This window comes from Daucus carota, chromosome 9, assembly GCF_001625215.2.
Source record: "Daucus carota subsp. sativus chromosome 9, DH1 v3.0, whole genome shotgun sequence".
NCBI classification, from domain to species: Eukaryota; Viridiplantae; Streptophyta; class Magnoliopsida; order Apiales; family Apiaceae; genus Daucus; species Daucus carota.
Window position 1 is genome coordinate 15,685,510 of NC_030389.2, and position 144,179 is coordinate 15,829,688.

At 35.8% G+C, this 144,179-nt stretch overlaps 2 protein-coding genes and 1 long non-coding RNA gene across 13 annotated transcripts; 1 reads left to right on the plus strand and 2 right to left on the minus strand.

Moving 5' to 3' along the window:
- Positions 1-31,609: 31,609 nt before the first annotated feature.
- LOC108192710 (probable plastid-lipid-associated protein 11, chloroplastic) lies at positions 31,610-69,972 on the minus strand. Of its 11 annotated transcripts, XR_001803518.2 has the most exons (5): positions 69,396-69,967; positions 68,703-68,768; positions 68,331-68,432; positions 67,419-67,558; positions 67,221-67,318 (listed from the first exon to the last, which is right to left on the minus strand). XR_001803518.2 is itself a non-coding variant. In XM_064084426.1 (4 exons), exons 1-3 carry the CDS (start codon positions 69,863-69,865, stop codon positions 68,333-68,335), a joined length of 636 nt encoding a protein of 211 aa, XP_063940496.1. In that variant the 5' UTR covers positions 69,866-69,967; the 3' UTR covers positions 31,610-31,758; positions 68,331-68,332. The 11 variants fall into 11 exon arrangements, 10 of the variants coding, with proteins under 10 accessions (XP_063940496.1, XP_017228431.1, XP_063940495.1 ...); XM_064084426.1 differs by lacking the exons at positions 67,221-67,318; positions 67,419-67,558 and adding an exon at positions 31,610-31,758; XM_017372942.2 differs by lacking the exons at positions 67,221-67,318; positions 67,419-67,558 and adding an exon at positions 49,445-49,904.
- A 1,378-nt stretch (positions 69,973-71,350) lies between these two features.
- LOC108192581 (uncharacterized) lies at positions 71,351-80,304 on the minus strand. Its single transcript, XM_017372945.2, has 9 exons — positions 79,936-80,304; positions 78,267-78,333; positions 78,102-78,179; positions 77,405-77,457; positions 76,685-76,768; positions 73,326-73,378; positions 73,188-73,252; positions 73,013-73,071; positions 71,351-71,766 (listed from the first exon to the last, which is right to left on the minus strand). Exons 1-9 carry the CDS (start codon positions 80,143-80,145, stop codon positions 71,677-71,679), a joined length of 759 nt encoding a protein of 252 aa, XP_017228434.1. The 5' UTR covers positions 80,146-80,304; the 3' UTR covers positions 71,351-71,676.
- A 22,247-nt stretch (positions 80,305-102,551) lies between these two features.
- Positions 102,552-103,622, plus strand: LOC135149713 (uncharacterized). The gene is made up of 2 exons (XR_010287875.1): positions 102,552-102,825; positions 103,479-103,622. It is a non-coding gene; the product is annotated as an uncharacterized LOC135149713 (long non-coding RNA).
- Positions 103,623-144,179: the final 40,557 nt, after the last annotated feature.

The following is a 144,179-nucleotide window of genomic DNA, read 5'->3' on the forward strand; positions in this document are numbered from 1 at the left end:
AACATTTCCAATTTCCAAACGACCATATCCCACTGTGTAACCTTTGTTGTTGTCCCCAAAAGTTATAGTTGGGCCGGTCTTCTCCACAAACTGTGACAGCAAGGCTTTGTCACCTGTCATGTGCATGGAGCATCCACTATCGATGATCCACATGGCCTGTTTATTCTTTTTACCCTGCACATCAAATGAGATTAAGTTGCATTTGGTACCCAATGTTTGTTGGGTCCTGCAGTTACATCATTGCTAGAACTAGCTTCATCATTTGCTTCAAATTTCACAGTTTCATCCACCACATCAAGATTATGAACAACAAGATTTTTGACATCCCTTTTCACCCACTGTGACTTAGAAAATGGCACTGCCTTTTTCTTAGTAGGTTTAGCCTTAGAACTAGCATTAGTAGGCTCGGGAGTCTCAACATCACATAAGTAAGAGCATTTAGCAGTTGATAAAATAGGCAGATTAAAAAACAGTACTCATGCTAGTAATCTTACAAGGCATGCAATCAATATCACCACACACATTCATGGATCTATCCATTATAGGCGTTCTGTGTAGGTTACCATTGATCTTGACAGCATTAATAGGAGTAGCTACATCATTCTTACAGACATTAGTAAGGTGATGAGAGGAACCACAGTTATTACATAACTTCCTAGGTGCACTCTTAGCATACTCTCCATTTTTACCTCTATTCATTTTACCATTTTTGTTTCTAGACTTGGTATAATCTGTGTTGACAGCGTACTCATAAGTTGTAGTCGGGTCACTCTTGACAGCAGCATTAGCTTCTACTGTCTTGATAGCAGTTACAAAGTTACTGTCTTAGGTTTCCTCTTGATAGTACCGTTAGAAGGTTCCGTTGCAGCTTTGTTGACAGCAAGTTTTGGATGAGCTGTCTGACTATGTATAGAGTCAACTGTCACGGGTCTCTTGACAGTACATTTCTCATTGACAATCATACTGTTACTTACATTGTCCTCATCATTTAGCTCTTGCTTGATGAGTAAAGCTTCCTCATCAAACACGGATTAAACAAACTTGAATACGGGTTTCTAAACTTTTCTGAGAACCAGTGGTTTGGCAGTATCATTGTCAACATAATCAGACACAGATTCTTTACTAGGTCTTCTATCATATTCATAACCTATGCCTAACTTATTGTTCTTAGTGCCTTTCTCAGAGATGTCCTGAACAACTTGAGAAGAGTTCTTATAGGCATTAAGCTTAAATTCATTCTCTGCTAGTTTAGTCCTAAAAAATTCCGGAATCTTTTTAGCGCAAGCTAAGTCATTCTTAAGCTTATCATTATCAGATCTTAAGGAATCTAAGGAAGCAGTTTTAAGAAGTAACAAGTCATTATCAGCAGTTAAGATCTCATTCTTACTATTTACCCTGACTATTTCTTCATGAGCAGCAAAAAGACTAGTGTGCAGATTAAATATTTCAGCACTCATATCCTCAATAGTTTTCTTGCGCTCACCAATAGTCATATCAAGTAGGACAAGTGAGGGTACCTGACTTGAAGAGCTTGATGCCTCATCACCTGAGTTGGCCATCAGAGCAAGATTCACCATCTGCTCACTCTCTTCTTCATCGGTTTCTTCCCAGCACGTACCTTCAGCAACATATGCTCTTCCTTAACCTTTCTTGCCTTGACCTCAAGACTCTTTGTCTCTTATTCTAAATTGCTTTGGCCTTTTGCACTCTCCAGCAAAGTGTCCAAGCTCTCCACAGTTGAAGCACTTAAACTTTGATCCATCCACCATCCCAGATTTGTATCCACCACCAGAATTTCCACCAGTATCCTTGCTTGAACCAGTCCTATTGAACTTTGAGTACTGACCCTGAGCTCCAAATGGTTTGTTATTTTTGAACTTAAAGTTTTTGAACTTCCATGCCATAAAAGCCTTGGCAGGGTTGTCCATACTTTCTATTTCCTCGAGGGTATAGAACTCATCTTCCAGTTCCACGACAACCTTGTCATCTTCATCTTCCACCTCCTCAATTTTTAGATTGGGCAGTTGAATCTGCTGGAAGACATGATTTGGTTCGCCGTGCTGACTGATTCTATGATCATGAGCAATTATAGCATTAGACATGTTAGCCATCTTGTTTTTAATCCAGACTGGATGGCTCTCTTTTGAAAGTATTCTAATTCATAAGACTTTAGAACACCATATAATGTTTTCAGAGAAATATTGTTGAGATTCCTTCCTTCTCGGATAGCCGTCACTCTACTTTCCAAATAATTTGGCAAAGTGAGTAAGAACTTCAGATTGATTTCCTTCTTGTCATAGTGCTTTTAATGGAGTTGTAATTCACCTAACAGCTTGCTGAATCTTTCGAACATGATAGTCATCTCTTGTCCTTGATTTGCCATGAAAGCTTCATATTGAGAGACCAGGATTTGCTTTTGGTTCTCTCTGACTTCTTCGCTTCCCTCACATAGCAACTCAATCTTTTTTCACATATCATATGCCGGGATGCATGTTATGACATTGTTACCCATGACTTTGTCTTTGAAAGTGAATCCAGCAGGATTAATTATAGATGATCATCCAGGGCTACTTTCTCTTTTTCAGTATCAGTCCATTGACTAGGCTTCTTTGGTACCCAGTGAGCTGGAACGATTCTGTCATCATCAGTGTATGATGGAATTTCTTTTTGTGGGATAAATGGGCCATTCTCCAATAAACCAGGATAGAGCTGGTTTGAAGACTTGATGAATAGCATTATCTTCCTTTTCCAGATGTTGTAATTTTCTTTGTCGAACGTTGGAATCTTGATGCTTGACTTCTGCATACTTTACACGATCACAGGGTTTGTTTACAAGATTATGAAAACAACCTCACCTGCTCTGATACCATTTGTTGGTCCTCGAATGTATTGCAGAAGGGGGGGTTGAATGCAATACAGATAAATTGAAATCTTAATTCAACAACAAATCGAATATTTAATTATATCAGTAAAGTGAGATGCAAACTAAGTTATGAACACTTGTAGTTTAACTTCACAAAATAAATGGTTTATTTATTTTGCTGTTTTGCTACAACCTGGAAGAATTAATCTCGAGCTTCGTTTCTCAAGGAATACACTTGTGTTTCACTCCCTTTGTGTTCTCTCTGTTTATCTCTCTGTATTTTCACTTACTCAGCTCAAGCTCGTTTCTTATACTTATATCAATGTTTAACCTTACTTGGGCACCACGGGTTCCGTAGATCTATAAAGTAGTCTTTTGCTTTTGCGGCTACTTTAAAAAACACAGCCCATGTGACATTCCTAAAATGCATTTCTACAGTTGTTACATTGTATGAAAAGCAACCTTGGAACATTCTATTTTGAGTAACTCAGAGGTGAACGAAAGTGACTTGTCTCCATTCCAGGTAGGTATCCACAACTTTGTGTATTCTTGAGTTTCAAGCTGTAGTCTTGATAGGTGTGCTACAAAACATCTTTCTGCAGCATTCCTAGGATTGAACATCTTTATCTGCCACAGGATTTTAATTGATGTGGAATCAAATCTAATCTAAGATCTCCAGCGACAGTGTCGTAGGGACATCATAACTTGCTGTCAAAACAATGATTGAGATGACAATGGCTTCCTGAATACGCTTTAGGTAGGAACGCCACAGTTCTGCTGTCATGCGAGCGGAAACTTGCTGTCTGCGGAGCTTCAGCCAAAGTTGCTGTCAAGAACAAACTTGCTGTCGAGACTTTGCAACTGTCTGCCTTGTGTAGTACTGTTGTCAAACATCTTGACAGTAGTAGTCTTTTATTCTTGCTGTCATTTGTCTTCGCGCCGTGGGGCATGAACACTTTCGAATTATACTTCTTCCAAGTATTACCATTACAATTTGGACAGAGATAAAACTATACTACAAAGACATACTCTGGCTGTGACAGTATGTTCTACTTAGATAAATCTAAGTACATGAAAACGTTAAGTTGACTGCTGTCTATCACCCATAAATCCCAACAATATACTCTCTGGGTTTTTTTCCACACAAAATATTATAATATATTAATATTGGTATTGCATCGAGATGTTTATAATATATATTTATTTTATTCTATAAATATTAATTTTGAATCATTAATATAATTTTTTTAGGCTTTAGCAAATTTATTTTAGATTACAAATATTAATTTTAAATCAGTAATATAATTTTTATAGGCCGCCGAAACGCGGGGCTTCTCAACTAGTTCATTATATAAACACTACGACGCCGAGAGGCTTGGCTAGCCGGACTTTCTTTAAATGTTGCGGATCCAACTTGGCAACTTGTGTCATTGTAATAGTTTACAATCGTTTACAGATGTTACTCCGATGATAAATCAATTATAAGTGAAAAATAATTTTTAAAATATATATTTGAATAATTTTTTTGATGTTTATAATCCCTCAGATATATTAATTATTAATATAATAATAAATAATTATAAATTATCTATTAAAATGATCCTTTACATTTTTATAAAAGTAAATATTAAAATAAAAATAAGTCATTAGAAAATTAAAAAAAATAGAATTTTCAACTTATTAGATTGCTTATAAGTCGGAAGTCGACTAAGTCTAGAAATCGTACTTTTAAACTTAGCCAAAGCATATCAATGTTAATATTTTGAGGTCATAAAAGCATTTTATCCTTGCCGAATCCTTGAAACTAACGGGGGTGTATTCGATTGGGATTTTAATGGATTGTTTTTAGTCTATGGATTATAATGGATTGTATGTGATTTTGATCTTGTATGGATTCTTGATAAAATGTCGCAGAGTTGATAGGATTTAAGCACAATGCTTCAAAATCTAATAGATTTTGATGGGATTTCAAAAAACTTAAAATACGCTGAACAATGCCACAAAATTCATCATTTTATAAAATCCAAAAAAATCTATCAGCATTTGAATACCATCAGATTTTAAACAATCCCAATTGAATACCATTGGATTTTAAAGCATAATTTAAAATCCTAATTTAATACCACCAGATTTTGCCGCATAATTAAAATCACAATTGAATACCCCAAGATTTTAATGGATTTCAAACAATCTCAATCGAATACCCTCGGAGTTCATGAATGAAAAAAACTGTTTTAAAATTCCAATTCAATACACCCCCGAATATTGGGATTTTAAAGGATTTTTTTGCCTTCATTAAATCTGAGGGTATTCAATTGGGATTGTATGTTACAAGAATAAGAGTTATTGAATCTCATAATGTCAACATTTCTAAACTCAATAACCCTTATGACAAAAAAAAAGTCAATAACCCAAAACTATTTATCCTTTGGCACGAAAGGCTAGGTATTCTAGTATATTCTATGATGCTTCGTATTATTGAAAATTCTATAGGTCATCCTCTTAAAAATATAAAAGTAATATCTGGAGATGAACTTCCTTTTTCAGCATGTTCCTCGGGAAATTGATTGCCCGACCAACCCTAGTTAAAATTCAAACTGAATTCCCAAAATTTTGAGAAAGAATTCAAGGTGACATATTTGGTCCAATATTCATCCATCTACTGTTACATTTAGATACTTTATGGTTTTAATTGATTCGTGAACTCGATAGTCCCACGTGCATCTACTTACAACCCGAAATACAGCCTTTGCCAAATTACTTGCTGAAAGTACTAAAATGCATTCTTAATTTCCTGATCATCCCATTAAATCAATCCATCTAGATAATGCTGCAATATTTTCAATCTGTAACTTTTAATGATTATTGTATGTCCATAGGAATCTGAGTTGAACAATTGGTAGCTCATGTATTTCATACACAATATAGTTTAAAAGAATCCCTAATTAAAAGGCTTCAACTTATTGCACGTCCCTTAATCATAAAAGCAAAATACCTACATCTAATTGGGGTCATGCAATACTAGATACTGCAAATATAGTTAAGATAAGACCTTTTGCTTACCACAAACAATCCCCTCAAGAACTAGTTCTTAGTCAAGTGCCTATATCTCTCATTTTAAAGTCTTTGGTTGTGTTGTGTATGTTCCTATATCACCATCACAAAAAAACTAAAATGGGACCTCAAAAAAGAATTGGTATATATAGTTAACGGAGAAATCTAGGAGTTAACAAGATTAAGGTTGTTATCGGAATCAAGATCTGTGCAGACGTCTCCTCGTCGGATCGGATCTGGTGATGTGTATAGTGGTTGCTGAGATTACAGGCTAGGGTTCGTGATTGCAAGGAAAACTAGAATTTTCTTCACTAGTCTCTCACTCTCAAGAATTGATAATGCCTACAATGTGCCTACGTACCCCTTTTATAGGGCCTCAAACTGTATGTAGTTCTAGTCACCTAAGAAACCTATTTGAGTTGAGTTTCCCCCTTTTGTCGCCTTCTTAAAAAGGGCCCAACACGACAAGGCCTAAACATGGGCCTCGAACCTTGTTGATTGGCTCAGGGCTTTTCGAATCTCACTTGGATTCGATTTCTCCCATGCACAACACAACTGACGCTCCATGACTTACCCTAAATACAAGAGTGCATCTCTACTCCCAATGAGGACTACTCACCAGACTACAGTTGTAGAGCCTTCCAGGGTATGTCTTTGAGAAGATTTCACAAGCTCCCCAACAAGGACAACCCGCTAGAATACAGAGCAAGGCATTCTCTAGTCTTCATCCACTAATTCCCAATGAGGATGACTCATTGGGAAGTAGTGGAAGTTGACTTGCCTATAAATCTGACCTTTTATATCAGCCAAACAACCCTTATGCTAATACTTTGAGGTCATACAAGAATTTTATCCTTGCTGAATCCTTTGAAACTAAACCAGTTTAGCATTAGAACCATAAACGAGCTTGGGAGAAGGCCTACATTTATAATCTGCTATTGCACTACTCCCTACTTCAATTTTTTTTGCATCGATGTTTATAAAACCAAGCACTACTCTTTAGAGTAATGGTGTTCTAGTGATAAAAGTTGAAATGATGCTTGTGGATAAAACGATTAGCCCGAAAGAAGGCATACAGTTCTGTTAGGCCGAATTTAATCACTATATTAATTAATATAGTGAACACAATCAATAACAAAATACTCAAACAAGAGATTCAACAAAGTAAACTCTTATTCACAAAACTCAGTAGGTTACAAAAACTCTCTTAGTGATTTATTACTTATCACTAAGAGCTGCTAGGTTACAAGAATAATATTCTCGATATTCTCACTCTTATAGAGTAAACCCTAATCTGTGTTTATATACACAGTTACATGATATCTACTGATTGATTCATAATTATATGCTTCCTAAAATAATCTAATCAGTAGCTATTCTTCTGCTGTCCTGATTTGCACAATCTTCCTTGATCTTGATCTTCCTTGTTTATCCAGATCTGCTCCTGAAAATCAGCCGCCTGCAAACTCTGATCATTGATAAACTCTGATCCAGCTGGCAGTCGTTAAACTCTGATTTCCAGCTAAACTCTGATATTTGCTTCTGCACACTAAACAAGTTAGATACTTGTGACATCATCAAATATGTAACAATCTCCCCCAACTTGTACATTAGACAGAATGAACAAGTTATATATATATGTACTGATGATGTCAAAAACTATCAAGGACAAATGCATGAAATAATTAATTTACAGAACTAATTACAACTGACAGGACCAGCAGAACTATCTATCAAATCAACCTATATCCAAAACTTTCTTTGACAATCTGGTTGATCAGATTTTGTTCCTTCAGCTTTAAAATCTGTATCATCTAGGCTTTAACATTTCTGAGTTCTTCAGTTTCATCCACAGTCTGATAGATAGCTGCTCTCAAGGCATTCACCTTGCTTATTTGCATTGCATCTCCCAGCTGAATCACTCTAGGTCTGTCTGCATCATTATTATAACCCAAGATTCTGGTGTTTGCAATAGTCTCCATTACAGAGCTATTCTTCTCCATACATATTTCAGAACCATCATCTTGAGCTATTTTTGGAACATATTCTTCATCAGACTTTATACCATAGAATCTTCTTTTCTCACTAATAGTCCTCTTCATCATATCAGACCATCTCTGAGTAGCTTCATTCTTGATTTCCAGCATATAGTGAAAGTGTTCAAGCTCTCTCAGAGATTTCAGCAATAGATCAGCTTCTGAGATTCTGTAGACTCTGCCAGATTCCAGAAATATAGCAATTTTCTCTTTGTCTCCTGTGCCATCATGAGTATCCATGAGGATCTGCACTGATTCTACTTTATCTAAGTCCTTCTAAGTGACAGCCTCTCTCACTTTCTCAGTCAGAGGATAAGGATCTCTAAAGGTGGTTGCTGAACTTGTTTGAATTTTCTCCTTTCTGTGACCTAGACCACTAGTATCATAAGCTTCCTTTCCTCTGGTTCCATGAGTTCTGATTCTGGTGAGCATTGAGCTTTCCTTGTACAGACTTGTACCAAGGCTTCCAAAGAGACTCTTCTTTTTCCGATCTTGAGTTTTCTCAGATTTTATCTTCAGCCAAGAGACTGTAGCATCTTCAGTCTTAGTCTTCTCTTCTGTTACTGGAACTTTAACTTGAGCATTGTCAGAGGTTAAAGTTATATTAGAGATTGATTTGTCTTTACCCTTTCTTCTTCTGGTCAATCCAGCTTCTTCTTCTTCTGTCTGATCAGAGACATCAGTGATTATATTTGCATTCCTGCTTAGCTTTATCATCTTCTGAGAAGGATTCTCTGATGTTATCTTGACAATTGACTTCTTGATCACAGGAGGAATAGGAGGAACTCCATCAACAGTTTTCTTTCCTTTGTCTTTTGAATCAGACTCAGATTGAGTTTGAGACCTGGTTCTTGGTCTGTTGATATCAGTGTAGTTCACCTCACTAATTACTATCCCTTTTTGCTTTGGATTCTTTTGTTTCTGTGAGGGATCAGTAACTTGTTTTTGCTCATCAGACTTTGTCTTGCTGATCTTCATCTTCTCAGCAGCTAGTCTTTCTTCCTCAAGTCTGATGGCTTCTATATCCACTCCTGGATTTTCCTTTTCAAATATCTTTCTTGCTACAGCTTCATCAATAGCTTGCAAAGAAGGAGATTTGTAGAATAGGGTGGTTTCTCTGCCTCTGAACTTCAGAGTTTGGCAGAACTTCTGAGACTCAGGGTCTCCAGCTTCAATCAGCTTATCAGATCCAGGAATCAGATCTTCTTTCTTCTTTTCAACCTCAGAGTTCACAAGAGCTATTTCTTTAGATATGACATCAGAAACTCTGACTGCTTTACTTATGCTCTGAACTTGAGACATAACAGTCAGCTCCATAGACTTGTGTTTCTGTTTTTGTTGAGAATCTCTGGGTCTATCAGAGTTTGCACCCTTATCACTCCTTTCTCTATTCTTGATTTGCAGCAGCTTTAACTGCTTTTCAGCAATCTCCCTATTGCGTTCTTCATCACCATCTGGCTTTTTCTTTGTAATTTGCTGGTCAGATTTGCATTTGTCTTTAGATATTTTCTCCCCCTTTTTGACATCAGCAGAGGTGAGAACTTGAACCAACTGAGCTACAGAAGAGCTCAAATCAGCCAGAGTATGCTGCATTGATGTTTGAGTGGCCTCAATAGAGGCAAGTCTGTCTTCAACAGAAGGAGGTGTAGCTCTGCACATCCTCTGAAAGTAAGTTAAATTACAGACCCTCCTTTTTGCAGTCATAGAAGATGGAGGTGGAGAGCTTGGAACTGGAGTAGGAGCTTTAAGAGGAGAAGATTCTCTGACTGGTGACAGTGCTTTAACTGGAGAATCATCCCTGACTTGTGTAGTATCTCTGACTGGATCAGAGATAAAAATTTGAAGATCAGAAGTCTGCACAGGAATTCATGTGACCTCTGTTGCATCATCATCTTCATTATCATCAACAAAGATGCTCAGAGTGTGAGATGCCACAGCTTCAGTAGCTGCATCAGAATTTGCAGCTGTAGGAACCTCCTGAACAGGAGCTGCAACATTTGCTTCAGGTTGAATCAGAGAGTCTTGAATCATTTGCAATACAAGCTCTATTTGTGCATCTTCTGATTGACTTGGAACATCAGAATTTCTGTCTGACACATGAGTATCAGCTGCAGCAATGTCTTCATGTTGAATCAGAGATTCCTGAATCGACTTCAACCCTTCATCTGATTTAGCCACTGCTGATTGATCATTATATTCAGAGATTGATTCTGACATTTGGATGTCAGTTGCCATTGTGTCAAGTGGAACTGCAGAGATAGGTGCAATCATGATTGGCTCTGCACTGGAAGGTTGATCAGAGAATGGGATCAAGGCCTGAATGGGATCCTCTGACTGAGGTGGCTCAACAGTCAAGTCAGTTATATGAGAGGGCTTGATCTTCTTCCTCTGTTTCTTAGCTGGTGGAGGAGGTGGAGGTGCTTCATCAGAGTCAGAGTCTGATATTTTCTGTAAGAATCTTCTTTTTCTGAGAGGAGGAGATGGCTTGGTTGGGGACTTTGAAGACCTGAGAACTCTTTTAGGTGAAGATTTTTCAATTGGCCCTTTTTGGGAAAGACCAGAGGGTAAGATTGGGTCAGATTTTACAACTGGCCCTTGTTGGGAAGGACTAGAGGTTGGAACAGTATCTGTGTGAGCAGTAGAGGAGGGAGGATGTGGTACATTCTCATCAGAGAATAAGGGTCCATATTTGTCTGGCATGGCAACCCTCAATTTGTCCTGAACTGTAACAGGAATAGCAAAAACTGGAGGGTTGGGTTTCTTACTATCCTTTTTGATGAGATCAGTAAAAGCACGTTTAGTGATCTTAAATGGCAGTTCATTACCAGACTCAGGGATGGGTACATCAGGAAAGCAATAAGAGAATATAAGCTGACAGAATCTAGCATAATACACTATGTTCATATTCTCTTTTCTTCTATCTCCAATAAAGCGCAGTATAGATGTAGCAAGATCAAATTTAAGGTTATGAATTAGAGAATACCCGATTTGCTGATTGAAAAGAGGGATGGCATCAAAATTGCTACACTTGTTGCCGAAGGCCCTTGTGATACAGTCATAGAAAAAGCTCCATTCCTTGCAGAGGTTTGGACGCTTGAGCTCCCCCATCTTCTCTGTACTGGTTGTGTACCCAAGGAAGATCATCATGTCCCTCAGAGTTTGAGTAGGGACTGGAGAATCAAACTTCTTCTGTTCAGGAAGGTGAAGAGCCTTATTGATTGTTGCTGGTGAAACGACATATTCCTGACCCTCATAGGCACATGTCAGGGATGGTGAGCCTTGATCACCTCCATCATCATAATTGGCTGTTCTCCAGAAGGTGAGGACTTGCGAAGGAGAAATGGACTCCGGTTGAGTCAGAGCGTACATTAGCTCACTGTGAGCCAAAAAATCCTGAATAAGATGAAACTCCTTGGGGGCTTCATCATTGTCTAGGATGGCAGCATAGTTATTGGTCACAAACTTTGCTCCATCAATCTTAAACGCTGTTGTCGACATGATTCTGAAAGAAAAATAAGAGTTTAAAGAGTGCAGGTAAGGTGTTAGATGAAATGCGTAGTAGAAATTTAAGAGTAAAGTGTGAGAGAGAGAGACGGTAAAAAAAATCGTGAGTTAAAAAGTTAAAAAAACTTTTTTTAAAACTGATATATATATGTGTGTGCACGATTCACCGAAAGGAAGCAGTAGTGGGACACGTGTCATGTGTCTAACGGTAACAAAAAAGATAGTGGGACGGTAATTATTACTAGCGTGTATATCTGCAAGTGTGTAACAATTTCTGAGAAAACACAATCATGCACCGTGTTTTTCTCCAATCAGGAATTCAAATGGTTTTGTACCGTTTGACAAATAAATCTAATATTTACCTGACCAAAAGATCATTTAATTTTAAACTCCGACTTTGATCAGATGGTTGACCATTTGACCAGAGTTTAAATAAATGGCAGTCTATGAGACAAATCAGAGATTGTTCATAAAATTTCGTACTGATGAGTGATAGACATTGAAAGTCTGAATGATAATTTTTCCTCAGAGTTTGCAAACGATTATTTGAATTTAATCAAAAATCACTCGAAGTCAGAAGATATGTTAATCACAAATGCGGAGTGAAAGTTGTGTGTTGATATGATTCATCTGTTGTCATAAAGATTGACAAACTTCTTAAGAAACATTAGAAAGAATCAGATTAACTGAAAATGGTTTAACCACTTCATAAGCCGAGTTTCTCATAATATGGATCAGAGTATAAGTTTTCTTCCCTTTTTCTAAGATACTTATCTTTTGAAAGGAAACTTCTCATGGCAAGTGAGTCATAACCTTCATCAGATTTTTATTTCTCACTGTATTTCTCCAGTAATCAGAGAATGCGAAAGGTCTCCAAGAAAAATAAGATTTTTCTGATGCATTTTGCTTAATACCAGCAGTGCACTTGGATCTTTCCTTTCACAGAGTTTCTAAGATCTCAAAGGAGTACCTGAGATAACCTCTTCTTTCTTTTCTTTTGTTTTCTTTTCTTTTCTTTTCTGAGAAGAAACAAATTTTGTTGATCTATATCTGAGACTTATTTACTCTTAGCTCGTATGGGGAGTAAAACAAATTCTTCACTGAGTACATGTCTAATATTTAAGAAGTGAGGCAGTCTAGGGAACAACTTTAAATCATGTTGTGTGTGACATAGATTTCCACATATGTAATATCACAAATATCAGACTTTAGAGAAGTTTATGACCTAATTCAAGTATTTGCACCATATTCTTCACAGAAAAATCATTTATCAATAAAAATTTCATGTCATCAGAGTTTGTCAGGTCAGAGTATAAATATCAGAGTTTGTCATATCAGTGCATAATCATCAGAGTTTATATCATAGAATAACAGATGCAGTTGGAGATCAAGTTTATAAAAGAGATTAGTAACAGATATCTTATGAAGGAATGTAACAGAGTTTAGAGAGGACCAGAGATCATCCCTAATTCGTTTACAAGTCTGGTGAATGTTGCTTCAGCCAAAGGTTTGGTGAAGATATCTGCTAACTGCTGATCTGTTGGGACAAAGTGAAGTTCTACTGTCCCTTCCATCACATGTTCTCTGATGAAATGATATCTTATGCTGATATGCTTGGTCATGGAATGCTGTACTGGATTTCCTGTCATGGCAATAACACTTTGGTTATCACAATAAATAGGAATTTGTGTAAGAGATAACCCATAGTCCAGCAGTTGATTTTTCATCCATAAGATCTGAGCACAGCAGCTTCCTGCAGAAATATACTCTGCCTCTGCAGTGGATGTGGAAATTGATTTCTGTTTCTTACTGAACCAAGACACCAGTCTTCCTCCAAGAAATTGACAACTTCCACTTGTGCTTTTCCTGTCTATTTTGCACCCTGCAAAATCTGCACCAGAGTAACCAATCAGTGTAAAGTCTGATTCTCTGGGATACCAGAGTCCCATCTCAACTGTACCCTTGAGGTATTTGAAAATCCTTTTGACTGCTATTAGATGTGGTTCTCTTGGATCTGTTGGAAATCTTGCATAGAGACAGGTAGCAAACATGATATCAGGTCTCCTAGCAGTTAGATATAGAAGTGAGCCTATCATACCTCTGTAGTTAGTAATTTCTACTGGTGATCCAGTATCTTTATCTAACTTAGTGGCTGTTGCCATGGGAGTAGTGGCAGCTGAACTATCCTGCATACCAAATTTCATTAGCAGGTTTCTGGTGTACTTAGACTGATTAATGAAAATTCCCTCATCAGTCTGCTTAACTTGTAGTCCCAGAAAATAGCTCATATCTCCCATCATGCTCATCTGATATCTAGACTGCATAAGCTTTAAGAATCTCTCACAGAGTTTAGGATTAGTAGATCCAAAAATGATATCATCTACATAAACTTGAACTAAAAGCAGGTCATTACCATGGTTGAGATAAAACAGAGTTTTGTCTATTGTACCTCTGTTGAAACCACTGTCCAAGAGAAATTGAGCCAGAGTTTCATACCATGCTCTTGGTGCTTGCTTTAGTCCATACAGTGCCTTATCCAGTCTGTAGACATGATCTGGAAATTTTGTGTCTACAAAACCTAGAGGTTGTTCAACATATACTTCTTCCTCTAGCTCCCCATTTAGAAATGCACTCTTTACATCCATCTGAAAAACTTTGAATTTCTTGTGTGCAGCATAGGCCAAGAAGATTCTGATTGCTTCTAATCTGGCAACTGGGGCAAAGGTCTCATCATAGTCAATTCCTTCTTGTTGAGAGTATCCCTTGGTTACCAGTCTGGCTTTATTTCTGGTGATTATTCCATCACTGGCTGTCTTGTTTCTGAACACCCATTTGGTACCAACTATTGATCTGTTCTTTGGTCTTGGTACTAGTGTCCAGACTTTATTTCTTTCAAATTCATTTAACTCCTCCTGCATTGCTGTTACCCAATCGGCATCCTTAAGAGCCTCTTCCACTTTCTTTGGTTCTGTCTGAGATAAAAATGAGTGAAATAAGCATTCATTTGTTGTTGCAGTTCTGGTTTGTACTCCAGCATCTGGATCTCCAATTATCAGGTCTGGTGTGTGAGACTTTGTCCATTTCCTTTCATGTAGCAGTTGACTTCTGGAACTAGATCCTACCCCATTATTCATGCTATCTCCATGAGTATTCTGAGTTTCTGATGCTCCCCCTGAAGATGTGTTCTCATGATTCTCTGATGTAGAATGATCAGAGTTTGAGGAGTCAGTATCAGAGTTTGTGTTTTCTGCTGAGTCTTCAACATTTTCATCCAGATTTTCATTGTGGAAGTGCTCCCCCTCAACATGTGCTTGAGGTTGGTGAGTTGGAGTGACATACTCTGATATGATCTCAGAGTCAGAGTTTATGGAGTCAGAGAATGCATCTTCATCTTCAAATCTCAGTTGCTCATGGTCAGCAAAATCTTCCATTCCAGTAATTTTCTTGTCATCAAAGGATACATGAATGGATTCCACGACTACCCTTGTTCTCAGATTGTAAACTCTGAAGGCTTTTGTTGACAGAGGATAGCCAACAAAGATTCCTTCATCAGCTTTTAAATCAAATTTGGTCAACTGTTCAGGATGATTTTTCAGAACAAAGCATTTACACCCAAATATGTGGAAGTATTTGAGATTTGGTTTTCTGCCTTTGATCATCTCAAATGGAGTTTTCCCATGCTTATTTATCAGAGTTGCATTCTATGTGAAACAAGCAGTTTTCACAGCTTCAGCCCAGAAGTAAGTTGGCAATTTTGCTTCCTCCAACATGGTTCTAGCAGCTTCAATCAGAGTTCTGTTCTTTCGTTCCACAACACCATTGTGCTGAGGTGTTCCAGGTGCTGAAAATTCCTGCTTAATTCCATTTGCTTTATAGAACTCTTCCATCTTAGAATTCTTGAACTCAGTGCCATTATCACTTCTGATGATCTTGACTGCATCTTTAGAAATTTTGTCCAGTTGTCTGACATGCTCAATTAAAAGAGATGATGTCTCATCCTTGCTGTGTAGAAAATATACCCAAGTATATCTGGTAAATTCATCAACAATGACTAGAGTATATCTTTTCTTTGCAATGGACATTATATTTACTGGTCCAAAAAGATCAACATGAAGCAGATGATATGGCTCAAGAATTGAGGACTCAGTTTTACTTTTGAATGAGGATTTCCTCTGTTTTGCCTTCTGACAGGAGTCACAGAGTCCATCTGGAGTGAAAACTGATTTGGGAAGTCCTCTCACAAGATCTTTCTTCACTAACTCATTTATATTGTTGAAGTTCAGGTGAGATAGTTTCTTGTGCCAGTTCCAGCTTTCTCCAATACTAGCTCTGCCAAGTAGACAGATTGCAGAGCTTTCAGAGTTTAAAGAGAGCTTGGATTCATAGATGTTCCCATGTCTATATCCTTTCAGAACAACTTTCCCAGTGTTTTTGCTAACCACTTCACAGTGTTCTTCAAAGAAATCAACATGATACCCTCTGTCACAGATTTGACTTATGCTGAGCAGATTGTGCTTAAGTCCTGAGACCAGAGCTACAGATTGAATGATGACATTTTCAAGATTGATATTGCCATATCCCAAAGTTTTCCCTATGTTGCCATCTCCATAAGAAACATTTGGGCGGCCAGCCTTCTCCACAAAGTCTGATAGCAGGGCTTTATTTCCTGTCATGTGTCCTGAGCATCCACTGTCCAGAACTAGGATGTTTTTCCTGTTGCCCTGCAATCACATACACAACTAATGATTAGTTTTAAGGACCCAGACTTGCTTGGATCCTTTGTTCTTGTTAAGTTTGTTGACACTAGCAGCGGAAGATTTATCAGAGTTTAAATCAGAGTTTGTGCTAACAGACTTTTTAACAGAGTTTAAACCAGGAGAATCAATCTTTTTCTTCAAAGAAGGTTGTTATTTTACACCAACTATGAGAAAGATTGTAGAAGGGGGGGTTGAATACAATCTTTTACAAACTTAAAAGATTCAAGAATGGTACACTAAGAACACAGTAAACAGAAAAACACCAAGTATTAAAAATACGGGTGGATTGAATGATCCACCCGTGAGATTTTATATAGAAGAATCTGTGGATTGTTTACAATTCGCACAGCTGCTGGTTCATCACTCAACAAGTTCTAACTCTCAGATTTTTCTCTCAAGTAATTTGAACAAGTTCAACTGATGCTACTAACTTGGTTATATACCCCAAGTTTTACAAAGCTTTTAGCTAGATTACAAAATGCACTCTAATCTAAAAACAATGCTGCACAACTTTGTCTTATGCATGCTTTCTGAGATGTCTTCATCTTTGACCATCATCTTGATTTGATCCAGATTGCACTGCATGAGATAAGTATGTTTCTGCTTCTTCTTTATTTTCCTAATTAGGCTTCCATGTCTATTTTAGTGTAATTCGATCCATGTGATTTGTCAGACTTAAGCTCTAGTCACTTTCAACTGCTCTTTGCTTCATCAGTTGAAGGTTCTGGTTGCTTTCAACTGCTATTGACTTTATCAGTTGAATGCCTGGCTCATCAGTTGAATGAATTACAAACTCCATCCGTTGAATGCTGTTCCAGTCTTATCAGTTGAATTCCTCAGCATTATCCGTTGAACACTTTGTCTTCAGTTGAATGCTTGATTTTCATCAGTTGAAACATCATCCAGTCTTTATCAGTTGAACAGTTACATCTCATCAGTTGAATATCCTTCACTTAGATAAAATTACATGGCATTGGATATTTACAATTAGCCATCCTATTCTACCCATCCGTTGATAATTCCCAAAGACAAGAAATGTAACAATTACAACTGAAATTTGATAAAGATTCTAAGTAAGACATGTTACAAAAATGTTTATGTTATCATCAAAAATTATTGATTCCTAACAATCTCCCCCAATTTATGACTGGAGAAGATGCAGACATAAATTCTACACTTGATGATAACAAAACATTAATAAAATAAAATGCAGAATTTAAATACAAGAGTTAGAAAAGATTACAGATGATTATGCTCCTCTAGACTGAGCAGTTACTTGTTCCTAGAAGATCTTCTTCTTCTGGACTTAAGTTTTTCTTCAAGAATATTAATCTGCTTCTGAAAGATCCTGTAGAACCATTCTTCATCACTATCCTGTCTGTTGAGCTTGGATTGGAGAGTCTTCAGAGTATTCAAGCTAGCAACCTTGAGTTGATCTTTAGGTCTGAAAAATCTCCTAACACCTTGATTGTCCCTAAATTCCATGACTGGAGTAGGTTCATGATGAATTTTCTTTCCAGTGTAGGGAATTTTCAGCCTTCTTTGTAGACTAGCATCTGAATTCCATTCCTTCCTGATCTCAAGGATTCTCTTTAGTACCATTTGCTTTGCAGGTGGTGTAAATCCTCCAGTCCTCTTCATAGATCCATATATTTTTGTTAGAGAACTGAATCCCTCAGAATTCAGAACTCTGTGAAGAGGCCAGATGACATCACCCTTGTTTTTGTAAGAGAATACCAATCTTTCAGGTAACTTTGAAGTTGCTTCTATTCCTCTTACTTCTTGAAGATCATCCAGCTCCAGATCCAACTCAGAAATTTCTTCAATGTTAGCAATGATGAGATAGTCATCAGGGTTCTCAGGTTCTTTTGGAGGTTTAGGAGGGTTAGCCATCCTTTTAGCCACAGATTTGACTTTCTTCTTTGGCTTGGAAGATTCTTGGACAAGAAAAGCTGGAATTGGAATATCTTCCAAGTCAATTGGCTCCTCCTTTGGCATTATTGGCTCATCATGGAAGTTGACATCTGGATGTACTACTGTGGTATCCTTGATTGGAGAAGAAGGCTTTGAGATAGGCTTTTCTGGCACTTCTTCTCTTCTCTTGGCTGCCTCAGGCATCTTAGTTTTAGATTTGACTCTCTTTTTCTTAGGAGAAGATTCAAGAGGCAATCCTTTCTCATTTAAAAACTCAGCTGCCAGCTCCTCTTCCAGTTCAATAGCATACCTTTCATCCACCTCTATTTGGTTCAAAGAGAGTTGGGATTCAAACTGCTCTTTTTCACATTCTCTGGCCACCTCTTCAGCTTTTGCAAATGAGTAGTGAGGATGGCCAGTTCCAATAAACAGCTTCTGGCCTTCTCTGTGGATGATGGCAAAATGAGCCTTTAAGGCCACATCTGCACAATCTTTATAACTTTTGATTTCTTGGCCCAAAAGCTTGTATTCATTTTTGTCAGGCCTGGCTAGTGGAAAGTAGATTGAGCTTGAGTCTTTTCCAGGCCTGGAGTAACCACAATTGTTTGGAAACAGAATTGGCTTGAACTCATTCAAAAATGATGGCTCACCCTTTTCTGTCTTGGAGGGAATAACAATCTCAGGTGTAATTACCCTGAGAATTGTGGTTGTGGTTGGAAAAGAGATTTGAGCTGTGGTGGCTGTAGAAGATGTAGATGATTTCTTGCCCAGTTGAGCCACTCTCTTTGCAATGGAGTCCAATTCTTTCATCCTTTCAATCTTTTGCTTTTCCCTTTCAGTGTGGAAAGGAGGAGGAATTTGACTGATTAATTCTGCAGGAGTTGGTAATTCTTTCTCCCCCTTTTTGTTAGCAGCAAGTGTAAGGGATGGACTGGGAAGAGAAGCACCAGAGGCAAGAAGAAGATGTTGAAGGAGTCCAGTCTGAATTCTTTGATGCTGCAACATCTCATCCATTCTAGAGTTTAAGATATAGACATTGCCTTCCAGAGCTTCTACTTGCTTTTCCAATTGCAGTTGTTTTTGCTCAGAACCAGAAAGAGCTGATTTGACCTGAGCTGGAAGCTTTTCATCAATTTGTTTGGTCAGATCAGTCTTAACAGAGGCAATGAGAGAATTGAGATGCTCTATCTCTTTCTGAAAGTGGAGAGATTGATATTTGTGAAGCTTGAGGTTTTCCAGAGCTTGACTGGCAATGGTGGCAGAGATGGCTTGAGAGGAGGATGAGCTTCCAGGTTGTGATTGAAGAAGAGTGGAGGCTTGCCTTTCCAGCTCCATGCTAACAACAATTGCATTGGCAGACTGCATGGAGAGCCATGAAGGTAGAGAAGTTGTAGGTTGTTCACCAAGGGATTCCTCAAGAGCATCATTGAGGTCTTCATCACTATCATCATAATGAAAATCATCTCCAGCATTGGCAGGCAGAGCTGTAAATGCCTCCTTTGCTCTAAGCATAGAAGATGTAGTGTGAATCAGATTAAGGTGCCTCTCAGCTGCTTGATTATCCAATCTGGCAAAATCTTGAATGGAAGACATTCCATGAGTAAAAGTCTCAGGGTCTAGTGAAACACTATCCAATATGGATCTATATTCAGCTTGAATCTCTTGTTCACTAAACCCTTCATTGACACCTGCATTTCTCTCATTATCTCTCTTTTCTTGCATCAAGGGCTCCCCTTGGCTCACCACACAACTCACCTCTCCCTCACTTACCCTTACTAAAGGGTCACTCTTATCCTCTCCTTTTTCCTGGCTAGAAGAAAATGCCAGACTCTCCACACCCTCTCCTTTTGCCAGCTCACTAGGCTGCCTCTCCACTCCATAGCTCACTCCACTCAATCCTAGAAGTGTTTGTGCTACCATGTGATCAACTGCTGTAGAAAGAGGTAAAGTAATTGAAGTAGCAGCAGCTGTCAACTGATGAGAGACATCAGTTGAGACATTAGTAGATGAGGCATTCAACTGATGAGAGCTGTTAAGCAGATCAGTTGAAGGACAAACACTTGTCAACTGATGAGGGAGATCAGTTGAAGAAAATGAAGAAATAGGTTTAGAGGCTGTAATAGTTGAGTCTGTGGTGATTGATTTTAAAGGAAAATCCACAGAACACACTGTCACAGAAGAAGGAAATGGAAGAGAAAGATCCAACAAATCATCAAAATGATGATGATCAATCTCAGAAGGGGGCTTCTCCATGAAATCCAAAGATGGAGAATTTACAAGTGTGGTGTGAATTAATTCCACATCCACAGAAGAGGTTGGGGATTGTGTTTGAGTAGTAGAAATGGTAAGATCATAAATATGGGTGATTGGTTGAGATGAAGAAGGGGACTGTGACTCCACATTTATTGGAGTCACATCAATCTGACTTTGAGAAGTTAAAGGCATAAAGTCCAGAATGGATGCCTGTGTGTGTGCAGAGTGCTTCAGTTTTTCACTTCTTAGCTTCTTTCTCCCATAAGCTTTTATTGGTGAAGAAGTGGTGTCCCTCCCCCTTTTTAACTGTGTCCCTGGTTGGGGACTATTTTCAATAGCAACATCCTTTTGGGAGGATGCTGCTAGGGATGAGTTTGATTCCATATTAACATCTACAGTCTTTTGGGAGACTGCAGAGTGGCCAGGCTGGTTAACACACACCTCTCCATCCTTATGCTTAGGGCTTCTTTGATGTTGACCCTTTCCCTCCCCCTCACAACCTCCAGTCACACTCCCCTCAGGTTTGTTTCTTTTGGTTTTTACAACAGGTGCCTTTTGGGAGGCATCTGAGGTTGGTTTAGAAGATTTGTTTTAGAAGGTTTTGCCACTTGTGTGGACTGTTGATGGGCCTCTTCAACAGCCCTGATGGCAGAAAGCAAAGAAGGTGAGGGTTGAGAAAGAGTAGTAGGAAAGCCATGTACCTCTTTGTGCTTTCCAGCCTCCATTGTTGGCAGGTACACCACCTCCAAGGAGGGGTATAAATTCATCCTAAAGAGGTCTTTAAAGACTCTCTTTTCCTGCACAAAACTGGGAAGCTTGGCTTCCTTGTTAGTAATAACTAGCTTATCATTGAGATGATTAGCTAGCATCATAAGAAATCTGACATAATAAATATTCCTAGGTCTATCAGTTTTATCACCTAGTTTCTCCCCAATTTCTTGGATCATCAAACCACCAAAGTTGAAATATTCATTAGTCAGGTACATGTAAAGCATTTGTAAGATCTGGGAAGTAAGGGCATTAAAATTACTAATTTTACCAGAAAATGCTTTAATAAATGCATCACATAAGTAACTCCATTCTCTCCTAAGACCCCTTCTTTCTATTTTACCTAAGGCATCAGTTGGCAAAACATAATTCATGGCATAAAGTAAATTAACCAACTGATTATCACTAGGCAAAGATAAAACAGTATTTTCAGGAATCTTAAAGCATGCTTTCATAACATCAGCATTGACAGAGTGAGTTTTATTATTGACAGAGAAGGTTAGAGTTTCATGCTCACTATTAAACTCTGCAGAGGTCCATATCTCCTCCACTATTTCATGGTAGATGATAGGAGCTTCAGTCATAGCATAAGAGAGCTGGCTTGACTTGATGAACTCCATCATCCTGTGATACTCCTTCTCCTCCACAGCTTTAGTATCCACAAATGACGCAAAGTTGTTCTTTTCATAGATAAACCCACTTGGTGCAGTATACTTCTTCATGGGTGCCATTGTAGTCACAGAGAAAGCTTGAGGAAAGATTAGAGTTTGCTTTTGCACAGAGAGAGAGGAGAGAACTTGAAGAATTCGAAAGAGTGAGATGAAAAGAAGTGAAAATAAATTAAAATGCTTAAATACTTTCTCAGAAAATTGCTGTGATTGGCTGAGAAATTACCGTTGAGAAGAAATTACTCTTATTTATCTCTACAAAAATTACACACACGATCGTGTGTATAAAGTGGGAGAGAGACAAAAGAAATTTCAACGGCTCAGATCTGATAATACTTTCAACGGATGAAATAAGCGCCCCTTTAAACTTCCTATTCAACTGATGAAGATCAGTTGAAAGCGTCTTCAACTGGTGTCATCAGTTGAATGAAAAACAACGCAAGAGGATATTGTTTCAAACATCAGTTGAAACAATTTCACTAGTTCATCAGTTGAAATATTATAGACTTTATCCAGAAATATAATTAATTCAATTTTGATAAATCAAAATTAATCAAATTCTGGCTGCCAAATTACAGAAAAATTCACTCTAAATTAGGAGAAATTTAACATACCTAATTTACTTACCAACCTTGTGAATGTGGATTCATCAAGAGGCTTTGTGAAAATATCTGCAATCTGTTCTTCACTTGGAACAAAATGCATTTCAACAGTACCAGCCATCACATGTTCTCTTATGAAGTGATATTTGATGTCAATGTGCTTGGTTCTTGAGTGTTGTACTGGATTTTCAGTTATAGCAATAGCACTGGTGTTGTCACAAAATATTGGGATTTTTGAGAGATTTAATCCATAATCAAGTAATTGATTTCTCATCCACAATAATTGTGCACAACAGCTTCCAGCTGCAATGTACTCAGCCTCAGCTGTAGAGGTTGATACAGAATTTTGCTTTTTGCTAAACCAAGAAATCAATCTGTCACCAAGAAATTGACAGGTGCCAGTTGTACTTTTTCTATCAATTTTGCATCCTGCAAAATCAGCATCTGAATATCCAATTAGATCAAATCCAGAGTCTTTAGGGTACCAAATACCAAGATTTGGTGTTCCCTTAAGATATCTGAATATTCTTTTTATAGCAATAAGATGTGATTCTTTAGGATTAGATTGAAATCTAGCACAGAGACATGTAGAAAACATAATATCTGGTCTACTAGCTGTCAAATATAGAAGAGAACCAACCATGCCTCTATAATTAGAGATGTCCACAGATTTCTCATTAGGACTTAATTCTAATTTAGTGGCTGTTGGCATGGGAGTCTTAGCTTCTTTGCAATCCAATAAATCAAACTTTTTAAGTAGATCATAAATGTACTTAGTTTGATTTATGAATATACCTTCCTTTACTTGTTTAACTTGTAAACCAAGAAAGTAGGTGAGCTCTCCCATCATGCTCATTTCATACTGACTTTTCATTAGATTAGCAAACTTTTTGCAAAGTTTCTCATCTGTAGAACCAAAAATTATATCATCTACATAAATTTGAACCAGAATAAAGGCACCATTTACATTCCTGTAAAATAGTGTTTTATCCACAGTTCCTCTAGAAAAATGATTATCTAACAAGAATTGAGACAGAGTGTCATACCATGCCCTTGGTGCTTGCTTTAGTCCATAGAGTGCTTTTAATAAAAAGTAAACATACTCTGGAAATTCTGGATCTTCAAAACCAGGAGGCTGACTGACATATACCTCCTCTTCCAGTTCACCATTTAGAAAAGCACTCTTGACATCCATTTGATAAACTTTAAAATTTGCATGAGCAGCATAGGCCAGGAAGATTCTTATTGCTTCCAGTCTTGCAACTGGTGCAAAGGTCTCATCAAAATCAATTCCTTCAGATTGAGAGTACCCTTTAGCAACAAGCCTTGCCTTGTTTCTGGTGACAACTCCATTCTCATCCACCTTGTTTCTGAATACCCACCTTGTTCCTACAATAGTTCTGTTTTTAGGTTTGGGTACCAGCTTCCATACATTGTTTCTCTCAAATTGATTTAATTCTTCTTGCATAGCAAGAACCCAATCAGCATCTTTGAGAGCATCTTCTATGACTTTAGGTTCATCCTGTGAAAGGAATGCACTGTACAAACACTCATCTTGAGTTGCTCTTCTTGTTTGTACAGATGCATTTGCATCTCCAATAATTAGCTCAAAAGGGTGATCCCTTGTCCACTTTCTTTGTGGGGGAAGTGATTGTCTTGATGATGTGGCTTCATTGTTGAAGTTCAGGTTTCCATGTTGGAAAGCTCCCCCTAAATTTGACATCTCATTATTTCTAGACTGATTGAAACTTTGAGACATTCTTTCAACTGATGATCCTTGAGGTGTTTCAACTGATCCCTCCAATGTAGTTTCAACTGATGCTTCAGTTGAATTTCCAATTGTAGTTGTTTCTTGCACCAGAGAGTCAGCAGTTGGAATATTAATTCCAGGATTAATTCCAACATTTTGAATAATGTCATCATCATCATCACTGTCATACAGATCACCTTCACCTTCATTCTCAAATCTGAGATTATCATGAAATCCTTCATCTGAGAATCCTTGAATCTTCTTATCATCAAAAACCACATGGATTGATTCCATAACAATGTTGGTTCTCAGATTATATACTCTAAATGATTTTCCATCAGAGTATCCAACAAAAATAGCTTCATCTGCCTTGGCCTCAAATTTTCCAAGATTTTCACCTTGATTTCTTAGAACATAACACTTGCATCCAAATACATGAAGAAAGCTAATTGTTGGCTTCTTTCCTTTGAAGAGTTGAAAGGGAGTTAGATTATGAGGTTTGGTAATTAGTGAAATGTTTTGAGTGAAGCAAGCAGTGTTCACAGCTTCAGCCCAAAAATAGGTTGGAAGTTGAGCTTCATTAATCATGGTTCTTGCAGCCTCAATAAGAGTTCTATTCTTCCTTTCAACAACACCATTTTGTTGTGGAGTTCTTGGTGCAGAGAACTCATGAGTAATTCCCTCTTCTTCACAAAATTCTTTCATCACAGAGTTCTTGAATTCTGTTCCATTGTCACTTCTTATCCTTCCAACTTTGACATCTGGATTGTTGTTTAATGCTTTGATATGATTGATGATGATTTTCCCAGCTTCATCCTTAGAATGCAGGAAGAAAGTCCAAGTGAATTTAGAAAAATCATCAACAATCACTAAGCAATATTTCTTCTTTGAAATGGACATTATGTTGACTGGTCCAAACAAATCCATATGCAAGAGCTGAAGGGGCTTCACAATTGATGAAAGAGTTTTGCTTTTGAAAGAGCTTCTCTTTTGCTTTCCTAGCTGACAAGCTCCACAAAGTCCATCTTTGGAGAATTCCAGCTTAGGTAGACCTCTTACCAAGTCCTTCTTTACTAACTCATTCAGGGTTTTGAAATTTAGATGAGACAGTCTCTTATGCCATAGCCAACTGTCATCTGAGCTTGCTTTGCTGAGAAGGCAAGTGATAGATTCAGACTTTACAGAATTGAAGTCAGCTACATACACATTTCCTTTCCTTTGTCCAATCAGAACCACATTGTTGTCATCTTCTTTGGTGACAACACAGGCTGCAGGAGTGAAATTGACTTTGTAACCTTTGTCACAGAGCTGACTGATGCTAAGCAAGTTGTGCTTAAGACCAGACACCAATGCAACTTCATCAATGATGACATTCTCTTTAGCAATCAAGCCATATCCCATAGTATATCCTTTGCTGTCATCTCCAAAGGTAATGCTAGGGCCAGCTTTCTCCACAAACTTTGTGAGCAGGGAGGAATCACCAGTCATGTGCCTGGAGCATCCACTATCCAAGTACCACAAGTTCTTCTTGTGGTTTCCCTGCACACATTTCACAAACAGATCAAGTTGATTTTGGTACCCAAATTGCTTTGGGTCCAGATTTGTTAGTCTTAGCAGCCTTTTCCACTTTCTCAACCTTTTCCTTGGATTGAATTGGTTCAATCTTTGGTTTTGGTTGAGAAGTTGGAATATCAACTCTGTTTTCAAACACAGGCCTTTGAGACATGCATAAATTGTTCATTCCATGCAAATTTGAATGAAATTGAGGCATGTTAAAGGCATTAAAATAAGGATTGAACATATATGGCATGTTAGGCTGAGAATAAGGATTGTGAGGCAATAAACCAGGCATCATGTTTATAGCAGATAAATTCATGTGAGGAACAGATGTCATGGGAATAGGCAAAGATAAATTAGGAGCAACCACAGTTTTACAATTAGCAGATAAATGATTTACACTACCACACTTGCTGCAGGTTTTCCTAAGAGCACTAGCATTGGGAGTGTAATTGGTGTGCTTGTTAACTCCTATTTTGCCATTTCTATTTCCTTTCTTCTTTTTAGTCTCCTCAGATTTATGCTCATTAGTATCCAAATTCTTCTTGTTCTTGTTACTAGAATGAAGAGTGTTATTAACACTATCACTGGTCTCAGAAGAACTATTCTCACCTTTAACAAAATTCTTTTTAACAGGACCATATTTCTTGTTAAGCTTCTTGAGAACACTCTTGTCAACTGATGAGTTTTTGTTCAACTGATGACTCTCATCAGTTGAGTCTTTGTTCTTCAACTGATGATCATCATCAGTATTCTCATCACCTGAACTATTCTCAGATTTCTCAAGCACTTTCTTATTCCTCTTCCACTCATTTTCTACAAAGGTCTCTCTACCTTGCATGTTGATGATATTGGTGGAAACATCCCTACCAGACTTCCATTTGGCAATAATCTCTTGTTCCTTATCAAGCTGCTTTCTTATGATCTCTTCTCTTTTCAGAACAACCAAGAGATCATCCTTGGCTGTCTGACACTCAATTTTAAGCTTCTCAAACTCAATAAATTGAGCTTCTAATACACTGTTTCTATCACTAAGAAAGGTGTTAGCTTCCTTAATCCTACTATTTTCCTTAGTGAGAGATTTTAAAGAAACATGCAAATGATACAATTCTGTAGACATTTCATTAATAGTAGCATTGCATTCATCTTTAGTTAACTCAACTAAGTTTGTAGTGAATACCTGACTGCTGCTTCCAGTGTTTTCTTCTTGATCTGTGGAGTTGGCCATTAGAGCTAGATTGACAAACTCCTCCTCTTCATCAGAATCATCTCCAGCTGCCCAATCATCCTTTGTGATGAATGCTCTTTCCTTTTGTTTGAGAAGTTCATAATATTTCTTTTTGTAGTCAATGTTTTCACTTGACTTTTTCTCAACTTTAGGCTTTCTGCACTCATTTGCAAAGTGACCTGCATTCCCACAGTTGAAGCACTTGAATTTTGATCTGTCTACCATGCTTCTATCAGACTTGGGATTGCCTTTAAAAGATTTTGCAGAATTAAAATTCTTTTTGAATTTCAGTTTGGAGAATCTTCTTGACAGGAAGGCTAGATGTTCATCAATTCCATCACTTTCTTCACCAGAATCAGCTACTTCTTTCTCCTTTCTTCTTCCTTTGCTTGACTCTGAGCTCTCCTCTTTGACCAACTTCTCAGTTTCTTCAACTTGAGACTTTCCCTTGTCCTTGACAGTATCCTCCAGAGATGCAACTAGAGCCACAGATGAATGCCCTTTCTTTTGGCTTTTCTCAATCTCTTCATCTTGCTCCATTTCAAGCTCATAAGTCTTTAAGGTTCCATACAGTCTCTCTAGAGTATAATCTTTAAATTCTTGTGTATTTCTGAGAGAGACTGTCATGGGCTTCCATTCTTTGGGAAGAGCCCTTAAGAATTTCAAGTTTGAATCCTTAACTTGATATACTCTTCCAAAGAGCTTTAGACCATTTAACAGTTTTTGAAATCTGTTAAATGTATCACTCAAACTTTCACCAGCCTTGAAATGGAATGACTCATATTGTTGAATCAGAAGCTGCATCTTGTTTTCTCTAACTTGCTCATTCCCTTCACAGATGGTCCTGATGGTGTCCCAAACTTCTTTGGCACTTGTGCAGCTAATAACACTATCAATCATTTCTTGATCCAAACCATTGAACAGAAGATTCATGGTTTTCTTGTCCTTGTGCACTTCTTCAGTATCTTCTTGAGAATATTCATGGATAGGTTTTGGAATCATCTTACCTACCATGTCTTCACCATCAGCTCCCATACTTGTGCAGACCTTCATGGGGACATGAGGTCCTTTTTCAATACAGTTCACATAGCTTTCATCAATGGACAACAGATGCAGATGCATTCTCACTTTCCAGTGAAAATAGTTGTCTTTGTCAAGAACAGGAATCTTCACTCCAGCATCCTTCTTTCCCATCTTTCTCTAGCAGTGTTGATCTTTTTCCCTGTTTGTTGGGAACCTCGCTCTGATACCAATTGTTATTTTACACCAACTATGAGAAAGATTGTAGAAGGGGGGGTTGAATACAATCTTTTACAAACTTAAAAGATTCAAGAATGGTACACTAAGAACACAGTAAACAGAAAAACACCAAGTATTAAAAATACGGGTGGATTGAATGATCCACCCGTGAGATTTTATATAGAAGAATCTGTGGATTGTTTACAATTCGCACAGCTGCTGGTTCATCACTCAACAAGTTCTAACTCTCAGATTTTTCTCTCAAGTAATTTGAACAAGTTCAACTGATGCTACTAACTTGGTTATATACCCCAAGTTTTACAAAGCTTTTAGCTAGATTACAAAATGCACTCTAATCTAAAAACAATGCTGCACAACTTTGTCTTATGCATGCTTTCTGAGATGTCTTCATCTTTGACCATCATCTTGATTTGATCCAGATTGCACTGCATGAGATAAGTATGTTTCTGCTTCTTCTTTATTTTCCTAATTAGGCTTCCATGTCTATTTTAGTGTAATTCGATCCATGTGATTTGTCAGACTTAAGCTCTAGTCACTTTCAACTGCTCTTTGCTTCATCAGTTGAAGGTTCTGGTTGCTTTCAACTGCTATTGACTTTATCAGTTGAATGCCTGGCTCATCAGTTGAATGAATTACAAACTCCATCCGTTGAATGCTGTTCCAGTCTTATCAGTTGAATTCCTCAGCATTATCCGTTGAACACTTTGTCTTCAGTTGAATGCTTGATTTTCATCAGTTGAAACATCATCCAGTCTTTATCAGTTGAACAGTTACATCTCATCAGTTGAATATCCTTCACTTAGATAAAATTACATGGCATTGGATATTTACAATTAGCCATCCTATTCTACCCATCCGTTGATAATTCCCAAAGACAAGAAATGTAACAATTACAACTGAAATTTGATAAAGATTCTAAGTAAGACATGTTACAAAAATGTTTATGTTATCATCAAAAATTATTGATTCCTAACAAAGGTTTTAATTCATAATAATCATAGTATAAACTATGGTATTCTTTACAAGTGTAGATGGAATGCCATAAACTACCACAATGAAAACAAGGATTTTCTGGTCTAAATCTAGTATTCCTAGTCTTAACTTCTGATTTGGGAGACATAGCATTTATGTCCTTATTCTTCCTGCAAAAAGAAGCAAGATGATTAGGATTACCACAATTATGACAAGTTTTCCTAGGAGCATTTGGAATAGGCATATAATTATTACTTTTGTTTATTCCTACCTTCCCATTTCTATTTTTCCTAGGTTCCTTAATCCTGTTTTCTTTCTTCACCTCCTTGAGCTTATGCTTAAGCTGTTTCTGAGTCATTAAACCAATGTTGACCTGTTTAGGTTTATCAGTCTTTGGTTTGTCCTGAGCCTTTGATTCTGCAACAAATCTTACTGGAGCTACCTTAGGTCTTTCAATTTTAATGGTTTCTTGTTTTAGTGATTCAGCTTCATGTTTATCAGAGTATCCTAAACCTTTCTTCCAGTTTCCACTTTCTAAGATATTCTGAGTAGTTTTTCCTGAGTTAGTCCAAGTTCTGATTATCTCTCTTTCCTTAGCAAGTTCTGATTCAAAAGAAGCAGTTTTCTTTATGAGTTCATTTTTAACAAAAACAGAGTCATCTCTTTCCTTCTGAACTTTTAGCATCTGAACTAATTCTTTCTCAAGATAATCATTCCTTTTCTTAACTTCTAAGATCTCAGATTTTAGTCTCTCATTTTCTAAAATTTGATCTCTATAACGAACATGCATATTTTTGAGAAACAATCTTAACTCAGTTATATCTTCAGTGTCAAAAGCAAGAGTGGAGTGAGGTACCTTAGATTCAACAGCCTCAGTGCTGTTGTCCATGTTTGCCATCAAGGCATAGTTCACTTCTTCCTCTGATTCTGATGAATCTGCCCAGCTTCCTTTCTTAGTGATAAAGGCTTGTTCCTTTTCTTTCTTTGCTTTCTTGCACTCCGTTGCAAAGTGACCTTTCTCACCACAATTGAAGCAGGTGTACTTAGACTTATCAGTTTTTCCAGATTTTTCTTCTTTGCCTTCATTCTTTTTGAAGACCTTCTTATCAGAGTTTCTATCTTTCCTTGAGAACTTCTTCCCTTTATTGAAGTTCTTGTAAGCCATCTTCTTGAAACTTTTAACCATCAATGCTGCCAGCTGCATCATCTCTGTATCACTGTCATCAGAGTCTGAAGATATATCAGTGTCTGAGTCATCATCATAGTTTGATGACTCAGTATCAGACTTTGTGACATGTGTTTTTCCCTTGTTTTTCACAGTTGTTTCTCCTTGAACTTTTAGAGCAACTGGTTTGGGTTTCCCACCATGTCGTTTGCTCCTTTGCTCCATCTCAAGTTCATAAGTTTTCAATCTTCCAAAGATATCATCTAGAGACATCTCTTCAAGATCATGATTATCTCTTATAGTGGTTACCTTCAAATCCCACTTTTCAGGAAGAGCAAGCAGAAATTTGAGATTTGAATATTCTAAGTCATATTCTTTATCCACTAGAGATAAGTCATTCAGCAGCTTGACAAACCTGTCATAAAGATCAGTCAATGATTCACTAGTTTTTGAATCAAAGTGTTCATACTCTTGAGTAAGTATGGTCCTTCTGTTCTTCTTGATGGCTTTGGTTCCTTGACATCTGATTTCCAAAGCATCCCATATTTCTTTTGTAGTTTTGCATCCAATCACCCTGTTTGACATAGCATTGTCTAGAGCACTGTGCAACAAGTGTTTTACTTTTGCATCCTTACTGATTGATGAGATGTCCTCAGGAGTATAATCTTTCTTTTCTTTGGGGATCATCTTCTGGGGTTCATCTCCAACTGCAACAGAGAGCTTTGTTGGCATGTGTGGACCATCATAAATCCTGTCCAGGTACTCTGGATCTGTGGATTCCAGAAACATAACCATCCTAACCTTCCAGATAGGATATTCAGATGCCCTGAGGACCGGAACCCTAAGTGACTCATATCTGCTGTTTGAAGTTTGTGATTTTTCAGACATGATTGTGTGATTAAGATCTCACTGTAGGTATATCAACAGAGCTTGCTCTGATACCACTTGTTAGGCCGAATTTAATCACTATATTAATTAATATAGTGAACACAATCAATAACAAAATACTCAAACAAGAGATTCAACAAAGTAAACTCTTATTCACAAAACTCAGTAGGTTACAAAAACTCTCTTAGTGATTTATAACTTATCACTAAGAGCTGCTAGGTTACAAGAATAATATTCTCGATATTCTTACTCTTATAGAGTAAACCCTAATCTGTGTTTATATACACAGTTACATGATATCTACTGATTGATTCATAATTATCTGCTTCCTAAAATAATCTAATCAGTAGCTATCCTTCTGCTGTCCTGATTTGCACAATCTTCCTTGATCTTGATCTTCCTTGTTTATCCAGATCTGCTCCTGAAAATCAGCCGCCTGCAAACTCTGATCATTGATAAACTCTGATCCAGCTGGCAGTCGTTAAACTCTGATTTCCAGCTAAACTCTGATATTTGCTTCTGCACACTAAACAAGTTAGATACTTGTGACATCATCAAATATGTAACAAGTTCTTTGTGACTCTGAATGAGTATGGTATCTACTGCAGAAACCATAGTCCAACTGGCATACAAGGTTGTGAAAATTCAAAATGATTAACTGTTAGGCCTTGATTTGATCAATAGACTTTAAGCGTAATTTTATCTATTGTTTAATCGAATGTCGAATAAGCTAAAATTGACAAAAAAACAAGATCTAAATAAACTCAGCTCTTATTGATCAGTATAAGAACTGTTACAATACTCTCTCAAGAAAAACAACGTTCTCACGAGCTGCTAGGTTACACACAATATAACTCGTGTTGTGCTCCTTACTTATATCTTCGTAAGACCTAAGAATCTGTGTTTATATAATACAGAGCTTCTACAATTACTAACGTGATTTACTCAAACATAAGTATATATCTATATCATATCAATCTTATTTCTTTCCTTCTCAAACTCAATCTTCAGATACTGATTGTACTCGATACTGATCAAGTATCCGCATACTGATGAGGTTCCATCAGTTTCTGATGCGGTCATCAGTTTCCATCAACTGCATTGTACCTTGTTGCTTCATTGTGATGATCTCCTGATGCATAAATGAATCTTCCTACGTAACAATCTCCCCCAATTTATACTTTGTGAAATAAAGCATAAATTCAACTGATTCATTGATGCCAAAACTCCTTCAAAATTTGTGAAGTAAGTCATATCATCATGAGTTTGAATTTTTTGTACCTTTGTATTTCAAGATTGATTTATGGGTTTGTTAGTAATTTCTGCTTTCTTCTTCTGTACTTCTGAAAACTTTGTTTTCAGCTTCTTGATATCTTCTACACTTCTGAAAACTTTGTTCTGTTCTGATCAGAATACATAATAACCACTTCAAATGATTTTTCAGTAGCCACCACTTGAATGTATTAGACTCTACAACTCGATGTACATAGTAGTTTTCAACTTCATCTTCACATATATAAATCTGAATTTTTAAATTTTCAACTCTCACCAATAATCTGAATTTCAGCTTCCTCTTAACTTTCATTTGAGAATCAAGAATAACAACACTTGATCTTTTCGTTTAGATAATAACAAACAATTTCCAGCTTCAGTTTCCAAGATTCCTTTGATCATTCATAAGCTTTGGATAATTTTGAACTCCTTTTCCCCTTTTTTGGCAATCATTGACCAGAGTGAGTGTTCAATCTATCAATAAGAATAAGAATCTGTATACAAACAAATTATTATAAAATCCTGAATCTTTCTATTCTTTTCAAGTGATCTCTTAACTCATGACAGTCATACTTATTATTACTATAAAGAGTAATATCTAATCTCTCATAATGCTCACATACACACAACTACCTCACCTTTCGCCAGTTCGGGAGACTGCTTCTCTCTTGAATCTTTTCACTAAATGTTTTACACACAACTCACATTAAAACGCTCAGTCTCTCAGCAAAATCAACGAAATAAGAGGTGGATAAGGGGAGTAGTGACCAGTCATATAAATAGGGGTTTCTTTGAGAATAAAGCTCTATAATCATACTGAGAATCAGGTTCTTGTGTGCTTCTCCATCTTCAGTTTGATCTACTACATCACTTTGAGATGCAGGTACTTGTGGGATCTGAAGATTGACTTGATCTGCTTCACTACTTTGAAATGAAGGTTCTTGTGGGATTTCCTCAGCTGCAGTATGTATGAATTTTCTTTCATTGGTGTTCACAGCATTTTTCTTTAGTTGCCATGCTTCATCTGTCTTCATAAGGCGACTATCATTCATCATTCAAAATTCCACTTCATATATTTCTCTTGAATAACTCGGAATTCGATTACTATCGGTATCAGTAAATTCATCAGGATCTGATAATGTTCATCAGTATCTGATCTTTCTCATCAGCATTTTATCAGTATCTGATATTCTCATCAGTATATCTTCAGTATTTGATCTTCTCATCAGTATATCTTCAATATTCCATCAGTATTTAACTTTCAGTGCCCATTACTCCAGATTTTGTCTTTCAAATCTCTTAGTACTCTCATCTCTCATAGTAAAAATTTTGAACTGAATTATTTTGAGATAAGACAGAAATGGATATGTGTTTGGAAATTTTCTGATGATACTGAGGTTAGAAATATATTAATAGTATCGAAAGTGGATTTTGACAAATTTAATCATCAATTTCTGATGAACAAATATTTCTGTAGTTCTTTTGTCAAATAAATTTGAACTTGTGTTTGAATCACAAACGAACTATTAAGTTCGACTAAAACCGAATCATCCCAAAAAAATGATTTCAACAATATATATGATAGAATTACAGTAAGAGTCATAATATAAGATTGATCGATTTTTTTGACCTTTCTTTTACTGATAATCAGTCTTGTCTACGTTTTCACAGTTTTCTTTTCTTGGAAATCACATAGATTCGTCTTGAAAAGTGTGATTCTTGAGCTGTACTTCACTATTCATCATAACTTAAAACTCGTCATAGCAGTTTCAAATTAAAGCGAACTCATTAAATACATTTATCTGTTCAATAAGATTTTCATTAAGAAGAATACGAACAGTTTCAATCAACATAATCAAGTAGATAATCTAAGCAGTTCATACATCAAACATCATCAATAATAAACTTTATTCTAATAATAAACTGAGATGATTACATGCATAACTCAACTAATTTAATAGATAATCTTTACTGATTACATGATAATCTAAGTCCTATATTCTAGTACTTAGCTTCTAGATAATCCATCTAAGACTGATGGGTTCAAAAAAGATTTCTCCTACAGATAAGCAACCATTCTAGTTTCTAGTGCACTAGATGTTTGTACATAATATTAGTCTTCTGGAGGAAGGTTGATAAGGCCCAAGTCTCAATGAAAACTTCAATCACAAAACTGTGATTTTAGCATCATTGAGAGGTAGGGTTCCTCATCAGGATTGAAACCTTTAACTCGAGGGACTCCGAGAGTTTCTTCTCAATCTCTTTATCTACATGACTTCTCTCAACTCGAGCGGTCAGTTTGAAACACTGAAACTCTAGATACTCATCCCATGATAACGTATCATAGAGTTCATCAAGAAATTCATCAGGACCATACGCCTGATCATTCATATGAATCTTGAGATCAAATGGATCATAATATATATTCTACCCTTCAGAAGAATTCTGACTGGAATATAAGTTCCATTTTGAAGATGAAAGAGTTGTCTATAGGGCATGGTGTTTAGGGTTTAGAGATGTGTAAGATTGAATGCCTAAACCTTGAGACTTGAGACCCTTTTTTATAGCGGAAAAAGGCTTTGGTAGCTTAACAGTTTCCATTGTAAATCTGTTAGGTCCAGATATGATTGTAGAAGGGGGGGGTTGAATACAATCAGTACCAAATCGTCGCGGAAGTGAATCTGATTGAATATGATTTGTTAATCAGATTATAATTAATTAATATAACAATGTTTGAAGTCGTTATATAATTAAAATGGTTCAGTTTTAATGTCCACTAAAGTTCGTAGAATAAATTCGACAGGGTATATTCTAGATTTAGTGATTAAAACAACCGGGTTATCAAAGCACAGAAAACTGTGGATATAACGATCAAGCAAGTTACGAACAACTTGAAAGCTTTACAAATGCTTTGATTTACAAAGTGATGAACACTTGAAATGAAGAATACTAAGCCATATTTATAGGCAAAGCATTTGTACTTGTAAGACAATTGAAAGACAAGACAATTGTGAGTAGCAAAGACAAAGTAGCAAGGGCAAGACAATTTCAGATTGCCTTGCAAGCACAAGACACAGCAGAAAGACAATTTTAACGCTAGCAAGACAATCCAGAACTTCGGTAAGACAATTATATTGCCTTGGCAGGATTGTTCTTTCGGCCAGACAATCCAATTGTCTTGGCAGTGCTTCTTCGGTCAGACAATCAAAGATTGTCTTGAAAGACTCAGGAATTGTCTGGCAGGCATTGCCTCGGTCAGACAATCAAGATTGTCTTGGCTGTGCATACTCGGGCAGACAATCCAGAATTGTCTTGCTGAGTACCATTCGGTCAGACAATTAAGAATTGTCTTGTAAGCTTCAGCCATTGTCTTGCAGGCAAAGCTTTGGTCAGACAATCTGTTTTGTCTTGGCAGTTGGAAAATTCGGTAAGACAATCTCAGATTGTCTTGCTGAGCTTGAGTGGATGATTGAATGTTAATTGTAGATTATATTTAAATAGAAAATTATCCACTTAATTAATTTAATCATATAAATTCATAAATTAAATTAATTCGAGAGTAAATTAATTTAACAAATAAATTAAATAATTAATTTAATTATTTGAGAAGTGAAATAATAATCTATTAAATATTTAATCACCCATTCATCAGTAGAATTGCTTCCCGTCTTCTTTAAACATTAAAAACTCCGTCTTGATCAGTCGAACGAACGAACCACCAACTCTGCTTGACTTCAAATATTCAATTTGAATAACTGATACACAGATGTACTGTCTGGTTCATCTGTATCTAGTTAAATCAAATATTCTTTGTCAAATAAACATTTAAGAATTTGATTTGTTCGTCGAGTCTTCGTCTTGTAAGTACTTCTTCATTAAATGGAATCTTCTGATAAAATAAAGTATAGAAACTTTATATCTTCTGAACTCCTGGACGTGCCACAAAAGATTATTTGTGCACTGAGGCTTGAACATATTAATGAACTTCTTTCAGTGGTGTGCAGCAGCATCCTGGAATTTATCTGATATATAATTCCCATAAATCATTTGACGTTCTTCGTACGGATTCCGTTGACCTGCTATTTACTGAGCTTTCTCATCTGAGTTGAGTTGTACCTCTTTAAATACAAATAGGCTGAACATATGCCTTTCAATCTCCCCCTATTTGTTTGTTAACATAACATGCAAATTTCCTAGAGGATAACTCAACTAACAGATAAGACAAAGATTTAAACAAAGGAATGTAAATAGCAAAAGTTTATGGCTTGCATTAAACATTAAACCATGATCATAAATAGATTACAAAAGGATGTTCCTTGAACATATCTAACAAAATATCCTAATCAATCTATTCACTCAGAACGAGTGACTTCTCCTTCTTCAGCATCTGAACAGTGAATAATTGGAGTAGAAGGCTCATTCTGAGTAGGCTCTTCAGCTGCAGTGGATTCTCCACGCTTCTTTCTTTCACGAGCCAATGAAAGATAATATTGAACCTCTATATCCACAGGGTCTTCGATGAAATCTGCTGGCTGAGATTGGTTGATATACTTCATCTTCCTGAAGTATTGTTGAATATTTCTCCTTGTGCAGTAGTTTACAATCTCAGTATCAGCATCAGCTTTGGCCTTAGCAGCGAAGCCCTTGGTACGTAGAATTGTTGATACAAGAACCAACTGACTAACATCATACTTAAGAAGATGTTGGTGGTCCAGGTAGAAGGTTCCAAATTTTCTCTCGTGAATGAACTTGACACAGTAAGGCTTTCTGACAACTTGTGGACTGTTATGAATAGCACAATCCATAAGTCTGTCACGAAGGAGTTCATTCAGATTTGAGCTGCGTCTGATCTTGTTACGAATCACCCAGATTTCAGTTAGAGATAGAAACTTGAATAAATCAATTGAAACCCTGAATGTTCCGTTTCTCTGAGTAGAAATAATGATCTCCCATTCATTGAGAAGATTCTTGACACCAATAGTTATATATTCTAACTCGAGAGCAAGAGCACGCATAAACATATCTTCATTAGGGTTAGCCTCTCTCAGGTCATAAATGAAGGATTTGAACTTACCATCATTGAAAGGTTCCCTTTGAGGTCCAGAGAGGATTTGTCTTGCAATATCCCAGCTTTCACCAACTTTCCTGGAGATATCCTCTCTCTTTTCCTTGCACTTAGCATCCCACAGTTTCTGTTTCTCCAGCTTGACCAACTCATCAGTTGTCCTCTTCTCATCCACCAGTTTCTGCAGTTCCTGAAGCTTTGCTTTGCTAGCTTCATGTTGAGCTTTAAACATTTTGACCTTTTCCATATGCTCAGGATCTACAGACTGATCTTCATTGAAAAGAAAGCCTTCCTCGAAACGACCTTCTTCCTCAGCTTCAAAATAAGCAGAATCAAATGCATCATCATCATCAACATCTTCAGGAATGTTGTCATAATCCTGATTAGTGAAGATGTTCTCAGTTTCAGGCATTTTGCCTTTAGATTTGCTAGCTGCAGAAGAATCCTTTTTACTTGCTCCTTCTCCACCCTTATCACTCCTATCAGTATCACCACCCTTATCACTCCTGTCAGCAGCACCAGCATTGCTGTCATCATCCTTATCTTTGTCATCCTTATCCTTCTCCCCCTTAGTTGAGGGATCCTCTGGAGTAGACTGAGATGTTGACGGATTGATCTTTAAGTGTTGAACAACTTGAGCCAAAGTTTGCTCCAAGTTGTCAAGCTTCGTCAGACAGAGCTCCTGAGTTGTATCAAATTTGTCCATCCTAGAGTGAATGCCCCGTACATGATCATCCAATTCCTTTTTCAGAGAAGTAAAGGAGGGATCAACAACTTTCTCTTGCAGAGTCACTAGCTCTCCACTTCTGAATCTGGCATTCTCAGCATTCAACCTTTCTAACTCAGCTTTCAGAGCAGCCATTTGTTCCTGTAGCAGATCTGTGTTGGTGTGTGCTCTCACCTCACGAACACTCAAAGATTTTTCACTATCCTCTCGTGCATGTGTTTCGCTCGGTGTTTGCCTGATTTCACTCGTAGTTTTCACACCGTCACCAGAACCTGTATATACAACCATAGTCCCCTGAGATGGAACCGTAGGAAGTGAAGGAACAAATTGTCCTTCAGATGCCTGTGAAGGCAGATGTACTTGCAGGTTGCCAAGTAGATCCTGATCCAAAAAGAAAGAGTGATCAGAAAGATTTTCATATACCAAGTTTTGAAATTCTGTGCTCTCTCTAAGTGAAGAATCAAAAGACACAGGTTCAGTGTTTACTAGCGTGAGTGCTAGTTGTGTGCTTGACTCTTTACAGGATACCGCGGTCGGACGGCCAATTTCAATAAATGCATTCTGTGGAGAGAATGAATCTAGAGACTGTATATTTACCGTTTCAGAGTCCAAATCCTTTTGGGAGGAAATGGATGCAGCTGCAGTTGTCTCTGGTTCTGCCACCCTTTGCTTCTTATGAGACAGAGCTGCGGGATCTCGTAAAAGTGCACTCCCACTCCGTTTCCGGGCTACCTTTCTAACAACAGGGGTTGAAGTAGTGTTGTTTGAAGTGTTTGATGAAGAATCAGTAGTTGAAGCGGAAACAACAGCTTGGATATGAACCTGGGTGTTTTCAGGTTCAATGCTGGGAGTCTGGAAATCAAATCCAATATCACAATCATAATCTGCAATATCAATATTAAAGGTATCAGTGAGATTAGAAAGTACCTGAGCTACCTGTAAATCAGCCCTGAAGTCCTGTAGGCCAGGATTGATAGCAGAATCAGCAGGCAGTGGCTGAGAGGTTGATTGTGGTTGAGGAATGGTATGTGTATGTGTAGGTGAAGGTGTAGGTTCAGATTGAGAGGGAAGAATGGAGGCTTGTTGGTCTGGGAAGAAGTTGTATTGTGGAGGGGATTGGTGTTGAGATTGGTGAGGAGAATTGTATGATGATTGGTGAGGTGATTGTTGTGGTGAATTGTAAGGAGGGTTGTAGGGAGAGTAATGTGAGGATTGGCTGGATGATTGGTAGTCTTGGAGGAGTTGAAGTGGTTGATAGTTTTGAGGAGGTGATTGTTGTTGCGGTTGTTCTTGTTGTTGAGCTTGTTGTTGAGCTTGTTGTTGTTGTTGTGGTTGATATTGTTGCTGTTGTAGTGGTTCTGGAACTTGTACAGGCTGAAAAGGAACACTGAATTGCTCGAGCATGAATGGAGTCACCACCAGTGATACATTGTCATGCTTTTTCTTGTTGACCAGCCTAGTTTGGATCTTGGCACAAGTCCTCTGAATAGGAACAACAGGAGAATCGACGTACATGTGCCTATCATCATCATTCATCTTATCATTCATAAACAACATCAGGAATCTGGGGTAGAAGCATTCAACTTTCTCATTCCTCTGAATTGATCTCTGTGTAACAGACCCCATCTTTCTGATAATCTCCCTCAGCAATATCTTCCCAAAATTGATTCGACGGTTATAAGCTATGCTGAATCCAAAGATTTGCAGCATTGAAGATATATTCCCAAAGTTCTTACGATTAGTGGGAGCAAACACCTTGGCAAGGGTGTCAAAGAACACATCCCATTCAGCTTTCAGATTTCCCTTTGACATCTTCGGGAGAAAAATCTGACCTTGATAGTGAATATCCTGAAAGAATTGTCTCAGTTCATCCTCAGAGGGATCTGGCTCAAAATTGTCCCTTGGAAGTCCTAAGATCCGGTTCACATCATCGACAGTGATTACAATCCTCTTCCGGTTAGGTAGATCCCCTATTATCTTGTAGTTTTCCAGGGTCGTAGAGTTGACAGCATTTGAGTAGAAGTCAAACAAGGGTTGCAGCTTGACTTGAATATCTGCAGTCAGTGCCGTACTAACTAAACTCTGTCTCGAAAGGAATCTGACCCATGTCCGGAATCTATCAGAGCAATCATCAGGGTTGAGGCTGGCACAGTAGTTAGTCTCAGCAATTACGAATTCTCCGGCCATTTTTAATAATTAAAAATTGAATTAAGCGAGAATTTTTCAAATAAAATGTGAATTCTCAAATGTCTCGCAAATTTCAACTATTAATTAAAGTTTAATTAATTAATTAATAATTCGAAATAATAGAGTAAAATCGAATTAAAAGTTAATTAATTTAAATGGCACTTAATCAATTATTCTCCACAAATTAGAATTTCACACACGGCCTTAAGTCCCAAATAACTCAGTTTAGCCAAACGTGTCCTTAAGATCAAACACCCAATTTCCACTAACTCCAAACCAAACACAGCCTTAATGCAAAAACCCCCAAATCCAAAAACCAAGAACCCTAAATTCAAACACAAGCAAATCGGCAAAAACTACAGTACTGATGGCACACGCAGATAATCAATCCAATCCAAGCTAATCACAACCAAAAACGGGTTTAATTTTTGTGAAAAATCGGCAGAGTTTCGACTTAAATCCAGAGATTTAATCGAAACCAGCAAGCAAGAGCTTGAAGAACCGTAAAACAGCAAGTTTTCGTGGCGAAACTTGAAAACCGAGACCGATCGTGTATATATATATATGTATACGAGTTGGAGAAGATGAAGCTTTGGGCAAGACAATGTAAATTGTCTTGCTTGATTGTCTAACAGCGATTTATATACACATCAGTAAGACAAACACGAGTTTAAGTCTCGGTAAGACAATTTGAGATTGTCTTGCCGAGATTTTAACGAAGCATACAAAATCAAGTGTCAGTAAGACAATTTCAATTGTCTTACTGATACAAAATGCGGCTAAAAGGCAGACTCGGGAAGACAATATAATTGTCTTGCCGAGTTGTTTGAAAATCAGGAAAACCGGTTCAGCAAGACAATCTAATTGTCTTGCCTAGCCAATCAGTAGACAATGTAATTGTCTTGCTGAAAAACAAATAATAATAATAATAATAATAATAATAATAATAATATGATTTTTGATTAATTTAAAAGATAAAACTTTTTGCAATTAAAATCAAAAATCTATAATAAAAACAATACTATAAATTACACAAATATTTTGTAAATTTCAACTTTAATTAAATATAAATACTTATGACTTTAACTTTAATTCAATAAAATAAATTAACTTAAAATCAAATATTTATGCTTAATTAATTTTGAAAAGTACAAAATAATTATAAATAATTATAAATAATTATCTAAATGCTTAGAGAATATTACAGGGGAGTGTATGAGCACTTAGAAAATTACATAATACCTTAGAAACATGCATAATTAATCAGAACATTATCAGATAATATACAGAGAATCATATAAAATCTAATAATAGAGAAATAATTACACAGTAAATCCACAAAAATATATAATAGACATATAATGCATATGAAAAATATATACAATAGAACTATGTCATATTTAACATCCCTAATTCACAAACCAGCTTAGAGAAAGTGGATTCATCCAGTGGTTTAGTGAAGATGTCAGCAATTTGCTCAGTCGTGGGTACAAAATGTAACACCACTGTACCATTCATGACATGTTCTCGAATGAAATGATACCTGATATCAATGTGCTTGGTTCTTGAATGTTGAACCGGATTGTTGGAAATGGCTATGGCACTTGTATTATCACAAAATATGGGAATTTTGTTTACTACAACACCATAATCATTCAGTTGGTTCTTGATCCACAAAATCTGAGCACAGCAGCTACCAGCAGCTATATACTCAGCTTCAGCAGTAGAGGTAGACACTGAGTGCTGCTTCTTGCTATACCAGGAAACCAACCGACGTCCTAGAAATTGACAGCTTCCAGACGTACTCTTCCTATCAATCCTGCATCCTGCATAATCAGAATCTGTATAGCCGGTTAAGTCAAAACCAGTATTCTTAGGGTACCAAATACCTAAACCAGGTGTACCCTTAAGATATCTAAAGATTCTTTTGACGGCTATAAGATGTGATTCTTTAGGATCAGCTTGGAACCTAGCACATAAACATGTTGCAAACATGATATCTGGTCTACTTGCAGTAAGATAAAGTAGAGAGCCAATCATACCTCGATAGCTTGTGATATCAACTTTCTTACCAGATTTATCCTGGTCAAGCTTTGTGGCAGTGGCCATGGGTGTCTTTGCCGGTGAAGAATCTTCTAGATTGAACTTTCGAAGAAGATCTCTAACATACTTGGATTGGCAAATGAATATTCCATCTTCTTTTTGGCTTACCTGAAGACCAAGGAAGTAGGACAGCTCACCCATCATACTCATCTCATAGTTACTCTGCATCAACTTAGCAAATCTCTTGCACAAGTTATCGTTAGTAGAACCAAATATAATATCATCAACATATATTTATACAAATATCATATCCTTATCATGCAACTTGTAAAAGAGAGTTTTGTCTATGACACCTCTAGTAAACTTGTTTTCAATTAAAAACTCAGAGAGAGTGTCATACCATGTCCTTGGTGACTGCTTGAGTCCATAGACAGCTTTGAATAGGAAGTATACAAAATCAGCAAACTCTGGATTTTCAAAGCCAAGGGGCTGTTCCAGATATACTTCTTCTTCTAGCTTTCCATTCAGAAATGCACTTTTCACATCCATTTGATATACCTTGAAGTTGGAGTGTGCAGCAAATGCAAGAAATATTCTGATGGCTTCAAGACGAGCAACTGGAGCATAGGTTTCATCGTAATCAATTCCTTCTTCTTGTGAATAACCTTTTGCAACCAGTCTGGCTTTGTTTCTTACAACAATGCCATCACCATCTAACTTGTTACGGAAGACCCATCTAGCTCCAATGGTAGATTTTCCTTTTGGTCTTGGAACCAGGGCCCAGACTTCTTGTCTCTCAAATTGATTGAGTTCTTCTTACATGGCAAGAACCCAATCAGGATCAGCAAGTGCTTCTTCTATTTTCTTTGGTTCTAGTTGAGATAGAAACCCAGAGAATAGGCATTCATTTGTCGTAGCACTTCTAGTTCTTACACCAACATCAGGATCACCAATAATCAGATCAAAAGGATGATCTCTGCTCCAAATTATTTCCCTTGGAAGTTGTGTCCTTGATGATTCAGCAGTATCATCATTAGGCTGATGTGTATGACTAGTTGATCCACCAGCTCCCCCTGAGTTGTTGCCAGGATGACTTGATGATCCACCACTAGCATCAGTGGAATCTCCAGCATTATTGCCATTTCCTCCACCATTGCCTGGATCATTATCATTGTTGTTGTCATCTCCTGTTGCAACCTCAGGTGGTATATCATCATCTGAATCAGAGTCTGGATAGTTGTCAAACTTCAGAGATTCAGATGGATCAGCAGATTGTAAACTTGGGAGTTTAGTGTCATCAAATGTAACATTGACACTAACTTTCACTGACAGAGTATCAATTACAAAAACTCTATAAGCATTATTTGTATAACCAACAAAAATTGCTTCAGATGCCTTTGGCTCAAACTTGTTCAAGTTCTCTTCACCATCCTTGAGAACATAACACTTGGCTCCAAAGACATGAAGATGTTTGACATAAGGTTTCTTGTTGTTATACAGATGAAATGGAGTTTTCATATGATCCTTGTTGATCAAAGTTCTATTCTGGGTATAGCAGGCAGTAGACACAGCTTCAGCCCAAAAGTACAGAGGAAGCTTTGCTTCAGCAATCATAGTCCTTGCAGCTTCGATCAGTGTACGATTCTTTCTTTCGACGACTCCATTCTGCTGAGGAGTCCTTGGTGCTGAATACTGCCTTCTAATTCCCTTTTCAGAGTAAAAGTTGATTAGAGTTTGATTTTTGAACTCAGTTCCATTGTCTGATCTTACAGCTTTTACAGGAACACCTTTTTCCAACTCAACCAACTTGATATGATCAATTACTGTCAGGGGAGTTTCATCCTTAGAAGCCAGGAAGTAAACCCAAGTAAATTTTGAGAAGTCATCCACAATAACCAAGGCATATCTTCCACCATCAATAGATGCAACATTCACAGGGCCAAACAAATCCATATGCAACAAATGAAGTGGATCTGTAATGGTATTGATGGTTTTGCCTTTGTGAGATGCTCTCTTCGCTTTTCCTTTCTGACAAGCTTCACAAAGATCATCAGTTGAGAATTCCAGGGAAGGCAACCCTCTCACTAGATCTCTCTTGACTAGAGAGTTCATGGTTTTGAAGTTGAGGTGTGAGAGCTTCTTATGCCATAACCAACTTTCTTCAGCAGACGCTTTGGCGTAGAAACAGTGAACTTCGTTTCCTGGTCCTGAAGACAAATCAGCTACGAATATATTGCCTTTCCTTATGCCACATAGTGAAGGACGCTTATCCTTGATATGTTTAATGATACATATCTCCTTTTCAAAATGAACATAATAACCTTTGTCACAGAATTGACTGACACTCAGGAGATTATGTTGAAGTCCTTCAACTATTGCAATATCTTCTATGATGATCCTTCCAATTTTGTACTTGCCATATCCCACAGTACGACCTTTGCTATTATCAGCAAAACTGACTGTAGGGCCAGCTCCTTCTCTTATGTCTTCTAGCAGGGATTTATTGCCAGTCATGTGCATTGACGCTCCACTGTCAAGCACCCAGGTAACACGAACAATTCCACTGGCACCCTGCAAAAGACAACTTGATTAAGCATTCCTTGGGACCCACACTTGATTGGGTCCAGCAAACTTAAAGAACTGATTTCTATCAGGTGTAAAAACAGAGCCTCTTGGACTGATACTTGGTTCAGACTTGACTGAACTTACTTCCTTAACAACAGCCTTGTAAACCTTAGTTTTAGGCTTTGGAACATAAGTCTCCTTCCTAACACGAGTAGGACTAGCAGTCTTTGATCTAGCATGCTTGTTGTTTGTGTGTTGTCTAGGCGATGTGTTTTCATTTTTAGCATGCAAATTTTTAAAATAAGCAGACATCAAATTGAAAGCACAAATCATACAATTATCAACACTACAAGATTTATGACATGCATCAAACGCAGGAACAACAGGAGTATCAGTCATAATAACAGGAACATCAACAGATTCTACTCTACTATTGTTAACAGTTTTAAAATTCTCAGTAGAATGGCATCTATTGTTTCTGTTCTTACTATTCACAAAGTTATTAGGTTTGTTGAACTTACTTCTTTCAGAGTTGACACCTAAACCAGCTTTAGGCAACCTAACATTGCCTTTCACTTTGATTGGTTTCAGGTTTGTCAGAATCTCATCTCTCATCTCATTACTCTCTTTCATTTTAAGGTCTTCCTGTTTTAGTTCATATCTAATGACAACAGGAGTCTCTAAAAGAGGTTCAGCTTCTGAGGTTTTAAACAAAGGTTTAAGGGAATCTTTCAAAACAAAAGGAATTCCTCTCTCCTCAGCACTCTTCTTAAAAGGAGTAATGTTACTAGCCTTACCTACAGATTTGTTATAGTCAAAGCCTATTCTAACAGTTCTCTTGATCTCTTGTTTATCATTAAGTTCTTTGACTATCAAGGAGGCATCCTTAAAGGCTTTACATTTCACTTTCTCTTCGTCTAGCTGAAGTCTTAAAGCAATCTCACCTTTCTCTAGAACTTTGACTTTAGCACATTGTAATCCTAAATCCATAGTCAATTGTTCTATTTTAGGTTTTAATACTTTCATCTCATTCATCTTATAAGCATGAATTTCTAAGACTAAAGTATCAATTTTAAGATTAGCAGCTTTCATCTTTTTAATAGCATCATCTCTTTCAAGTCCTAATTTCATAAACAGTTTAGGGCATGTAGGATCTACCTGAAAGCTTCCAGCAGGAGGAGGTGAAGATGATCCAGCATTAGCCATGAGAGCAACATTCCCAATCTGCTCTTCTTCATCACTATCTGTATCATCCCAGCTTTTCCCTTCTGCTAGATATGATTTGCTCTTGAAGCTTTGACTTCCAGAAGTACCATGATGCTTTCTTACTAAGGCATCATACTTCTGCTTCAGCTCATCATACGAATCCTTTCTCTTTCCTTGAACCTTGGGCTGCTTGCACTCAGTTGCAAAGTGTCCAGGTTCACCACAGTTGAAACATTTAAATTTACTTCTGTCCACCATCCCAGTCTTGTAACCTCCTTTGCTTGTTGAAGATGAATAGCCTCCCTTCTGAAACTTACTAACAGTAGGTTTGTATTTATAGGAAGGGTTCTTCCGGAATCTCATGTTTCCAAACTTCTTGGCAAACAGGGATAGAGATTGATCTTCTAACTGTTCAAGCTCTTCCATTGTATAGAACTCTTCGTCACCACTGGAAGAAGCAGTCTGACCCATCTCAGGTACAACAAATTCCTGAGTAGTCTTAGAAGGAACAACAACATCCTTCTTCTTTTCTTCCAGTACAGGTGACTCAACAACTAGAGCTCTCGAATGGTTCTGTGTTTTACCCCAGCCATATCTCTGTTTACTCTGAACTTGCTCCAGTTCATAAGTTTTCAAAACTCCGTAGAGTCTTTCCAGAGAAATCTCATTCAGATCTCTGCTTTCCCTGATGGCAGTGATTCTGTGTTCCAGATGTTCAGGAAGGGTTAAGAGAAACTTCATGTTGACCTCTTTCTTGTCGTAGAATTTCCCATTCAGATTTAAATTATTTATCAAATTATTAAGTCTGATAAATACTTCTGAAATCCCTTCACCGGGATGGGAACCAAACTGTTCATACTGAGCCATCAGTATCTCTTTCTTGTTTTCCCTAACTTCCTCTGAGCCTTCATTGATAATCTCTAATGTATCCCAGATTTGCTTGGCGTTCGTACAATTTACAACAGCATTGTACATCACTGGATCTAGAGATTCAACCAAAATTAGTTGAAGAGCATCATCTAAATTCATCTGTTCACTCTCTTCATCTGTGTACTCAGAAAGTTCTTTCGGAATGATCTGATGAGGTATTAACACACCATCCTCTTCGTGTGCTAATATGACATTCATCGGAGTAGTAACACCTTTGTCCAAAATCCCGATGTATTTTCTGTTCGCAGTGCGGAGGAATAGGAACATGTGCCTCTTCCATAGGCCAAAGTGTTCCTTGCTGAACGGTGGGATTTTAATGCTACTGATCTTTTGTGTACTCATGTTTAAGGATTTGAAGTGAATAGTGTTTGGATGAGATTTGGATTTTTGAAAGAAAAATATTTTAAATCAAAATTAATTTTTGGAATAAAATTAATTCGAATAAAAAATATTTGGACGTTACAGAGTGTGTATAGGATCTGATACGGAAAATGGTATCAACCTCGCTCTGATACCAATTGTTAGGTCCAGATATGATTGTAGAAGGGGGGGGGGTTGAATACAATCAGTACCAAATCGTCGCGGAAGTGAATCTGATTGAATATGATTTGTTAATCAGATTATAATTAATTAATATAACAATGTTTGAAGTCGTTATATAATTAAAATGGTTCAGTTTTAATGTCCACTAAAGTTCGTAGAATAAATTTGACAGGGTATATTCTAGATTTAGTGATTAAAACAACCGGGTTATCAAAGCACAGAAAACTGTGGATATAAAGATCAAGCAAGTTACGAACAACTTGAAAGCTTTACAAATGCTTTGATTTACAAAGTGATGAACACTTGAAATGAAGAATACTAAGCCATATTTATAGGCAAAGCATTTGTACTTGTAAGACAATTGAAAGACAAGACAATTGTGAGTAGCAAAGACAAAGTAGCAAGGGCAAGACAATTTCAGATTGCCTTGCAAGCACAAGACACAGCAGAAAGACAATTTTAACGCTAGCAAGACAATCCAGAACTTCGGTAAGACAATTATATTGCCTTGGCAGGATTGTTCTTTCGGCCAGACAATCCAATTGTCTTGGCAGTGCTTCTTCGGTCAGACAATCAAAGATTGTCTTGAAAGACTCAGGAATTGTCTGGCAGGCATTGCCTCGGTCAGACAATCAAGATTGTCTTGGCTGTGCATACTCGGGCAGACAATCCAGAATTGTCTTGCTGAGTACCATTCGGTCAGACAATTAAGAATTGTCTTGTAAGCTTCAGCCATTGTCTTGCAGGCAAAGCTTTGGTCAGACAATCTGTTTTGTCTTGGCAGTTGGAAAATTCGGTAAGACAATCTCAGATTGTCTTGCTGAGCTTGAGTGGATGATTGAATGTTAATTGTAGATTATATTTAAATAGAAAATTATCCACTTAATTAATTTAATCATATAAATTCATAAATTAAATTAATTCGAGAGTGAATTAATTTAACAAATAAATTAAATAATTAATTTAATTATTTGAGAAGTGAAATAATAATCTATTAAATATTTAATCACCCATTCATCAGTAGAATTGCTTCCCGTCTTCTTTAAACATTAAAAACTCCGTCTTGATCAGTCGAACGAACGAACCACCAACTCTGCTTGACTTCAAATATTCAATTTGAATAACTGATACACAGATGTACTGTCTGGTTCATCTGTATCTAGTTAAATCAAATATTCTTTGTCAAATAAACATTTAAGAATTTGATTTGTTCGTCGAGTCTTCGTCTTGTAAGTACTTCTTCATTAAATGGAATCTTCTGATAAAATAAAGTATAGAAACTTTATATCTTCTGAAATCCTGGACGTGCCACAAAAGATTAATTGTGCACTGAGGCTTGAACATATTAATGAACTTCTTTCAGTGGTGTGCAGCAGCATCCTGGAATTTATCTGATATATAATTCCCATAAATCATTTGACGTTCTTCGTACGGATTCCGTTGACCTGCTATTTACTGAGCTTTCTCATCTGAGTTGAGTTGTACCTCTTTAAATACAAATAGGCTGAACATATGCCTTTCAAAATCGTGTTCTAATAACTGCAATATTAATAAATAACCACGACTCTTTAGAAGATAAGTATTGACTCTTAAATAAAAATTACTATTTCCAATATTAAAAGATAACACAAATATAACTATCAGTTTTATAAAACAAATCAAATTCGTTTATATAAATAAGTACCGAAAGAAATATTATTACCATCCTTTTGTAAATCAAATCTTCTCCATCCGTAGCCGAAATATTTGATAAAATATACTCTCAAAATTTAAGAAAATTTTAAAGTAATTTCCTCCCCCTCAGCTTTTGCATTGATGGCTTCTTTAGAAGATCCGTCAATTTTACCCTTATCAGTAGTCTCATCAGTAATAAGTTTTCATCGGTATCTTGATGCTCCGATAGTAGATAGAGAATCATCAGATCCTGAATTATCACTTCATTTTTCTCTTTCACAGCCTCTTCTTCTCCAACCTTTTCAAGCATAGGATCAGCCCAAATACTTAGTTTTCTACAGATTTCAGTGCGTCCTTGGCTTGAATTTTATCTAGCTTTGACAACAGGGTTATAACGATATCATTAATCCTTGAGCATCCATTATTCAGAATGAAAATTCTGCTTCTAGTTCCCTGCAGTCAACAGTAAAGATTATTCAGAAGATTTAAGAATCCACACTTGTTGGATCCTCTTAACATGTTTACTATTCTTAACCACATAAACTTTCTTTGTATCACACGTCTTATGACATCAGTTTCATCAGTAACTGATTTATTCGAATGAGTAGAACATGAGGCGTGTTTCTTATCAAAAGTTTTATTAGCTCCTGCACGTTTGTAAAACTTGGGAAGTGGATCATAATAATTCTCATAAATATCATGATAATCAAAACAAGTATTAAGAGAATGCCAATAACTCCCACAATGAATACATGGATTTTCCTGTTTAATTTTCATTGTTTTACTAGCTACATCAGACTTATGTATAGCCTTTGGCTTCTTCTTGTTTTTCCTGCAATCAATAGCAAGATGATTACAACTATCACAATTATAACATCTCTTCCTAGGTGCAAAAGGAATATACTCATAGTTATTTGCTTTGCAAATTCCTTACTTTCCATTCCTATTCCTTTAGGAGTTGTTCTAGGTTCAGGTTTACCTGTAACTTCACCTAGCTTCTTTTTGAATTGACCTTTTGTCATCAATCCAATATTTTTACCTGTTACCTTCTTTTGAGTATCAGCAATTGTCCTTTTGACATCACTATTGCCTTTGTCTGTTTTCTTTATGAAAACCTTCTCATTTTTCTTTTCTTATGAGAAATAGCTTTTTCATCACAAGCAGAGTTAGTAGAAACAATCTTTGATATCCCAACAGATTTATCAGTACTTGCTTTCACAAAAATGCCTTTTAGATATTTCTTTTTATTCTCATTTTTGTCATCTTCAAACTTATATCGTAGACTTTCTAATCCTGATCTAGTGGATACAGTTTCATATAGTCTCTTTCATGTGCTAACCCAGTTTTTAATACTTTTTTTCTCAATGGCTAATTCTTTTTCCATTTGTTCATATTTGAGTCTAAACATAGATTCTGAGTTTTTAACAATCTTGTAGTCATTTTTCACTTCGTTCATCACTACTAGTTCTCCTTCTAAGAAGTCATTTCTCTTTTTGCATTCTTCAATCTCACTTCTTAGTCTTGTATTTTATAGTGTTTGTGTTTTAAAGCTAACATGCAATGACGATTTCAAGAAAGATTTTAGTCTATAAGTATCATCAATATCAAAGTTGTAAATTGGTTCTTGTACCTTATCAGTAGAGGAGTCATTTCTGGATTGAGTTTCCTCAAAGCTTGCCACTAGTGCATAGTTCACTTCTTCTTCTTCAGACTCAGAAGATGATTCCATCGAATCTTTGGTTGAAGTGAAAAGTACCTTACCTTTGCCTCCATCTGCTTTAGGCTTTGTGCAATCTTTTGCAAAGTGTCATGTCTTCTCACAGTTGAAACACTTTATTTTTTACCAATCAACTTTGCTTCCATCTATGTCATTCATTGATCCAGAAGAGTCTTTCTTGTAGTTTATCCTTTTCTTATCTCTCCTAAATCTTACTTTCCTTGGTCATTTAGCTATACAGGTGAAAGGCATATGTTCAGCCTATTTGTATTTAAAGAGGTACAACTCAACTCAGATAAGAAAGCTCAGTAAATAGCAAGTCAACGGAATCCGTACGAAGAACGTCAAATGATTTATGGGAATTATATGTCAGATAAATTCCAGGATGCTGCTGCACACCACTGAAAGAAGTTCATTAATATGTTCAAGCCTCAGTGCACAAATAATCTTTTGTGGCACGTCCAGGAGTTCCGAAGATATAAAGTTTCTATACTTTATTTTATCAGAAGATTCCATTTAATGAAGAAGTACTTACGAAGACTCGACGAACAAATCAAATTCTTAAATGTTTATTTGACAAAGAATATTTGATTTAACTAGATACAGATGAACCAGACAGTGCATCTGTGTATCAGTTATTCAAATTGAATATTTGAAGTCAAGCAGAGTTGGTGGTTCGTTCGTTCGACTGATCAAGACGGAGTTATTAATGTTTAAAGAAGACGGGAAGCTATTCTACTGAAGAAGGGGTGATTTAATATTTAATAGATTATTATTTCACTTCTCAAATAATTAAATTAATTATGTAATTTATTTGTTAAATTAATTCACTTTCGAATTAATTTAATTTATGAATTTATATGATTAAATTAATTAAGTGGATAATTTTCTATTTAAATATAATCTACAAATTACATTTCAATCACCTACACTTTGGCATCAAGACAATCTGTTTTGTCTTATTAAAATTCGGCAAGACAATCTCAATAGAATTGTCTTACCGAAATGTTCCTGAATCAACTGCCAAGACAACCAGTCATTGTCTTACCGAAGAAATCAGGTGGCGTGCAAGACATTTGTTGATTGTCTTACCGAATGATGATCAGCAAGACAATCCGTGATTGTCTGACCGAATGGTAATTGTCTGACCGAAGTTGCATTGCCTGCAAGACAATAGATTGTCTGACCGAGGGAATGCCTGCAAGACAATTCCTGAGTCTTTCAAGACAATCTTTGATTGTCTGACCGAAGGTGCATTGCCAAGACAATTGGATTGTCTGGCCGAGAGAACAACACTGCCAAGACAATATAATTGTCTGACCGAGCTCTAAATTGTCTTGCTAGTTCTAAAATTGTCTTTTTGCTGTGTCTTGTGCTTGCAAGGCAATCTAAAATTGTCTTGCCCCTTCCACTTTGTCTTTGCTACTTACATTTGTCTTGTCTTTCAATTGTCTTACAAGTACAAATGCTTTGCCTATAAATATGGCATTGCATCCTTCATTTTTAGTGTTCATTTCACTTTGTATTCAAAGCATTTGTAAAGCTTTCAAGTTGTTTGTAACTTGCTTGATCGTTATATCCACAGTTTTCTGTGCTTTGATAACCCGGTTGTTTTAATCACTAAATCTAGAATATACCCTGTCGAATTTATTCTACGAACTTTAGTGGACATTAAAACTGAACCATTTTAATTATATAACGACTTCAAACATTGTTATATTAATTAATTATAATCTGATTAACAAATCATATTCAATCAGATTCACTTCCGCGACGATTTGGTACTGATTGTATTCAACCCCCCCCCTTCTACAATCATATCTGGACCTAACAATTGGCATCAGAGCGGTTGATACCATTTTTCCGTATCAGATCCCATACACACTCTGTAACGTCCAAATATTTTTTATTCGAATTAATTTTATTCCAAAAATTAATTTTGATTAAAAATATTTTTCTTTCAAAAATCTAAATCTCTCCAAACACTATTCACTTTAAATTCCTAAAAAATGAGTACGCAAAAGATCAGTAGCATTAAAATCCCACCGTTCAGCCAGGAACACTTTGGCCTATGGAAAAGGCACATGTTCCTATTCCTTCGAACAGCGAACAGAAAATACATTGGGATTTTAGACAAAGGTGTTACTACTCCGATGAAGGTCATATTAGCACACGAAGAGGATGGTGTGTTGATACCTCATCAGGTCATTCCGAAAGAACTTTCTGAGTACACAGATGAAGAGAGTGAACAGATGAACTTAGATGATGCTCTTCAACTAATCTTGGTTGAATCTCTAAATCCAGTGATGTACAATGCTGTCGTAAATTGTAAGAACGCCAAGCAAATCTGGGATACATTAGAGATTATCAATGAAGGCTCAGAGGAAGTTAGGGAAAACAAGAAAGAGATACTGATGGCTCAGTATGAACAGTTTGGTTCCCATCCCGGTGAAGGGATTTCAGAAGTATTTATCAGACTTAATAATTTGATAAATAATTTAAATCTGAATGGGAAATTCTACGACAAGAAAGAGGTCAACATGAAGTTTCTCTTAACCCTTCCTGAACATCTGGAACACAGAATCACTGCCATCAGGGAAAGCAGAGATCTGAATGAGATTTCTCTGGAAAGACTCTACGGAGTTTTGAAAACTTATGAACTGGAGCAAGTTCAGAGTAAACAGAGATATGGCTGGGGTAAAACACAGAACCATTCGAGAGCTCTAGTTGTTGAGTCACCTGTACTGGAAGAAAAGAAGAAGGATGTTGTTGTTCCTTCTAAAACCACTCAGGAATTTGTTGTACCTGAGGTTGGTCAAACTGCTTCTTCCAGTGGTGATGAAGAGTTCTATACAATGGAAGAGCTTGAACAGTTAGAAGATCAATCTCTATCACTGTTTGCCAAGAAGTTTGGAAACATGAGATTCCGGAAGAATCCTTCCTATAAATACAAACCTACTGTTAGTAAGTTTCAGAAGGGAGGCTATTCATCTTCTACAAGCAAAGGAGGATACAAGACTGGGATGGTGGACAGAAGCAAGTTCAAATGCTTCAATTGTGGTGAACCTGGACACTTTGCAACTGAATGCAAACAACCCAAGGTTCAAGGAAAAAGAAAAGATTCGTATGATGAGCTGAAGCAGAAGTATGATGCACTGGTTAGAAAGCATCATGGTACTTCTGGAAGTCAAAGTTTCAAAAGCAAATCTTATCTGGCAGAAGGCAAAAGCTGGGATGATACAGATAGTGATGAAGAGGAGCAGCTAGGGAATGTTGCTTTCATGGCTACTACTGGATCATCTTCACCTCCTCCTGCTGGAAGCTTTCAGGTAGATCCTACATGCCCTAAACTGTTTATGCAATTAGGACTTGAAAGAGATGATGCTATTAAAAGGATGAAAGCTGCTAATCTTAAAATTGATACTTTAGTCTTAGAAATTCATGCTTATAAGATGAATGAGATGAAAGTATTAAAACCTAAAATAGAACAATTGACTATGGATTTAGGATTACAATGTGCTAAAGTCAAAGTTCTAGAGAAAGGTGAGATTGCTTTAAGACTTCAGCTAGACGAAGAGAAAGTGAAATGTAAAGCCTTTAAGGATGCCTCCTTGATAGTCAAAGAACTTAATGATAAACAAGAGATCAAGAGAACTGTTGGAATAGGCTTTGACTATAACAAATCTGTAGGTAAGGCTAGTAACATTACTCCTTTTAAGAAGAGTGCTGAGGAGAGAGGGATTCCTTTTGTTTTAAAAGATTCCCCTAAACCATTGTTTAAAACCTCAGAGGCTGAACCTCTTTTAGAGACTCCTGTTGTCATTAGATATGAACTAAAACAGGAAGACCTTAAAATGAAAGAGAGTAATGAGATGAGAGGTGAGATTCTGACAAACCTGAAACCAATCAAAGTGAAAGGCAATGTTAGGTTGCCTAAAGCTGGTTTAGGTGTCAACTCTGAAAGAACTAAGTTCAACAAGCCTAATAACTTTGTGAACAGTAAGAACAGAAACAATAGATGCCATTCTACTGAGAATTTTAAAACTGATAACAAGATTAGAGTAGAATCTATTGATGTTCCTACTACTATGACTGATATTTCTGTTGTTCCTGCTTTTGATGCATGTCATAAATCTTGTAGTGTTGATAATTGTATGACTTGTGCTTTCAATTTGATGTCTGCTTATTTTAAAAATTTGCATGCTAAAAATGAAAACACATCACCTAGACAACACACAAACAACAAGCATGCTAGATCAAAGACTGCTAGTCCTTCTCATAAGAGAAAGGAGACTTATGTTTCAAAGCCTAAAACTAAGGTTTATAAGGCTGTTGTTAAGGAAGTAAGTTCAGTCAAGTCTGAACCAAGTATCAGTCCAAGAGGCTCTGTTGTATTACCTAATAGAAATCAGTTCTTTAAGACTGCCGGACCCAATCAAGTGTGGGTCCCAAAGACTGTCTAATCAAGTTGTCTTTTGCAGGGTGCCAGTGGAGTTGTTCGTATTACCTGGGTGCTTGACAGTGGAGCGTCAATGCACATGACTGGCAATAAATCCCTGCTGGAGGACATAAGAGAAGGAGCTGGCCCTACAGTCAGTTTTGCTGATAATAGCAAAGGTCGTACTGTGGGATATGGCAAGTACAAAATTGGAAGGATCATCATAGAAGATATTGCAATAGTTGAAGGACTTCAACATAATCTCCTGAGTGTCAGTCAATTCTGTGACAAAGGTTATTATGTTCATTTTGAAAAGGAGATATGTATCATTAAACATATCAAGGATAAGCGTCCTTCACTATGTGGCATAAGGAAAGGCAATATATTCGTAGCTGATTTGTCTTCAGGACCAGGAAACGAAGTTCACTGTTTCTACGCCAAAGCGTCAGCTGAAGATAGTTGGTTATGGCATAAGAAGCTCTCACACCTCAACTTCAAAACCATGAACTCTCTAGTCAAGAGAGATCTAGTGAGAGGGTTGCCTTCCCTGGAATTCTCAACTGATGATCTTTGTGAAGCTTGTCAGAAAGGAAAAGCGAAGAGAGCATCTCACAAAGGCAAAACCATCAATACCATTACAGATCCACTTCATTTGTTGCATATGGATTTGTTTGGCCCTGTGAATGTTGCATCCATTGATGGAGGAAGATATGCCTTGGTTATTGTGGATGACTTCTCAAAATTTACTTGGGTTTACTTCCTGGCTTCTAAGGATGAAACTCCCCTGACAGTAATTGATCATATCAAGTTGGTTGAGTTGGAAAAAGGTGTTCCTGTAAAAGCTGTAAGATCAGACAATGGAACTGAGTTTAAAAATCAAACTCTAATCAACTTTTACTCTGAAAAGGGAATTAGAAGGCAGTATTCAGCACCAAGAACTCCTCAGCAGAATGGAGTCGTCGAAAGAAAGAATCGTACACTGATCGAAGCTGCAAGGACTATGATTGCTGAAGCAAAGCTTCCTCTGTACTTTTGGGCTGAAGCTGTGTCTACTGCCTGCTATACCCAGAATAGAACTTTGATCAACAAGGATCATATGAAAACTCCATTTCATCTATATAACAACAAGAAACCTTATGTCAAACATCTTCATGTCTTTGGAGCCAAGTGTTATGTTCTCAAGGATGGTGAAGAGAACTTGAACAAGTTTGAGCCAAAGGCTTCTGAAGCAATTTTTGTTGGTTATACAAATAATGCTTATAGAGTTTTTATAATTGATACTCTGTCAGTGAAAGTTAGTGTCAATGTTACATTTGATGACAGTAAACTTCCAAGTATACAATCTGCTGATCCATCTGAGTCTCTGAAGTTTGACAACTATCCAGACTCTGATTCAGATGATGATATTCCACCCGAGGTTGCAACAGGAGATGACAACAATGATAATGATCCAGGCAATGGTGGAGGAAATGGCAATAATGCTGGAGATTCCACTGATGCCAGTGGTGGATCATCAAGTCAACCTGGCAACAACTCAGGGGAGCTGATGGATCAACTAGTCACACATTTCAGCTTAATGATAATACTGCTGAATCATCAAGGACACGTCTTCCAAGGGAAAGGATTTGGAGCAGAGATCATCCCTTTGATCTGATTATTGGTGATCCTGATGTTGGTGTAAGGACTAGAAGTGCTACGACAAATGAATGCCTATTCTCTGGGTTTCTATCTCAACTAGAACCAAAGAAAATAGAAGAAGCACTTGCTGATCCTGATTGGGTTCTTGCCATGCAAGAAGAACTCAATCAATTTGAGAGACAAGAAGTCTGGGCCCTGGTTCCAAGACCAAAAGGAAAATCTACAATTGGAGCTAGATGGGTCTTCTGTAACAAGTTAGATGGTGATGGCATTGTTGTAAGGAACAAAGCCAGACTGGTTGCAAAAGGTTATTCACAGGAAGAAGGAATTGATTATGATGAAACCTATGCTCCAGTTGCTCGTCTTGAAGCCATCAGAATATTTCTTGCATTTGCTGCACACTCCAACTTCAAGGTATATCAAATGGATGTGAAAAGTGCATTTCTGAATGGAAAGCTAGAAGAAGAAGTATATCTGGAACAGCCCCCTGGCTTTGAGAATCCAGAGTTTGCTGATTTTGTATACTTCCTATTCAAAGCTGTCTATGGACTCAAGCAGTCACCAAGGACATGGTATGACACTCTCTCTGAGTTTTTAATTGAAAACAATTTTACTAGAGGTGTCATAGACAAAACTCTCTTTTACAAATTGCATGATAAGGATATGATATTTGTACAAATATATGTTGATGATATTATATTTGGTTCTACTAACGATAACTTGTGCAAGAGATTTGCTAAGTTAATGCAGAGTAACTATGAGATGAGTATGATGGGTGAGTTGTCCTACTTCCTTGGTCTTCAAGTAAGCCAAAAGGAAGATGGAATATTCATTTGCCAATCCAAGTATGTCAGAGATCTTCTTCGAAAATTCAATCTAGAAGACTCTTCACCGGCAAAGACACCCATGGCCACTGCCACAAAGCTTGACCAGGATAAATCTGGTAAGAAAGTTGATATCACAAGCTATCGAGGTATGATTGGCTCTCTACTTTATCTTACTGCAAGTAGACCAGATATCATGTTTGCAACATGTTTGTGTGCTAGGTTCCAAGCTGATCCTAAGGAATCACATCTTATAGCCGTCAAAAGAATCTTTAGATATCTTAAGGGTACACCTGGTTTAGGTATTTGGTACCCTAAGAATACTGGTTTTGACTTAACCGGCTATACAGATTCTGATTATGCAGGATGCAGGATTGATAGGAAGAGTACGTCTGGAAGCTGTCAATTTCTAGGACGTCGGTTGGTTTCCTGGTATAGCAAGAAGCAGCACTCAGTGTCTACCTCTACTGCTGAAGCTGAGTATATAGCTGCTGGTAGCTGCTGTGCTCAGATCTTGTGGATCAAGAACCAACTGAATGATTATGGTGTTGTAGTAAACAAAATTCCCATATTTTGTGATAATACAAGTGCCATAGCCATTTCCAACAATCCGGTTCAACATTCAAGAACCAAGCACATTGATATCAGGTATCATTTCATTCGAGAACATGTCATGAATGGTACAGTGGTGTTACATTTTGTACCCACGACTGAGCAAATTGCTGACATCTTCACGAAACCACTGGATGAATCCACTTTCTCTAAGCTGGTTTGTGAATTAGGGATGTTAAATATGACATAGTTCTCTTGTATATATTTTTCATATGCATTATATGTTTTTATATATTTTTTTTACATATATGATTTTCTGTATGTTATCTAATAATATTCTGAGTAATTATGCATGTTTGTATATTAGTCTGTAATTTTCTAAGTGCTCATACACTCCCCTGTAATATTCCCCAAGCATTTAGATAATTATTTGTAATTATTTTGTATTTTTCAAAATTAATTAAGCATAAATATTTGATTCTAAGTTAATTCATCTTTTTGAATTAAAGTTAAAATCATAAGTATTTATATTTAATTAAAGTTGAAATTTACAAAATATTTGTGTGTTTTATAGTATTATTTTTATTATAGATTTTTGATTTTAATTGCCAAAAGTTTTATCTTTTAAATTAATCAAAAATCATATTATTTTTATTATTATTTGTTTTTCTGTTAGACAATTGCATTGTCTACTGATTGGCTCGGCAAGACAATCTCAAATTGTCTTGCTGAACCGGTTTTTCAGTTTATTTCAATAACTTCAAGCAATAACTCGGCAAGACATTTACTTTGTCTTACCGAGCCTGTTTTTATAACAGCCGTGTGTATCAGTAAGACAATTATAATTGTCTTACTGACATCTGTTTTGTCTGCTTCGTTAAAATCTCGGCAAGACAATTTCAAATTGTCTTACCGAGACTTAAATCTCCCCTTTGTCTTCCTGTGTGCATATATATACTACCAAGGCAATTGGGCAAGACAATTCATATTGTCTTGCCTCCACTTCATCTTCCCCAACTCGCTTATACACACAATCGCACATATACACACACGTTTGATCATCGTTTTTCAAGTTTTTTCATCAAAAACTTGCTGGGTTTTCGTTCCTCAAGCTTCACGCTTGCTCTGTTACTCGATTCCGTTCGATTAATAACGAAACTCTGTCGGATTTTTGTGAGATTTCGCCTCGAACTCGTCTGTGTTTGCTCGTTTTTACGATTGTTTCCGAAGCTTCATCTTTGTTAGTTGATCCTTGTGCGTTGTGATTGAAACTTTGTGCTTGATCGATTTGTATTGGAGGCTAGGGTTTTAAATCGTTTTTGGTGTTTGTAAAGCTTAAGGGACTGTTTGGCTTGGCTTGTTTTGTTCATTTAGGGATTTTCTAAGTTAAGGCTGCGTTTGGCTTGAGTTCTTTAAGATTGGGGTTTTTGATCTCAAGGACTTGTTTGGACATCTAGCTTTGTGGAGTTAAAATTGATTAGTACCATTTAAATTAATTAACTTTTAATTCGATAATATTTTAATATTTCGAATTATTAATTAATTAATCAAGTTTAATTATTAGTTGAAATTTGCGAGACATTTGATAATTATCATTTTATTTGAAAAATTCTCGCTTAATTCAATTTTTAATTATTAAAAATGGCTGGAGAATTTGTGATTGCTGAGACTAACTACTGTGCCAGCCTCAACCCTGATGATTGCTCTGATAGATTCCGGACATGGGTCAGATTCCTTTCGAGACAGAGTTTAGTCAGTACGGCACTGACTGCAGATATTCCGATTAAGCTGCAACCTCTTTTTGACTTCTACTCAAATGCTGTCAATTCTACGACTCTGGAGAATTACAAGATCATAGGGGATCTGCCTAATAGGAAACGTATTGTAATCACTGTCGATGATGTGAACCAGATCTTAGGACTTCCTAGGGACAATTTTGAGCCAGATCCCTCAGAGGATGAATTGAGACAGTTCTTTCAGGATATTCACTATCAAGGTCAGATTTTTCTCCCGAAGATGTCAAAGGGAAATCTGAAAGCTGAATGGGATGTTTTCTTTGACACCCTTGCCAAGGTGTTTGCTCCCACTAATCGGAAGAACTTTGGGAATATATCTTCAATGCTGCAAATCTTTGGATTCAGCATAGCTTATAACCGTCGAATCAATTTTGGGAAGATATTGCTGAGGGAGATTATCAGGAAGATGGGGTCTGTTACACAGAGATCAATTCAGAGGAATGACAAAGTTGAATGCTTCTACCCCAGATTCCTGATGTTGTTTATGAATGATAAGATGAATGCTGATGATAGGCACATGTACGTCGATTCTCCTGTTGTTCCTATTCAGAGGACTTGTGCCAAGATCCAAACTAGGCTGGTCAACAAGAAAAAGCATGATAATGTACCACTGGTGGTGACTCCATTCATGCTCGAGCAATTCAGTGTTCCTTTTCAGCCTGTACAAGTTCCAGGATCACTACAACAGCAACAATATCAACCACAACAACAACAACAACAAGCAGCTAATCCTGAACAACAACAATCACCTCCACGTATCAATCAACCACTTCAACTCCTCCAAGACTACCAATCATCCAGCCAATCCTCACATTACTCTCCCTACAACCCTCCTTAATATTCACCACAACAATCCCCTCACCAATCAGATTACAATTCTCCTCACCAATCTCAACATCAATCCCCTCCACAATACAACTTCTTCCCAGACCAACAAGCCTCCATTCTTCCCTCTCAATCTGAACCAATACCTTCACCTACACATACACATACCATTCCTCCACCACAATCCACTTCTCAGCCTCTGCCTGCTGATTCTGCTATCAATCCAGAGCTACAGGACTTCAGGACAGATTTACAGGTAGCTCAGGTACTTTCTAATCTCACTGATACCTTTAATATTGATATTGCAGATTTTGATTGTGATATTGGATTTGATTTCCAGACTCCCAGCATTGAACCTGAAATCACCCAGGTTCATATCCAAGCTGATGTTTCCGCTTCAACTACTGATTCTTCTTCAAACACTTCAAACAACACTACTTCAACCCCTGTTGTTAGAAAGGTAGCCCGGAAACGGAGTGGGAGTGCACTTTTACGAGATCCCGCAGCTCTGTCTCATAAGAAGCAAAGGGTGGCAGAACCAGAGACAACTGCAGCTGCATCCATTTCCTCCCAAAAGGATTTGGACTCTGAAACGGTAAATATACAGTCTCTAGATTCATTCTCTCCACAGAATGCATTTATTGAAATTGGCCGTCCGACCGCGGTATCCTGTAAAGAGTCAAGCACACAACTAGCACTCACGCTAGTAAACACTGAACCTGTGTCTTTTGATTCTTCACTTAGAGAGAGCACAGAATTTCAAAACATGTTATATGAAAATCTTTCTGATCACTCTTTCTTTTTGGATCAGGATCTACTTGGCAACCTGCAAGTACATCCGCCTTCACAGGCATTCGGAGGACAATTTGTTTCTTCACCTCCTACAGTTCCATCTCAGGGAACTATGGTTGTATATACAGGTACTGGTGACGGTGTGACAAACACGAGTGAAATCAGGCAAACACCGAGCGAAACACATGCACGAGAGGATAGTGAAAAATCTTTGAGTGTTCGTGAGGTGAGTGCACACACCAACACAGATCTGTTACAGGAACAAATGGCTGCTCTCAGGGCTGAGATAGAAAGGTTGAATGCTGAGAATGCAAGATTCAGAAGTGGAGAGTTGGTGACTCTACAAGAAAAGGTTGTTGATCCTTCATTTTCTTCCCTCAAACAGGAATTAGATGCTCATGTCAAGGGTATTCACTCTCGGATGGACAAATTTGATACAACTCAGGAGCTCTGTCTGACGAAGCTAGACAACTTGGAGCAAACTTTGGCTCAAGTTGTTCAACACTTAAAGATCAATCCGTCAACATCTCAGTCTACTCCAGAGGATCCCTCAACTAAGGGGGAGAAGGATAAGGATGACAAAGATAAGGATGACAGCAATGCTGGTGCTGGTGACAGGGGTGATAAGGGTGGTGACAAGGGTGGTGATACTGATAGGAGTGATAAGGGTGGAGAAGGAGCAAGTGAAAAAGACTCTTCTGCAGCTAGCAAATCTAAAGGCAAAATGCCTGAAACTGAGAACATCTTCACTAATCAGGATTATGACAACATTCCTGAAGATGTTGATGATGATGATGCATTTGACTCTGCTTATTTTGAAGCTGAGGAAGAAGGTCGTTTCGAGGAAGGCTTTCTTTTCAATGAAGATCAGTCTGTAGATCCTGAGCACATGGAAAAGGTCAAGATGTTCAAAGCTCAACATGAAGCTAGCAAAGCAAAGCTTCAGGAACTGCAGAAACTGGTAGATGAAAAGAGGACAACTGATGAGTTGGTCAAGCTGGAGAAACAGAAACTGTGGGATGCCAAGTGCAAGGAAAAGAGAGAGGATATCTCCAGAAAAGTTGGTGAAAGCTGGGATATTGCAAGGCAAATCCTCTCTGGACCTCAAAGGGAACCTTTCAATGATGGTAAATTCAAATCCTTCATTTATGACCTGAGAGAGGCTAACCCTAATGAAGATATGTTTATGCGTGCTCTTGCTCTCGAGTTAGAATATATAACTATTGGTGTCAAGAATCTTCTCCATGAATGGGAGATCATTATTTCTACTCAGAGAAACGGAACATTCAGGGTTTCAATTGATTTATTCAAGTTTCTATCTCTAACTGAAATCTGGGTGATTCGTAACAAGATCAGACGCAGTTCAAATCTGAATGAACTCCTTCGTGACAGACTTATGGATTGTGCTATTCATAACAGTCCACAAGTTGTCAGAAAGCCTTACTGTGTCAAGTTCATTCACGAGAGAAAATTTGGAACCTTCTACCTGGACCACCAACATCTTCTTAAGTATGATGTGAGTCAGTTGGTTCTTGTATCTACAATTCTACGTACCAAGGGCTTCGCTACTAAGGCTAAAGCTGATGCTGATACTGAGATTGTAAACTACTGCACAAGGAGAAACATTCAACAATACTTCAGGAAGATGAAGTATATCAACCAATCTCAGCCAGCAGATTTCATCGAAGACCCTGTGGATATTGAAGTTCAATATTATCTCTCGTTGGCTCGTGAAAGAAAGAAGCGTGGAGAATCCACTGCAGCTGAAGAGCCTACTCAGAATGAGCCTTCTACTCCAATTATTCACTGTTCAGATGCTGAAGAAGGAGAAGTCACTCGTTCTGAGTGAATAGATTGATTAGGATATTTTGTTAGATATGTTCAAGGAACATCCTTTTGTAATCTATTATGAATATGGTTTAATGTTCAATGCAAGCCATAAACTTTTGCTATTTACATTCCTTTGTTTAAATCTTTGTCTTATCTGTTAGTTGAGTTATCCTCTAGGAAATTTGCATGTTATGTTAACAAACAAATAGGGGGAGATTGAAAGGCATATGTTCAGCCTATTTGTTTTTAAAGAGGTACAACTCAACTCAGATAAGAAAGCTCAGTAAATAGCAAGTCAACGGAATCCGTACGAAGAACGTCAAATGATTTATGGGAATTATATGTCAGATAAATTCCAGGATGCTGCTGCACACCACTGAAAGAAGTTCATTAATATGTTCAAGCCTCAGTGCACAAATAATCTTTTGTGGCACGTCCAGGAGTTCCGAAGATATAAAGTTTCTATACTTTATTTTATCAGAAGATTCCATTTAATGAAGAAGTACTTACAAGACGAAGACTCGACGAACAAATCAAATTCTTAAATGTTTATTTGACAAAGAATATTTGATTTAACTAGATACAGATGAACCAGACAGTGCATCTGTGTATCAGTTATTCAAATTGAATATTTGAAGTCAAGCAGAGTTGGTGGTTCGTTCGTTCGACTGATCAAGACGGAGTTATTAATGTTTAAAGAAGACGGGAAGCTATTCTACTGAAGAAGGGGTGATTTAATATTTAATAGATTATTATTTCACTTCTCAAATAATTAAATTAATTATGTAATTTATTTGTTAAATTAATTCACTTTCGAATTAATTTAATTTATGAATTTATATGATTAAATTAATTAAGTGGATAATTTTCTATTTAAATATAATCTACAAATTACATTTCAATCACCTACACTTTGGCATCAAGACAATCTGTTTTGTCTTATTAAAATTCGGCAAGACAATCTCAATAGAATTGTCTTACCGAAATGTTCCTGAATCAACTGCCAAGACAACCAGTCATTGTCTTACCGAAGAAATCAGGTGGCGTGCAAGACATTTGTTGATTGTCTTACCGAATGATGATCAGCAAGACAATCCGTGATTGTCTGACCGAATGGTAATTGTCTGACCGAAGTTGCATTGCCTGCAAGACAATAGATTGTCTGACCGAGGGAATGCCTGCAAGACAATTCCTGAGTCTTTCAAGACAATCTTTGATTGTCTGACCGAAGGTGCATTGCCAAGACAATTGGATTGTCTGGCCGAGAGAACAACACTGCCAAGACAATATAATTGTCTGACCGAGCTCTAAATTGTCTTGCTAGCTCTAAAATTGTCTTTCTGCTGTGTCTTGTGCTTGCAAGGCAATCTAAAATTGTCTTGCCCCTTCCACTTTGTCTTTGCTACTTACATTTGTCTTGTCTTTCAATTGTCTTACAAGTACAAATGCTTTGCCTATAAATATGGCATTGCATCCTTCATTTTTAGTGTTCATTTCACTTTGTATTCAAAGCATTTGTAAAGCTTTCAAGTTGTTTGTAACTTGCTTGATCGTTATATCCACAGTTTTCTGTGCTTTGATAACCCGGTTGTTTTAATCACTAAATCTAGAATATACCCTGTCAAATTTATTCTACAAACTTTAGTGGACATTAAAACTGAACCATTTTAATTATATAACGACTTCAAACATTGTTATATTAATTAATTATAATCTGATTAACAAATCATATTCAATCAGATTCACTTCCGCGACGATTTGGTACTGATTGTATTCAACCCCCCCCCCCCCTTCTACAATCATATCTGGACCTAACAACAGGCCATAATCTCCTGTATCTTTGCTTCATCAGAATTATTATTTTCATCGTCTCCGGAGGAGTCCTCAGTAACTGATATAGTGTCAGTAACTGATACTTGATTCCTGATCTGAGCTTTTCAGCATGGCTGCTCCTTTCCTTTCTTGTATTAGCTCTCAGTGCCAATGACTTATCTCTATTCACCTTCCTGGCTTTTCTCTGTTGAATCTCCAAATCATGACTTCTTAGTAGTCCATATACTTCATCTAGAGATCCAATACTTACGTCATAGTGATGCCTTATGATTGAGCTATGAGTATCTCATTCTTCAGGTAATAATCTGAGAAACTTCGTGTTGGAATCTTCAGCTTCATATTGTTTTCTAGCAAGAGATAAATTGTTCAATAATGTAAGAAATCGATCATATGAGTCGGTAAGATCTTCATCAGGATTTTTCTCATATCTTTCATATTCTTGAACAAGCAATGCTCTTCGATTCTTTTTAATCGCTTCTGTTCCTTAACATTGAACTTCCAATGTATCCCGTATCTCTTTAGAGGTTTTACATGCGATTACTCTAGTGGACATGACAGAATCCAAACTGTTATGGAGAATGGATTTTATCTTTGAATCTTTGAGAACTTCAAGCTTTTCTTCTCGTGTCATCTTTGCTTTACTTTTGACCACATAGTGTTCTGGTGTCAATCCTTCTTTAGGAACCAGTTTCTTTGGGACATGAGGACCATCAGTAATCCTGTCGATGAAGTCAATATCTGCGGCTTCGAGATACAATATCATCTTGACTTTCCAGGTTGGATAATCAGCTTTATTAAGGACTAGAATTTTGAGTGATTCTTGTTTGGTTGTTGACATGATTCGATCTTTACTAGTGTTGATTAACCAGCCTACTCTGATACCACTTGTTAGGCCTTGATTTGATCAATAGACTTTAAGCGGAATTTTATCAATGGTTCAATCAAATTGACAACAAACAAGATCCAAATAAAATCAGCTCTTATTGATCACCATAAGAACTGTTACAATACTCTCTCAAGAAAAACAACGCTCTCAAGAGCTGCTAGGTTACACACAATATTACTTGTGTTGTGCTCCTTACTCATATTTTCGTAAGACCTAATAGTCTGTGTTTATATAGTACACATCTACTACAATTACTAACTTGATTTACTCAAACAGAAGTATATATCTATAAATAAACTATATCATATCAATCTTCTTTCTTTCCTTCTCAAACTCAATCTCCAAATACTGATTGTACTTGATACTGATCAAGTATCCGCATACTGATGAGGTTCCATCAGTTTATGATGCGGCCATCAGTTTCTGTCAACTGCATGGTTCCTTGTTGCTTCATTGTGATGATCTACTGATGCATAAATGAATCTTCCTACGTAACATTAACCAATATAACAAACATAGTAGGAACTGATTTAGGCAGCACACCACATTGTTATATGAAGAGCCATCAACTTCAAGGCGTACAGAGAAGAGTACGCTTAGGAACGATCTATTTTGCTTACAATTTGCATAAAAAGAGAAACAGCACAAATGATACATGATAGTTCAAATTAAACATAAACGAAGAGTCTGCATAAAAAGAGAAACAGCACAAGTGATACGTGAAGGTGTGTCAATCCTGCCAATCATGAGAATAACTGGTGTGATGGTTTTAACTAAGATGAAAAAATCTATCACTTTACTCTTTACAGAATCTTTAATTAACAAAGTTTATGCACCTTAATCTTCCATCTGTAAGGAGCTCGATCAACCACTAATGATCCACAGTTATATCTTTTGCAGTAGATATATTACCGTCTCCATATACAGTATTCAATCTGGGACTGCAGATACTTATAAGCTACAGGTGCGCAGCCTACTAAGAATATTTTAAAAAGTGATTCTAGTTCAGGAATATATATGGGATACTTGTCTGTCATACATAAATATTAAAATGTATCTCCACTGCAGGTTGGAATAGATTACAGAATTTATCTTGTTCAATAACATAGCAAAATTACAGATAATCGATAGAGTTCAAGATGAATATCAATGAACACGCGGCTAGATGATGTCAAGCCACAAGAAAACACACACACACACACACTACAAAGTGAAGCTGCAAGCAGCACAAATCACCATTAAGTATAACTATCTTATATGTTTAAAGGGAAAGGATATGATTCATGAACAAACCTTTAGTAAAGAGTAAACCGCTATGATTGAAGTTGAAGGCATCGAAAAGATCAAATAGTAAAATAGCAATAAATATAACATAACTAATAGACATTTCAAGAATCAGAGCAGTTGATACCACATTTCATACTGATGGCAGGACAACTTTATTTAGTTTGCAAGTTTACTAAGAAAATAAGCCGGTGCTGCTAGTATTGGAATGTGAACTGAAATGTCGTTTATCTTACAAGAGTCGAAGTGCAGCCATGGCAAGGTAATACTCAAGAGAGGGTAACATAAATGATTAATAAATCTATCCAAAATTTTGAGGGATGGAGATAAAGGTTACTGAGTGCAAAGGCAAAAGAAGAAATACCATATACAGGTTTCTAAATTGTAACCAAGCATACTCGGGACGAATTATAATAGGCTGTAAACAGAAGATAAGTTTTACACTAAAGTAAAACGATAACTACCTTTACTCTGTCCAAGAATAAGGAGCACGATCAACAACTAGATAGTCCCCCCTAATATCTTTCGCCACACGAATCTCCTTGTCAAGGTAAACAGTATCAAACCTGCATAAACAAAGTGACATCAAGGAAAAAAAATTATGAAATTGTTATAAGTACTACACATGATTTTCGAATATTTTAGACACATTTTGGCATGAAACGATGAAAGAACGAGAGTGCATCTGTTAAAGTGTTGACAGTTGGAGAAGGACCAAATGTGTTGCGTTTCTTTTGTTGCCATGCCTAGGCCGCCATCCATTCAACAAAAATGCGAATATATAAACTACATCCATAGCAATTTACAAAGATTGCAACTATAGTTGTACCACTCACCATCCCTGACCAAACGGAGGTAATGGAAACTCCCAATCCTTCCCACGGAGAACTGCACTTGTGAATCTACCGCAATACATACACACTATCAGTTAATGATATAGTACCTTGCAGTTATCCGTATATTGAATCACAATCCAGATGCAAGATATTAAAGTTCTGTTCAATCAGATCAGGAAACCTTATTCATCACTAATTCGTAAAGGATCATACAAGAGCGCGATTTGTAATACAAATTTTGTAACCATATGAGCTAGCAGAACACAAATGTTGGATTAAAAAAAATTAGTACTAAAAGGTAATGAATATGGATTAGACCCCATTACAATTTCTCCTTCATATCAGTTAGAACAATATAAATGAATGAACTTCCATACAATTTAGTACCACTAAAATTTGAATATTACAGGGCTAAAACCCCCAATTCTCAAATTTGTTTAAGTTAATATTTACACTTTCAACACTGATTAAACACTTTACAAGTACTTCAAATTTCAGAGAAAATCTAAAACTCTAGAACTTAGTTGTACACGTGAATGATAATACACCACAGATTAAGCTCAAACCATTTTGACAACTAAAAAGGGACGAACGAAATATTATATGATCCAGTTAAGTCCTTCTAACACGGAAAAAAAACGACACCACTATTCTCTTAAAATTGGGAACACGAAGCAAGTTATTGAAACATACCTGAAATTTATCCGTTGAGGAGAAGCAACTTCAAGACTAGACCTGACAAAGAAGACTCCATCTGGAGGAAACGTGATCACATTATTCAACACCTTATTCTGCACATCAATCACCTGCAAAACATCCCCTGTCTCCGTCCCAAAAAACCCAGCATTCTTGATGATAAAAAGTTGCTCTTTCTCTGTGGTCCATAACAGCCGCCACGTACCAGACAAGGACTCATTGGTAGTGACAGCTCCACGTCCATGCACCGCCATTTCATCGATGGTTTCGATGATTTGGGAGAGCATTTTGGGATCATTTTGAGTGGTGAGGCCTCTGTTTTGGTTGGAGATGAGGGAGAGGAGAGTGGTTTTGGAGGTGGAGAGTGAAGAGTGGAGATGGGTGGTGAGTTTGGTGATGTGGGGTTTGGGAGTTAGGGAAGTGAAGGGTTTGAAGATGGAGGGGAAAGTAGGAGATGTTGTGGCCATGGAAATTGATCAATGTGGATGATGGTTAGTTATGGAAGTTGAAAACCAGTGGAGCTCAGCTTAGCTTTAGCATAGCATATCTTCATTTCGCGTAATAATTGGTCAAATTAAATTTTTATACAACAAAAAAGTGCTATGATAATTGTCTATGTTAATAACAAAATATTCTCTCCGACTCTCTCAACGAGTAATTATATTTTATCATCTAAATTTTTGATAATTGGGTCATGTATATTTTGACTCTCATTTACAAAAATTTGGCCAAAATTTTGGCCCATTTTTGTTTACTTTGACCTATCACATGGTAAATTAATAGATTTAAAAATTAAATAAAACGTATTCCTCCGTCTCAAACAATTGTATAGATTGAATTGGGTACGGACACCAAAAAAATATTTAAAAAATGAGTGAAGTTAGTTGAAAAATAGGTCAAGTGGTGGGACTAGTTTACATTTAAAAATAAATTTGAGGTAGTGGAAAAAATTAATGGGTGTAATAATGTTTTATATCATTACAAAATAGAGATAATGGAATAAAGTAGTAGGTTTAACAGTGTTTTATATTATTAAAAATTACTTATTTAGAAATGCATTAAAATAAAGACTCGTTTACGTGTGATTAAAGCCCAGATTTTAAATTAAAATGTTTATTAATTTTAAATAATTTTTACAAACGAGTTATCTTTTTATAAAATTTATCTATAAATCATTTAATTTAATATTATAGATTTAAAAAATGTCATTAATAAATCAAAAATACCTTGTCAGATATTTTAAATTCCCAACTCATAAACCACAATTTTAAACTTAGCCAAAGAATTCGAAATCAACGCGCAGTAAGTTACTCCCTCCATCCCGCTGAGTAGTACTCCCTCCGTCCCATTTTATGTGACCTCGTTTCCTTTTTGGGACGTCCCAAAAAGAATGAACTTATAATACTTACTATTTTTGAACACTACTTTTCACTATTATACCCACTACCTCTATATTTTATACTCTTTTTTTATCAAATAAACACTATTACACCCACTACTTTCCTCCACTATCTCAAATCTATTATTAAATATTGATCTATTATTAAATATTGATAGGTCCCATCACTTTACCCACTCTTCAACTACATTTACTACCTTTTTCTTAATCTCCGTGAAAGTCAAACCACACCACATAAAATGGGACGGAGGTAGTATACATTGGAGGACGGGGACGCGGCACGAACTTTAATGCTCCTCTAAAGTGTAGTTCTGTAATTTATTTTTAAAATTTTCTTTTTCTGAATTAAAATTTGGATGTTATATTTTTATTCAGAAAAAGAAAATCCCAAATAAATTACGGAACTATATTTTATAAGAGCATTGAGCAGTTGAAAAGAAACGTATACAATTAAATGGGACAGAATTAAATGGATAGAGGGAGTAGACAATAGGCACAGGTCGGGGCAAATCTACAATTTAGTCTTCAATACTAATGTTAAATGTCTCACCTCTTGAAAAACAAAATTCTGTGTTTCATCCCTGCATTCATATATGTATCAAATTGTGGCAATAATTCAAAATCCTAACATAAATGTAGGGTTCAACAGTATTATCTCCTGCTCTTCCGTTGGATATACACTTTTACATAAAAGTCGTCATCTGGAAATGACATCACCAAAGTATTGTTGATCAGTGCTATATTTTTATTGAAGATATTGATCAATGCAACATATTTTGTTATTATGATAGGGATACTGGAACGAAGCCGTCTACACCATTCAAGGTGCAGTGTTTAAACTAAATAACTCTGCTGACCGGGTTGTCTTAACACTTGACTTTAAACAGATATCCCGTAATTGCTAATCTTCGCAACCTTTTTGCTAAGAGCTTGCCTTTCTCGCTTTGCCTCCGACCCAAGCTTTGAGACCTTGAAGGTAGGACCAAAAGTTTATAGTATTCAGTATTCACATCATCAACAACTATCTATATATAATGCATGTTGATACTTCAGGCACACCAGTATATATCATATCACTAACTATCAATTTTTTTACAAGATTTACATATTAATTCTAATCTTCTTCTTCAGTTTTTATTTTAAGATTATGGAACTAATTTATTTTTTTACATATTTACACCTACATGTATATATTTTATTATAAATTTTGGGGCCTCTTAAAAATAGGGGCCTTAGGCGATTGCCTAAATGGCCTGTATTATGAGCCGGCCCTGAGCTTTGATGGTTTACTAAACAAAGGAGAGCTCGTAAGACAACTTGTTTAGCACATCGAAAGGCTTAGGAATTTCATGTAATAACTGTGACATGGAGACATTACACATAGCCTTGTTCTGGGTAATATTTTGTAGAAAGAGTACAGTAAATGTTGCCAAGGATGGTCCTTTGCAAATATTAAATCAGCATTCAGAAGCTTTCTTTACTTCCAAACAAACATTTGCTTTGGAAATTAAATTCATCTGTGCTTTTGGAGGAACTAGCCCCCAGTATTATCTTGTTGTATGCGTGCTCATGTTCATTATACCAAATCAGCTTGTACTTCCAGTAATACATGGTCACAGGCCCTTGGTACGTTACGCTAATAAAACTTCCTTGCAAAACAGTAAACCTCATTGGCACTACTGCTCTAAGCCTAAAGGGATAATTCCAATAAATACATTATGTTTATTGGAAAAAGAAAAATAATTTCTGTTCACCCCAGCCCCGCATGCATTGTACATGACATGATTTATAATTACTCTTAAGTTATAACAACATCGAGAAGGTTAAAGAAAATACACAACAATAAATACAAATCGATTAAAAAATATCACATACACCACAATGTATCCCATGAGTTCATCCTGGGATAAACATTATTAATAAATATTGATGCATACTTTTTGTTTTATTCACTTAATATAAGATTTAAAATTCACCCAATGGCTGGAAGTACGTCCATAAAGGATAAAGAAAAAAGATATTATGCAGAAAACAAAAGAACATTCCTCCACAGAGTTTATACCACAAATAGTTTAACACGATATCACATCTACAGCAGATATATGTTGTATGAGAATGATCCTATTATGCAAAGAATTCTCCTATTATGCAAAGAAACTAGCATTTAAAAAATATCTAAAGACTGCTATTAAACAAAACCACCTAATGAACTTACTTCTGATCTGAATTGGGACGCTTCTCTTCTGGGTAGCTCTTTAAGGATATCTTTTAAGCCTGAAGTAAAATAATTAAAATGTGCCACATTACCACCCTAATCAGACCCCATGAAATTCTAAAATACAATATAGACAAACACCTTTAGAACAGTTGTTTTTTCACTAAACTCATACCTGCAGCTTCTCTCTCAATCTTGTAGGCTGTGCGAGTGACACCTTGGATCTGATTTCCTGCTTGTCTGACAAATATAACATTTCACGTAATAAGAAATGTAAAGAATGAGAAGCCTTAAGTAAATTCCAGATAAAAACCTGAGTTTTTTCCGTCCTCGTTTCATTTCCTCTTCTGCTTGCAAAGCTCCCTTCTGAAAGATTTAAAACATTTATCAGCTGAAACTCATTGATGTATGTGAGCAGCTATTGTGATATAACGAAGTAAAAAATGACTGGAAAAAAAAAATGCGACATTATTTAGCAAATGCTATGGCAAGATAAACTGCAAAATTTGCCGCCTTAAGAGTATCCATTTGAATTGTTTTTTCCATTTTAAGCATGTGCATAAACAAAATTGTTTTTTAAGCATCTGCATAAACACATAATCTGTAGGAAAAGGTCATGTGGAAAGCACATCAAATCTTCTAACCAGAAGATAACAAGAAACTGCAGCTTAATTGGATCCTTTGCTCTTTGTATTATACCAATTAAGGGTCGGAGATTTGATAATCAGGACAGAATTATTTGATTGATGTACACTGGGTTGGAGAGTGCCATGGTGTCTGTGATGGATACTGGGATACTAATAATATTTTTAACATTATGGTGAAGGGACCAGGAACATGATCTCTGTATCAGGTGGCACTCGGGACAAGATAGGCAGAAGTGGCTAAGTGTAACGCCATAGAATTTTTGTACTAGATTAAGTAATAAATAAAATATTGATCTTATTTTTTTTTGCCCAAAATAAAATATTGATCTTAAGATATTAATGATTGTATAATTATGTGATTGGATAATATTTTTAATTAATTTATGTGCATTGCTGCTAAAATATGATGTTTTCTTTAAATTAGAGTTCATTACTGTGAAGTCTCCGTAAATTTATATTTAATATTTTACCGTGGTGGTTGAATTTTTACAGTTTCGACTTTTCTTATAATTAAATTATATCTTTAATATTAATTTCCAATAACCAAATAATTTCAACAAATATTTTCGCTTTAAAATAGATTTTATTTTTGACCTTGGTTTAAGGTTTTCTTGCAATTTCTTGAATTATTTGATGATTATTGCTCAACTAACACATGTGAACATCAGATTGTTTCCAATGTCGTGGCTACATCAGATTTGTTTTTGTATGCTCAACTAACACATGTGATCATCAAGGAATGTGATCAACCAACGCTTATTAGTATTCTTTGTCATCTTAGATACTCCCCATAGATCACTATGAATAAGACAAAAAGGTTGAGATGCTTTGAATGGGACGGAGCGAAAAACAACAAGAGTATGTTTAGCAAGTTGAAAATTTTCACATCTGAAATTGCTTGCTTCCTTATTTTGAAATAATGCAGGAAATAGATGTTTCGGATAAGCAAAACCAGGGTGGCCTAGCCTATAATGCCACCTTATGATGTCATTATCACCGGAAGGCGGAAGCAAACCAGAATCAGGAATGAGTCTGATTTACTTGAGTGGAATAGAAAGGAGATGGATCAATGTAATATAACCCATTACATGCCTTTACACTGAGTGTAATACACTCCCAACTTCCTTACTCGAGGAAATGTCCAATTTTCTCACTTGAGTGGAATATATAGGAGACGGATCAATGTAATATAACCCATTACATGCCTTTACACTGAGTGTAATACACTCCCAATTTCCTTACTCGAAGACATGTCCTAAATGTAAAACACATAGGTGAATAAGGTAATGCAATTATAATCTTTTGTCAGTATACTGACGAAGAGTAGATTGCAAGAGAGTTTGGAAACATGAAGAACATTACTAAATATTACTGAACTTAATAGGCCCTTACTGGTTTGAGAGAACCATCAGCTATTTTAATTTTTTGATGACATGAACTGGTATACTTGACCAGTCATATGATATGATCAGAGGCACCAGGCAAACTTTTGGGTGGAAGCGGAAATACCTTGTTTTTTTAGAGATCAGGTGCAGTCTCTGGAATGCAAGAAGCATTGAGCAATTGATAGAGTTGGTTTATTTGAGTTTTAGACAAGGGAAAGGACATTGTTGAGTTACTAGCAAGATCACAGATGTTCTCTTGATGGCTGGCCATAGTTAAACAAAAGACAAGAAGTCGGAGTCTGAAAGGTTTTCGAGATTCTTATGTAGAGCTCTGATACCATGTGGAAATTATGACTTTTTTCAATGACTTCTACACTTGTATTCGTGAACATTTCTGCCTTATAATAGGCACTATACACCTGGATCAAATCTGCGAATTAATTCGTGAACATTACTGCCTTAAAATAGGCACTATACACCTGAATCAAATCTGGAAATTGATAACAGATATACAAAACTAATTACATACATTCCTAGACTAATCAACTAGTATCAGTCATATCAATCAACGCCTGCAAATCATATACAATATCTTCAACAATATACAACATATGGTAAACTCATTCTCTTTTATTACAATTAGTAAAGATATCATAATTTGACATATAACCCCAGTGAATTGAACGTGAAAAGTGCAAAGGCCCTCTTGGAGCATTAGTGTGGGCTTTTTCAAAACAAAGCACACTATATATATGACTATAAATTGGCAAAAACACCTGACATGCTAATTAACAAATATAAACGTGCAAACTAAATAATTCAAGAGATAGCACTACATTCTAATCTCGTCATAATTAAAGTTACAAATAAGCTAATAAGAATCTGTGCATCAACAGATCAGAATCTTCATCGTAATTAGTTTCAACATGTTTTCAAAGAAGCCTGTTGAGGCAACACTCTTTGAAATCAGCTTCACTTTTTTAAATGACGCCCAATGCAAGCTGCCTCTCTGCACTGCCTTTTCTTAATATATGGTTTAACTTTGCTTTTAACAACTATGTATACCCCTATTTTATTACCCATTAATTAATCAAATAATAAATGTGATGTGTTCTTAGTGTTTATTAAACACACACCACTAAATTGTGGCATATGCTAACAGTATACAGTTCAATTACGGTCACCAAGCAACCCACCCTTCTTAAAAGGAGTAGTTGGCTTTAGCATTGCTGCTAGAGCCACATGGGAAGCCTTCTTACAACTATCAACATACTAGCAACTTAAGCTCCATTAACTAGAAGTTGCATATGTTTACTATTTTGAAAGGATGATCTACTTGGAGATATGGTTCTTTTTCTTTCTATTTTATTCTTTGCAAGTTCATTTTAATCTATTAACGGGAAAAGAGGACAAACTACAGGAAAAACAAATTCGTTGAAAATTGAAATACTATTTTAGAGAACAAAATCGACTTTGGTCAATCCATGAAACTACTAGGGACTTGGTAAAATATTTTTAAAAAAAGGTTATTTCCAAACATGTTGATCACAAAACTTGAACTAACAGAAGACGAGTGGATATAAATAAATAATTTTAAAGGAAACTTGTCAAATACTAAATAGACAGAAAAGTAGATGTACCTCCAAAGCTTCACTTTCTTTCTTCAGGCTATCAATAGATTCTTTCAACCTGTTTACCTTAGCCTCCGCTCTAGAGAACAAAGTCTGAATTCAAAAAAAATGATAAAAAGAAAAAAAATATTAGTCTTTCACTTCATTGAGCACGAAATATATCTAGAGAAATAGAATCCAGTAAATGGTACACATGGTAGGAATTATGCATATTCCTGTGTGGAGGTTGGGTCATAGGAGATAGGTGTGTGTTTGTCATGTGGGGCATCAAGCGTATGTGTGGATTTGTGCAACTGCACCACGGATGTATCTGTACTTGCTATGTTCAATGTCACAACCACGACCAGTTCTTATCTCCAGAAGCATGGTGCTTTCCAATCATTTCGATAAATTAAAATAACAAACTTCTACTCAAATTAAATGATGATATACAGACTCCAAACTCTGATCATAGTCGTGATACAAAATTTATGGTTTGTGACAATCATCCTAGCATCATACTAATACTTTCTAACCAAATCCCACATATCCGCCAACCTGTTCTCATTATTTAATTAGATCTACCATTTCCACATTATACATGAAAAGAACTTCGGTAAACCATAAGAAAATTTGACAGTGGTCATAATTGTGTTATCCATCAGTCCACCTACAGCACATGTTCCCAGGTATAAGGTATACTAGTCAATATCTACAAACTGTAATCCTGTAGGGGCTTGAAATACTTACCTCCTCACTAGAAAAAAGGCGCATTGACTTGTAGTACAAGGCACGTCTGGGTTCTGCAAGAAATAACAAGTTATATAGACCGTTAAAGAAATCTTTGGGATGTCACCTCCTCCTTGACTTTGCTTTGAAATTGAACCCAGTTCTAAATATATTATTTTGCATATTTTATATGTAAAAATTGTATCTTTGTAAGTGCTAACAAGAGAGACAGTCACTTCATTAGGCTCTTTTTGCACGTATAAGTTACATCATTTTTTACATTATGCTAACCTCAAACTCAAGAATATTGGTGCTTTTAAATCATTTTTTTGATAATATAGAAGGTATTAAATTAAATATAAATTAATGAGAAAACTCAAACAAACATCTATAATATAATATGAGTATATTTGCCAATTTTTGTTTTACAAATTAACTCCACCTCAAATTATATTACAACTATCTTCTGACTGTAGATTCAATCTAAAAAGACACGAATGATCCTGTGGGTCCAGTACGCCTATGGGACTAACCAATATTGGGCCACAGATGCAATTGTAAATCCTCAGACATATATATATATATATATATATATATATATATATATATATATATATATATATATATATATATATATATATATATATATATATATATAATGTAATAGAGATGGAACAAGCTACTTAATTGAAGGAATATTAACCGTGGTAGAACATACTTTTTGAAATAATAAGACCCGAAGCAAGGACAACTCCACTCGTAAGTAATGGATTAGAGGCAGCAAAGAGTAATCCATCTACAATCAGATAATCAGAAATTTAGGTAATGTGAACACCGTTGCTTATCGATATTCTTAAGGAGTCGTGTAACTACAGCCAATGACCTTTAATCTTTCCAAATGCAAGATCCTCATATGCTTTGTAATCAGTCTTTACATCTTCAAGATAATCCTGCAATCATATTTTTGGTGTAATCAACAAGTAGACTTAGAAACTATAAAACATTAGTAATATGCAGGGTTTTTTAGTTGGCAATAGATAGAATAATAAACTAATTCAAATCTAACAATTATAATAATTGAATGTAATAGTCAATGTTATACAATGCATGGTGATGGCTCAAGCTATAAGAAGCTATGCACCTTGGCTCTTTCACAGATACACTGAGGGTAAATAGATATGTTAATTTATCTTACCTACCATTGGCGAAAATATAAATTTTTGTATTAAAACATTTTAAAAATGTTGAAAGTAAAGCAATAATACTAAAATCTATCAGATGGGAATCTATCTTGAACTAACATTACGAAAATTGGTTCCCTCTCTGGAATTTGAAAATGTTCACATCATACCCATACAATAACTCAAGTTTGCATACAAGTTCTATTTCAAATTATTTCCTAGGCATCATTTAAATAGCTCAAAGACTCGGTTGCACCCCAAATTTATTTGATTAAACTAATCAAATAGTTTTTCTTCTATAAACCAAAAAAGAGGAAGTCCACAAATTTTTTAAAATGGAAAGCTAGAAAGGTTGAAGAGGTAGAGCCAATCAGTTATCATAACTTATAACACAAAGACAAAGTTCATGAACCTCTCAAGATGGACTATATTGCCAAAATACTACGTGTCTAGGCAACTCCTACAAGATCACTCTAGGAATACGAGGAATCATTATTACCAGAGTAGGGTGCGCTAATTCTGGTTTATTCGCTTGCAAAAGTTAATAGGGCCATGTCATATAAGCAGGGAAAATCTGCAGGATAAAAGTGATAGACCAATCACTGCTTAATTATTTTCTTTTGATTGTTCATTATTTAGTTGATGGATCAACGCTTTTCTCTAGAGTATCTTGGAAAATCAAAGATCAGGGCAAAGAAAGTGATGACTTCTAGTCGAGTACTTTATGTTTCAATTACAGGAAATAAGGAATCCAGATGGGAATGAAAAAGATCATAAAAAATATAAGGTAATATCTGAAATTCAGTTATTACTTTAAAATGAATTTGTTAACTTAGCTCTTTTTCCATCTCAATTTTGGAGTGAGGGCAAAGGTAACTTAAATTCCTTCACATCAAAAATTAAGGAGTATGAGCAAAAGTAGATATTTTTCACATTACTCCATCTTCATCTATTACTGGTCAAGAGCAAGGTCCAAATAAACATTGATACATTCCTCGTCACGAAAATGAAAAGAAAGGGGCTGTAACGCTGTATTCCAATTCAATATTCTTATGTAGGAAAATGAAATCGATTTTACTATAAGAAATTGAACACAATTATATATCGGTAGAGCCTAATCCATCTATCCCCTTCACATACATGACCATAACGTCAATATATCATCAGTTCCATTCTAAACAAACGGAACATAATAGCCATACACAAAAATTCTCACAATAGTTACCGAAGCATTAATAGCAGCCATTAACATACAGAACAAACGTAGAATTTAAAATCAGCACATTAATAGCAGAAATCAAACGTGCATTTCATTTCATTTCATTTAGGCAACATAAATACAATACAAAAAATGTGAAAGAGAAATCTTACAGCGGTGAGAGAGAGATGAGCAGCACCAGTATCTCGAATCTGATGAAATCGAGAGCGGGTAATAGAAATCGCGGAATCTAATGCGTTCTGTACTGTGTTCTGGGCGATTTGCGCTTGTTGCACCGCGTAATCGATCCATACAATTTCTTCGTTTATTAATTTGGTTTTGAAATCATTCTTAGGGCTTTCTGCAGATGATGATTCCCCCATTTTCTCCAAGCTTCCTCTATCGTTCTTTTCTTTTTTCTAATCGCAATTTTATTACAAGTGGGTGAAGCGTTGGTTTGTTTCCGTCTTCAACGGAGATTCTGAATAGTATGTCAATTTTGATGGATTGCTCTTAATATTGTTTTAGGATTAATCATCCATTATTTCGCTTGTTTCGTTTTAATATATAAAGTGAATTAATTCTCTTTAGCCTTTCTATTGTCGTAGCCGCCTGGGGCTTCCATCGGTTTTCACCGGTGGAAAACCCCGAATCAGTTAACTACTTTATTTTATTCTTAATTTTTGAATAATACTTCTTCTCGAGAAATTTAGATCCAGAGTCATCGGAGATTTCGTTGTCTCTCTTCCGAGCGGGTGAGTTGCAGTCCGATTTTTCTTGTTTTTGTGTTTCTGCTCCAGATCTATTCTCAGGGGATTCTTAGATCTAAAACCATCGGAGATTTCGCTAGCTTTCTCCTCTATTTCAAGTGGGTGGATTTTCAGTCGGATTCCTCTTGTTTCTGTGGTTTCATCTAAGGTTATTTTCTCTCCCTGGTGAGAGCTTTGTTTTTCGCTTCTTAATTGTAAGCGGGGTTTGATTTGGTGATGAAAGTTTGTATGGAATCGCAGTTCTGGTCGATAGCTCAAACGATAGCTCTATCGGGGCATGATGAAGAGGGTACCAGTAATTCAACGAGAATGCATGAAGCGGGTACTTGTATTTGTACATACATTTTCTTCAAAATATCATTTAACTGTCTCTTTGTGAGAACAGGCGATTGCAATTTACTGTTTGTTCAACTCGATCATTGGTGTAGATGTCGTATGGCCTTTTATTATTAGATTAACACCTTTGTTTCAAAAAAAAAAATATATAAAGTGAATTTAGCAAATTTTTGATTTTGTTTAGGAAAAATGTTAGATCTTATTAAAAAAATATATCATATTTAATGTAGGTTACAAGAGAAATGACAATCAAAGGTTGCTTTATTATTGACTTTATAAAGATAAAAAAAATCATTTTAAAGATAATTTATAACATTTTTTTATTAAAATAATAATTTATGTCTAATAAATTAGAGATATCAAAAAAACAACTAAATACATACATTAAAATTATTTTCTACTTATAAGTGACTTATCAACTATGAAAAATAATCGCCTTTTTTTTATTATAATGTGTCGTGTGATTTTGTACGTATAATGATGAGTCCAATGTAACTCATATTTTTGTTTTCTAATTATACGCAGGTGGAGATTAACTAAGTTGCGGTGAGATGCTCGAGAGTTCTGAGGCCAGGGGCCATGGGAATGGATGTTTCCACTTCTCTCAGGGAGTTTCCAAATCCACGACCACGAGGTGATATCATCTTCATGCATAAAATTGTTTTTAATTTACTAGGCTCTAACTAAGTCGTCGTCCGAACCCAATATTTAGATGATAATAATTTGATTTTTATCATTTTTATGAAAATTATTATTTAAAAATTTATAAATATTCGACAGAGGAAATAAAAGTATTATGCACACATTACAGACAAGTTTGACTTACAAGTAGAGAAATTATTAAAAAATTAAAGATAAATCAAATATCAAGAGAGGAAATAAAAGTATTAGGGTGTTTGTATAAAAACTGGGAATGTAGATAATTGCGTCTGTATAAAAATTACGGTAGTGTATATATATATATATATATATATATATATATATATGGGGTGTTTACTCAAACACAGTGTGTCTTAATAATAGGGGGTGTTTACTCAAAAACTAGGGTTGTTGATAATATGGGGGTGTTCACCTAAAAATTGGGGTTGTGATAAATACGGGGATATTTATTTAAAATCTGGGGTTGTAAGAAATATAGGGTGTTCGTTAAAAATTGGGGTGTGCTGAATATTGGATGTTTCTGATTGAACAGAAAAATTCACCCCGGATATTAAGGTAAATACCACCATATTACTTACACGCCTGAATATTTTTGGTAAAACATTTTCTTGCATGAACTCACAACTGTTTATGAGTTTCTTTTATATTGAATCAGTGTCGGAGTAGTATCATGATAATACACGACGGCCAGTGAAATATCAATGTGATACTCCACTTATAAATGAATATCAGTATGATACTTTGCTCGTATTATTATAAGGACAACTAATTCTAATTCATATTAATGATTTTTGTTTTAAGTACAACTATTTTTAACTCAGAATCATGGTTATTGCAGTGTTCAAATAATAAAAGATATGTCACGTTAAGTTATATATTCTTAAATATATAGGGCATGTGAATATTATTGCTTCATATTATAATAATTTTATGAATTATTACAAGCTGAGTATTATACATATTTACTATATATTCGTAAAAGTTTATCAAAAATTTTAATAATTTAATTTATGTTATTTAACAATGCAAACAATGAGTTAGATTGTAGAAAGAGGTTTGAATACAATCTATCAAAATTTTTGAACTCCTTTTACATAAACAGATTGTATTCAAACAAAGGATCAAATAAATAACTAAATAGAAATTTTAAGAACAAGGTCTTTCAAAAATTTCAGGTGGATTGTTTTGTCCACCTGAGGATTTTTATATTAAAAACCTCCCAAGTAAATCTACTTGGCTGCTTACAAGAAAACTGAAGAGCAAGCTTTACAATCTTACAGTACCAAAGTAACTTGCTCCAACATAGTAAATCCTAGTATAAATAATAATGATTTATAAGCTAATTACCAAGGAACTACAGAAAGTGCAAATATAAAACAAATATTCTAATGACTCCTACATTTATTCTTTACCTCGTGAATAATATGCGGATTGCCAATAATAATCAGCAACGATCTTGCAACATTTATTGCAGCAATAAACATTTGGTGATTGTACAACAATCCCTGCAGAGGGTTAGTCCTGTCAAAGTCATTGTATTTCATAGTAGAACGGGCAATAAATAAAACAACTACTTGCTTTTCTTTTGGTTGGAGTTCATCCGCATGCCAACTTGGATATTGGACATGCCAATATTTCAGAGTGCTTCCTCTATTTTAAGTTTATGTTGTTCGAAAGGTGTTATTACCGCAATTTGATCCTTCCTGCTCACCTCTTTTTCTAGTCAGGTGTCGGATGATCTCTATTGTCTTGCTTGCTTCAAACCGATTAAACATACAAGACATATTATTGCCTACGGTCTCATCAAAACATATTATGCCAATATAAAGTACATTATTGTGGTTTTTTACCCAAAGAGAGACACCTAAAACCCCTGGACCATCACCTTTATCACAAAGAAACTTGCCTTGATAGGATGAAAGAGGAAGATTCGATAAATATGGATAATCGCGGTAGAGTTTAAAGTCATTTGAGAATTGAGATTTATGTATCTTGAAATTTCATCTTCCCCGAGGACAAATATGAAAGGACATCTTCGATAAAAGATTATTTTGATATTTGCATAACTTACATAAAATTTAAATTCACTTAGAATCCTCTCCAATAGGACATTTTATTTAATTGATTCTGTCAAAAGTCAAATGGTCAAACTAGCTCAAAAAGAATTTCCAAAATTATATTTATACTACATAAATATAAATGATACTCCTTGTTTACAAAAAGATTTTCAATATTTTTCTAAGGAGTATTCAAAGTTTTTACACCGCAATTTATCGGACGAGAAATATCGATAAATGGTATCTTCTTGTTTTACAATTGCAAAAGCGAAATGCAAAAGAAGCTTGAAGAAGGAATATACATCCATTATATTCTTTAGAACACTCTTTTGACATTTATTTGAAAAGACAAAAATTTATTACTCAAGTCTTTTATTTTAAAGTAATTTATTCCCAACTATTCAATTTATTATTTTACGGAATAAATTATTTTAAACTCTCAAAATATTTCCTTCAAAATTCAAAATATTTTATATTCAAGGAAATATATTTCAAAGTGTTTACTCAAGTCAAAATATTAGCCAAAGTTTTGTTCAAACTCGCAAATGGCTAATCGTATTTTATTCAAACCCGGAGACCGGTTTTTATCGTTTTAAATCCAAATAAAATACTTCTACTTGCTAGAATGACTTGAAACTTGAGATGGATCATTTGAATAATGTTTTTGGTGCATAGTAAAATTTTCGTAATTTTCTGAGAAGTTTGGTCCGGACGCTATTTTTAGGGGCTGACTGGGATCTTTGACTGGACGTTTGACCAAGTCAACATTGACCAAAATTGACCAAAATTTCCAGATGACCATTTTCCAATATTCTATGATTTATCATATTTTTGGTGTAATTTATTGGAGGTTTCGAAAAATCGTCGCATTTAATAACGATACAAAGTTACGTTATTAATCAAATTCTCGGGAAGCGTGCTTGTCTTTTAGTGACACAACTCAGCTGAGATTTCTCCCATAAAGTTGTTTGTCTTATTATGCAAGTGGCAAACAAACACAACAAAACCACAATCCACACCTTTTCAATCTCCACCCTTTATTTTCCTTCAATCTCAACCATTCACTCCACCCACTTCCTTCTATAAATACCCACCTCCCACACACCAAATACTCCTAAGCTAAGAGCCAAGAAAGTGCTGAGATTTTTTGGAGTGTTCAAGTTTTTCAAGTTTATACTCTCTCTCTTTAATACTTCATCTCCAAAACCTTCTCTTTCCTAAATATATATTCATATATACAAGGTTTTGGTTCTCAAGCTCTAACCCACCAAGTTAGCTCACCCACAACCACTTCCAAGCCTCCGTAGGGGCTGCCCAAGTTCGTCCAAGTGCCCAAAATCCGGCCGAACCTCCGGCGAATTTTTCCGGCGAACTTTTTCGGTCATCTCCCGTAAGTGGTTTCTTCTTAGCTTCTTATTTGTGTCTTAACCGACCATTTTGTTGCAGGACTTTGTACTTAAACTCTCTTCATCTTACAAGTTCTTCAACAAGGTTCTCTAAAAGAGACCAAAAGATCCGGATTTGTTCAAGATATAAAAGATATATATATCTCTCTCTTTTTAAAGAGAACAAAGAAAGAACATCCGAGGAAGTACTCGATCTCTTCAAAGAGACAAAAGATTTGAACATAGTTTCAAGAGTACTTAATCTCTATAAGAGATTTGTGATAAAAGCATCGTCGTCCTTCCATCTATCACCTTAGTGTTGTGTGGAAGAAAGATTTACGACAAAAGAGCTTTTTAATCACTATAACTTCAAAAGCAAAGTTTAGCAACTTATTGGTTGTTATTATCTTGGCTAAACTTTGAGAAGCTAAAGAAAGCATATTCGATCCCGCACTAACTTAACTTTATTATCTCGGGAAAATATCGAATATTCCGAACTATTGTTCGAGGAAGCTTTCTACATCCTAAACTTCAAAGAGCACAACTCAAAGAGGCTAGCCACCCACATTTTATTTATCTTGGCTTTATCAAGTTGTGCAAGAAGTTAAAGAAAGGATATTTTACAATCTCCGAGATCTCTCATTATATCTCAAAACGGAGTTTTGTAAACCAAGTATTCTTTGATCAACATTTTGAATCAAAAGAAAAGAATACTTGTGTAGCCTTAAGCATATTTTGCTTAAAAGAAAAGGCTTGATTAATTACTCCCAACTTTACTATACTTGGAGTAATTAAACGTATACTTGATCTTATATTATAGATCCAAAGAAAGTATACTATACTTGACTATAATATTTATAACTTGAATATTATTGTCATCTTCGAACTAGTACAGTAACATACTAGTTCAAAACTCATCTTTTATAACTTGTTTGTTGTTCGTAGATATTGTGTTCTAACTTTTGCAGTGAGGTGAAGTGAAGTGAGGTGATTCTTGTTCTAAGACCCAAGTCCTAGACGAACTAACGGGGAGTTAGTCGTCTTCGCACCGTGAAGAAAAGAAAAGATCCAAGATCTAAGACCTAAGATCCAAGACCCGCAAAAGCTTAGGAATACAAAGACTACACCAAGGTTCTACACCGACTTTGAAGAAGTAACGGGGAGTTACGTTCTAAGATAAGTCAAGTAGAGGTTTTACATTTATTGTGAGGTTGTAACGGGTAGTTACGGACCAAGATAAATATTTGTAAGTTTAGATTGTAAAGGCTTCTCCGCCGGCTATAAGGAGTACATCTTTCTTATAGTGAAAAATCTCGAGTCCGGAGAGGAGCTCGGGGACTGGACTAGGGGTGAGAGAATCTATTAGAGGTTGCTCCATCGCGAACGAGGATAAAATCGACCGTGTGATATTTGCTTTCTACTTCCGCACATATAATTGCTTAACAACACGGTAAAAATATTTAAAACTCGGAAAATATTTTTAAAAGGCAATTATTTTTTTTAAATTGGACATTAAGCTATTCAACCCCCCTTCTAGCTTAATTTACGCCTAATTCAGGACCTAACAATTGGTATCAGAGCGAGGTTGCTTAACGTGTTTGTCAAGTGATTTTCAGGTCTACAGGCACAACAAGCAGTGATCCTAAATGGCGTATTTAAATACCATTGGATGCGGTGAAGGTCTATCTAGCTCTCGACCACCTCTATTTGATGGCACCAACTTTGCAACATGGAAAACGAGATTCCGCATCTATGCTCGATCTCAAGGTGTCAAAGTTTGGATGGCTATAGAGGATGGCATCATCATTCCAACCAAAATTATTGATGATGTTATCTTCGAGAAGAAAGTGAGTGAATATACTCACGAAGAGGAGGATAGAATGAACATCGCTGCCAAAGCTGAAATGGTTCTCACAAGTGCACTTGCTGAAAAAGAATACAAGCGTGTGAATAATTGCAAGTCTGCACAAGAAATGTGGAACAAACTTGTGGTCACCTACGAAGGAACCACCGATATTAAAGATTCTCGAATGGATACTTTAATCATGGAGTACGAGAACTTTAAACTCCAAGAAGGAGAAAATATCATCGACATGGAAACGAGATTCACTCGTATTGTCGATGAGCTTGCTCAACTCGGGAAGAACTACACGCAAAATGAAAAGAATCGGCGAGTTCTTAAATCTCTTCCTCCGAGTTGGAAAGTCAAAGTTACAACAATCAAAGAGATGCACAATCTTAATGATTATCACATCGACAACCTCTTCGGAAATCTTCGTGCTTACGAGGAAGACAATGTTCCAGATATCGTCGTTCCTAAAGTGGAAGAAAAGAAGAAAAATATGGCACTCAAGGCCATATTAATCGATGATGATGACAACGACGAAGAGTTGAACGAGGAACTCAAAAATCTTGATGAAGGCGAAATCGCTTTGTTAACAAGACAACTTCGTCGTGTGCTCCAAAGCAAAGCTCAAAGATATGGAAAAGGCTTCCTCAAATCAAACAATCAACAAAGAGTTTTCAACTCCAATGGAAGGCCTAATTACTCTCAAAATTATGCTCCTAACTACAAGAGTAATTTTCCTGCTTCGGGCTACAACAAAGGCAAAGGAATTCAAAATTCAAATTCGAATTCCTACAACAATGCAAACAACAACAACATCAACAACAACAACAACTATACTCCTCCTAAGCCTAAAGAACATGTTCCAGAGGAGACACAAGATGTTTGTTTTGAATGCAAACAACCGGGTCACTACAAGAGAGAATGTCCTAAGCTAGCCAAAGGACGTGTTCTCGTAGCAGAAAACGGTTGGGATCTAAGTGAGGATGAAGAAGCCTCCGAAGCAAGCGAAGAAATGGTTAATCTATGCTTAATGGCTTCGGATGATGCATCTACTTCTACGGAAGACTCCACTACGAACCAAGAGGTAAGTGGTCCCTCACGAATATTAGACAATATGCATCTATTTATTGACTCTAGCTTAAATCTGCTTGATATGACTAAAAGTGATTTAATTGATTTGCTAGTTCATATAAATAGTAGATATTGTGAGGCTGATCAACGGTTCCTATCAATATGGTCGGAACATGAAAAACTCAAAAGTTCGAGTAAAGATCAACAAAAGGAGTTGACTCGAATAAAGGAATCAATGATCAAAAGTGAGGACGAGATAAATTCCCTCAACGATCAAAATGATTTCTTAAAGCTTGAAAACAACAAGTACAAGGATAACATCACAAATCTCGAAGTAGAGAATGTTTCCTTGTTACTTCAAGCTGAAGAGTTGGAAAATGAGAAGTTACAATTAAATGAAAATAATTGTAAGCTTCACGTTGATGCGTTAAACTTGAAGATTCTAAATGAATCATTGACTCAAGACAGGTCAACTCCGAGTCATCAAAAGAGCTCTCTTGAAATTGAAAAAGAGATGATCCTAGTCTTAAAAGAAAATGAAAAGTTTCAATTGGAAACACAAAGACTAAAGGATGAGAATATTAAGCTCTTATCTCAAGTTAAGGATCAGGAGATATCTTTAAATCAAAAGATTAATTCTTTGATTAAAGAAAAAGAAAATCTTGAGATAGTGGTTCAAAGATTCACACATGGTAATGAGATACTAAACAAGATGGTATACTCAAAGAAATCCTTTAACCGTGAAGGTTTAGGATATGATATAAACACTCAAAGTAAACGAGTGAAATCATGTGTGGAACCACCTAAAGATGCTCCCACACCACCAACTCTAAAGTGCTCATATTGCAACAAAATTGGACATTCTGTCTCATTTTGTAAATATAAGAGTGGTGAAATTAAGGGGAAGCATGTATGGATTCCAAAGGAATCAAAATCATACACTCGGGTTGACAAAGCTATACCAAAGAAAAATGGTGCCAATAAAAATCAAAGGCAACCAAGGTTTAGCTATCATCAACAACAAATTGCGTTTCAAAGTAGAAACGAAGGAAAGAATACAATCTCTAGAGGCAATATTCCTAGAAGTCATTGTGTGCCTAAACAGAGTTTATATCATCACCCAACTCCTTATCATAGTTATGATAGAAACTATGTGCATCCTAGAAATGATTTAAGGCAAAATGCTTATTATGCTAGGAATCATGCATCTAGATTATTGTATGTGCCTCAAAGTGATTATCCCATGCCTAAATTTTATTATGCAAACTCTAGAACTGCTTATGTTGGACTAACCCCTGGACCCTCAAGACAAAAGGGTACCAACAAGTTTTATTGATTGTGTTTGTAGGTGTGCCTTGCTGCTAAATCAGACATGTGGTACCTTGATAGTGGTTGTTCGAGGCATATGACTGGAAACAAGTCACTCTTAAACAACATTAAAAAGGTTGCTGCTGGAGATGTCACATTTGGAGATAGTAGCAAAGGTCGCATCATTGGAATTGGGGACATTGGAAATGATCGAGTCAAAATATCAAATGTTCAACTAGTCACCGGGCTGAAATACAATCTTCTTTCAATCAGTCAACTTTGTGACAATGAATACAAAGTGATCTTCTATCCTACTCACTGTTCTATCTTGAACAAGGATGGAAAGTTGGTTCTTACTTGCCCTCGCAACAAAAATGTCTATACTTGTGACATGGGCAAAATCAAGAATGTGTGCCTAATCACTACAAATGATGATCCATGGCTATGGCATCGAAGATTGGGACATGCAAACATGAAGCTGATCAAGAATCTATCTGCAAAAGATCATGTTCGAGGGATACCAAAGTTAAACTATCAAAAGGATCACATCTGTGATGCTTGTGAGATTGGAAAGCAAATTCGGGCGACTCACAAAGCAAAGTCTATGATATCCACCTCAAGGCCTCTCGAGCTTCTACACATGGACTTAGTTGGACCTGTTCCGGTTCAAAGTCTTGGAGGGAATTCTTATACGCTGGTGATAGTTGATGATTATTCAAGATATACGTGGACGGAATTTCTCAAAGCTAAAAGTGATGCTTTTGAATCTTTCTCCGCTCTATGCAAAAAGATTCAAAACCAACAAAAGAATACCATTGTTTATATACGGACGGATCATGGTAAGGAATTTGAGAATTCTAGCTTCAAAACTTTCTGTGATGAAAATGGAATCACTCATAACTTTTCGGCTCCCTATACTCCTCAATCAAATGGAGTTGTCGAAAGGAAGAATCGGACGCTGCAAGAAATGGCGAATACAATGCTAAATGAGTATCGTCGGCCTAAGTACTTTTGGGCCGAAGCAATGTCAACTGCTTGCCATATTCTAAATCGGGTGTTACTCCGACCAATAAAGCTGCAAACTCCATACGAGCTTTATTTTGGCAAAACTCCGAAGCTGAGCTACTTCAAAGTATTCGGAAGCAAATGCTATATTTTGAATACCAAGGATTATCTCACAAAGTTCGATCCAAAGTCAAGTGAAGGCATCTTTCTTGGTTATTCGAAAAACAGCAAATCTTATCGAGTATTCAATCTCAAAACTCTTGTGGTGGAAGAGTCGATGAATGTGGCATTTGATGAGTCAAAGCCATCTTCTAAATACATTGATCTTGTCGATAAAGATGATGATGGACAAGATAATGTGGAAGAAGTTATTCGTCAATTTGAGAATATGGATTTTGGTGCATCTACACCAAATAATCCATTGGAATTAGCTAATGTTGAAGATGATCTCCCGAAGGAAATTCCTGTTGTTCGAAGTCATCCTCTGGACAATGTTTTAGGTGACTTAAATAAAGGAGTTCAAACACGTTCACAAGTTCAGAACGTTGTTAATCATCTCAGTTTTCTATCTCAAATTGAGCCCAAAACTGCCAAAGATGCATTACTAGACGAGGATTGGATCTCTGCAATGCAAGATGAATTGCTCCAATTCACTCGAAGTAAAGTTTGGGAACTCGTTCCAAAACCTGAGGATACTTCTATCATTGGAACAAAGTGGGTGTTTCGCAACAAACTTGATGAAAATGGAACAGTTGTTCGTAACAAAGCAAGGTTAGTTGCTCAGGGATACACTCAAATGGAGGGTATTGACTTCGATGAAACTTATGCACCCGTAGCTCGAATTGAATCTATTCGAATGCTATTAGCTTACGCGTGTCATAAAGACTTCAAAGTGTACCAAATGGATGTGAAATCTGCATTCTTAAACGGGATACTCGAGGAAGAAGTTTATGTCAAACAACCTCCCGGTTTTGAAGATGCAACACATCCGGAGTATGTGTATAAATTGCACAAAGCTCTATATGGATTAAAACAAGCTCCGAGAGCTTGGTATGAAAGGTTAAGTAAGTTCTTGTTCGACAACAACTTCAAAATGGGAACTGCTGATAAAACGTTGTTTACACGACAAGAAAAAGATGATATCCTGCTTGTCCAAATTTACGTGGACGATATCATATTCGGCTCTACAAATGGCACATTATGTAAAGAATTCTCGGATAGCATGAGCAAAGAATTCGAGATGAGTATGATGGGAGAATTGAACTTCTTCTTGGGATTGCAAATAAGGCAATCTGACGAAGGCATCCACATCTCTCAATCGAAGTACTGTAAAGAGATGTTAAAGAAATTCGAAATGGATGATGCCAGACCTATCTCTACTCCTATGTCTACATCCAACAAATTAACTGAAGATCCAAAGGGGATTCCTGTAGATATAAAGAAATATCGGGGAATGATTGGAAGCTTGCTTTACATCACTGCAAGTAGGCCCGATATCCAATATAGTGTTTGTAAGTGCGCGCGATTTCAAGTGGCGCCCAAGGAATCTCATTTATCCGCTGTCAAAAGGATATTGAGATATTTGAAAGGAACCACTGATCTTGGTCTATGGTATCCTAAAGGGCTATCCTTCGACTTAGTGTGTTTTTCTGATTCTGACTATGCTGGGCATCTAGTCGACAGAAAAAGCACTAGTGGTACGTGTCAGTTTCTCGGTGGATGTCTTGTCTCGTGGTTTTCAAAGAAACAGAATTCCGTGTCGATATCCACTACGGAAGCTGAGTATATAGCAGCCGCAAAATGTTGTGCTCAAATTCTGTGGATGAAGCAAACATTGGCTGACTACAATGAGAAATTTGATGTGGTCTCAATTCTGTGTGATAACACAAGTGCTATTGATTTGAGCAAAAATCCCGTGTTACACTCGAGATCAAAACACATCGACGTAAGACATCATTTTCTACGTGATCATGTGAACAAAGGAGATATAAAAATGACTCACATTGACACGGAGAACAATGTTGCTGACATTTTTACCAAGCCACTACACTCAGAACGATATGCCAAATTGCGCCTGGATCTCGGAATGCTGGAATACACTAAATAATTTAGTGTACAGGTTTGAGTATATTTATATTTATATAAATATATTTATTTTGGGTTAAGATAATTTACATAATATTTAGTTATCTTACGAGCAAATAAACTTTTCGATCGAACGTCTCAATATCTTAAAAATTCAGATTCATTGATGAAGAAATTTATCAATCGGATTTTATGAGGTATTCGAGAAATTCGAAGTAATCGATCAAATTGTTTGCTCGAGCGGGTATCATTCAATACCTTTAAGATACTGAAATTATGCACTTTATTTTCCCAATATTGGTTAAATATTTTCTTAATTTTTATCATCTTTCACATATATATATTCACAAATTTCCGAGGAAATTCTAGAATTCAAATTTATTGATAAAGAGATTTATCGATCGGATTTTACTAAACTACTCGGCAATTTGAGTTTCTGTTTTAAATTTCTTTAAATAAGAACCTATTTGTTATTAATATTTTATTTGATTATTTTATGTGTTTCATATCCAAATTAGTCCAAAAATATTACTAGCTGCTATATTTCAATCCTAGCCTTTGATTATTTTTTGTTGATTTTCAAAGAATATTTTACATATATTAAATAATCTATTATTTAACAGCAGCTGTATGTATCGATCGACTTACTCTCTCGATGCCATATCAATCTTCACCGATTGAAACTCAAATTTGGGTCTTGCTTGGCTCGACTGATTGGGTCTTTCTGCAATTGTTACTCCGATTTTGAGTAAATCGGTGTACAAATGGACTGATTTGGTTATATAAAATCGATTTCATCTCATATAAACCCTAATCTGCCCAATAGATTTGGGGGTTATGGCTGAAATCCACAGCTTTAATGGCTTCAATGCTAATCTGTTATAAAACAATAGTTGTATTCTCGGCGCTCAGGAACTCTTATTCACACACTCGTCTCACATATAACAATTGATCTTTTGGATATCACAATTCAAACTCTAACAGTACAGTTGAGCATTTTTGCAGATTTCACGGGTTTGGGTGCGGAAAGAGGATGAAAATAGGCTAATCCTAAACTTTGCAGCTATGAAGGTACAAGTAAGCTCCTCACTGAAAAATCTGTGAAAGACGGCCATGTGCAGGACAAGGTTAAGGGTTGTCCTGTGTGAATTGACACCACAGGACCAGGTAAGTAATATAATCTTAGTTCGAAAGTCTCTGCAAATTAAGTAATAATAATTCTGTGCTCCTGTCCAAGACATCTGTTGAGTATCTAATTATATTGATTTGTGAATTGACTGTATGATATTGAGATGTGTAGAATTTACAAGTTGATCGATAACTGCTAATTATGCTCTAAATGCATCATCTGTTGAACTGTCTATTTGTAAAACTAATTGTGGAAGCAATACAAAACATGTTTTTATAATCCACTTGAGTTGTGCTTTCTGGATAATATATAGCTGAATATTTGACTTACTCAGTTGAGTTCTGTGTGTCTCTTGGCATTGTTATTGAGATTTGCACCTCAAATATAGCTTGGTGTGTTGTCTGAATGGATTGTGAGTTAAAAACAGCTGTATTCCTCTTGCTTCCTGGTCTGTGTCAAATCTGTACAGTATAGAATGTTTCTTTGCTTGCTGCAAGTTGTCAATATGAGAAACTCTTTCAGTACCAACTACTTAGGCTGCACATCTTTGCTGAGATTTTGCCTCCTATAGGACAACAGTCAGATGTACTTTTCGTACTTACAACACTGTTGGGAGTGGACTTTGAAGGAAGCCTTGTAATACTCACATGACCTATTGGCTGCCTATTTCTGCATATACTGACTGATATTTCTATGCATACTGACTTGTATTAACTGTCATGTTGGGAAATGATGCACTCAAGTTACATGTGTCCTGCAACTGCAATATGATTAAAGATGCCAAGGATGTGCTTATATTTCATGATCTCACTATGACCTGACTAAATTCTGGACATTTTGTCATATATTGTTAAGAGACCGTCACTTTATAATATTTGTATAAAAACTCTTGCTTAGATTTTATCGTTACTGGCTCAAATGACATAAAATTAACTATCTATGATTGAATTCTGTGGTTTAATAAATCTAGATAAAACTGTCCAAGTGATTTGTGCCTAAAACAGGGGTGAGACTTAGTTCTATTTAATCAGTATTTTCTACTGATTATTATGAACTGCTTTATATTGATATATTTATCCTATTTCCTGCTAACAACTTCTTTTGGATACTGTGACACATGCCTGCTGATTCTTGAGTATAAAAGATGATGAGGAATCCTGTAATTCCTTGGATTAATCAGCATTCAGGAAGCTTTCAGTATGAGGACACAACAAGAACATATCCTGTTAATCTCAAAAATCAGCTGTTGTGCTGTAAATTGGAACACAACAAGCCAACCTCTTGTTTTATCTAAACAAAGACAGCTCCTTGGACTTCAAAAGTAATCAGGTGTACCACATTAAAACTCTGCACCTTTATTTAATCTCTGCCATGGTTAAAAGCTTTTCTTGTGTTTTAGATGGTTCTGTTGAAGGTACTCAGAATTGACTGTAGATGCAAAGAGTAAATAATTCCGTTTAAATATTAAATCTATGTGATAGTCTGTAGATTGAATAAAATGATTAAGTGCTCTACTCATGTTTTGCAGCTCTGCCAGGTGAAATATCTATGATTAAATTTAATCTTTTTGATATATATGATATCTGTATGTTAAGGTCTGTGTGAAAGAAAATGCTGTTAAAATTTCTATAGCATGAGTTAGACAGAATCTTGTTTGACTTACAATGTTGAACTCTATTTTGTTACCTCTCAGTTAGATCCTCATAACTCAGCTAGATCATGCTTTCACAAGATAGTCAGATCCTAATATTGCAAAGACATTCTTGCTTATTTTGTTTAAAATGGATTCTAATTCTGTGTCAATTTGTAATATTAATGCCTGAACTTATGCTATTATCTATATATCTGATATATTGCTTAGTTCCGATTTTTAAGATGTTAGTAATAAGCTGCAACTTACAACTCTGTGCCATTGAAAACTTGCTTGCTCCTTGAACTACATGTGATTAAGTAGCAATTTTTCCTAATTTGTTAAGTTTCATATGATCGAGTGTACTATGAGTTGTTTATCTGGACTTGAAAAATATGCATAATTCATTCTTATATCCTCAGTATACTTGATTTCTACCTTTGCAGGAAAACCTTCGTATCTGACCAATTAAGTCTAGCAAACGTAGACTTAGTTTAAATGAATTAATGTACATGCAGGGCTCATGGAGACAAGGTCATATAATACTGTTGTTGCTAAGTACAGGAGTAAAAATTTGTCATGACTAATTGCCATGATTGATCGTGTTGAAAATTCTCTTCAAAGCATGACTACGTTCTCTCTCCTGTGCTTTGTCATCACATGAGTAGTATATAGCATGAACTCTGTCTGCTAGAAATAAATTCTTAGTCATAAAATTTTTGCAAATATTTTTTAGCAGGTCTTGTTCACATATCATAAATGTACACCTCCTGAAAAGTGTTATTTTTTTATGAGATAAGTATATTAAAGCAGTGAGTCACTCAACTTATGCTTAATTTGACTGAAGGAAATTGTCATGCTTATTGTGTTTGTCTCCCCATTTTTGTTTTTAGATATATTAATTTTTGGCAATTTTCCAAACAAAAGGGGAAGAAGAAATTGGACTCCAATTTTATAAATTTTAAATTTCTTCAATATTTATATTCTTTTTGAGCCCATACTGACAAATTAAAATTGGCTTGTGCAGGAATCAATCAAGAGGACTTAGATTATATGCTCCCAAATTTTATGTGCAAAAATTATTTTTCTAAAAATTCATGCATACACGTAGGGGAAGCACACAACTGAAAATTTAAATTTTATGTTTGTTTGGCAAATACCAAAAAGGGGAAGATTGAAAGGACATCTTCGATAAAAGATTATTTTGATATTTGCATAACTTACATAAAATTTAAATTCACTTAGAATCCTCTCCAATAGGACATTTTATTTAATTGATTCTGTCAAAAGTCAAATGGTCAAACTAGCTCAAAAAGAATTTCCAAAATTATATTTATACTACATAAATATAAATGATACTCCTTGTTTACAAAAAGATTTTCAATATTTTTCTAAGGAGTATTCAAAGTTTTTACACCGCAATTTATCGGACGAGAAATATCGATAAATGGTATCTTCTTGTTTTACAATTGCAAAAGCGAAATGCAAAAGAAGCTTGAAGAAGGAATATACATCCATTATATTCTTTAGAACACTCTTTTGACATTTATTTGAAAAGACAAAAATTTATTACTCAAGTCTTTTATTTTAAAGTAATTTATTCCCAACTATTCAATTTATTATTTTACGGAATAAATTATTTTAAACTCTCAAAATATTTCCTTCAAAATTCAAAATATTTTATATTCAAGGAAATATATTTCAAAGTGTTTACTCAAGTCAAAATATTAGCCAAAGTTTTGTTCAAACTCGCAAATGGCTAATCGTATTTTATTCAAACCCGGAGACCGGTTTTTATCGTTTTAAATCCAAATAAAATACTTCTACTTGCTAGAATGACTTGAAACTTGAGATGGATCATTTGAATAATGTTTTTGGTGCATAGTAAAATTTTCGTAATTTTCTGAGAAGTTTGGTCCGGACGCTATTTTTAGGGGCTGACTGGGATCTTTGACTGGACGTTTGACCAAGTCAACATTGACCAAAATTGACCAAAATTTCCAGATGACCATTTTCCAATATTCTATGATTTATCATATTTTTGGTGTAATTTATTGGAGGTTTCGAAAAATCGTCGCATTTAATAACGATACAAAGTTACGTTATTAATCAAATTCTCGGGAAGCGTGCTTGTCTTTTAGTGACACAACTCAGCTGAGATTTCTCCCATAAAGTTGTTTGTCTTATTATGCAAGTGGCAAACAAACACAACAAAACCACAATCCACACCTTTTCAATCTCCACCCTTTATTTTCCTTCAATCTCAACCATTCACTCCACCCACTTCCTTCTATAAATACCCACCTCCCACACACCAAATACTCCTAAGCTAAGAGCCAAGAAAGTGCTGAGATTTTTTGGAGTGTTCAAGTTTTTCAAGTTTATACTCTCTCTCTTTAATACTTCATCTCCAAAACCTTCTCTTTCCTAAATATATATTCATATATACAAGGTTTTGGTTCTCAAGCTCTAACCCACCAAGTTAGCTCACCCACAACCACTTCCAAGCCTCCGTAGGGGCTGCCCAAGTTCGTCCAAGTGCCCAAAATCCGGCCGAACCTCCGGCGAATTTTTCCGGCGAACTTTTTCGGTCATCTCCCGTAAGTGGTTTCTTCTTAGCTTCTTATTTGTGTCTTAACCGACCATTTTGTTGCAGGACTTTGTACTTAAACTCTCTTCATCTTACAAGTTCTTCAACAAGGTTCTCTAAAAGAGACCAAAAGATCCGGATTTGTTCAAGATATAAAAGATATATATATATCTCTCTCTTTTTAAAGAGAACAAAGAAAGAACATCCGAGGAAGTACTCGATCTCTTCAAAGAGACAAAAGATTTGAACATAGTTTCAAGAGTACTTAATCTCTATAAGAGATTTGTGATAAAAGCATCGTCGTCCTTCCATCTATCACCTTAGTGTTGTGTGGAAGAAAGATTTACGACAAAAGAGCTTTTTAATCACTATAACTTCAAAAGCAAAGTTTAGCAACTTATTGGTTGTTATTATCTTGGCTAAACTTTGAGAAGCTAAAGAAAGCATATTCGATCCCGCACTAACTTAACTTTATTATCTCGGGAAAATATCGAATATTCCGAACTATTGTTCGAGGAAGCTTTCTACATCCTAAACTTCAAAGAGCACAACTCAAAGAGGCTAGCCACCCACATTTTATTTATCTTGGCTTTATCAAGTTGTGCAAGAAGTTAAAGAAAGGATATTTTACAATCTCCGAGATCTCTCATTATATCTCAAAACGGAGTTTTGTAAACCAAGTATTCTTTGATCAACATTTTGAATCAAAAGAAAAGAATACTTGTGTAGCCTTAAGCATATTTTGCTTAAAAGAAAAGGCTTGATTAATTACTCCCAACTTTACTATACTTGGAGTAATTAAACGTATACTTGATCTTATATTATAGATCCAAAGAAAGTATACTATACTTGACTATAATATTTATAACTTGAATATTATTGTCATCTTCGAACTAGTACAGTAACATACTAGTTCAAAACTCATCTTTTATAACTTGTTTGTTGTTCGTAGATATTGTGTTCTAACTTTTGCAGTGAGGTGAAGTGAAGTGAGGTGATTCTTGTTCTAAGACCCAAGTCCTAGACGAACTAACGGGGAGTTAGTCGTCTTCGCACCGTGAAGAAAAGAAAAGATCCAAGATCTAAGACCTAAGATCCAAGACCCGCAAAAGCTTAGGAATACAAAGACTACACCAAGGTTCTACACCGACTTTGAAGAAGTAACGGGGAGTTACGTTCTAAGATAAGTCAAGTAGAGGTTTTACATTTATTGTGAGGTTGTAACGGGTAGTTACGGACCAAGATAAATATTTGTAAGTTTAGATTGTAAAGGCTTCTCCGCCGGCTATAAGGAGTACATCTTTCTTATAGTGAAAAATCTCGAGTCCGGAGAGGAGCTCGGGGACTGGACTAGGGGTGAGAGAATCTATTAGAGGTTGCTCCATCGCGAACGAGGATAAAATCGACCGTGTGATATTTGCTTTCTACTTCCGCACATATAATTGCTTAACAACACGGTAAAAATATTTAAAACTCGGAAAATATTTTTAAAAGGCAATTATTTTTTTTAAATTGGACATTAAGCTATTCAACCCCCCTTCTAGCTTAATTTACGCCTAATTCAGGACCTAACAAAATACCAACCGCTCGATTATTTCATCCACATGTATTTGCATATGCACACCCGCTGTATGCAAGCCGATGTCCTTAGTTTTGCAAGTCAACCAGATATTCAGAGGTTTTCCGGGAAGTAGAACCCTTTCTCTTAATGAAAATAACTCTAGGAACTCCTCATTCTCGTGTTTTTGCTCTAAAGGAGGCCTTCCCAATGAAAATGTGAAGGACTCCTTAGGTTTTGAATCATAAATTTCAACTTTCCAAATGTCTATTGATTCATTGGTGGTATTAGTGATAGTAATTAGATCTGTGATATTCCGGTCCAAGCGTCCCTAGCGAGGTTGATCATCTTCAAGGAAAAATGGGCTTGATACTTGGACTGGACCCTTTTCATATTCAACATGCATGGCAACTCTTAAATCAATAAACCCTATATCACTCTTGTATGTGTTGATAGAGCGCTCCTCATCACAGTCTCTGCTAGTCATTATAATAGAACTTTATGTAATTTGTGTGGTTTAGAGATATATGTTGGGATATTTTTATATTGTAGTTAGAGGAGTTGAAGAGATATATGAAATAATATTCATGAACGTGAATGGTTTAGAGATATATATGTTGGGATATTTATATTGGAGTTGAGTAGTTAAAGAGATATATGAAATGATATTCATCAATGTAAAACGACACCACGTAAATGGTAACGCCCCACTACATCTAATATTTTTATTATTTTCCATCCATGTAGTTTCCTTATACCACACAAAAGGCCCAAGTTAAACACGCAAAAAACTCAGTCCAAAACTCAACCTCATTTTATTAATTAAAAATATTATTTTAACCATTTTTTCATTGTTTCATAATAAACAGTGGTATATTGGACTATCAGTAATCATTAGCTTATAACCCGTGTGAAGTACGAATTCTTTTAAAATTTTATATTTAATTTAAATTTATGCTTTACTAATTTATATATAATTTATTTTCTATTTTAAATAAATTTTTCAATTTATATATATATATATACTTACATTCATATACGTTGAATACAATTTTATTAAAAATATTAAATAAAATGTTGAATCAACCTGACTTACTAAATAAATATTATACTGTATCTCTTTCAAAATGTTAGAGTTGGGTTTAAATTTGATCAAAATATTTGACCCACACTCCAATAATTATTTTGTATAATAAAATTTTAGTAAGGTCTATATGCCATTAAAAATAGTAATCCCATTAAATATAGTAAAATTAATGGGGTATAGTATAGTGTAGGTATAAATTTGAAAAATTTATTTAAAATATAAAATAAATTATATACAAATTAGTAAAGCATAAATTTAAATTAAATATATAATTTTTAAAAAAATCCGTACTTCCCACGGGTTATAAGCTAATTATTACTAACCGTCCAATATACCACTATTTATTATGAAACAATGAAAAATGGTTAAAATAATATTTTTAATTAATAAAATGAGGTTGAGTTTTGGACTGAGTTTTTTGCGTGTTTTAACTTGGGTTTTTTGAGGGGTATTAAAGAAATAGTAAAAAATATTAGATGCAGTTGGGTATTACCATTTACGTGGTGTCGTTTTACATTCATGAATATCATTTCATATATCTCTTCAACTACTCAACTCAAAATAAATATCCCAACATATATATCTCTAAACCATTCACGTTCATGAATATCATTTCATATATCTCTTCAACTCCTCAACTACAATATAAATATCCCAACCTATATCTCTAAACCACACAAACTACATAAAGTTCTATTATAATGTATTGGAGAGACTGTGATGAGGAGCGCTCTACCATCACATACAAGGGTGATATAGGGTTTATTGATTTAAGAGTGGCCATGCATGTTGAAAATGAAAAGGGTCTAGTCCAAGTATCAAACTCATTTTTCCTTGAGGATGATCGACCTCGCTCGGGACGCTTGGGCCGGAATATCAGAGATCTAATCACTATCACAAATACCACCAATGAATCAGTAGACCTTTGGAAAGTTGAAATTTATGATTCAGAGTCCTTCACACTTTCATTAGGGAGGCCTCCTTTGGAGCAAAAACACGAGAATGAGGAGTTCCCGAGTTATTTCATTAAAAGACAGGTAATTACTTCCTAGAAAACCTCTGAATATCTGGTTGACTTGCAAACCTAAGGACATCGGCTTGCATACAGCGAGTGTGCATATGCAAATACATGTGGATGAAATAGTCGAGCGGTTGGTATTTGTCCTCGAGGAAGATGAAATTTCAAGATACATAAATCCCAATTCTCAAATTACTTTAAACTCTACCGCGATTATCAATATTTATCGAATCTTCCTCTTTCATCCTATTGATGTGCTCAAAATATGATTTTAATCGCAAGTGCACGATCCCGTTTTAGTAATATAAGATTCGTTCCAAAAACTAAATTTATTTTCGTGAAATCTTAATTTCTAACTTAATCGAATTAGACCAAATGATTTTGAAATGATTTTTTTTATACGATAAGTGACAAAATAAAAGCAAGAGAATGAATACGTAAACCTGCCGCGGCTTAGAAATATAAACAAATAATAAAACTAACAGGTAAACCGAAGTCCGAAACATGTAAAAGCATATGGTGGCTCACGTTTTTAGTGTATAAAGGAAAAGTTTTAAAATAATAATAATAATAATAATAATAATAATAATAATAATAATAATAATAAAAAAAAGGGGAAAACAGTCGCGCGTTAGAAATAGTCGAGAGCAACAGTAATCAAATCTAACTAAAAATGAAAAGTAGCAGCGTGATTATCTAATTATTACAATGATTATATACTAAGCAATTCAAAAGAAATAAACAAACTGGTCGTGGAAACCAAACTCGCCGGATAAGCGCCGAATACAATGGATCCAACCGGAATCTATGGAGGTGCCCGGAATAGTTTAAATCTCGTCGGAAAATTGATTTGACCGGAAAATTTAGTCATTCCAAATATAACAAATAAAACCCCACTAACCTCTAAACCAAATCTAACACAAAATTCTACACTAAATAACCCCTAAACTACCCATTTTTTATCAAAACAAGATCCAAATCAAGCCAAAACAACTCCAAATTATACCAAACTTTTAATCTAACCTATATAAAATATAACTAACCAAAACCCACTAACCTCAAGTCAAAATCATAAACTAAAATTTACACCCAAAAGCCCCAAAATCAAGAATAAGGAGAACACCAAATCTTACCAAACTAACTCCAAATCACACAAAACTTCAAAACTAGCTCATCTACCAAGTTTCTAACAAAACCCCATCAAACTACCAACCAAAATATCAACTAAACCATTGAACCCACTACGCTCCATGTAACTTGTTTAGCTTCTTGCAGAAGCCTCTCGTCGTACGAACACCTAAACTACCAAAATTTATAGAGAGCTCCCGAGTTTTTCATTTTGAGGACCACAACTAATATAAATTCGGAGAGTGGTGCATGTGGCAGCATGATAGAGTGGAGATCATAGCGAATGATCAGGGGAACAGAACGACGCCGTCGTATGTGGCTTTTACTGATACTGAGAGGCTCATCGGTGATGCTGCCAAGAATCAAGTTGCCATGAATCCGATTAACACTGTTTTCGGTATGTTAGCGCTTTCGATGTTTCTCGATTTTTGAATTTTAATTCACTTTAGTTGATTGCTTGTATGTGTATCCTGTATTGAATAACTCTATAACGATTATGTATAGTGATTATTGATTAAACGTGTTTATAATGCCATATTCTTTCTTTTTCTCATGATTTTGAGTGGAATTGCGAAAGGTGTTGATTTTAATCTTGTTTGTTTGTGTGTATTTGTTTGTTTGTTTAATCCATGTGTTTTGTTCGCTTCGCATACGACGAGGCAACTTGATCGATAGCATAGCGGTGGTGGCCGATGGTGGCGGTGACGGCGGTTTCAGGACGGGATCCGGTTTCAGAAAGGAAAGTGCGTTAATTGTGCCTTAATTGAGGGCGGTAATTGTGCCTAGTTAATTATGTCTCTTTATTGAGGGCGTAAATTGTGCCTCGATTATTGAGGGCGTAAATTGTGCCTATTTATTGAGGGCGTTAATTGGGCCTTATTTGAGGGCGTTAATTGTGTCTTAATTAAGGATATTAATATTTTATTATTATGCCTTAATTAAGAGCTTAATTGTCTCAATCATGAGTTATCATGATTGTGGGAATATTTTGATATAATCTGTTAAATATATCGACTTATATTCTTTTTGTTTCTCTTGTTTTATTTTCAGGATTCTTGGAAGAAGGCCGGTTTTCTTTTCGGACATTAAAGTTTTATTGTCTAAATTTCCCCGGTCATCTTGCATGTCCGACGGTTAGATAATAAGCTTTCTTGAATGAAAGAATTATCACGGTGAATTGCCGATTCTCGTTGAGATTTATTCTCATTTTCAAAACAAAAAAAAAATCATTGAACCCACTAATAATATTGAGAATTAAAAGGGGCTCAAGCTAAATACTAAAAATGTAAGTTTAGAACATAAACTAAAGGCTCTTTTAACCCACAAGTGGTTGGCATAAATGCCACTTTATCCACTTGTTGAAGAGAAAGTTGGTCATAGCCATAAATTTCAACAAGGTCCAAAATATCAACTAAATAATTGAACCCACTAATAATATTGAGAATTAAAAGGGGCTCAAGCTAAATACTAAAAATGTAAGTTTAGAACATAAACTAAAGGCTCTTTTAACCCACAAGTGGTTGGCATAAATGCCACTTTATCCACTTGTTGAAGAGAAAGTTGGTCATAGCCATAAATTTCAACAAGGTAAGAATGCAAGAGATAAAGAAACCAAACTTGAACTTATATAAATGAAAGTGTTTACAATATTTGAGAGATTACAATATGAAAGAACAAGCTATTCTAGATGTGGAAGATGATAAAGGAGGCTACTAACAACTAGGTAAAAACTAGGGTAAACTAAGCTAGACTAAGTTGGTGGCTAATGAGAGAAGAGGATGTTTATATAGGCCAAGATTAGGGTTTTAGGGGTAGAAGGGTCCTTGTGTTTTGATTTTCTTTTCCCTTTTTTTTCTTCTTCTTCTTTTTCTTTTCTTTTTCTTCCTCTTTTTCCCTTCTTGCACCTTTTTGTTCCTTTTTCTCCTGAATTCTCGATTTCTCTAAAAATTCCTGAAAACAAAACAATTAACTAATAAAATACGAAAAGAAGCAATAAATAGGTAGTTAAAATGTGCAAAATAATGGACCTATCACCTATCAAGGCAAGTTTCTTGCTGGTAAAAGTGATGGTCCATGGGTTTTTTGGTCCCCTTTTTCGGAAAAAGACCACAATAATGTACTTTATATTGGCATCATAGGTTTTGATGAGACCGTAGGTAATAATATGTCTTGTATGTTTAATCGGCTTGAAGCAAGCAAGACGGTAGAGATCATCCGACACCTGACTCGAAAAGGAGGTGAGCAGCAAGGATCAAATTGCGGTAATAACACCTTTCGAACAAGATAAACTTAAAATAGAGGAAGCATTCTGAAATATTGGCATGTCCAATATCCAGGTTGCCATGCGGATGAACTCCAGCCAAAAGAAAAGCAAGTGTTGTTGTAACTATTGACCATTCTACTCTGAAATACAATGACTTTGACAGAACTAACTCTCTGCATGGATTGTTGTACAATCACCAAATGTTTATTGCTGCAATAAATGTTGCCAGATCGTTGCTGATTATAAATTAGCAATCTGCATATTGTTCGCGAGGTAAAGATTAAATGTGTTGACAATGGTGCCTACGAAGGTTACTATTTTCCAGAAAGTCCTACTTGCTCGAAAACATGAGGCCTGGAAACGAGAATGATGTGGAACTATTCCTGATGTTTGCAGAGGAAATAATTTCTGTAGGATATCTTATTCTTAGGAATTCTGTTGATTTTTTTTATTGTTCACTATTTTATTGGTCTGTCCTTATGGAATACATTATTTAGATTCGTAGGGGTTTTAAATATAAATTCAACTTAACATTAACAATCCATCAAGTAGTACATGTTCCGTTGGTTGAAATGATATATGATTGTTGAATTTATGACATTATTGTTAGTAATAATATTGTGATCAAAATCCAGACATGTTTTGAGTACAGTTTGTATGCTGCTGCAAGTTTAATGAATATGGTACCCTGTAAGTCTAAATGTAAAGACAACCTTATCTGTTACATAGGGATGATAACTCAACAATAGAACAGGACAAGTAAGTAACACTACGCCTGCACCGGATGTTAGGGTTATACTGAAATATTCGTTTGAAGTATATAACAATTATTTGAGAATCTTGAATGCATGTTTTCACATTGTCTGTATATTATATATTGTAGACAATCTAGTATCAAATGGGATAGCAGAAGATTAGATTGTCAGACTCCTTATATAATATAATAGAGGTTCACAGTCAAGGTGGTGTTAGACAAACCGCTGGAACGGCTGAAGTATTATTTGGAAATAGTTTATCTTGACTATTGAATAATACTTGTATACTTTGTGTATATTGAACGGGATCAAAATAGTAGAATAATTGTTTCTTTAATTCTGACAATAAAGAACTAAGATTCTATGATGTTATTAATGCTTAAGTTCTTAATCTGGATATAGTGATTGGCACTTGTATTTAATGCACATGCCTTGACTCATAAGTTAAGTAATTTATTTTAAATTACGAATTTATGTATTGGGCAATGACATTATATACAGAGTGGGATATTGACTATAGAAGGACACCGTGTCCGAAAAATATATTCGGGTGATGATGTCCTCTTGAAAGCTCATAAAGATAATTATGCTTTAGTCCTGCTGGCAGATTTGTTCTTGCATAATTATAAGATCGAGTGGATGATCAAGGATAAAAGATATTGATTAGATTAATTGATGCGATATCTTAAACATGGGGAATTTATAAGCAATTAATATGTGAGCCGAATTATATAATTAATTTACGAAATTAGGAAAGGTAGTGCAAACATTAATTCTTTAGTGGATTGAATTAATATTTAATGACATTGGGCCTGGCCCGGAATGTCATTGGAAGGCCTGACCTAATGGTCCATGATCCCTACTGTAGCCTATATATATTCTCGTTCTCCTAAAACTGAAAGACACACCAAAACAAATTCATCCTAGGCCACACTTCGTCCAAGGAGAATCAGGGAATACAGTAGAAGACGTGGATTTGAATCGCTTGCGCCGTAGCGATTAAGGTTAATATTATGTTTGAACTTTTAATTAATATCATAAAACGTAGGGCCAAGGTCTGATTGTTCCTTCAATGGCATCAGAGCCAGGTTGCGGTTCTGCATTTTATGATATGTAGTCCATGTCATGATTATATATATGCATGTATGTAGTGGTTCTGTGATGCAGATTTTTCCTTTAATGTTCAATTATGATTTACATAATCCTTGATTATTGTTATTATGTGTTTCTTGTCTTTGTTGTTATGCCATGTGATACTAACCCTTCGCATGCTAGAATGACATGAACATAGGGATGTTTTTTCATTAATGCTTTAATCATGATAGTATGCTGCCATGTTATGTGTTCTTTGTGTTTCTATGACCATGATAGTATGCATGTGGACTTCGAAGAACCAACATAGGGCGATGCATCTAGATTAAAATCCTCAAAGTAAATTCTAAGTGGGAGAGGGAATTAATATGATATTAAATCCCATGGTCTCCATCATTGTTTGTATGTAATTTAACATAAAGACGAATATAAATTATGTATACGTCACCCATCGTGACATGTAATTTATGGTGTCTAGAATGTTATAGATTTTACTGGAACAAACTTCTTAAATTAATACGAATAGATATGAATTTTCTTTATCTCTGATTTGGGGCGATTTCTAAGGCTTATGGGTATTAAGTGAGACTGATGTGACTCCTCCACTGCCTAGAAATCAAACCAGACACGAATATTGAATTGAAGTATTCTACTCAAGGAATATTGGAAGGTATACATGCCGCCCATCGTGGCGTACCAAGTTCCATAGGTTTCGGATAATTTAAGATTTGATGATGGTATACACTTAGCTATGAAAAATAATATAGACCACCCCAACGTGACTTATTGTTTAGTAATAGGACCGAAGTAACGTTTAAACGAATTTAGGTGGTATACATGTCACCCATCGTGACGTACCAGAAACTTATGGTGTTTAAACCTTAGTGCATTTAATTTTAATAATTGTTAGAGGAACCAATAGGTCTTAATTTTTAATGCACCCTTCTTTATGTGTAATGTGATTTTTTCATGCATGATTCTCAGGATAAAATGGGCTTTAATCCACTATTCACCATACTTAAGGATAACAAACTTACCGGACCTAACTATATTGAATGGAAATGTAATTTGGACATTGTGTTGACTGCTGAGGAGTACAAGTTTTGCACTTATGAACCCAAGCCTGAGCAGCCCGTGTTAGGTCCAAAGTATCGTAGAAGGGGGGGGGTTGAATACGATACTCACTACAATTTAAAATTCTTTCGAATCTTGCGGATAAATAAATTGCAGTCCTGTAATGGGCGTGTTCCGAATATTTATTGGGTCGGTTTCTGAGGATATGAAAATATTAAACCAACACACAATATTTTCCAAGGTATATCTGTATATTGATAAATACCTCGAAGGTGCTACAAATCCAAACCCGAAGGTTGGCTACAATGACCACTCCTCTAAATATTACAAGCCCTATCCACTACAAATATTTATGGTACAAAACTAGGCTAGGGTGTGTGTATATTTGAGAGAGTTTGTGCATAGCACTTGGCCATCCATCCCGAAGGATGATGTTAATTGTGAGAACCACAATCACATATTTATAGGCTTTCATAAACTAACCATGGTTAACGAGTTCGTCCTGGACGGATTGAGTTCGTCCTGGACGGATTCGATTTAACAAAATAAATCTAACTCCCAAGTACTTGAATTGGCGCCAGGAGATGTTGGATTGGGGCGCAACATTTGACCAAGTCAAATGTTGCGCTTCAACAATGTTGCGCTTCATTGCTCCTCTGTTTGGTACTTAGAAATAATTCCAGTAACAAAAGTTGCGCCATGATTGTTGATTAGAGGAGCAACATTTGACCAGGTCAAATGTTGTTCCAATATAGTGCATCCCTTGTAGAGTTGTGACTTAGAAATTATTCTAAGTCACAAAGGGTTAGTGCCAAGAGTTGTTAGTAGAGGAGCAACATTTGACCGGTCAAATGTTGCGCCCGGGTCAAATGTTGCGCCTGGGTCAAATGTTGCGCCCGGGTCAAACCTTGCGCCTTGGTCAAATGTTGCGCCATAGAGTGTGCAAGAGGTATATGGTGACTTAGAGAAATTCTAAGGCAAATATGAACTTGCTCCACCATTGTAATGCTTCCCCTGTTATCTCTCATCTCTTGGGGACGAACTTTGACTTTGGTCAAAGGTTGCGCCTCAAGAGTGCTATGTCTTCACTGTGATGTACTTAGAGAATTTTCTAAGTGAGGAAGAGCTGTTGACTTCGGTCAAATGTTGTTCCTCACATAGTAAGAGCTTTCCTTGTTATCACTCCTTTGACTGAGATTGACTTGAGTTTGCTCCATCCATATATTTATATTATATTCATAATATTATATAAATATATGTATAAATAAAGATATATATATAAATGTATATAAATAATATTTATATAAACATATAGTAATATATATACATACATATATTTAAATATATTCTCATATATTTAAATATATATAATATACATAAAATTATATGTAAATATAAATATAAATATATATAGGGATATATATATAATTATCTATAGATATAAATATACACATATTTATGCACATAATATAATATATATATACACTTAAATATATAAATGTTTATGTAAAATATAAATACATATACTATATACATATATATTTATTTAAATATATATACATATAAATATACATATACATATGTTTAAAAACATATATACATATATATTATATATATTATATTTAATTAAATATACATATACATATATAATTATATTTGTACATATACAAATATATAAGTGCACACATATATAAAATGTCACTTCCTGATATGGCTTTCTGTGGAAGCTTTGACATATGGCATTTGAGCAGTAAGCTTTGGCATAGCTGGCATTTGGCTTGACTTGGCTTTGGAACAAATGACTTGATATGACTGGATCAATTCTTCGATCGATAAGTACTTTGCAAAGCTCCGTACGTGCTGACGCTTAGTGCACTGGTCTGGTTCACAAGCGACTAACACTGAAGTTGAACATTGTACCGTCTTTGTCAGCAACCATTGATCAGTCGGTTCCGGGTTAGTTTATGCTTCAGTTTGTTGATTATAAATAACCAACCAAGATATATAGAAATATCTTGCTTCAGGGGTTGCACTGAAATCTTTCGAGTACTTGGACAACATCTTCATTGCTTCCACAATCTTGAATACTTCAATCTTTATTCTTCACTGAGGCATGAACATATTAATGAACTTCTTCCAGTGAACTTATTCCTTCAAGACTGTAGATGGCTTCTTCAACCTTTGTCTTCGTATTTTCCGATTCCGGTGCAGGCGTAGTGTTATTTACTTGTCCTGTTCTATTGTTGAGTTATCATCCCTATGTAACAGATAGGGTTGTCTTTACATTTAGACTTACGATCTCCCCCTATTTGTTTGTTAATCATAACAAGCAAATCCTCTGGAGGATAACTCAACTAACACTAGAAAAAGTAAAGTCCTGGACTAGTAAATAATGCTACAAAGTTTCTGGATCATATAATACATTTCCAGATTTCATGAATAGAAACAACAGATGTGCATATCACCTGTATTTCCTTGGTTCTTGCTTACCTGCCAGATAATCCTCATAGTCTGTCTTGAAGAGAATTCAAAACATTCCATTATGCAAAGAACAATCAGCAGCTTCATTGAATTCTTCAGTGGTAATGAATAAGTTCTTGTCTACCACTTACTGAAGAATAATTGTATCACCTTATACTTCTCCTCCCGTTACCTTGATCAGGTTCCCCTTAGTGATAAGTAGCTATCTTCCTTAGATGAAAGATCAATCCTCCTCCTTAGTTGAAAGATAAATCTCCCTTCAGCAGTACACCACTAAAGAGTAGTTTACTCCCCCTTAGTTGTAGACAGCAGAAGAAAGCTAACTTACTTTTTCTTCCCCCTTTCATATATTCTCCCCCTAAATATATTCTCCCCCTTAGTTGTGGAATCCTCCGAGGATATGTGATATCAAATATGGTCAAGGAATGTGTACAATACTTCCTGTACCAAAAGATAGTCTCCCCATAAAGAACTAAACAACGCTAAAGCTGGGGTCGAAGAAAGAGTTCAGAAGAAGGGTTTACTTTGATTGGGTTGGTCCCTATGCTGAAAGAATAGGTTCCAAACGGAAAAGTAATGAATAAAACTAACATTCCAGTAACAACATCCACTTTGTCTTTAGGTATAAATTTGGTAATTAGTAGGCGTCTCACTAAAATGTTCTGCAGGTGTATCACTCGACACTCAAATTTCTCTCGGTTTTTGGGTAAGGGTGTCACTCACGAGTTCTGTAAGTATATCCCTCCACACAAATACTGAGCTTCCAAAATGCTGAGTACCTGCAAGAAAATCACCTTAGCCACCCTTAAAGGGGGTCACCGGTGGTGCAATGGGAGTTCGTAATTCCCAGTCCCTGTAGACTCATCAGATAAATCCGAATCATGGTCCACAAGTTGCCAACCACTAAGTGGCTTATCCAATTAAGGATCCAGAGTTGTTTGCTCTGGGAGGTTAGACAAATGCTTAATTATGGCAAAGGCCTAAGTCCTCCTCAATGTCTGTGAAGACACTTGATTCAAGTGAATCATCAACCATAAGTTCACACCGTGAAATGGAATGAACCATAGTTGCTTCCGTCAATTCTTTCAACAACTTGTGAGCTTTCAATACCAATTATTATTATATGTACCTCACAAGTGTTTCACTCTTCTCAAAATCCTATGTGTTTGCACTCACTCATGCTCACATATTTCTCATTCTGATATCTCACTGGTTCTTCTCAGAATCTCATCAAGTGTTTAACTCTCAGTGTTTGGCTCACAGTGTTTCTCTCAGCACTCAAAGTATGGCCATCTGTACCTGCATGAGAAAATCACCATAGCCCCTTCAAGAGAGGTCACTGGCGGTGCAATGGGGTTTCGTAAATCCCCGATCCTCAACTGACTCATCAATAAATTGACTCATAGTCAGAGAGTTGCCGATCTCCTATAAATAGGAAATCCATTCCGATTGGATCCAGATCTGTTCTTATCTGGGGAGGGAGACGAGAATCCTGAAGATTTGGCAATTGAGATCCTCGTTTCCTCCTTACACCTGTAAAGGCATCAACCATCTTATCTACCGTAAAATGGTAAATGAAGAAGTTGCTTCTAGAACAAAACCTTTAACCTCACTGTGCACTCTCTTGTATTGTGTCCATAAGATTTTTTTGTTTAGGCTCTTCATCAGAGTGATTATTGATGATGTGCTTGACTCAATACAAAATGCTCTGGCTGATGAGCGAATTTCAATGGACTCATCCTATTGAGAGAATGATTCCAGAGACTGTTTTATTGCCTTTTCAGCTCTATATTCTTTTGAGAGAATACAGATGAGTAACAGTTACCTCAAGTTCAAAAACACCTTTTCTTCTTGAGAGGTAGAGCTGTGGGTACACTATCCCTCACATCCTTATTTGCTGCAACAAGTACAGTTTCTCCCTCATTGACCTCTAGTCTAATAAGTTCCTTATTACTCCAAGGGAAAAGTTGGGATGTGTTCTGAATTTGGTTTTATAGTCTGGGATAAAGATTGTTGGTTTTCAACCTTATGACTATCTAGGAAAGCCAAGAGGCTGATTAAGTTCCAAAGAATAGAAAGAGATATAAATGCACTTTAGAAAATCTATGATTTTGAATGAAAGCAATTGCATTTAATCTTTTGAGAAAAATGAATCAGTTGTGACTGTAAAATGATTTTCATAAATAATGACAATCACAACCGATGAAAGAATCGAAGTTTTCCATTAAAAACTGGTTTGAGTACGAGAGTCTGTATCTATGCATAAAAGATTTAAATGAACTTGTCTTTGAAAAAGACACAGACTCTTGTTTCTCACTACAATTTAAAAAGGAAACAAGAAAATTTATGCGCTACAGTGTATAAAGCACTCGCCACACTAATTAGTGAAAAGGCCTCATACTAGCACATCGTCAAAACAGACGCTGCAAGTGACAAAGATCACCAAGTATACAAATACAAGATAATCAATGTCTCGTCCTATGACGCTTCATGTATTGATGTAAAATATTCTGAAAAATATTTATGAAATAGAGTAGTGGATACCAATTGTTGAAATCAATTGATAAGGAAATTTCTTTACAGAAACTCACCACTCCATAACATAAATACGAGACAGAATAAATATTTTGTTGTCTGCCTTGTACTCAGAATATTAAACACCTAAAATATATTAGCACTAGTGGTTTTAAGAAATATGCAACAATATTTCACCAGTGCCAATACATCACAATCAATTCACAAATAAAACGTCAATAAAGCATCAAGAAAAGATACCAATCAAATATTTCAAAGATGAATTAATCATGCTTCTATTATTCTATCAAAGTCAATCATGAAACAAATAGGCATATAATTGTCATGGATCACAATTTAACCAAGATAAAATAATAATTACCTATGCAATATCATATAATTATCAGATCAACATATAACAACTAAAATCATGACAATCATACAAAGATATTCGCAAGCCCGAGGAAAGTTGAAGAAAAGTTCACGAGTCTTATACAGATAATCATTAAACACAAGTGAACTCACACAACTCCTCGCAGAAAATATTAACACTTAATATTAGTGATCTACATATAAGCATGCAAAAATATCACTAACATTAAAAGTATCACAACTATATGCAGTTAGACATGAAATAAAATATCAATTATTAAATCATCAAATATCCAACACAAAAAGTTATGCTTCAAGTATATACACTAATATAAATGGATTCAGCCTAGTGAGAATCTAAGTAACTCCACAAATACTAGTATATCATGACTAAATTCTAACTAGATTCTAACCACATACCAATTACTGATACAAGTCACAAGTCTAGAAACAAATAAGTCATGCTTCAGATTTTATACCTATAAAAATGAATTCAACCTAGAAAATAATCCTAAGTATGTTCACAAATACAGATATATCACGACTAGATTATGACAAAGTTTCTCTACTAGATACCAATTGTTAAAGAGGTATAGATCAAGAAAAATAACATAATTAAGTCATGCTTCATGTCATCTCTAATCATTTAAATCATGAACAAATAAGTCACTTAATTGTCATGCAACATAATTTAAATAATTGAAATAACAAACGCTCATGCTAAAACATATAATCACCATCTAAGCATGCAAAGCAATAAACATGGCAATCACATAGAATAGCAAAAAGCACGAGGTACTGGATTTTAAATAAATTCACAAGTCCTATGTATAGACAATTTAATACTCATGAATTCATTCAAGAAATACGATAGACATGCTCATGAAAGAAGTAATACCTTATAGAAAGTATAGTATGTGATCCACTTGCAGTTAAGTAAAGTGATAAGTTGAATACCTCTGAGACTTGACATTTCAGTTGATGTTACTTTCTTGTACTGATGAAGTCCAGTGGTTGTTGGCATAAGTCTTGGCAGGTCTAGAATCTTCCAAAATGCGCATATTCAAAAGATCCTTGACTTCCTTTTATTGCCATCATTCTTTAGGCTAACTAGTAGACCATAAAGAATTGCAACTTTCCAACAAACTCATCATATCACTAATCTGCATTCACTTAGCAATTATCTTGCACAAGTGACGTTAGTCCATATATAATATAATCATGGTATTACAGCACAGATAGTTGTATTGTGTGTGCCTTGTATCATGAGAGGTAATAATTTGGATACCAAATATGACTCTAGCAAACAGATATTAAGATAATATGATAGTAAGAAGTCATACCATGTCTGTGACGATCATCAGGTGTTGGATAGCAACTCATAGAGAGCTGGTGAAGAAATAGGTATACAAATTCCGTTGGATCTGCAACTGCAAAGTCCTTGAAATGTTGCATGAAGCTTTATCTTCTAGCTCACTGCATTATCCTGAACCCGAGTCTCGTCAATGGTGCTTTAGTTCAATCATGAAGGTCGTTGAGTCCCCTAAGATGTAGAGTCCTGAACTTGAAGATTCTGTTTCCATCATCTTCATAACCTTCTCCTTTGTAGTAACTCTAAGCAACCAAATTGGCTTGTCCCTCGTAACAGAGCCAAAATTATCCAGTTGGAATCTGAATACCCGACAAGTACTAAGTACTGAATTGTCTTTAGGTCAAGGTATCAGAATCCGCACAATCTGCTTTCAAACTGATTGAGATCATCTTGTTGTGTAATCACTCAATCTGGATCCATTTAAGAGCTTCTGAATCTTCCTCAAGTTTCACTTCAGATTGAAACTCAAAGAAATAACATCCTTTCACAATAGCTCTCCCAGTCTTCACTTCACCGTTAGGAACATCTAGGAACTAGAACCCGGGAATGATATTGACTCCAAACCCTTTGTCTAAGCAGATACGTTCTTGATATGTCCTGTTTATCTTGTGTGGTGTTGAGTTTGACTAGTGGATCTACCAAATGCTCCCCCTAAGCTGTTGCGGAGATTTCTTTAATAATCCTTATCCTTGCAAAGAGATTCCGCTTGGATCTGAATCATCATTATACCAATAATATCACCTTTAACAGCTTGGAGCAAAGTGTTGTTCAACGTCCCATCCAGACTTACAATCACCTTCTGTTGATCAATCATAATCACCCTGTAGACTATAGACTCCATTGAGTAGCTGAGGAAAATATTCTTTGATTTTCAAATGCAAGACTTTCAAAGAGGCATTTTCCTCCAAACACATACCAAGAGTTAGTGTTTGCTTCTGATTGGCCACTGGAAAGAATGGTGTCTTTCTGGATTTATCAATGATCAGGGTTCATCTTGATCAACCTTCATTTGTGACATCTTGTCCTTCGAACACATATGAACAACACAAAAGACTCTAGAGTAGTCAACGATCATCACAAAAAGATATCTGGTTTTGTTGTAGATATAACATTAACTGATCCGTAGAAATCCATATGTATCATCTGAAGCGGCTCAGAAATGTTGATCATATCTTTGCTTCTTTGTGATGCTCCTTCGACTTCCCTATTGACATACCTCATAAGCTTCATCCATATAGAATCCCAGATGAGGTAGTCCTCTCACTAATTCTCTTCTTACGAATAAAAAGAGCTCCTTGTTTTGACATACAAGTGTGAGAGCTTCATGTTCCATAGCTAACACTCATCCGATGAAGCTTTACTTATCGAAATAGCTCACTTCATCTTTAGTTGAAGTTCCATATTAGCTACGAGCAAAATTCACATCCTTCCTGATTTGAGATAAAACACTATTCCATGAACTGACATACTGTCATTTGTTAGAGAATAGTCTGATACTAGGAATTTGTGTGCTTTGACTCTTCCAAGAAAGATATGCTTCCCTGATGACATTCTAGGAAAACAGGCATGTCCCGCAAGAGAATCTTTGTTGTCATCTTTCAAAGATTATTGACGGAACTGCTCACACGATCACATTTGCTAACATGGTACTTTTGGTGAATCATATGATTTCAGCTACTCAGCAAACAGAGTGCACCAAAAATCATATGGATCATATGTAACCTGCAAAACAAATGGAAAGTGTTCTATGGTTCCCAATCATAACTGGGTCCGAATGGATTAGAGATTTTTCTTTAACAATGGTAACAACAGAAGCAACCTTAACATGCTAATTCTTATCTAGACATTGCCCTAATGTGATTCTCAAACATGCTTTTTTAAAATCAATGCAAGTACAAAGACATGCATTCATGACATGAAAATAAACAGACATGATGTTGAGTACACATGGCAAACAGTCAAAGATAAGAAAAGAGCAGGACAGGCAGTTATGCAATTCAGAAGATTCAGTACTCTCTACTTAAACCAATTAACACAAGTGCAACAGGTATCAAGTAGAATTACATATATTCAATAATCTTCGAAAAGCATATGGATTAGACACAAGAAATTAATAATCACATTATCAATTCATACTAATCCCAATCTGTTGTTATATGGCATTATACTATCTCTATTACCTAAGTCAGTTTTAGATCTAACATGAAGTTCTAAAATTTCTACTGACACAAGGTAGACATTCCATCATAGAACAAATAAATTCCTTAACAAACAATTCAGATAAATAAGCAAGTCTAATTGTACTAGGGAATCTGAAACAAAGTGTTTTAACAAAGTTATACATGCTAGGATCATAACCCCTAAAACTAAGAGTCGTGTTCCAAAGGAAAGCTTCTAATCTCACCATTGCAAATAATCAAATTCTAAATATTCATAAACATGTTAAGAATCTGCTAAAGACACATGCACAAGATTATCATCAATCCTAGTTACCAGAATAGTGATCTAGCATACTAGTCCAATCATTATCTATTGTGATGCTATCATGCTTGTGCTTGTGTGTTAAACAATTCTACTCAGAGATTTATAACATGCTTTGAATATAATGAAATAAGTATTGCAGAGTTAGAAAGAATTCATACCTGAGATGTGCAAAGTGAATCATCTTCAGAGAATGCTAGGATAGCCAGATAACCATAATCATCCTTCTCATCAGTAACTGATCCATCTCACACCTTTCCTTATGTAGCATTAGAACTTGTTATGATGCTTCTTTCAAAACATCCACTTGAATTCCAGACAAACCCTATCGTCCTTGTTTGTCGAGGCTTCAATATATATAGCAACCCTTCTTTGCTAAAGATACCAATCAATATTGTGTGTACTTACCAACTCAGTTTTCAAACAACCTGTCGAACTAAACCCCGAAGAGTCTCCACTTGAAACCAATGGATTCCATCTGAATCTGACATGACTAAACCTCTCAGACAGTGTTATGCCAATCCTTGAAGTTCTGTCCTCACATTCTTCAAAAGTGTTAACTTTCGTCGACTTGAGCTTCCTCAAATTCAGCAGTTACAAACTCTTCTGTTCAATCCTAAGGTTTTGACATAAATGCACGAAACTGATTTGGTGCGGTAGTAACTCGATAATTATATCCTTAAACCTCCACAGTTCTCTGTCTTTGATTCAGTTGATTCTGGATGGATTTAGCATTGCTACAATTCACTGTGTAATTGTATATCCCCGAATCACTGAGTTAGATTGAAATCCTTGAAGATTCATCCGTAAAAAACTTCTCTTTTCCTAATACCAGTGGTGCCATTCAAAGTTGATATTCCGAGCCCTGGGAAGATGCACTCAACACATAAAACAAGTTCCCATCCTGATCTGGTGATCTGATAATCAAGTAGGAGTAATTACTCAGATCAAGGCCTGAAGTACCTTCTTCAAAATCCACTGTTAGTAGTACCAAATTAGTCTTCAATGGAATCTTCTTCGAATCACAATCATCTTTGTCGAACATGGAAAACTGCTTCTAATAATTCTTTGAGTAATTCAATTGGATTGGGTCATCAATGTAATTCCATTACCGATTCTGAGAATCTGGTATTTGAAATCCCGGTGTTTGTCTTGTAATCTGTCAGCCTGATCTGTCTCAACTAAATGTCAATCTGATTTGTCTTGGAGTAGAATGATTAAAAAGGTTACGGGACACTTGATTATTTAAACTAAGTTTAAATTATAAAGAAAATAAATTTAAAAATAAGTTTTTAAAAAATGAAAGAAAATAAAGTATAAAATAAACTTAGTTAAATCTATAAAGTAAATTTAATTATATTTAAAAAATAAATTCAAATAAATTCATAATAAACTGAATAAGTTTAGAACAAATTTATTTCAAATTCATTTAGTAAATATATTCAAATTTATTAGATAAATTTAATTTTTGAAAATATTCAAGTGTCTCGTCTCCAATTAAATTATTACTTCCAGAACAAACTAAATTGAATCCTTGAACTTGAACTTATATCCATAATCAGTTAAATCCTCTTAAATTTATATTTTATATTTTAACTTAAATTTAAATCATAAACTATACAAATTTAAATAATAAATTTATAAAAATTTATGATAAACTTGATAAAGTCTAAGAGTAAACTTTACAAGTCTGAAATAAATTTATGCAAATTTATTAAATGAATTTAGTAAAGTTTATAAAGTAAATTTAATTAAGTTTATAAGATAAATTTAATTAATTCATAATAAACTCAATTAATAAGTTTAAAATAAATTAAGTCAAATTTATAAAATAAACTTTTTAAAATTTAAAGTATAAATTTATAAGTCCCGGTCCAAAGTTCAGTATCCGACAAATAATCCTTGCTTAGGCCTACGGACAAATTCAGCAACACAAACCGGAAGAACATTTCCCCTAATCAAATATCAAAAGCTAGGTTCTTGATTTTCCGTACGATAAGGATCCTGATTTGTATATCAATCAACCTGCTCTGATGCCAATTGTTAGGTCCAAAGTATCGTAGAAGGGGGGGGGTTGAATACGATACTCACTACAATTTAAAATTCTTTCGAATCTTGCGGATAAATAAATTGCAGTCCTGTAATGGGCGTGTTCCGAATATTTATTGGGTCGGTTTCTGAGGATATGAAAATATTAAACCAACACACAATATTTTCCAAGGTATATCTGTATATTGATAAATACCTCGAAGGTGCTACAAATCCAAACCCGAAGGTTGGCTACAATGACCACTCCTCTAAATATTACAAGCCCTATCCACTACAAATATTTATGGTACAAAACTAGGCTAGGGTGTGTGTATATTTGAGAGAGTTTGTGCATAGCACTTGGCCATCCATCCCGAAGGATGATGTTAATTGTGAGAACCACAATCACATATTTATAGGCTTTCATAAACTAACCATGGTTAACGAGTTCGTCCTGGACGGATTGAGTTCGTCCTGGACGGATTCGATTTAACAAAATAAATCTAACTCCCAAGTACTTGAATTGGCGCCAGGAGATGTTGGATTGGGGCGCAACATTTGACCAAGTCAAATGTTGCGCTTCAACAATGTTGCGCTTCATTGCTCCTCTGTTTGGTACTTAGAAATAATTCCAGTAACAAAAGTTGCGCCATGATTGTTGATTAGAGGAGCAACATTTGACCAGGTCAAATGTTGTTCCAATATAGTGCATCCCTTGTAGAGTTGTGACTTAGAAATTATTCTAAGTCACAAAGGGTTAGTGCCAAGAGTTGTTAGTAGAGGAGCAACATTTGACCGGTCAAATGTTGCGCCCGGGTCAAATGTTGCGCCTGGGTCAAATGTTGCGCCCGGGTCAAACCTTGCGCCTTGGTCAAATGTTGCGCCATAGAGTGTGCAAGAGGTATATGGTGACTTAGAGAAATTCTAAGGCAAATATGAACTTGCTCCACCATTGTAATGCTTCCCCTGTTATCTCTCATCTCTTGGGGACGAACTTTGACTTTGGTCAAAGGTTGCGCCTCAAGAGTGCTATGTCTTCACTGTGATGTACTTAGAGAATTTTCTAAGTGAGGAAGAGCTGTTGACTTCGGTCAAATGTTGTTCCTCACATAGTAAGAGCTTTCCTTGTTATCACTCCTTTGACTGAGATTGACTTGAGTTTGCTCCATCCATATATTTATATTATATTCATAATATTATATAAATATATGTATAAATAAAGATATATATATAAATGTATATAAATAATATTTATATAAACATATAGTAATATATATACATACATATATTTAAATATATTCTCATATATTTAAATATATATAATATACATAAAATTATATGTAAATATAAATATAAATATATATAGGGATATATATATAATTATCTATAGATATAAATATACACATATTTATGCACATAATATAATATATATATATACACTTAAATATATAAATGTTTATGTAAAATATAAATACATATACTATATACATATATATTTATTTAAATATATATACATATAAATATACATATACATATGTTTAAAAACATATATACATATATATTATATATATTATATTTAATTAAATATACATATATACATATATAATTATATTTGTACATATACAAATATATAAGTGCACACATATATAAAATGTCACTTCCTGATATGGCTTTCTGTGGAAGCTTTGACATATGGCATTTGAGCAGTAAGCTTTGGCATAGCTGGCATTTGGCTTGACTTGGCTTTGGAACAAATGACTTGATATGACTGGATCAATTCTTCGATCGATAAGTACTTTGCAAAGCTCCGTACGTGCTGACGCTTAGTGCACTGGTCTGGTTCACAAGCGACTAACACTGAAGTTGAACATTGTACCGTCTTTGTCAGCAACCATTGATCAGTCGGTTCCGGGTTAGTTTATGCTTCAGTTTGTTGATTATAAATAACCAACCAAGATATATAGAAATATCTTGCTTCAGGGGTTGCACTGAAATCTTTCGAGTACTTGGACAACATCTTCATTGCTTCCACAATCTTGAATACTTCAATCTTTATTCTTCACTGAGGCATGAACATATTAATGAACTTCTTCCAGTGAACTTATTCCTTCAAGACTGTAGATGGCTTCTTCAACCTTTGTCTTCGTATTTTCCGATTCCGGTGCAGGCGTAGTGTTATTTACTTGTCCTGTTCTATTGTTGAGTTATCATCCCTATGTAACAGATAGGGTTGTCTTTACATTTAGACTTACAGCCCGCTCTGATGCTCCTGATGAGGAGAAAGAGTATTATAAGCGGTGGATAAAGGCTGGTGAGATGTCGCGATGTTACATTCGGGCAGCAATGTCGGGTGTTTTGCAGCATCAGCATCAGGCTATGGCCACTGCTTCGGATATGCTCTTTAATCTCAAGGAACTTTTTGGAGATCAGAATAGGGCTGCTAGGCAAGTAGCCATGAAGGCTTTAATGAACACTCAGATGGTTGAAGGTACACCTGTAAGGGATCATGTTCTCAAGATGATGTCACATCTGAATGAGATAGAGATCATTGGTGCTGAGCTTGACGGGGAAACCCGGATTGACATTATCCTTATGAGCTTGCCCAAGAGTTTTGAGCAGTTCCGCTTGAATTACAACATGAACAAGAGGCAGTATAGTCTTGCGGAACTGCTGACAGAACTTCAGGCAGCTGAAGGATTGTTTCGGCAGAGTTTTCAAGTGAATGTGGCTAAGAAAGGTTCTTCCTCTAAGACGAAAGGCAATAATAAGAAAAAAAAAGGCTCAGACACAGAAAGCTGTGAAGGGAGTGGGAGTTCAAGGTGGTGTGAAAAAGCCTAAGGGGAAGTGCTACCGGTGCAAGCAGTCGGGTCACTGGAAAAAGGATTGTCCTCTTCCTAAGAAGACAAACAATACTGATATGTCTCTTTCTCTAGTTACAGAAACATTTATAGCGGCTATATCTACGAGCACTTGGTGTGTAGATACTGAAGCCACTGATCATGTTTGTAACTCTATTCAGGGGTTCCAGCAATCCAGAATGCTTAGAGATGGTGAGATCTATGTGTTCATGGGAGATGCTACGAAAGTAGAAGTAGTTGCAGTAGGAGTTATTCATTTATCTTTTGGTTCTGATAGAATTTTGGTTTTGAACAATTGTCTTTATGTACCTTCTTTTAGAAGGAATTTGATTTCGGTTTCTAAACTTGCTATGGATGGTTATAACGTTTGTTTGGATCGTAATGTTTCTATTATGATGAATAAACGGATTATATGTTCTGGTACATTGCAAGACAATTTGTATATAATTAATCCTAGTCAACCCGCACTGCAACTACAACATAGGGTATTGAACAACACATCTTCTACCTCTAATAAAAAAATGAACCTTCTAGTTTGAACCAAACATATCTTAGGCACTTGAGATTAGGTCATATTAACTTGAGGAGGATTCAAAGACTGGTAGTAGACGGGCCTTTAAGCTCATTGGCAGTGGAGCCATTTCCAGTTTGTGAATCCTGCTTGGAAGGTAAAATGACCAATAGGCCTTTCAAGGCAAAGGGGAATAGAGCCAAAGAAGTGTTAGGATTGGTTCATTCTGATTTATGTGGACCTATGAATATCCAAGCAAGAGGTGGTTATGAGTATTTCGTCACTTTTATTGACGATTATTCTAGATATGGGTACGTTTATTTGTTGCGCTGTAAGTCTGAGTGCTTTGATAAATTCAAAGAGTACAAAGCTAAAACGGAGAAGCGACATAATAAAAGTATCAAGTCACTACGATCTGATCGTGGTGCCGAATACTTGCTTGGGGAATTCAGTGAATATTTATCAGAGAATAGGATAGAATCCCAGTTGATTGCACCAGCACACCCCAGTAGAACGGTGTAGCAGAGAGAAGGAACCAGACTCTTTTAGAGAGTGTTAGATCGATGATGAGTTATTCGGATTTACCCAAGTCATTTTGGGGACATGCCTTAGAGACGGCAGCTTATCTTCTGAACTTAGTACCTTCTAAGTCGGTTCCTATAACCCCTTTAGAAATGTGGACCGGGGACAAACCGAGTCTGAGACACATTCGGATATGGGGTTGTCCAGCACATGTGCTGAACAAGAACGCGACTAAGCTAGAATCTCGTACAGAAGTAAAGCTGTTTGTAGGCTACCCCATGGGAACAAAAGGTTATTTATTTTATAGTCCTAAGGATCGGGATGTCACTGTTAGCACCAATGTAAGATTCTTATTGGAAGACTATATAATGAATCACAAACCCATGAGTAGTATCGTTTTAAAGGAACTAGTGTGAGGGACGAATAATGAACCTGTAGTACAAGTAGAACAACCACAGCAGACTGTGCAACCGGTCACTAATACCGCACCAATTCCTCGTCGTAGTGGGAGGGTTGTTCGACAGCCCGACAGATTCATGTTTTTGGGAGAGTCTTCGGACTTGGTCTCTGGTGAACATGATGATGATCCCCGGACATACGAAGAGGCAATACAAGACAAAGATGCAAGTCTTTGGCAAAAGGCAATGGATTCTGAGATGGAATCAATGTATTCTAATCAGGTCTGGGAGCTCGTGGAACCACCCAAATGTATTAAACTTATTGGATGTAAGTGGGTCTACAAGAAAAAGAGGGGATCAGACAAAAGGGTGAAAGCCTGGAAAGCAAGAATTGTTGCGAAAGGGTATACTCAGAAAGAAGGTATCGATTATGAGGAAACCTTTTCGCCAGTAGTCATGCTTAAGTCAATCCGTATTCTTTTATCTATAGCAGCTCATCTCGATTATGAGATTTGGCAAATGGATGTCAATATAACTTTCCTTAATGGAAATCTTGAGGAAACCATCTATATGCAGCAACCAGAGGGATTCATTAAAGAAGGCCAAGAGCATCTTGTATGTGAGCTGAAGAGGTCTATTTATGGACTTAAACAAGCTTCTAGGTATTGGAACATTCGCTTTGATCAAGCAGTCCAGTCGTATGGATTTGATCAATGTCCAAGCGAAGCATGCGTGTATAAGAGATGTGAGGGAAATGCAGTGGTTTTTCTAGTGCTTTATGTTGATGACATTTTACTCATTGGAAACAATGTTAAGATGTTGTCTTCAATAAAGGCATGGTTGTTCAAACAATTTGAAATGAAGGACTTAGGTGAAGCAGCATACATTCTTGGGATCAAACTTATAAGGAATCGCAAGAAAAGGATGTTAGCTTTATCTCAGGAGGCCTACATAGATGATGTATTAGCTCGTTTTAACATGCAGGACTCCAAGAAGGGTAATTTACCCTTTAGACATGGAGTTACTCTATCAAAGAGTCAGTGTCCTTCGACATCTAAGGAGATAGAGAACATGAAGGCAGTTCCTTATGCTTTGGCATGTGGAAGCCTAATGTATGCAATGTTATGTACAAGGCCTGATATCTGCTTTGTCGTGGGCATGGTTAGCAGATACCAGTCAAACCCAGGACAGGAACATTGGAGTGCCGTAAAAGCGATACTCAAGTACCTGCGAAGGACTAAGGAGTATATGCTAGTTTACAAGTCCTCTGATTTATTGCCTCTGGGATATACCGATTCGGATTTCCAGACAGATAAGGATAAGAGAAAGTCCACCTCGGGATGTGTTTTTACTTTGGGAGGTGGAGCCGTAATATTGAGGAGTGTGAAGCAGAAATGCATCACAGACTCAACCATGGAAGCCGAATATGTGGCAGCCTCTGAGGCAGCCAAAGAGGCTATATGGTTCCAAAACTTCCTGCTGGATTTGGATGTGGTTCCTAATTTGCCTCAGCAAATCACGATTCATTGTGATAATACTGGTGTTGTGGCAAATACGAAGGAACCACGGGCCCATAAGGCAGCGAAACACATAGAGCGTAAGTATCACCTCATACGACAGTTCGTTAATCGAGGAGATATCATTGTGGCTGACATAGCATCAAAGGATAACCGGGCAGATCCTTTCACGAAGAGCTTACCAGCTAAGGCTTTTCAGGAGCACGTGGAAGCGATAGGAGTCAGATACTTGGTCACATAGTTATTATAGTTGGTAGTGGATTGCTTGTAATAAACACTGATATACTCAAAGAATATCTTGAGTATAAGTGGGAGATTGTTAGGGTTATACTGAAATATTCGTTTAAAGTATATAACAATTATTTGAGAATCTTGAATGCATGTTTTCACATTGTCTGTATATTATATATTGTAGACAATCTAGTATCAAATGGGATAGCAGAAGATTAGATTGTCAGACTCCTTATATAATATAATAAAGGTTCACAGTCGAGGTGGTGTTAGTGAAAGGCATATGTTAAGCCTATTTGTATTTAAGAGGAATCAACTCAACTCTGATAAGAAAGCAAGTAAATAGCAAGTACTGTTATCTGGAATCCGTACGAAGAACGTCAAATGATTTATTGAAGATTTTATGTCAGAAGAATTTCAGGATGCTGCTGCAAACCACTGAAAGAAGTTCATTAATATGATCAAGCCTCAGTGCACAAATAATCTTTTGTGGCACGTCCAGAAGATCAGAAGGTATAAAGTTTCAATACTTTATTTATTCAGAAGATTCCATTATTGTGTCTACAAATGAAGAACTAAGAAGACGAAGAATCGACGAACAAGTCACAGCTTAAATGTTTAAATGACAAGGAATATTTAATTGAGCTAGTTACAGATGAACCAGACAGTACATTTGTGTATCAGCTCATCTGATTAAATATTCTACGTCAAAAGAAAGTGGCCATTCGTTCAAGTCGAAGATCTTAATTGTTTACAGAAGACTGAAGACTCTGAAGAAGAAGAAAAGGGATAATTGATTATCTAATTATTTAATCCACTTCTCAAAATAATTATATATGATGTGTAATTTATTTATTAAATTAATTCTATCTCGAATTAATTTAATTTATGAATTTATGCATTTAATATAATTAAGTGGATGTTAATTGGTTAATTAATTAAAGAGAAATAAGCATTTGTCTTGTTGGAATCAAAAGGAAAGACAATTTCCTTGATTGTCTTGAGAAATAACAAGGTAAGACAATCAAACAGATTGTCTTACCGTGCCATTTCCCTCCTCCAACACACGGTAAGACAATCCCTCAGATTGTCTTACCGTGCCCTGCTATTGTCTTACCGCATGGTTGGCAAGACAATCATTCTGATTGTCTTACCGTGTGGCTCCAAAGACAATCAGGATGATTGTCTTACCGTTTGGAGTGTCAGACAATGTCCCAGATTGTCTTACCGCTTCCCAAAGATTGTCTTACCACTTCTGATTGTCTTACTAAGCTATAGACAATGCTTATGATTGTCTTACCTTATGTTTTTCAGCAAGACAAAGTGCCAAATTGTCATAGCAACCACTAGATTGTCTTTGCACCTTTGTCTTGCCTAGTTCTTGAGATTTGCCTATAAATATGGCTCATTCTCCTTCATTTCTAAGTGTTCAAAGTGCTTGTAAGCTTTCAAGTTGTGCTAAACTTGCTATTCGTTAAAACCACAGTTTACTGTGCTTTGATCATTCGGTTGTTTTGTTCCACCGAGTTAGAATACTTTCTGTCAAATTTATTCTACGAACTAGTGGACATTAAAACGAACCATATTAATTATATAACGACTTAAAACATTGTTATATTAATTAATTTTAATCTGATTAACAAGTTACATTCCAATCAGATTTATTCCGCCGCGATTATTTTTTAGTGACGATTGTATTCAACCCCCCCTTCTACAATCGTTCCTGGACCTAACAATTGGCATCAGAGCGGTTGATACCATTTTACCGTATCAGATCCTATACAAACTCTGTAACGTCCAAATATTTTTTATTCGAATTAATTTTATTCCAAAAATTAATTTTGATTTAAAATATTTTTCTTTCAAAAATCCATTTCTCATCCAAACACTATTCACTTTAAATCCTTAAAAATGAGTACCCAAAAGATCAGTAGCATTAAAATCCCACCGTTCAGCCAAGAACACTTTGGCCTATGGAAAAGGCACATGTTCCTATTCCTCCGAACAGCGAACAGAAAATACATCGGGATTTTGGACAAAGGTGTTACTACTCCGATGAATGTCATATTAGCACACGAAGAGGATGGTGTGTTAATACCTCATCAGGTCATTCCGAAAGAACTTTCTGAGTACACAGATGAAGAGAGTGAACAGATGAACTTAGATGACGCTCTTCAACTAATTTTGGTTGAATCTCTAAATCCAGTGATGTACAATGCTGTTGTAAATTGTACAAACGCCAAGCAAATCTGGGATACATTAGAGATTATCAATGAAGGCTCAGAGGAAGTTAGGGAAAACAAGAAAGAGATACTGATGGCTCAGTATGAACAGTTTGGTTCCCATCCCGGTGAAGGGATTTCTGAAGTATTTATCAGACTTAATAATTTGATAAATAATTTAAATCTGAATGGGAAATTCTATGACAAGAAAGAGGTCAACATGAAGTTCCTTTTAACACTTCCCGAACATCTGGAACACAGAATCACTGCCATCAGGGAAAGCAGAGATCTGAATGAGATTTCTCTGGAAAGACTCTACGGAGTTTTGAAAACTTATGAACTGGAGCAAGTTCAGAGTAAACAGAGATATGGCTGGGGTAAAACACAGAACCATTCGAGAGCTCTAGTTGTTGAGTCACCTGTACCGGAAGAAAAGAAGGATGTTGTTGTTCCTTCTAAAACCACTCAGGAATTTGTTGTACCTGAGATGGGTCAGACTGCTTCTTCCAGTGGTGACGAAGAGTTCTATACAATGGAAGAGCTTGAACAGTTAGAAGATCAATCTCTATCACTGTTTGCCAAGAAGTTTGGAAACATGAGATTCAGGAAGAATTCCTCCTACAAGTACAAACCTACTGCCAACAGGTTTCAAAAAGGAGGTTATTCATCTTCTACGAGCAAAGGAGGATACAAGACTGGGATGGTGGATCGAAGCAAATTTAAATGTTTCAATTGTGGTGAACCGGGACACTTTGCAACTGAATGCAAACAGCCCAAGGTTCAAGGAAAGAGAAAGGATTCGTACGACGAGCTGAAGCAGAAGTATGATGCACTAGTGAGAAAGCATCAGGGTGCTTCTGGAAATCAAAGTTTCAAAAGCAAGTCTTATCTGGCAGAAGGGAAAAGCTGGGATGATACAGACAGTGATGAAGAAGAGCAGATAGGGAATGTTGCTCTCATGGCTAATGCTGGATCATCTTCACCTCCTCCTGCTGGAAGCTTTCAGGTAGATCCTACATGCCCTAAACTTTTTATGCAATTAGGACTTGAAAGAGATGATGCTATTAAAAAGATGAAAACTGCCAATCTTAAAATTAATACTTTAGTCTTAGAAATTCATGCTTATAAGATGAATGAGATGAAAGTATTAAAACCTAAAATAGAACAACTGACTATGGAGTTAGGATTACAATGTGCTAAAGTCAGAGTTCTAGAGAAAGGTGAGATTGCTTTAAGACTTCAGCTAGACGAAGAGAAAGTGAAATGTAAAGCCTTTAAGGATGCCTCCACTATAGTCAAAGAGCTTAATGATAAACAAGAGATCAAGAGAACTGTTGGAATAGGTTTTGACTATAACAAATCTGTAGGTAAGGCTAGTAACATTACTCCTTTTAAGAAGAGTGCTGAGGAGAGAGGGATTCCTTTTGTTTTGAAAGATTCCCCTAAACCTTTGTTTAAAACCTCAGAAGCTGAACCTCTTTTAGAGACTCCTGTTGTCATTAGATATGAACTCAAACAGGAAGACCTTAAATTGAAAGAGAGTAATGAGAAGAGAGATGAGATCTTGACATCACTGAAACCAATCAAAGTGAAAGGCAATGTTAGGTTGCCTAAAGCTGGTTTAGGTGTCAACTCTGAGAGAACTAAATTCAACAAGCCTAATAACTTTGTGAATAGTAAGAACAGAGACAATAGATGTCATTCTACTGAGAACTTTAAATCTGTTAATAAAGTTAGAGTTGAATCTGTTGATGTTCCTACTACTATGACTGATATGCCTGTTGCTCCTGTTTTTGATGCATGTCATAAATGTTGTGGTGTTGATAACTGTATGCTTTGTGCTTTCAATACTATGTCTGCTTATTTTAGAAATTTGCATGCTAAAAATGAAAACACATCACCTAGACAACACACAAACAATAAGCATGCTAGATCAAAGACTGCTAGTCCTTCTCATGTGAGAAAGGAGACTTATGTTCCAAAGCCTAAAACCAAGGTTTACAAGGCTGTTGTTAAGGAAGTAAGTTCAGTCAAGAGTGAGCCAAATATCAGTCCAAGAGGCTCTGTTGTATTACCTGATAGAAATCAATTCTTTAAGTCTGCTGGACCCAATCAAGTGTGGGTCCCAAAGAATGTCTAATCAAGTTGTCTTGTGCAGGGTGCCAGTGGAGTGATTCGAGTTACTTGGGTGCTTGACAGTGGAGCGTCAATGCACATGACTGGCAATAGATCCCTGCTGGAAGACATAAGAGAAGGAGCTGGCCCAACAGTCAGTTTTGCTGATAATAGCAAAGGTCGTACTGTGGGATATGGCAAGTACAAAATTGGAAGAATCATCATAGAGGATGTTGCTTTAGTTGAAGGACTTCAACATAATCTCCTGAGTGTCAGTCAATTTTGTGACAAAGGATATTATGTTCACTTTGAAAAGGAGATATGTATCATTAAACATATCAAGGATAAGCGTTCTTCACTATGTGGCGTAAGGAAAGGCAACATATACGTAGCTGATTTATCTTCAGGACCAGGAAACGAAGTTCACTGTTTCTACGCTAAAGCGTCTGCTGAAGATAGTTGGTTATGGCATAAGAAACTCTCACACCTCAACTTCAAAACCATGAACTCTCTAGTCAAGAGAGATCTAGTGAGAGGTTTGCCTTCCCTGGAATTCTCATCTGATGATCTGTGTGAAGCTTGTCAGAAAGGAAAAGCGAAGAGAGCATCTCACAAAGGCAAGACCATCAATACCATTACAGATCCACTTCATTTACTGCATATGGATTTGTTTGGCCCCGTAAATGTTGCATCAATTGATGGAGGAAGATATGCCTTGGTTATTGTGGATGACTTCTCGAAATTTACTTGGGTTTACTTCCTTACTTCTAAGGATGAAACTCCGTTGACAGTGATTGATCATATAAAGTTAGTTGAATTGGAAAAAGGTGTGCCAGTGAAAGCTGTAAGGTCAGATAATGGCACAGAATTCAAGAATCAAACTCTAATCAACTTTTACTCTGAAAAGGGAATTAGAAGGCAGTATTCAGCGCCAAGGACTCCTCAGCAGAATGGAGTCGTCGAAAGAAAGAATCGTACATTGATTGAAGCTGCAAGGACAATGATTGCTGAAGCAAAGCTTCCTCTGTACTTTTGGGCTGAAGCTGTGTCTACTGCCTGCTATACCCAGAATAGAACTTTGATCAATAAGGATCATATGAAAACTCCATTTCAGCTGTATAACAACAAGAAACCATATGTCAAACATCTTCATGTCTTTGGAGCCAAGTGTTATGTTCTCAAAGATGGAGAAGAGAACTTGAACAAGTTTGAACCAAAGGCATCTGAAGCAATTTTTGTTGGTTATACTAATAATGCTTATAGAGTTTTTGTAATTGATACTCTGTCAGTGAAAGTTAGTGTCAATGTTACATTTGATGACACTAAACTTCCAAGTATACAATCTGCTGATCCATCTGAATCTCTGAAGTTTGACAACTATCCAGATTCTGATTCAGATGATGATGTGCCACCTGAGGTTGCAACAGGTGATGTCAACAATGATGATAATGATCCAGGCAATGGTGGAGGAAATGGCAATAATGCTGGAGATTCCACTGATGCTAGTGGTGGATCATCAAGTCAACCTGGCAACAACTCAGGGGGAGCTGGTGGATCAACTAGTCATACACATCAGCTTACTGACAATACAGCTGAATCATCTAGGACACAACTTCCAAGGGAAAGGATTTGGAGCAGAGATCATCCCTTTGATCTTATAATTGGTGATCCTGATGTTGGTGTAAGGACTAGAAGTGCTACGACAAATGAATGTCTATTCTCTGGTTTTCTATCACAATTAGAACCAAAGAAAATAGATGAAGCACTTGCTGATCCTGATTGGGTTCTTGCCATGCAAGAAGAACTCAATCAATTTGAGAGACAAGAAGTCTGGGCCCTAGTTCCAAGGCCAAAAGGAAAGTCTACAATTGGAGCTAGATGGGTCTTCCGTAACAAGTTAGATGGTGATGGCATTGTTGTAAGAAACAAAGCCAGACTGGTCGCAAAGGGTTATTCTCAAGAAGAAGGAATTGACTACGATGAAACCTATGCTCCAGTTGCTCGTCTTGAAGCCATCAGAATTTTCCTTGCATTTGCTGCACACTCCAACTTCAAAGTTTATCAGATGGATGTGAAGAGTGCATTTCTGAATGGAAAGCTAGAAGAAGAAGTATATCTGGAACAGCCCCCTGGCTTTGAAAATCCAGAATTTGCTGATTTTGTTTACTTCTTATTCAAAGCTGTCTATGGGCTCAAGCAGTCACCAAGGACATGGTATGACACTCTCTCTGAATTTTTAATTGAAAACAATTTCACTAGAGGTGTCATAGACAAAACTCTCTTTTACAAATTGCATGATAATAATATGATATTTGTTCAAATATATGTTGATGATATTATATTTGGTTCTACTAACGATAACTTGTGCAAGAGGTTTGCTAAGTTAATGCAGAGCAATTATGAAATGAGTATGATGGGTGAGCTATCCTACTTTCTTGGTCTTCAAGTAAGCCAAAAGGAAGATGGCATCTTCATTTGCCAGTCAAAGTATGTCAGAGATCTTCTGCGAAAGTACAATCTAGAAGACTCTTCTCCGGCAAAGACACCCATGGCCACTGCCACAAAGCTTGACCAGGATAAATCTGGTAAGAAAGTTGATATCTCAAGCTATCGAGGTATGATTGGCTCTTTACTCTATCTCACTGCTAGTAGACCAGATATTATGTTTGCAACATGTTTGTGTGCTAGGTTCCAAGCTGATCCTAAAGAATCACATCTTATAGCCGTCAAAAGAATCTTTAGATATCTTAAGGGTACACCTGGTTTAGGTATTTGGTACCCTAAGAATACTGGTTTTGACTTAACCGGCTATACAGATTCTGATTATGCAGGATGCAGGATTGATAGGAAAAGTACGTCTGGAAGCTGTCAATTTCTAGGACGTCGGTTGGTTTCCTGGTACAGCAAGAAGCAGCATTCAGTGTCTACTTCTACTGCTGAAGCTGAGTATATAGCTGCTGGAAGCTGCTGTGCTCAGATATTGTGGATCAGAAACCAACTAAATGATTATGGTATTTCTGTCGACAAAATTCCAATATTTTGTGACAACACAAGTGCCATAGCCATTTCCAACAATCCGGTTCAACATTCCAGAACCAAGCACATAGATATCAGGTATCATTTTATTCGGGAACATGTCATGAATGGTACAGTGGTGTTACATTTTGTACCCACGGCTGATCAAATTGCTGACATCTTCACTAAACCACTTGATGAATCCATTTTCTCTAAGTTGGTTTGTGAGCTAGGGATGTTAAATATGACATGATTCTCATTGTATATATTTTAATATACTTTATATGTTTTTATATAATTTTGTGAATTTTCTGTGTATTTATAGGTATTTTATTAGATTTTATATGATTGTCTGTATATTATTTGATAATTATCTGTGTAATTATGCATGTCTATATATTTATCTGTAATTTTCTAAATGCCTGCTTACTCCCCTGTATTATTTTCTAAGCATTTAGATAATTATTTGTATTTATTTTGTATTTTTCAAAATTAATTAAGCATAAATATTTGAATTTAAGTTAATTCATTTTCATGGATTAAAGTTAAGTTCATAAGTATTTATATTTAATTAAAGTTGAATTTTACAAAATATTTGTGTATTATATAATATTGTTCTTATATTAGATTTTTGATTTAATGTGTAAAACATTTTATCTTTTAAAATAAATCAAAAATCATAATTTTATACTATTTTATGTGTTTTTCTGTTGAAAAACTCGGCAAGACAATCTGATTAATTGTCTTACCGAGCTCTTTTCCAGATTTTTCCTTTATTTTCTTTATTTTCCATGCGGCAAGACAATTTCTATCATTGTCTTACCGCTTTTTCTTATTTTCTGTATGTATACACGGCAAGACAATTTCGAAAATTGTCTTACCGTGTTAGCTTCTCTTGTACGCCTCTTTCTACACGGCAAGACAATCCGCTCGATTGTCTTACCGTGTCCTTCAGCCACTGTTTAAACTTCTCGGCAAGACAATCACTTAGATTGTCTTACCGAGATTTAAAACCCTATAAGACAATCCCTTCTATTGTCTTATCTCTTTTTCACTTCATCTTCTACATTCAAACACACTGCCATTGACAAACTCGCACACACACCTCGATTTTTCAAGTTTTTTCGCTTAAAACTTGCTGATTCTTGCTTGGTTTTTCAAGTTTTATGCTTAATAAACTTGCTGGTTTGGTTTTTAGTCCTAATACAAACGAAACTCTGCCGGATTTTTGACTCAAACTCGCGATTTTCGTTCCTGGTTGCTGCGATTTAGGGCTTAAAATTAACTGATTAAGGAGTATTTGGGTGTGTTCGAACTGATTTGAAGCAATATCTGCCAGTTTAATCACGTTTTTGAAGGTGGATTTCGAAACCCTCTTTCGGTGTTCTTGATATTTTAGGGGTTTTCGAGTTATTTGGTGGTTATCTCGAATCATTGGAGATATTTGGAGACTATTGGACTGATTTGATCCCTTGCATTACATTTTGGATTGAATTTTACAACCGTTATAAATTAATTAAATTTTAATTCGGAATTATTTAACATTTCGAATTAATAATTAATTAATTAATCATTAAATTAATTATTACGTGAAATTTGCGAGATATTTGAGAATTATCATTTTATTTGAAAAACTTCTCGCTTAATTCACCTTTTAATTAACAAAATGGTTGGAAAATTCAAAATTATGGAGACGAACTACAACGGATTTCAAGACCCTGAAGCAGTTGCTGCCCGGTTCAGACCCTGGGTCAAATTTCTGAACGAGCAATGCCTTGCGAGTACTGCAATCACTGCATCAGCTGAATTACAGATTCAACCTTTGTATGACTTCTACTCCACGGCTCTAAATACTACCCTTCTGGACAATCACAGGGTTACAGGAGATATAAGGGTAGGTGACGTGAATGGAAGAAGGACGATCACAATCTCTGCTGATGATGTGAATCGTGTGTTGGGTTTCCCCCGTGCTAACTTTGTTAATGCTCCTGAAGAACCTGAGTTGATGCAGTTCTTTGAGACTATCCAATATCAAGGGGAAATTCACTTGTCAAAGATGACGAAGGGAAAACTGAAGCCAGAATGGGAGATCTTCTTCGACACGCTTGCTAAGGTGTTCTCTCCCACTGACAGGAGAAATTTTCACAACATATCCAACATACTGCAGGTATTTGGAGTATGTATTGCTTTTAATCGTCAGATTGATTTTGGTACAATTATTCTGAAGGAGATTTTGAGGAAGATGGGACCACTTGGATGTCGAAACGTGGAATCTAATGATAAAGTTGAATGCTTTTATCCACGATTTCTGATGTTGCTGTTAAATGATAAGATGACTGAAGCCGACAAGAACTTCTACTTCAATGCTGAGAGACTCAATGTCAAACAAACCAGTCTCAAATTAATCAACAAGCTGGCTAAAGGAAGTAAGTACAACGCAGTACCACTTATTGTTACTCCATTTATGTTGGAAAGGTTCAATGCTCAAGTTGTTCCTTATCAAGTTCAAGTGGCTCAACAACAACAACATCAACAACACCAGCAACAAGATCAACAACCACCTCAACCTCAAGATCCACAACAACAACAACAATCACCAGATCAATCCCCTGACCAATCACCAGTTCAATCACCTATCCCCCAACGACAGTTTCCATCATTTGAAGATGAGCCTCTACCTTTTGACTTCTTCGAAGCTCAACCATCTTCATCTGCACCCACACAACCAACTGCTCAACCACAATACTCTCCACAAACACAATCAACCTCACAACCTCTGCCATCAGATTCAGATATCAATCCTGATCTTCAGGAATTCAGAGATAACTTACAGGTAGCTCAGGTACTTACTGACTTCTCATCTAACTTTAATATTGATATATCTGATTATGGTTGTAACTTTGACTTGTTTTGTCAGCCTGCCAGCAATGAACCTGACAACACACAGGTTCATAACCCTGCTGATGATTCATTTCCACAAACTGTCTCTTCTCCAAACACTTCAACCAACACTACTTCAAAACCTGTTAAGAAGGTTGCCAGAAAGAGGAGTTTGAGTAGTTTAATGGATCAACCCGCAGCTCTGTCTTCTCAAAAGAAACAAAGAGTCGAAGCCTCGGAGACAACTGCAGCCACTTCCTCGCCTTCCCAAAAGGGCTTGGACACTGAAATGGCAATACAGTCTCTGGATTCATTCTCTCAACAGAATGAAGCCATTGAAGTTGACCGTCCAGCCACAGTATCCTGTACAGAGTCTAGCACTGCTCTAGCACTCACGCTAGTGCAAAATCAAGCCAATACACAGGTTACTACACTTTCTGAGAGCACAGTTTTTCAAAATCAAATTACTATGCATGAAAACTTTGCTGATCACCCTTTCTTTCATGATCAGGAACTGCTTGGCAATGTGCGAGTAGATTTGCCGTCACTGGCTTCCGGAGGACAATTTGTTCCTCCACTACCTTTGAACCCATTTCAGGGAACATTGGTAGTATATACAGGTACATCTGGAGCTATGAGTGAATCGAGTGATGAAAGGCAAACACTGAGCGATACACATGCACGTGAGGCTAGTGAAACAGCTTTGAGTGTACGTGAGGTGAGTGCACACACTAACCCAGCTCTGTTCGAGGAACAAATTGCTAAGTTACAAGCTGAACTTGCCCGGATGATTGCGGAGAATGAGAAATTGAAAGGTGCACAACTGGTCACCTTAGAAAAGAAAGTAGAGGAGGAGCCATCCAGTACTTACAGGGATGAGCTTAGAGCTGATATCCAGGGTTTAGCTGTCGAGATGAGATCCAACCATGAGCTCTATATGTCTAAATTTGATGAAATCGACAGCAAACTGGATCAACTTCTCAGTAACTCCAAGTCTGATGATCCAACCTCCAGAGAGGATCCCTCAACTAAGGGGGAGAATAGAGACAAGGGAGGAGAAGACAAAGGAAACAGCTCCAATCAAAGCAATAAAGGGAACACTAACACCAATACTTCTGATTCTGCACCTGGCAGAGAAACTGAAAAGTCTAAAGGCAAGCAACCCATGCATCAACAGGAAGACAATTATGATGCCTTTCCTAAGGAAATGGATGATGATGATGTGTTTGATGCCACTTACTGCCAGAATCAAGAAGATGGTGTATTTGATGAAGCTTATCTGTTCCAGACAGAAGAGGAAGCTGTAGATCTTGAACATGAAGAGTTGGTGAAAAAGTTCAAGATGGAAAATGAAGCTAGGAAGCGAAAGCTCAGGGACTTTCAGAAGCTCCTAGAAGACAAGCTGATTACTGAAGAAGAAATCAAGAAGGAAAAACAGAAAATCTATGATGCTGCCTGTGTGCAGAAGAATCTTGATATTAAGCACAAAGTTGGTAAGAGTTGGGACATTGCACGGAGAATCATCAATGGACCTCAAAGGGAACCCTTCGACGACAAGAAGTTCATGTCTTTGATCTATGATCTAAGGGAGGTAAACCCTGATGAGGATTTATTTATGCATGCTCTATCTCTTGAGTTATGGTACATTACTGTTGCAGTCAGGAATCTGCTAGATCAATGGGAACTCATCATATACACAAGGAGAAACGGGACATTCAGACTCTCAGTTGAATTCTTAAAGTCATTTACAGTAACTGAGCTCTGGGTGCTTCGTAACAAAGTCAAGCGAAGCTCTAATTTGAATGAACTCCTTCGAGACAAGCTGATGGAACATGCTGATTTCAATAGCCCTCAGATTGTCAAGAATCCTTATTGTCTGAAGTTCATCAATGACGACGTCATTAATACCTTGTATCTGAATGATGAGTCCTTTCCCAAGTACCCTGTGAACCAACTGATCCTTGCATCTACTCTCCTGAGAACCAAGGGATTCGCTTCGAAAGAAAAGGCTGATGCTGATAAAGTTATAGCTGACTACTGTCTTCGGAATGGTATTTCCAAATATACAAGGAAGATGAAGCAAGTCACAAAGACTCAGCCTGCTGACTTTCAGGAGGACCCTGTGGATTTGGAAGTTATGCACCAACTGGCTCTGGCTAACGAAAGGAAGAAACGTGGTGAAGCCACTACTGCAGAAAAGCCATCCAGGGAAGAACCTTCAACTCCTATTCTTCACAGTTCTGACACTGAAGAAGGAGAAGTTGATACTTAGATTATATAGGGTATTGTAATATATGTTCTAAATGAACACCCCTTTTGTAATCTACTTATTATGTTTGAATCTGGTAAATGTTTAATGAATACCAGAAACTTTTGCTATTTATCTTTCAATGTTTAATCCTTTGTCTTATCAGTTAGTTGAGTTATCCTCTCGATAATTTGCATGTTATGTTAACAAACAAATAGGGGGAGATTGAAAGGCATATGTTAAGCCTATTTGTATTTAAGAGGAATCAACTCAACTCTGATAAGAAAGCAAGTAAATAGCAAGTACTGTTATCTGGAATCCGTACGAAGAACGTCAAATGATTTATTGAAGATTTTATGTCAGAAGAATTTCAGGATGCTGCTGCAAACCACTGAAAGAAGTTCATTAATATGATCAAGCCTCAGTGCACAAATAATCTTTTGTGGCACGTCCAGAAGATCAGAAGGTATAAAGTTTCAATACTTTATTTATTCAGAAGATTCCATTATTGTGTCTACAAATGAAGAAGAACTAAGAAGACGAAGAATCGACGAACAAGTCACAGCTTAAATGTTTAAATGACAAGGAATATTTAATTGAGCTAGTTACAGATGAACCAGACAGTACATTTGTGTATCAGCTCATCTGATTAAATATTCTACGTCAAAAGAAAGTGGCCATTCGTTCAAGTCGAAGATCTTAATTGTTTACAGAAGACTGAAGACTCTGAAGAAGAAGAAAATGGATAATTGATTATCTAATTATTTAATCCACTTCTCAAAATAATTATATATGATGTGTAATTTATTTATTAAATTAATTCTATCTCGAATTAATTTAATTTATGAATTTATGCATTTAATATAATTAAGTGGATGTTAATTGGTTAATTAATTAAAGAGAAATAAGCATTTGTCTTGTTGGAATCAAAAGGAAAGACAATTTCCTTGATTGTCTTGAGAAATAACAAGGTAAGACAATCAAACAGATTGTCTTACCGTGCCATTTCCCTCCTCCAACACACGGTAAGACAATCCCTCAGATTGTCTTACCGTGCCCTGCTATTGTCTTACCGCATGGTTGGCAAGACAATCATTCTGATTGTCTTACCGTGTGGCTCCAAAGACAATCAGGATGATTGTCTTACCGTTTGGAGTGTCAGACAATGTCCCAGATTGTCTTACCGCTTCCCAAAGATTGTCTTACCACTTCTGATTGTCTTACTAAGCTATAGACAATGCTTATGATTGTCTTACCTTATGTTTTTCAGCAAGACAAAGTAATTTATTTTAAATTACGAATTTATGTATTGGGCAATGACATTATATAAAGAGTGGGATATTGACTATAGAAGGAAACCGTGTCTGAAAAATATATTCGGGTGATGATGTCCTCTTGAAAGCTCATAAAGATAATTATGCTTTAGTCCTGCAGGCAGATTTGTTCTTGCATAATTATAAGGTCGAGTGGATGATCAAGGATAAAAGATATTGATTAAATTAATTGTCAGAAATTAATTTAATTAATGGACATGCGATATCTTAAAGATGGGGAATTTATAAGCAATTAATATGGGAGCCGAATTAAATAATTAATTTACGAAATTAGGAAAGGTAGTGCAAATATTAATTCTTTAGTGGATTGAATTAATATTTAATGACATTGGGCTTGGCCCAGAATGTCATTGGAAGGCCTGACCTAATGGTCCATGATCCCTACTATAGCCTATATATATTCTCGTTCTCCTAAAGCTGAAAGACACACCAAAACGAATTCATCCTAGAGTTTGAGAGAGGCAGACGTTTTTCTCAAGGAGACAGCTAGGGTTTTGGTTTTCGGAGCTTTAAGGAGAGGCACACCTTGGGAGATCTAAGGCCACACTTCGTCCAAGGAGAATCAGGGAATACAGTAGAAGACGTGGATTTGAATCACTTGCGCCATAAAGATTAAGGTTAATATTCTGTTCGAACTTTTAATTAATATCATAAAACGCAGGGCCAAGGTCCGATTGTTCCTTCACCGGAATCGGAAGATACGAAGACAAAGGTTTAAGAAACTGTTGTGCCATAAAATCTCCCTGGGCTTATTTTATAGCCCACCATATTACTCGGGCTTTACTTGGGCTTACTGGAGTTATTTGGTGAATGGTATTGGGCTTCACCATGGCTGGGTGAACCATGGAAGGCATACAAAAGGGTATACGGACTTGTACTGGAAGCATAATGGAGGCTGCCATCAGAATGGGGTTGCACCTTAAGGCGTTTTAGGGGTTACCTATGGTAGGGGTTATCGCTAAGTGCATCCTGGCTTGCAGCTGCAGGGCTGCAGTTAGGGGATGCCGCTAGCAGGGCTTCCGCCGCCTGGGCAGAACTGCAGGCAGACTCCAAGCAGGACTCTTTTTCCTTGTTTCTAGGAGGACGAATTGGAAGTAAATTGGTAGTATATCAGCTATCATTTATCTACGAATTAAGGGATAAATACATCTATTATGGAGATAATTACGATCAAGGGGAGATGATTCATATATATTCGGATAATCATGCAAGATGAAGGCTTCAAGTGACTTACTTGGAGTGGGATACCGCTAGATAACTACAAGAGGAAGTTGTTTTATCCTAAACTAGAGGGGATAAGAGCTTATCTCTTCAGAGTCCTAAATCGAGAACTATATGGGCTTGATCCCTACAAATAGGGTATGTAGGCACCTTGCAAAGGGACGAATTCGGATTCATTTACTCACGAGTTCTACACTCTAAAGAGAGGCACGTGTAACCTTTGTGACGTATATTTTCGGGCAATTGCAGGACAGAATGCCATAATTCTGGCCTCGTTGTTTGGTTCTTTGCAAGCTCAGCCCTTAAACACATTTGTTTTTCTTTAGTTTATGTTAACGGTTTCCCTTAAAAGCTAGCTATATTTTACGTAGTTGTAACAAATATCCCTATAATTGTGCTATACGGTTCTGAGGTGTTGTATCAATTCCTCTCACAACAGAAACCATCTACACTCTTGAAGGAATAAGTTCACTGGAAGAAGTTCATTAATATGTTGATGCCTCCGTGAAGAATAAAGATTGAAGTATTCAAGATTGTGGAAGCAATGAAGATGTTGTCCAAGTACTCGGAAGATTTCAGTGCAACCCCTGAAGCAAGATATTTGAGGATATCTTGGTTGGTTATTTATAATCAACAAACTGAAGCATAAACTAACCCGGAACCGACTGATCAATGTTTGCACACAAAGACGGTACAATGTGTGACTTCAGTGTTAGTCGCTTGTGAACCAGACCAGTGCACTAAGCGTCAGCATGTACGGGGTTTGCAAAGTATTTATCAATCGAAGAATTGATCGAGTCATAACAAGTCATTTGTTCCAAAGCCAAGCCAAGCCAAATGTCTAGCCTCTGCAAGCTTATATGTGTGCACTTATATATTTGTATATGTACAAATATAATTATATATGCATATATGTATATTTAATTAAATATAATATATGTAATATATATGTATATATGTTTTTAAAATATGTATATGTATATTTATATGTATATATATTTAAATAAATATATATGTATATAGTATATGTATTTATATTTTACATAAACATTTATATATCTATATTTAGAGAGAGTTATATATATCTTTATATATATATATATATATATATATATATATATATATATATATATATCATTATATATATATATATGAGAATATATTTAAATATATGTGTGTGTATATATTACTATATGTTTATATAAATATTATATATATGTATATATTTATATATACTTTTCTTTATATATTATGTTTATATTTATATTTATAAATAACTATATATATCTCTATATATATTTATATATATTGGGTCGAGTTCCAGGGAGACTCTCCGTATTGAGAGACCCAAGAGACTCCATCCAGACCATCCGTTAGTAGTATTTTTATACAATCTTGAATACATCTGACAATGGCAATACAGTAATTATTCCTATTAATGGAGGAAATTTTTATATTCTCAAATCTCAATAATCTGTGTATTTATGGAAGATATTAATATGTCTTTATGTAGGGATTTAATGATCTTTTCAGATTCGAAAAGGATATATTATGTATTTATGTAGAGATTGAATAATCTTTTTATATTTGGAAATGAGATATTGTGCTCTTATTTTTGAGATTGAATTATATTTTCAGATTTGGAAAGAATATATTTACGCAATACTATATCTTCGATCAGTTTATGTATCAAACATGATAATGATTAAATTATGTTGATCTCTTATTAAATCACTAAAATTAGTAGAACACTTACCAGAATAATATTAAAACCATGGCACATTGAAATTTTTGTTAGGTCATTTAAAATGTACATTATAACACTTAATAGAATAATATTTTTTAGAGAACTCACATCAATTTTTTTGTTGAACTATTAATTACATATTTTTGCGGAATTTTTTGAATTCTCATATTTTAACCAAATTTATATTAGTAAATATCGTAATATGTAATAGAGCACTTTTATAAACACTTAGTAGAACATTTAGTTGACTAAAAAATTAAAGTAAATTTTTGTAGAACAGTTGTTAAAACAAAAATAAATATATTAAATTTTAATAAAACACCTTGCGAATCTCTGTAACAAAATATGTTAGCGATCTTAATAAATTTTATTATATGATCTTTTTAATTCGAATTGAGATTCTTTAAAAATATTATATACAATAAATTATATTTGACACTTAGTAAAGAAAAGAGTAAACTAAATTCACTAAAACAACTTAGCAGAACATTTAGTATATAAGAATTTCTCATTAAAATTTTTATTAGGTGTTTCGTTAGCCAGTCATATATATATTATGATTTTATTATATGTTATTTTTAAATAAAGTAAAATATATTCGATATAATTTATTTAAGTCATGTATTTATTAAGATTCTTCTAATTGATGCATTAAGTGTTTCATATAATGATAATTAAAAAATAATAATTTAAACTAATAAACACTTAAGAGAATATCAAAATTATATTAAGGTTCTTCTAATTGATACATTAAGTGTTTCATACAATAATAATTTTATTTAATTTTTTAAAGCGAATAATAATAATAAATTTATTTGATATAATCTATTTAAGTCATATATTTATTAAGATTCTTCTAATTGATGCATTAGTGCAAAATCTAAATCAAATAATTTAGTATAAATTTTATTGTAATCTTAAGTGTTTTTTGCTAATAAACACTTAAGAGAATCTTAATAAAACATTCGCTACTACATAGTTGGCAAAACATGATTAAATATGTTGGACCATGTTTAATAGAATTTATTTATGATGAGATTAAACATATGAGAACACTTAAAAATGATTGATATATAATATTAAGATTTTGACGAGTAATTTAATAAATATATTCTATTACTGAGTCTCATGAGTTCTTAAAAATGTTTGATATAGAGTTTGTAAACATCCAAAAAAAAAATTGTAAATTTTACATCAAAATATTTAGTATAAATTTATTGGAATCTTATTTTAGTTTAATAAAAAAATATTTTTATAATATTTGGTGAAATTATATTTCAAAATTATCCGATAAACACATATTATATATGAAGAATTATAATGAATATTTTGAATTAAAATATATCAGAATTGTATTTAAGGTGTCTAAGGAACACCTTAAAGATTCTTGTGAAAAATAAGATTCACGATATTAAAGAATCCGATATGTACATTTTAATAATATCACGATCATCTTAAAGAATATTGTAAAAATTATCCGATATGTACATTTTAATAATACCACGATCATCTTAAAGAATCTTTATCATTATCTTTACTTTGATCTTTAAAATAATTTTTAATACGATCTTTAAAATAATCTTTATTACTATCTTTATAAAGATTCTCTTAAATAATCTTTTTAAATGATTTTGTAAGATTTCATAAAATATTTACTAGAATCTGTTAATTTTTGTAAAAATATCCATAACATATTTCAACGAATCTGCGATAAATTGCATAATGTAATTTATAGTAATATATTAATTGTAAATTTTTTAATTTATGTTAATAGTGCACCCAAATCTTCATACAATCTATTTAAAAAAGGTATGATTAATGAAATATGTATCATTAATGGTAGTTATTCTAAGATCTTTACATACATGGAAACAATTTAAATAGTATATTATAAAGAACTGTAACTGTGATTTTGATGGTAATTAATCCGCATAATTATGGAAGTACAATTAACAATATGGTATGATTAATGTATGCATAATGCGTATTTTTAAAATATAATATACTACCCCTAGAGTTTAAACAAGGAAGAATACCAGTATGTATGTATAGCATATAGACCACAAGATCAAAAGAGAATCAATGGTAAAGATCATGGTCTCTCAGGTCTCCCGCTACTCCCCGGTCTCTTTTGAACCTCTCCCTATATATATTTGTATTTACATATAATTATATATTATATATATTTGAATATATGAGTATATATTTAAATATATGTACATATATATTATTATATGTTCATATAAATAATATATATATATGTGTAAATATTTATATATACTTTCATTTATTAATATAAACACAACATAATATATTATATTATATATTATACTTGCCTGGAAATGGTGATGTCATGTGTCTGCTACAACTTAGGGTTTGCATGATGATGTCACGTGTCCAGCTAGGTTTCATGGGAACTTCTCTCTTTTTCCTGGTGTATACTCTTGGAGCAAGTTCTTCCTTGCCTGGAATATTTCTAAGTCCATGACTTTACTGATGA

What these genes read in the sequence shown, in the direction of transcription:
- LOC108192581 (XM_017372945.2), bottom strand. Translation starts at nt 80,145, where the DNA reads ATGGGGGAATCATCATCTGCAGAAAGCCCTAAGAATGATTTCAAAACC. An exon ending in GGGTCTTATTATTTCAAAAA is followed by an intron (nt 77,458 to 78,101) that starts GTATGTTCTACC and finishes TATTTCTTGCAG; the next exon opens with AACCCAGACGTGCCTTGTAC. An exon ending in AAGAAAGTGAAGCTTTGGAG is followed by an intron (nt 73,379 to 76,684) that starts GTACATCTACTT and finishes TAAATCTTTCAG; the next exon opens with AAGGGAGCTTTGCAAGCAGA.
- LOC108192710 (XM_064084426.1), bottom strand. Translation starts at nt 69,865, where the DNA reads ATGGCCACAACATCTCCTACTTTCCCCTCCATCTTCAAACCCTTCACT. An exon ending in CCTCAACGGATAAATTTCAG is followed by an intron (nt 68,769 to 69,395) that starts GTATGTTTCAAT and finishes GTATTGCGGTAG; the next exon opens with ATTCACAAGTGCAGTTCTCC. An exon ending in CCTCCGTTTGGTCAGGGATG is followed by an intron (nt 68,433 to 68,702) that starts GTGAGTGGTACA and finishes TTGTTTATGCAG; the next exon opens with GTTTGATACTGTTTACCTTG.